This window comes from Rhinoraja longicauda, chromosome 28, assembly GCF_053455715.1.
Source record: "Rhinoraja longicauda isolate Sanriku21f chromosome 28, sRhiLon1.1, whole genome shotgun sequence".
Lineage (NCBI taxonomy): Eukaryota > Metazoa > Chordata > Chondrichthyes > Rajiformes > Arhynchobatidae > Rhinoraja > Rhinoraja longicauda.
The window spans coordinates 14,964,481-15,091,428 of record NC_135980.1 but is presented as its reverse complement, the minus strand read 5'-3'; the positions used below and the strand labels follow the sequence as shown (position 1 = coordinate 15,091,428).

Here is a 126,948-nt window from a genome sequence, read left to right as displayed (position 1 = left end):
AATCTGCCAGTCCACCATCACCACCAATATCCCGAGTGTGTTGGATCAATGGAGTTTTACTGTAGATATTTTTTTAATTTAATAGAACATTGTGCACTTTTTAATGGAATGCGTCAACCAGATGCACTTTGATTTCCAAATTAAACAGATACTGCCTTACCCACAGAGTTCTTCTAGCATTTCATGTTTTTCCTCAAAATTCCAGCATCTGCAGTCTCTTATGTCTGTTTATGGATGGACTATGGACCGGATCGTGCTTTGTCCAGGCTGCTGCGCACAAAATAGAGGTCCACTGAGAGGACCTATAGATGTCCTAGTGGATGCAGCAGTCTGTGACTAAACTTTAGGTAAGGGATCCTGATGCACTGTCTCTATCTAGCCCATGCTATTCAAACTACTACTCAAAATATCAAAAGTATTTAAGTTTTAAATTTTTTTTTTAAATGTTCATTTAAACTGATTTAAACTATATATATTTCAAAATAAAGTAAAATATTGGTGGGGAGAACAATTACTCTAGCTACCTTTTCCATGCAATTCAGTGTCCTATTGAAATGACTGGGGTCACGTGGCTTATATTCAGCCGCTGAATATGTTACTTATCCAGCTCCACACATCTGAGCTGTATCTGACCCAGTGGTGAGTCCATCAGCAGAGCAGGAGATTTTTTTAAATGGTGTCAAACCTTCAGTGTATACCTAACTTCTGTACTGCAGTGCGCCAGCGTGAACCACCTGCGAAAGGTGAGTACATTCCACTTCATTGCTCAAGATTCTACATCTGCAGATTCTTGTAGCTCCCTGTATTTGCTGCCAACACTTACATTCTGTGACCAAATAAAAACACATCTATCGAACAACTGGCTTTTCATTTCTTTGTGTAATTGTACACAGTGGGTTTCAGTTGCATTGTGACATATTCATGCCCTAACTTGTGCTCCTGGGGCCTAGAGTTTAGATGACGTAACTATTCAGGTTAGTGCTATGCATTTGACAATGTACTTGCATATGAGTGGAATGTGATAATTCGTGGATCAAATTACACTTTTCAAGGAAAGTTCAAGGAATATTATCTTTTCTATGAAACAAATGTTTTCTATATTTTCTTTTAGGCTTAACCTTAATTGAGCATTCCCAGAACAACATTTTGATTTATTCACAAAGTGCTGGAGTAACTCAGCAGGTCAGGCAGCATCTCGGGAGAGAAGGAATGGGTGACGTTTCGGGTCGAGACCCTTCTTCAGACTGATGTCAGGGGGGCGGGACAAAGGAAGGATATAGGTGGAGACAGGAAGATAGAGGGAGATCTGGGAAGGAGGAGGGGAAGGGAGGGACAGAGGAGCTATCTGAAGTTGGAGAAGTCGACGTTCATACCACCGGGTTGCAAACTGCCCAGGCGAAATATGAGGTGCTGCTCCTCCAATTTCCGGCGGGCCTCACTATGGCACTGGAGGAGGCCCATGACAGAAAGGTCAGACTGGGAATGGGAGGGAGAGTTAAAGTGCTCGGCCAACGGGAGATCAGTTTTGTTAATGCGGACCGAGCGCAGGTGTTCAGCGAAGCGATCGCCGAGCCTGCGCTTGGTTTTGCCGATGTAAATAAGTTGACATCTAGAGCAGCGGATGCAATAGATGAGGTAGGAGGAGGTGCAGGTGAACCTTTGTCTCACCTGGAAAGACTTTGGGTCCTTGGATGGAGTTGAGGGGGGAGGTAAAGGGACAGGTGTTGCATCTCGTGCGGTTGCAGGGGAAAGTGACCGGGGTTGAGGTGGTTTGGGTAGGAAGGGACGAGTGGACCAGGGAGTTACGGAGGGAACGGTCTCTGCGGAACGCAGAGAGGGGAGGGGATGGGAAGATATGGCCAGTGGTGGGGTCCCGTTGTAGGTGACGGAAATGTTGGTGGATGATATGGGGGGGTGGAAGGTGAGAACGAGGGGGATTCTGTCCTTGTTGCAAGTGGGGGGAGGGGGAGCAAGAGCGGAGCTGCGGGATGTAGAAGAGACCCTAGTGAGAGCCTCATCTATAATGGAGGAGGGGAAGCCCCGTTTTCTGAAGAACGAGGACATCTCGGAAGCCCTAGTGTGCAACACCTCATCCCGGGCGCAGATGCGGCGTAGACGGAAGAATTGGGAGTAGGGGATAGACTTTTTGCAGGGGACCGGGTGGGAAGAAGTGTAGTCCAGATAGCTGTGCGAGTCGGTGGGTTTGTAGTAAATGTCCGTCACTAGTCTGTCTCCTGTGATGGAGATGGTGAGGTCCAGAAACGGGAGGGAGATGTCAGAGATAGTCCAGGTATATTTAAGGGCAGGATGGAAATTGGAGGTGAAGTGTATGAAGTCAGTGAGTTCTGCATGGGTGCAAGAGGTAGCACCAATGCAGTCGTCGATGTAGCGGAGGTAGAGTTCGGGGATGGGGCCAGTGTACGTCTGGAACAGGGATTGCTCGACGTACCCGACAAAGAGGCAGGCGTAGCTAGGGCCCATGCGAGTGCCCATAGCTACGCCTCTGGTTTGGAGGAAGTGGGAGGAGTCAAAGGAGAAGTTGTTGAGGGTAAGAACCAGCTCTGCTAGGCGGAGGAGAGTGTTGGTCGATGGGGATTGGCTGGTTCTACGGTCGAGGAAGAAACGGAGGGCTTCGAAACCATCCTTGTGGGGGATGGAAGTGTAGAGTGACTGGACATCCATGGTGAAGATGAGGGAGTGGGGGCCTGGGAACCGGAAGTTATCCAGGAAATGGAGAACAACATTGTCTTTTTGTGCACCACCTTACTAAACTAACTCCCAGACCACCTGTTTATCCTTCAGACAACCCTGCGCCTTACTCAACCAGGCCTCTGTCCCAGAGCATGTTATGTCCCCAGAAAATTATAGCAAAGGGGATTTTGAAGTAACCTGTGCATAATTGTAACTCAAAGCATTGGAGGGGAATGGTAAAGATTTTTTTTTTATCTCTAGAAGGTCTGGAAAATTGCAGGCAGAATGTTGATTGAGCAAATATGACCTTCAAACTTGAATGCTTCTATCTCACAGTAAACCAGTTTAATATGCACATCACACAAATATAACTTGCATGCATGTTAAGTAAAGACTTGTGGATTCCATAGTTTATGGGTGAAGATTGTTGAAAGGATCTGTCGTGAGCAAGCCAGGAACAGTTGTAGAACATAAAAGAAACACTGGCCAAACTGCTCCATGCGTGGTTAACATTGAATAAATGATATCAAATAAGTGAAGGAAATAAAATCTATTCCTGGATTTCAATGGCTCTGATACACTGGAACTAAAAGATGACAGGCAAAAATCATAGTATTAATCATAGTAGAACAATGTTGGCCTTTAAGAAAGGAATCGTTGAAGCACATTCCCACAGAATGGACAAACAAATGCAGAGCTCCCTGATTGCTCCCTACCACAACCAGAGAGCAGTGCTGAACTACTATCTACCTCTGATTTCCCTCGGACTATCCTTGACAGGACTTTGCTGGCTTTTCTTTGCACTAAATGTTATTCCCTTATCATGTATCTATACACTAAATGGATTGATTGTAATCACATATTGTCTTTCTGCTGACTGGTTACCATGCAACAAAAAGCTTTTCCCTGTACCTCGGTACACGTGACAATAAATTAAACTGAATGAGAAATTACATACTGATGAACATAAAGGTGATATATGACGAGTTTGGTTGCAAATAGAAGCAAAAGCAAATTTACACAAAAGAGAAATTAAATATAAAATTGGTAAAGAGAGATGAGAAAAAATGAGCTGCCAGCATAAATGGGAAAACGTGTCTGAAGTTAAAAATAGGTAAGACATAATAATAATAATAATAATAAGCATTTATTTTATATAGCGCCTTATCGGGTGCTCAAAGCGCTTTACAAAAACAATCAACATAAAAACAAACAGACAAACTATCCTAACGGAAAAGCGGCGAATAAACAACGCCAGCGTCCTCTCACGTCAGGGTCCGGCAGTTCAGATACAATTTTTACACAAACAGCCATCACAGTGATTGCTCCAGGCATACCCTCACTGTGATGGAAGGCAAAGAAAAGTCTTATCTCCTCCTCATTCTTCTCCCGTGGTGCCACGAGGTGATCGAGGCTCCGAACTTTTTGAAGCCCCCACCGGGCGATGGAAAGTCCCAGGGCCGAGCCGAGCAGGCCGATGAAAGTCCTGAGCCCCCACCGGGCGATGGAAAGTGTTGCGGCCGAGCCACGCAGGGTGATGAAGGGCCTGCGAGCGGGTCGATCGTACCTCGCGCTTTGGGGGCGGTCGAAGCTGCTACGGCTGGTGCTCCCAAAAAACCGGCCGCCAGCCAGGGACCTGCGAGCTCCCGATGTTGCGGTCTGCAGGGCCCATGGCCGAAGCCTCCGAGATGGTAAGTCCAGGCCCTGCGACCGGAGTCTTCAAGGTCGATCCCAGCTGGAGGCCGCCGACTCCACGATGTTAGGCCGTAGCGCGAACGGAGATACGACACGGTAAAGGTCGCATCTCCGTTGAGGAAGAGATTAGAAAAAAGGTTTCCCCCAACCCCCCCACCACCCCCCCACATACACAGAGTTAAAAATAGAACAAAACGTACATTAAACGATGACAATAGACAAAAAAACAAAAAAAAGACAGAGAGACTGCCGGTGAGCCGCAGCTGCAGAACACAGCCACGCCCCGTTTTTGAGGACTGGGTTAGAAGTACAGAAGAAAAGTTGTGTTTAATGTTCTTTGGTGTCCAGTCAATTTAACATCAGATGTGTCAATTTAACATCAGATGTGTTAGAGACTCCCCAAGTATTGATCAAGAGGATAAATAGTCAACTGGATGAAAGTGCACTAAATAAGGCAACATCTTCAACCTCTCTCTGAGTCAGTCTATGGTTCCCACCTCCTTCAAAGCATCCATCATCGTTCCTGTTCCAAAGAAACCAGTAACCTGTTTAAATGACTACTGTCCTGTCGCACTGACATCAGTCATCATGAAGTGCTTCGATCGACTAGTCAAAACTCACATCTGCTCCTCTCTCCCTGACACCTTGGACCCTCTTCAGTTTGCATATAGACCAAACAGGGCCACAGATGATGCCATCGCCATGGCAATACATACTGCGCTCACCCACCTGGACAAAGGAAATACATATGTGAGAATGTTCTTTATTGACTACAGCTCGGCATTCAGCACTATTATTCCCTCAAAACTCGTCCCCAAGCTCCTTGATCTTGGACTGGTGACCTCCATCTGCAGATGGATATTCGATTTCCTGACGGGCAGGCCCCAGGTGGTGAGAATTGGCAGCCACACCCCTTCCTCACTGATCCTCAACACAGGCACACCACAGGGCTGTGTGCCCAGTCCTCTCATGTACTCCCTGTTCACACACTATTGTACTGCTAAGCACAGCTCAAACAGCATCCTAAAGTTTGCTGACGACACGACCATCTTGGGCCTCATCACAGACAACAATGAGACGGCCTACAGAGAGGAGGTAAAGGCACTAAACAGCTGGTGCCATGAAAATAACCTCTCTCAATGTCAGCAAAACTAAAGAGATGATCGTGGACTACAGGAGACTGGGGGAGTGGACACCTCCCCATCCACATCGGTGATGCTGAGGTTGAAAGGGTCAGCAGCTTTAAGTTCCTCGGTGTGCATATCACTGAGGACCTTTCCTGGACACTGCACATGAACACAATAACAAAGAAGGCCCACCAGCGGCCCTTTTTCCTGAGAAGACTGAGGAAGTTTGGCATGAACGCCAGCATCCTCACAAACTTCTGCAGATGCACCATCGAGAGCCTGCTGACGGGCTGCATTACAGCCTGGTACGGGAACGGTTCTGTCCACAGCCACAAATCACTACAGAGAGTGGTGAAGACGGCACAGCACATCACTGGCAACTGTCTCCCGGCCATTCAGGACATTTTCTACCGGCGGTGCCTGTGGAAGGCACGCAGCATCATCAAGGACCACAGCCACCCAGCACGCAAGCTGTTCTCCTTGTTACCGTCAGGCAGACGATACAGGAGTATGGCTGCGCGTACCACGAGACTTAAGAACAGTTTCTACCATCAGGCCATCAGGTTTCTGAACTCATAAACACATCTCAAATCATATACAAAATGCTGGAGTAACTCAGCAGGTCAGGCAGCATCTCAGGAGAGAAGGAATGGGTGGCGTTTCGGATCGAGACCCTTCTTCAGTCTGAAGAAGGGTCTCGACCCGAAACGTCACCCATTCCTTCTCTCCTGAGATGCTGCCTGACCTGCTGAGTTACTCCAGCATTTTGTGAATAAATACCTTCGATTTGTACCAGCATCTGCAGTTATTTTCTTATACTTTCAAATCATATATGTTGATTATTTTTAATATTGTCTTTTTACCTATTTTTAATATTGTCTTTTTACCTTACTAATGTCATTTAAAAAATCTTATTTATCCTTGGAATATTACTGCTGAGGTGACCCGTTGTCTTGTCAAATACATTTCATTGTACCATTGACCCTGTGCCAACCTACATAAGACAAATAAAATGTATTATTATATTATTATTAAGCCAGCACAGATCTATTAAGGGCAAATTGCATGTGACCACTTTTATAAAATATTTTTTGATCAAGAGTCAAGTGCGTTTTGTTATCATAGTCATTGTTCTATATGGATACACAAATCATTGAAAAGGGCAGAACTTTGGAGAAAGTGATTTAATAAGATAAACACACTTCTGGGTTTAATCAATACTGATTGAAGTACAAAGCCAGAAAATTATACCGTGAGTTTGCTTGAATTTACTCAAATTAAGAAATGGGTAAATTACATATGAAGACTCAACAGAAAGATTTCCATGGAAACTTGGGTGGGCCAAATTTGACATCACTCCATGATCTGAAGCAGGCTGTTTTCCAAATGTCACTCGGCACGTTTTGAATTACCAATGGTTGCGTGGCAGAAATGTTGGCACCAAAAAATGATGCAGTGGAAGCCAGAAATAAAGATCTTTTCAATCTTACACTGTGACAGATCAATGAGGCTGTACATTTTCCTGGTGATTTTTTAAATTCTTTCACCACCTGATGTGACATCACATAATCTTGAACTGCAATCATCCTACTCTAGAATTTGGGTCTATCAATATATAGATTTATATTATTTATTGTCATTTACGCAAAGGTGCATCAAAATTCCTTGTTCACATGACGTTCACAAAGTAAACAGTATATATAGAGCAATGATTCAGGGGCTAGTCTGCTTAATGACATAATCCATGGGGATTTCCCTTGTATCCCTCCTCACTACACTGAATGTCAATGGATCAGCATGTGGATTTCTGACATTTCCCATGAGTTGCCACTTCCAACCACCTCTGCATTCCACATTGAAAAACCTGGTTTCTATCGTTAATTTCCTCTTATCTTATTAAGAGGAAATAAGATAAGATTTCCTGTTATCCATTCCAAATGAAATTTGCTTGTATTCACTGTACTTGCAAGGCCAAATGCAGTTTAGATGACAGTCTCATGGAACAACTCTGTTTCGTCTACAAGCGTGGCCAAGAGCATTTTAATAGTCCATCGCACATCCCTGCTCTGCACCTTTCAGATTTCAACAATCTGGTCGTCAAGTTATCTAGTTCCATCTTAAGTCTTATTTTGCCTTGTATCTCTTCAGCATCCACCACAGACCTCTCCATAGATTTCCCCTTTGTTCTCCCTTCCTCAACTCTTGAATCATTACGTCTAAATTTTTCCCAGCTCTGATGAAAGTTAACGCCATTTCCCTATCCGCTGATTTTTCTTACCTTTTAAATATTTCTACAACTTTGTTTTGATTATCACTGAAAGAAAGAATTGGTAGTTCCAAAACACTGAATGATTGCAAGATAAGAGGTGGTTATTTAAACTGCATAGGAATTTCTTCTTACAGAGGGTGGAGAATCTTGGGAATTCTCAGTTCAGTTCAAAGTTCAAAACACTTTATTTGTCCCCTGGGGCAATTTACAAAGGCACGTAGAGTAGTACAAAAACTATTGGCGGGGGGGACTAGCAGAGTGTGCAGCGGGACAGGGGTGGTTGGGAGTTGAGGAGCTGAACAGCCTTGAGGACAAAGGTTGCCCTTCTCCTCTGTGTTCTACAGCCTGGGCAGCAAAGCCGGCTTCCTGAGGGGATCCACTCAAACGCAGAGAACAGGACGTGTGAAGGGTCCTGTAAAATCCCGCCAGCTGACCTTTGCATCTGCTGGTCGCATAGGGTGGAGTGGGCTCTGACAGGGAGTCCAATAATTTTGAAACAGACTTTGGATAGAGTCACACCGCATGGAAACAGGCCCCGTCAGCCCACTCTCCATGCAACCCCTTATACTCATCTGACTCTAATTCCTTTTTATACTCCTTGCACTCTTCGCCTTGTACTCCCATCAACTTCCTCTAGATTGTACCACCCACCGAGACCAGAGGCAATTTACAAAGGGCAATTGGGTATATGGAAAGAAACTGGAGTGTGCATACTCCGCACAAACACCAGGATCAAACATGTGTTGCTGTTACTCTGAGGCAACAGCTCTACTAGCTATGCAATTTTGCCACTGTGCCTTAGCTTTGTGGAGGGAAAATTATTGGCCATATTTAAAGAGGGAGTAATTTTTTGAAAAATTGGAGAAGTGGGGAACTGCGCAGAAGAGGAGTTGAGGCTAATGTAGATAGTCATCATATTGAATGGCAAGAGGCTGTTCCTATTTTCACATGTTCTTATGAATCGTAAGTCGTAAATAAAAGTCTTGCAATTTTCAATATTAAATTTAAACTTAGAGGATTTAAATGCCCTGGTATTGGAGTCGTATTTGGAGTTATTCATTTATTGAATATGTATTTATTATATATTATCTAGGTGTATTGTGTTACAGGGGCCTGTTCTGATGCTGCAAGTAAGAATGTAATTGTGTGCTGGAAGGACTGCAAATGCTGGTTTAAATCGAAGATAGACACAAAATGCTGGAGTAACTGAGCGGGAACGGCAGCATTCTCCAGTTTTGCTACTGTCCCGCTGCGTTACTCCAGCATTTTGTGTCTAACTTCAGTAAGAATGCCATTGTTCCGTTGTCGGTCGGTACGCATGACAATTAAACGCTTGAATGTGGGGTGCAGTATCCCGTCCCCGGCTCTAGTTGGCGGTATATCCGGGAGTTCAGCGCCGAGGGCGAATCACGTGACGCGGCGGAGGCTGGTAAAAAGCCGGAAGTTGCTGTCAGAAGTCCTTTCTTCATCCGCCCGTCTATCGAGGCGGATAGAAGCCGGAGTCTCAGCGCGAAACAATCCACCTCCATCCGGCAAGATGGTGAGTCGGTGTCGGCCGCCCAGGCTTGTGGCGGACGCGCCTCGTCACCTTCAGTCTTTCCACCGGGATATTGACGGTCGATGCATTCGCGGCTGCCACGTCCGTCCGCCGACACGGGACAATGGCCGCCAGGACGGGGCTGACGGCCTCCCTTGCGCCGCCGGCCGCATCCCCGTTCCGTGTTGTCGCGGGCTCCGGCGGCGGTGCGGGACGGTGGGCGCGGTCGTGCGTCACAGGGAGGCCTCAACCCCTTCCCCCTGTCTTCCCCTGACGCAGCCGCACTGCCGCCCGGGTTGTTGTGTGGGGGGGGGGGGCACGGGAGCGTGCACGATGTCGGTAACGGCGCCGCTCGCCACGTGGAGCGCGCTCCCGTGCCGCAGTCGGCGCAAGTCTCGCAGTGTTTGTTCCCTTGTGACGGGGGGAGGGGGTCGACCGGCGTCTCCCCGCCCTCCCCGCACTGCGGCCGCCGATGCTTCAGGCTGCCCACGGGCTCCGGCTGCGACACCCTCTTTGACTTTGTTTCTCGTCTGAGTCACCCTCCCTTCCGCTCGTTGGATTGATTGCAGCACCTAAAGCCAGTAGCCGGGTTGGGTTATGTAAACCTACAGTCGACCGCGTGTGAAATATATATTGACCGGCAGTCCTGGATTTAATCCTAAGGATCAATTATGGTGCGTTTTGCCATGAACCTGTAATGTTTATTATCGGAGAGGCTCGCAGAATGTTGTGTTTGACGTTTTTATAATGTGAAGTTTTAGCTATTCTGATTCCGATTGTGGATAAAACACAAAAAGGATACATTATGGTGCGTTTTGCAATGGACCTGTAAACGATTGTTATCGGAGAAACTCAGAATATTGTGTTTGACGTTTTTTATAATATGAAGTTTCATATGAAATTCCGTTTGTGGATAAAACGCAATGTACGCGGGAGCCATTGCACATTTCCGATTGGATTTCGTATTGGGAAAATGAATACGATCTGATTTGGCAGCTGGGTTCCTTAGAGTACGGTTAAACACAATCTGCAAAAGGCTTGATAATCTTGCTGGAATTTGTATTCTGGTCTATGTCTTTGGGAATGCAGCGAGTACAGTTCTGGGTGTTTTCTCATCCTTCAGGTGAACTTCACAATAGACCAGATCCGGTCGATCATGGACAAAAAGTCCAACATCCGTAACATGTCTGTGATTGCTCACGTTGATCATGGCAAGTCTACTCTCACCGACTCCCTGGTATCAAAGGCTGGAATCATTGCCTCCTCGCGTGCTGGTGAAACCAGATTCACGGACACACGCAAGGATGAACAAGAAAGATGTATCACCATTAAGTCCACGTAAGTAATTTGCATTTTGGGTATTTGTTTACTTAAACTTGTAGTTTATGACCTGAAACTGAAGCCCTTTTTCAGTTGTATTCCCCTTTCTAGTTTTTCGTATGTTAGATCCTGGAAGTTGGATCAATCTGGTCATGGCCTTGCAATCTCTGGGAGAACATTGTTCTCCTGTTTTATCCATGTGGCGGTGCACTTCCAATTCTACTCCACAAAGAATTTGTAGCAATCATCAAAATTGATTCAGATTGGGGATCAAGCCACAGGCCTATTTGTCTCCATAATTGCCGCTGTCATTTTGCAAATTAGATGACTACATTGCTGTGTTAATAGAGAATCTAACAATTTTGACTTTTGTTTTGTTCAGTGCTATCTCCCTGTTTTATGAGCTCAAAGAACAAGATTTGGCTTTCATTAAGCAGTGCAAGGATGGCAGTGGCTTTCTTATCAACCTGATTGACTCTCCTGGACATGTTGACTTCTCCTCTGAAGTGACGGCTGCTCTGCGTGTAACTGATGGTGCTTTGGTTGTGGTGGACTGTGTCTCTGGTAAGTGCTGCAGGTGACATTTTGTTACTTTGAACATCTGTGGTGTTGAGGCCTTCAGACAAGAAATCAGTAAAAAGTAAGCTTGTCAAGTATGTTTAAGGCTGAGAAATTGAGTGTTTAACTTCTGTGAGCATGGGATGCAATTTGACAGTGACTTCTGATGATTCGTAGCTGAAATCCGCAATTGAATTTGAAATGTAGGTGTACGAATCCTTTATTGTTCAATCACAATGGAATCATTTCAAACTTGCGATAGTGGCTGATTTCAAAGCCAACCTTCAGCGGGTAAGAATTTACGCCTGTGATTAAGTTGTCATTACTTCTTGTTTCCCAGGGGTTTGTGTGCAGACTGAAACTGTGCTCCGTCAAGCAATTGCTGAACGTATCAGGCCTGTGCTGATGATGAACAAAATGGACCGTGCCTTGCTGGAGCTACAGCTTGTCCCTGAGGAGCTTTACCAGACCTTTCAGCGCATTGTGGAAAATGTCAATGTCATCATCTCCACCTATGGTGAAGATGAGACTGGTCCCATGGGCAACATCATGGTAAGAGTAATTTAGATGGTATTGTGAGATTTTTACTCGTCTATAATGACTGCCTCATGGTTCATCGCCATTCATAAAAGTCAAATGTAATTATCCGCTATTCCAGTTCTGCATGAATAAATGCGATAAAAGGACTATGATTGACTGTTTGCTAATATGTAACATGCCTTTAATCCATTCCTCTTTAAAGCATCCAATTCATTGCAGCTTTGACCTAATCATTCCTTTGTTTTTTGGGTTAACTGGATGGTTCCTTTGTTCAATGAATCATTAGAAGAGTACAATACAAGAACGGGTCATTCGCCCTACAACCTTTGTGCCGAACATGATGACAAGGCCATCTCTTATCTACCTACGCATAATCCATGTCCCTCCATTCCCTGCATATAAATAAGCCTATCCAAAAGCCTCTGAAGCTCCACTATCATCTAAATCAATTACCATGCATCGAGGCACTCGCAACCTTCCATGTAAAATCTCCTTTAAACTTTGCCATTCACCCTGAAATAGCTATGCCCTGTAGTAGTTCATATACCATCATGGGAAAAAGATTTATGATTAAGTTTGCATCATAAAATGCTTCATCTGTGAGCTTGCTATTGTCATTATTGCTGTTCAGGAGACAATTTGTGTTCTGCAGAAAAGCATCTTAAGTGCTCGACCCTGAATATTTCTTACAAAAACTATAATGAAATGGATAGTTAATTTAGCTGGTTTGAACCTTTCACATCAATCTTCCACTCTCCTGTCCACGCTGTTTGTTCTACAATTCTAAAATTTTGAAGAGTTTAGCTGCTGAATATTGTAGTCTTGCCTACACATCCTCCTTGCCAGCTGGGAGCAAAATAAATTGTAGCATTGCTCTGGTTTGAGAGTTGGCACTTATTTGTGCTTCTTGATGTTTTGCAGAGTTGTACATAGTTCCTACACCATAGTAACATTCCCATCACTTGACTTATGATAGGCAAGTACATTCTACCACTGCAATTTATATTGTAATTCATTCCAGACGGAGTTTACCAATTTAGCTTGGTACAGCTGACAACATGATTGGTTTCTTTGCGTCTTTCTCATTTTCCTTTGTATTATATTAATTGGTCATTAGTTGTACATGTAATGTGATCTTTTCCCATCTACACTAATCAAATTTGTCATGCACTGAGTCAATATCTTTCTATTCCATGCCTATTTCAGTGTGAGCTAAATGTCTCTTTATCACAACGATTGTCTCTAGCTCCACTGTCCTGTAGCAGAGAGTTCCACTCGGTTTAAAAATAAAATAATTTTTATTTAGTCCATTTAAAAAACTTCAAACCAATGTTCTCTTGCCTTTTGATGCCCTTAGTCATCGGGAAGATAACTCCTCAATGCCTCGTTTGTCATTCAATTATTCTGACATGTCCCATTTCTTGTTCTAGGTGGATCCAATTTGTGGAACAGTTGGTTTTGGTTCTGGACTTCATGGATGGGCCTTCACCCTAAAGCAGTTTGCAGAAATGTATGTCGTCAAATTTTCTGCGAAGGGTGAGGCTGCCCTCTCTTCAGATGAGTATGCCAAGAAAGTAGAAGACATGATGAAAAAACTGTGGGGTGACAGGTGAGCTCCTGCAATTGAGGATTGAATGTTAAAAGCACAGTCTAAAGCTTAGTGTCTTGATGTTGTCATCATTTTGGAACCTGAAGGGTCCTGTTGCTTGCCAAGCCTGTTGAATACTTTAGATGCGGCCGTTGTTCATAGCAACGTTGTTCATGCGGCCGAATTATAGCATTTACATCAGGATTTATTTTGGTTGTTTGTCCCACAGAAACCTATGTGAAGCCTTGGCTGAGATGCTCAGTTTCAGGGTGTTTTCCATTTCCACCTTTTAGTCAAGGTCATTAATTCGAGAGACTTCAATACTATGGCCGCTATTATGTCGGCTCAATAAAACTACAGGAGAAAATATTTATTGTTTTATAAAACTGAATGCATTCCTTTGGTTGGGGAATTATTTTTGAAAGCTGTATGGGCATCTGTTCTGAATTGGCTGTAGATTGTATTTTCTTCATATTCCAGGTATTTTGATACAGCTGCTGGTAAATTTAGCAAGTCTGCTATCAATACTGATGGCAAGAAGTTGCCCAGAACATTCTGTCAGCTTATCTTGGATCCCATCTTCAAGGTAAGATTGAAAATCAGGGCATGGAACAAATGAAGCATGCATTGAGCTGTGTGTGATGACTTGCTTTTTCTTCACTTTGACCTGACTGTTCAGTGATGATAACAAATGTCTGAAGCTCAGAATTTCATTCTTCTGAAGTTTTGTAGCCAACACAATAAAGCAGATTGAATCTATAAGTATTGAAGCCGCCACTACACTGGTTCTTTTTAAGAGCATTATACTGATTTCAAGTAACAATGGATGTTTTCTTCCAGGTCTTCGATGCAATTATGAATTTCAAGAAGGAAGAAACTGAAAAATTGATTCAGAAGCTTGACATTAAGCTGGACAATGAAGATAAGACCAAAGAGGGGAAACCTCTATTAAAGGCTAGTAACTCTTCCTGTGAAGGAATTTTTGATGGCAGACTGAAGTTTATAGCACTTGATTTGGTTTCAATTTTGGCATGATTTTATGATTTGTGCCCATAGTAAAGGTTACCAACTTTAGGTGGTGTCTTCCTATCTTTGGGTGCTCGGGTTTAGTTTAGTGATGAAAAAATATTGTAACATGTTTATTGCTTGCTGGATTTTGAAATGTGTTATCTTGTGCAGGCTGTGATGCGTCGCTGGTTGCCTGCAGGGGATGCTCTCCTGCAGATGATCACCATTCACCTTCCATCGCCTGTCACTGCGCAGAGATATCGTTGCGACCTTCTGTATGAGGGACCTCCTGATGATGAGGCTGCCATGGGTAAGACAAATATATAGTTGCCAAAGCTGTCCCAAAATTGTCCATTACCACAACCAATTGTGGTTGTGGTCATATGTAAATTGCCTGTGGTTGTGGTTTTATGGTCATGTGGGAACTAATTAATATTTTAAGGGGTATGCTGGGCAATTCTGAAAATCTTCATGCTAAGAATCCCAATTGTCCTAATTACACCAGGACCATGGGTTTCTAGGGGTCGACGCCTAGTCTTATCTGGTATCTATTTTGGGGGGTGGGGGGCTGATTGCTTATGGTTTTGGTCTTAAGGGGGGTTTTATTTAGCAATCAAACTTGAAATTGGATGTAAAAGATGACCTGTTGTAATCATTCAATTCTATATTTGGAAAAGCTCTGTCTGCGATGGCTGTTCAGGAGGAAAGTTTGAAGTTGGCCTTTTTGGATTAGTTAGAAGATGAAAGAATTTAACCTCTTTCTCTTTGAAGGTATCAAGAACTGTGATGCAAAGGCCCCCCTGATGATGTACATCTCCAAGATGGTGCCCACAACAGACAAGGGTAGATTCTATGCTTTTGGTCGTGTCTTCTCTGGTACTGTTTCTACTGGTCTGAAGGTCAGAATCATGGGACCTAACTACACTCCAGGCAAGAAGGAAGACCTTTACTTGAAGCCAATCCAAAGGTTTGTGATTTCAGGTCTCCTGTTTGTGATGAAACCATAAGGTTCGCTGTTTTCCTTTTTTTTGCTTCTAAAGCTGGCTTGTATTAATTTCAGACGTTAAAGGCAATTTATCATTAAATATGACTAAAATTTGCTGTAAGAGGTTGGGTTTAACTAGGGTAACAGAAACATTTGAGTCTGGAAATGTAGCTATTCAAGTGTATAATGATTTTATAAGCAAATTCTTTGACTAATCTATTTTCATATTTCTGAAACAGGACCATACTGATGATGGGTCGTTATGTGGAACCTATTGAGGATGTGCCTTGTGGAAACATCGTTGGGCTTGTTGGTGTTGATCAATACCTAGTGAAGACTGGTACCATTACCACTTACGAACAAGCTCACAACTTGAGAGTGATGAAATTCAGCGTCAGTCCTGTTGTGCGTGTTGCTGTTGAAGCCAAGAACCCAGCTGATCTGCCCAAATTGGTTGAAGGTTTGAAACGTCTTGCCAAGTCTGATCCAATGGTGCAGGTAGGTCCTTTGTATGTTTTAGTTTTTGTTCAGAACAAGTATTTTCAATATGCTAAGCCTTTCCCTTCCTCTTCAGTGTATCATTGAAGAATCTGGTGAACACATCATTGCTGGTGCTGGTGAACTTCATTTAGAAATCTGCCTAAAAGATCTTGAAGAAGACCATGCTTGCATTCCCATTAAGGTAAGACTTGTGGGTTAATGTAGCGGGTGATCTTTATTTGCTTATTCTGGCCTCCCTGTAAAATATACTTTCATTTTCCTATAGAAATCTGATCCCGTTGTTTCTTACCGTGAGACGGTTGCTGAGGAGTCCAATGTGATGTGCTTATCAAAGTCGCCTAACAAGCACAACCGACTGTATATGAAGTCGCGGCCATTATCTGAGGGCCTACCAGAAGACATAGATAAGGGCGATGTTGCTTCCCGCCAAGAGCTCAAACAGCGAGCCAGGTATCTTGTTGAGAAATATGAATGGGATGTCACTGAGGCTCGTAAGATCTGGTGTTTTGGACCCGATGGCACTGGTCCAAATATGCTGGTTGATGTGACGAAGGGAGTCCAATACCTAAATGAAATAAAGGACAGCGTTGTTGCTGGATTTCAATGGGCAACCAAAGAGGTGAGCTTATTTCAGACTTGTATGTACAAAGTTGTCAGTTTCTTTACATAGGGCAAGCAGGACTTTGCTCTTCTTTGGGATGGGGGAATGAATGGTGGGAGTTGTGTGAATGGCATGTTTTGAACTTTATGGGTTTTAACAAAATGTAAGGGTACGAGTTCTAACCCAATTTAACAAGACGAGTTGTTTTTGGTTTGTGCAAGCAAGCGAGGGTGTAACGTTTTCCATTCTTCTCAGGGTGCACTTTGTGATGAAAACATGCGAGGAGTACGATTTGACATTCATGATGTGACTCTACATGCTGATGCTATTCACCGTGGTGGTGGTCAGATCATCCCCACTGCCAGGAGGTGCCTGTATGCATGTGTACTGACTGCCCAGCCTAGACTTATGGAGCCTGTCTATCTGGTTGAGATTCAGGTAGGTTTGACAGTTTTGTGTTGAGGTGAGGATGGTGCATCAAGTGTGGTGTAATTGGAGATCACCTTTTTAATATTCATGATTCCCTGGGAATTGCAACGGTGGGCTTGATACTCAATAGAAAATTATGCCTATTAGAGTTAAATCTGTTAATATCATCTGGTCCGTTAATATCATCATCTCCCTCGTCCTACATGAAATCTGCATGTCCCTCGTCTAGCTATTAAGATAATCTCCATTTGTATTTTCAATATTTATTGCACAGTATGGTGTATTTCTAAGTGTATTGATTTATTTATTTGCAGTGCCCTGAGCAGGTGGTCGGTGGTATCTATGGTGTACTGAACAGGAAACGTGGTCACGTGTTTGAAGAATCCCATGTTCCTGGCACACCCATGTTTATTGTTAAGGCCTACCTCCCTGTAAATGAATCATTTGGTAAGTTTCTGTCTACCTGCAGGCATTGTAAAATCAATCTTCAGTACAGCTGTGTGAGCCTCACATTTTGTGATGTACTTGAACATTTTCCATGCTCATTTGTCATTATTCCTAGCTGCATCACTGTCCTCTGGCCCCCTCTGTATCACTTGAGGTTTGCTCAATTTTTGGGAGCTGTTTGGTAATAATGAAGAATGGTTAATTGTATAATATGCTGCACCAGATCTGTGCTTTCAAGTGGAAACATTTAGATAAAAGAAATTAAACATTGGCTGTACTGGTTTCCGCTTTAACGATGCATATAATTTTGTGAAAGCTGAGTTTCTAATAAACAAATGAACTTGCGCTTGTTTCCCGCACAGGCTTCACTGCTGACCTGAGATCCAACACAGGGGGGCAGGCATTTCCACAATGTGTCTTTGACCACTGGCAAATCCTACCTGGTGATCCATTTGATCCAACTACCCGCCCATTCCAGGTTGTGGCTGAAACACGTAAGCGCAAAGGTTTGAAAGAAGGCATCCCAGCTGTGGACAACTTCTTGGATAAATTGTAAATTTCAACTGCACATCATTGAAAATCTGACCAACACGCACCATTGGGTGGCTTTTTGAACTAATTAGTGAAGTTAACATTGCCAGATTAGATATGGTGGTGTATTGTATTGTACCCTTGCAATGAGATTCACTTTAAACAAAAAATGGACATCATAATGGTATAAATTAAAAGAATGTTTACCTCATATTTGGGTTCTTCATTGCATTGCTGTGTCAAAAATCATCTTGTGCCATGCTAGCTATATACATGTTTAGTACTCTTCTTTTCAGAAGGTAACAGCTTGTTACCTGTTCTGATATTTATTCAGTGCTTGGATTATTAAACTCAGTGCTTTGAGTTGGAGTGTTCCAATTCAGGGTCTACATTTTGAACACGAAACACTATGCCAGTGTGTATGGTATGCACAGCAAGTTTATACAGCAGTGGACTTCACAAAATTGAAGGTGATTCTCATCAGTTTGCAGACTGGAGGCTAGTGATGTTTGTAGCACCTTGGAAGTGAGTTTGACTCATTAACATTATGGAAGATAAAGATGCAATAGATTGTATTGGTGGTATGTAAACAATAAACTTTGATATAATTTCAGTGGTCTTAATTGTCAGCTTTGCCAAACTTTCCTATCTACATTGTCCAGCTTTTCTATCTAGTTATCCCATTGAGCTTGTGAACCATTTAAATGTGCTGCTAATATCTATACAATTTATTTTGACATAACACCTATTCTATTGCTGTTCATTTCTGTTTTGTGTTTCCTTCCTTAAAACTCACCCCAATGTTTAATATTTTGGATTAGTTTACTAGTCCTGCTTTTACTGTTCTTAGCATGTGCTGCAAATTTCTTTTCACTTTAAGCTTGCATTATTCTCAGGTTTCCAAGTATGAAATTTGAGTTTAAGTTTACATTGGGCTGCTTTTAACTCCAGGGCAGTAGATTTTTTCAGTTGGCAATAATGTCTAAAAGTTCTTAGTACAATCTTTAAGCCAGATAAGTTCAAGTGCCTAACAACAAACCATAAGTGATTCAAGGGTTGCTGCACTGTTGGACAAGGTATTAATGAGTGGCACTGTGGAAATTAGGGGACTTTTACTTCAATTAATTGTCTATCACTGTTAGTGGGAACTTGCTGTGTATAAATTGGCTACCATGTTTCCTAAATTAAAGTGTTTCGCTGGCTAAATTATTTTGACCTATGTGGAGTTGAGAAATGATATAAATGGAAGTTCTAAAGAAAATTAAAACATTTATGGCATTTATATTTATGGAAAGTCTTAATTTTTCTTTCAGTAAGATTTACTTATATCGAAGTCAGTAGGCTGGGTTTTTGCAATTAACCAGGTGGGCTCCTACCCGGATCCCAGTCACTAACAGGAGTGCGATCACTCAAACTCGCAAATTACATGATGTTACAGGGTGTGAATGCAGAAAACTTGTTGATGGAGTGCAAGAGGATTACCAATGAGATTCCAATTAAACCTTAATTTAGATTTGCTAATTCACAACACAGCCAGAAGTTAGACAAAGCAAATTCAGCTGTTTTCAACTTCTTGCCTTTCAGAATGATTGAGTCCCCTTTTCAGCCCTCAATTTCCAGTGTTACCAACATTACACAAGCATTCTTTTTTGACATATAGAGATTATTCCCTGTTTGCTCTGGTTTACTTCTCAATCCTCGCTAACATCCACTTCCCCAATCACTGCCTTGCAGGAATTGTCTTTCCTTTTCCCCACTACCACATAAATAGAAATTTACAGGTTTGGGCAGTAATTGTAGCACATTAGTCTGGGAAAAACAATTGTGAAACTACTGAATATTAATGTCAATAGTTTCTCTAATCTCTTGCACCCTTCCAATAAAGCCTAATGAGAACTTGCAGGCACATTATACCGTAAAGTGAAACTAAACTAAATGCTGCAAAAGTATGTTCTGTTTTTAATACTCAATTTCCAAAGTCACTTGCAAGGATGATGGTTCCCTTCACCATCAGAAGCAACTGAGTATTAACAGCATTTGCTGTTTACAATATACCCTTCTGGACTTGGAGACAGAATTTCTGAACTCAATTATGTTCAGCATTTCTCTCCTACCTGGTGGTAGCATTTAGTTTCTTCTGTTTGCATCCTCTCTTCTATCCTCCCCTCTTCCACAAGACATCATTCTTTTGTGATTTAATTTACCTTTTCTTTCCATCTATCTTTTCTCATTGATCAATGGTAATTGGTCAACGGTAATTTTTAAACGAAGCAACATTACAATTTTTGAAGAAATTAAATGATTTTGACAGAATGATAGATGGAGATTTGGAAAGGTTTCAAGAGGTTTGTAATTAAGTGAAGGATGAAACTGAACAGGTGGAGGGAAATTTCTTGGAGTAGAAAGAAGTGGTAGAAGCATATGCTGAATTGTGTTCACATGCAGGTGACTGCTGGGGGTGAAGTGAAAGAATTGCAGCCCACAAAAGATTTTTGGCTGAACAAATTACCAGAGCGTGATTGAAGCGGGGGAATCATGTCGATGTTTAAAAATAAGATAGCTGGGTGGTTAAATGGATTGCAAAGATAAAGAAATGCTGTTTGTGAGAATAAAGATTGGGTTGAACAGCTCATTTCATTTTGGTGATTTCTACGTACAGTATTTTTATTTAACAGACATACCTTGAACTTCAGATACAATGTATCTAATTACATCTGATATTTGCTTATAATTGGAAGTCAGCCATATGACGTTTAAAGTTGATCAGTTCTTAAGTGGAAAATATTTTGATCCCTCTGTTTAAAAACATTTCAGACAGAACATTTAGCCCAATTTTTATCCCTCATCACTAAAGCAGACAATCTGCTTTTGTGTGAGGTTGCTATGCTCCAATTGATTTAAGTGATATGGATGCTCGTGGTCTGTTCAGTAGTGTAACTATGTCTGCCTTGTACTCTGGCCCTCTGTGCTCACTGTTCTATTAGTCCTTCTCAATATAGCCATATAGCGTCGTACCAGGCCCTATGTTCCCGTGCTGACTAACATGCCACATCAACACTAGTCTCACCTGACTGTCTGTTTCTCTTCTATAACACCCGTGAGATTTTAATGATCTCTGCTGAATAGCTGAATGACTTTGTTGCATCAACAAACAAGGATATTGAATGAATGGTGGGAAATGGATAGTAGAGTTTTGCCTGGTGCCAAGTTTACAGAGGAATGAATGAGGTGGTCCATGGTTGGAGGGAAAGTTAAGTAATTTGGCAATTAACATTTTTATTGTACAAGATGCAGCTGCCACTGGCTAGGCCAGAGCTCATTATCAGTCATTTATCTTTATTGAGAAACATGAATTTGTGCTGGATGTCACCGGTTTCAGAGATGCAGTAGCCTGGATGAGTAACTGCAGTGCCATTTTGGAGATGGTGCACAGTGCTTCCACTGTGTACTGCAGGTGGAAGAGTGATGGCGTGCTGTCAGGAACCTGGAAGTCGTGGCAAGTGGGTGGGTATTACATCACCAAAGTTTGTGATAAAGGGCAGTCAGTAATGATTTGTCAGAGGCAAATCATGTCTGGTTAGCCTAAAAGCAAAAAAAAAAATCCAGATGCTGGAAATAAGAAATTAAAATACTTGGGTTCCAGCAACATCCATAGAGAGATAGGTAATGTGAATGAGAGTCAAATGCTTTATTGTCATAAGTCCTGAAGCAATACAATGAAATTCTCACTGGCAGCAGCAAAACAGATATGTAATAATAGTAGTCTGTAAACACTATAATAAACAACAAAAAGTATTACGTAAACTAAACAAAAAATAATAGTACAAAAACAATGCCCCCAAGTTCATGTGGTTCAGAACATGGTAAGAAGCTGCTCCTGAACCAGGATGTTAGTTTTCGGGCTTCTATACCACCTTCACACGAGGGATGAAATGAGAGTGGCCAGGGTAGTGTGGGTCTCGTGATACTCGCTGCCTTTTTGAGTTCATAAGTAATAGGAGCAGAATCAGGCCATTTGGCCCATCAAGTCTATTCCTTGATGGGCCAAATTATGGCTAATCTATCTCCTCTCAAACCCATTCCCCTGCCTTCTCCCCATAACCCCTGACACTGATACTTATCAAGAAAAACATCCAGTGACGTCCTCCACAGCCTTCTGTGGCAATTAATGCCACAGATTCATCAAGGGTCTGTTTATTGTCACATGAACCAATTAAGGTAGTGAAACTCAAAATCACTACTCGAATATCTTCTGACTAGAAATTCCTCCTCATTCCTAAAGGAATGTCCTTTTATCCTGAGGCTATGACCTCTGGTCCTAGACTCACTTGTGGAAGCATCGTCTCCACATCCACTCTTTTTAGGCCTTTCAATATTTGGTAAGTTTCAATTAGCTAAATATGATTGATCTACAGTCCCCCCTCATATTTATAAACTAGATCCCCTCGATAGTTAAGAGGTCAGTACCAATGATAGACTGGGCAGTGTTCATCACTTTTTGCAATCTTTGTTCCTGTGCATTGAAGTTGCCGAACAACCATGATACAACCAGTTAATGTGCATTCTACTGTGCACCTGCAGAGGTTCAACAAAGTATTTGACAACGTGCCGAATATCTTCAGTCTTCTAAGGAAGTAGAAGTGATGATGGGCTTTCTTTGGAATTGCATCAACGTACTGGGTTCAGTACGACCAGGAATTAAGTGTTTGACTCTCACCACCGCCCCATCGATTAAGATAGGATCGTGATCCTTGGATGGAAAGGCACATCAATGACCTTTCATCAGAATTGGAAAAGTTTGAGATAAAATGTTTTCAATTGCAGAGAGGTGGTGGTTGAGAGAATAAAAAATAAGGCAAGAAAGAGTAAATAAAATGTACTGGTGGTCACGGCAGTTGGAAGCCATTCACCCATTCCTCTTGTGGCACTTTACTGCACATTACGAGGAGGTGCAACATCTTCCCTCCAATCTCTCCTGTCATCGAGGAATCCACTCTTAACTTCTAGATGAGGCACTTTTGTAATAATTTCCAATTTGGTGTAATGCAACAAGATGTCAGAATCCTCATCCTAAACTATAGAAGCAGGCCCTTCTGCCCTACTTACCCAAGATGCCCTATCTAAGTTGGTCCCACGTTTCACCCATGTCCCTCTAAACCTTCCCTATCCATGTACCTACATTTTGTTTAGAAAAGCAAACCCATAATAAACATTCCGAAAGGCTTGAACAAAAAAATGGCAAATGCACTACTCTATAAAATTTGTGCATTTTCACATTACCAACCTTACACAAAAGCAAAATATTGATAAGAATCTGAAAAATAAATGGAAAATGCTGCATAATATATCATTCGGTTACTTTGAATGTTCCTCAACCTGATCATGAAAACAGCTTCTCCCCGTGCCCAAGAGGTTGCAGATGCTGAAATCTTGAGTGAAAATCATGCATTTTAAACCACTCGCTGGGTGGGTAGGTAATGGACCAGTTTGAAGAGTCTCGACTCAAAACTTCACTTACCTAGTTTCTCCAGCGATGCTGCCCGACAATCCACTGAGTTACTCCAACATTTTGTGTCTATTCCGACACTAAACGTGTCCATTTGCCCCACTAAGCTGTGCCAGCATTGTGCTTCGTTCAGCCTCACACCTGAAGTTTCATGTTATTCCAGAGCAGATACCTTGACAGTGCCACCTCATTTGTCTTCAACACACTCCTCATCTCCTACCCTGATCATGTCAACACCATTCAACACGCCTTCAAACAGAACCTCATATTTCGCTTGGGCAGTTTACATTCCAGGTGGTATGATCTTGAATTCTCTTGCTTTCACTCTCTCTCTGTCCCTCCCCACCGTAATTCTTCAAATAGTTTCACTGTCCTCGATTGTACTGATTGTATGCCTTGTTCTCACCTTCCCCATAGCCAAAAACGAGCCATTCTACATTTCCTTTGCTTTGAATGTTTTATTCTTAATCGTTTACCATATGTGGTGTTGTTACTTGAGAGCAAATCACCAAGGCAAATTCCTTGTATACTTGGCCACTAACATTTATTTAATTCTATTCAATCACACCTTGCCCTTCCATATCTATAGTTTCCCTCTCCCCTGACTCTGTCTGAAGAAGGGTCTCGATCCGAAAAGTCACCCATTCCTTCTCTCCAGAGATGCTGCCTATCCCGCAGAATCACTCCAGTGTCTTATCTTCAAACAAGCCTCTTGCTGCAGCCGCGGGGCGGATTTGATTGACATCTCAGGCCGGGTCCCGGAGCAAACGCGTGACATCATGGATGGCCAATCAGGGAGCGGTATCATCCTCCCCTGCGGCCAATTAGAAGGGAGGAAAGGTCGACTCTCAGCCAATCATGGATATCGCTCGAGGAACGACGCGGAATCGAAACCAATCATAAGAGGGCGAGTCCCTCCCCGCATTACGCCATGCTGCCGTGACGGGTGGCGGTTGATTGACAGACTGGGCAGCCAGTAATAACATTGATCTGATGGGCGGGAAGGAGTGAGGGCGGGCATGGCGTCACTTCCTGCCGGTTGTGCCGGCGCGGCCGTTTTGGCAACGGTGAATGAGCGGTGCGGCCTGCACTCGTTCTTTGCAACGACCGCTGGCGGCCTCCCTTTGCCACGCTGCGGGGGCATGGGACGGGAACTCTGAGCGACGGCGACGGTAAAGTAGGAGGCTTCTCCTTGTTTAGGCGAGCAAAAAAATGGAGGGGAGGCGACGCCGAAGAAAAAGGTGACGGGGAGGACGGGGCTGCCGGCTCCCTCCCCTGTCCTTCGTCCTCCATTCCATTGTCTGTCCCCCACCCTGCCTCCCCCACCCCCACTCCCCACTCCCCACCCCACTCCCCCGTCCCTCCCACCCACCCACCCTGTGTATGTGCTGTTATGTTTGTGTGCCATTGTATGTTCGTTCTTAGTACCTGAACTGATGTCAAGTCAATTTTATTTGTATAGCACATTTAAAAACAACCCACGTTGACCAAAGTGATGTACAGCACATTGGTCAACGTGGGTTGTTTTTAAATATGCTATACAAATAAAATTGACTTGACTTGACACCCTCTCCATCCCTCAACTATTCCTCCCATCCTCCTCTGTACCTCGCGCCCCACCATCCGTCCCTCCCAAACCCATCCTCTGTTCCCACCCACCACCCTTCTTGCTCCATCATCTACAACTGCATGGTATCTATCTCAAGAATCAACCCTCAGTTGGTCATTTCTGTGAAATCTTACAGTGCGTTAAATTACTGTGATGCTTGTCCACATAACAGTAGTCGCAGTTCTCAATATTTGAAGGCTTTTTTTTGCCACAGATGGTGTTGGAGCGCTATAAATCCGTTGAATGTTTTTTTTATAAAAACGGCGATGCAGAGTGGATTCAGATTCAATTATTGTAATGTACACCAGAGTGCAATGAAGCTCAGAAAATAAGTTTGACAACAAATGGAACAATTGAATGTAAACCAGTGAAATGGTGAAAAGATTGTTAAATGAGCTCTTCTGAGTAAGAATGTTTCTTTCCCAGGAGCTCGACAATAACCATGTAAATAAAACATGATTTAACATAATGTTTCCTTCCTAAACTCCACAACACTGTGCTGGGGAAATGTTTCTTATTGGGAAGATTACAGTTTGAGACGTCACTTAACTACTAAGGTTCCAGTAGTGGCTTGAGTTTCAAGGTGGAGATCTGTTTTTCTCTGGGCTAATTTATCCACTTACCTGGGTGTAGGGATATTCACCTATACTCTCACTCCACTGCTGGCTGGCCAAGATAAATCTGCTCAGCATAGATTAGGATTCGAAACACTTATTATTAATACATAATTTAGTTGGTAATTCGCTCAATGATGCTATACTTGCATGCATGGGGCAATTTTCATGGGCGTTCTGGTTCAGCACTATGGAGTATAAATTTTCTGGGTCTGCCTCTAAATATGTAGTAAATGTGTAGTTCAAAAACTGTTTTGTATAAATAAGGCTGTGATCTCTGGTACATTTTTGAAGATATTGGAGCTGAAAATTGGCAATGTGCAGTTAAGTACATATTCAGCTTAAAATATAAAGGATGGTGGGTTCAGAAGTTGGTCTTCCTTCCTGGTATTGGCTTGATAATGGAATGTGGCATTGTGATTCTACCGTGGAATGTGTTTACTTTGAACATTCTCCACAAATGAGTTGTTGGAGGAAAATTGGTTCCAGAATTAGTTGGAATGTGATGTCAGATCAGAAAAGTGGTTATAATCTATAAATAGCACATCTCCTCCAGTTCTTTACATGTTTCATTGCATATTAGGATGATAAGCTTAGATTCACTAAGGATGATATAGGACTGCAGAATTTTTTCCAGGTGCAAGAGTGGGTGAAAGCAGCAAATGGCATTGCTAAAACTTATCACTTGGCATGGTTAATGGAAACAGCTTTAACTTCCTTTCAAAGCTTCTGGAACAACAGTGAGTTTGATAAGAGTCTTGAAATAGTTTAGTGGCTCAGGAATATAAATAACTGTTTTTACCTTTTCAGACACAAAGCAGAGAGAAGTGAAACGTGCAGTGGTACTTGACACACTCCACAAATGTAGGGATATTGGGCGTTGTTAGTTAATGAAGGGACGGACTGAAATGTCTTGCTTTTACAAATATGAGTGAACTGTACCGACTTAGAAAAGTGTCTGATCATTGAGTTGCCTCACTGATTGCTGTGGCAACCCTATTATATGAAGGGTGAACAATCTTAATTGCTAGGGTGCCAAAGTTGTGCTGTATAGGATTTTCTTTAAAACATCCCACTTCAGTCTATAGAAGAGCATCTGACCGTGACCAACATATCATCCAATTGCATTTGGATTATCAGTTTTTTCTTTCACAATTCCAAGCAAATTATCCCAACCATTTATCTTTGATTAATGTTCTTGTTTTTGGTTCCTGCTTTGCAAAAAATTAAATTGTGGTTTTCTAACATTGTTGTATTAATCAATATGCACAGAGATTTTTGCTCCTGATGCATTATAGAGTGAAATCATGTTTAATAGTCTTCTCTGGATTTCATTCATGTTTCTGTTCTATTGTGCTCAAGGCTTAAAACCACATTATATATGAGCCTTGGGTTACCTGATGGGTGCATTTAAAAAGTTTCATGCTGAGCCAATAGAGCATTCAAACTTCACTGACTGTGGAATAATATGTTTCAGGGTAATCTCAGAGGAAAGAATGGTAGAAAGGTAGATAATTTAAAACGTTTACAAGACTTGGGCTAGTGAGTACGATTGATGAAAGGATTTAACTTTGAATAAAAGCCAAAATTAGAACTATGGAGATACATATTTATTTGACTTTAATTTTTTAATACACTTTTGCATTCTAGACTTTTGAAATGCGAAGGATTTACCCAGGTGACATCTCCGACTGATAATTCTCGTGGATAATGACATTGGGTCTGACATGCACAATGGCCGTTTTCAAACAAGACAACGTGGAGAAGTACTATGAGATGGGCGAAGAGCTAGGGAGGTGAGATATCGTGGTCTGGTGATTGTGCTGGCTTTGCTTTTTTTTTTCTGGCCTTAACTTTTGTAGTTATGATGCATTTTCCTGAAATAGGCCCATCTTTTTCACTGAACATCAAACAAGCCAGATGAAGAGAGAAATTGTGCAATTGATGAAATCAGTAGGTTCAATTTCTATACCTGTTCCCACTTTTCCTGTTTTGTAAGTGTGTGCCAACTGGTCTTAATACAACTGATTGCATGGCCTCAAATTGTACATGTGCATCTTGAGAGTGTTGATGAGTTCTGTGTTTATAATCATAGTGATTATTTTTGCTTATTAAAATAATATTAAGTGAATACTTAACTGACTTAAAGACACAATTCCTTTTGTCCTAATCTCAGTGGTTTGGAATCAATTTTGGTGCTTAACACTCCTGTGAACGTCTTGGAAAGTAGAAATTATTAGTACATCAAGTGCAACTGTATGCAACCAGGGAATCTCACATGCAAACTGACTAAGATTATTTAAGTGTTTGAATCATTCTTGGTCAGTGAGTCATTGTCATTTAGACTAAAGTGTAGACCTTTGCCTTTATAAGGATATATTTTCTGTTGCATTTAGTTTCTCATTCATTATTTACATTACAGATCTACATCAAGGGACCTTTACATTAGGTGAATGTTTTCTGGAATATCAAAACACTTCCAAATTACATTTTTAAACTTCAGATCTTAAATTGAAATCCAAAAATATTATTTGCCTTTGTGCATTGGGATATTAATAAGCCAGTGTAAAGTGGGAATGCTGAGTGATAGCCATGTCATGCAATATGGAAACGGGTCCTTTGGCCCAACTTGCCCATGCCGACAAAGATGCTCCATCTACGCTAGTCTTCTCTATCTGCATTTGGCTCATATCCCTCTAAACCTTTCCGATCCATGTATCTGTCCAAATATCTTTCGAATGCTGTTACAGTATCTTCCTCAATTACCACCTGTGGCAGCCATCAACGCAGCCCAGCCCACCACGTAAACTAGCAGCCTTTAACGCCCAAACTTATTCTCAAGTTACTTCTTACTCTCAAGTTGACCCAAATTATACTTCAGTCTGCCTCTGAAAAGTAGCCAACAAGGACCACTCACACCCTGGTCATTCTCTCTTCTCCCTTCCTATCAGGCAGAAGATACAAAAACTTTTGAAAGATTTATAAACTGCTTGTTCCCCTTCTGTTATCAGACTTTTGAACGGACCGCTTGTGTGAAGGATGAATTCCAGATCTTCCAAGATATCTTGTCGCAGTCTTGCACTTTCTTAAATTTGCACTCCCTCTTTAGTGGAAATGCTATGTTGCACTCTGTTTAAATCTAATTTTTTCTTTTGTCCTGTCTGATGTACTTGTATGCGGAATGATTTGCTTAGATAGAACGTAAAATTATTTTTCCACCATCTGACACATGACATAAACCGATACCTACTGGCCAAGCGAGTGAGGCTCTGATGGATGTAATGCTGCCAAGCTGTATTTGTGGCACACAACAAAATCCTATTGTGGAGATAAGTGTTTTTGACTTGGGCCGTGCCATGAAACAGCCAGTATGTTACCATTGGATGAGCCATGTTAATACTGAGACAGGTTGGAGGCTGACTGCCCTGTGATTAGTTATTTGAGTCCTGACACTTACAAAACCACCATCCTAGTCAGGACCATGAAGGAATATTGGGCACTTGTCTACTTGAGTGTAGGCATACCATATTTGGAAGCTGAATACAGAATAACTTTATTGTCATTCGTTTTACTGAACGAAATTAATTTGCCAGCAGTCACAGAGCAAAAAAACACAAGACACACAACCCCAACACAAACATCCATCACAGTGACTCCAAACACCCCCTCACTGTGATGGAGGCAAAAAAAAATTCCTCTCTCTTCCCCCATGCCCCTCCCACAGACAGACAGCTCGACCCCTACCGAGGCGACCGACCCGCACAGCCCCTGCAAGGAGATGGAAGGTCCCGCGGCTGAGCCGCACCGGGCGCTGGAAGGCCCTGCGGCCGAGCCGCACCGGGCGCTGGAAAGTCCTGCGGCCGAGCCGCGTCGCGCTGGAAAGTCCTACGGCCGTACCGGGCGATGGAAAATCCCGCGGCCGAGCCGCACTGGGCGATGGAAAATCCCGCGGCCGAGCTGGGCGATGGAAGGCCCCACGGCCGAGCTGCACCGGGCGCTGTTAAGTCCTGCGGCCATCTAGTGATCGCCACCATGTCTAGCAGTCTTAATGCTCACTTATTTCCTGGTGCTCTTTGACTGGAATGTATGCTACTTACAAAATACGCTGCAACCCCGCCCCTGCACTGTTCACAGGTTTTGGTGGTGCTGTTGGAACCCCCCACCCCCACCAAGAAGGACAAGAGCTGCTGGCACTCAAGAGCATCACTGCTGACAATTTTTTCCTTCAAATAGCAAACTATCCTGACTTGGAAAGATCACCATTCTTTCATTTTTGCTGGGACAACAAGGTTCAAGATGTTTTGCATATTAACACTGTGGGTTATTTTTACCATAAGGAATGTGTCTTTGAAGTGACTCACCACTAGCTACTCAGGAACAACTAGGAATGGGCAATAAATACATATCAGTAACAACCACACCCTAGAAATGAATTAATTGGATACAGGTTATACCTGTCTCTACATCTTACTCTCAAGATCTTCCATAACTACAGGCTGTGTTGATAGGCAGGTTGTGGATTACTACTATTTTCTGCTCATTGAATACTGTGATCCCCTGTGATGTCACTGTTCCTCTTTGCAGCTTAATCACCACTATTCTGTTTATTCCCATAGCGGACAGTTTGCCATTGTGAGGAAATGCCGTGAGAAAAGCACCAGTATTGAGTATGCAGCCAAGTTCATCAAGAAGCGGCGCCTGTCTTCCAGTCGCCGAGGGGTGAGCCTTGAGGAAATCGAGCGGGAAATGAACATTCTGAGGGAAATCCAGCACCCAAACATCATCACTTTGCACGATATATTTGAGAACAAGACTGATGTTATTCTGATCCTTGAGCTGGTGTCAGGGGGGGAGCTTTTTGATTTCTTGGCTGAGAAAGAATCATTGACTGAGGAGGAGGCAACTGAATTTCTCAAACAGATTTTGGATGGTGTGCACTACCTACACTCAAAGAAGATTGCTCATTTTGATCTGAAGGTACAGTTTCCGTGAATTGTTCTACACAAATGATTTAACTGTAATCAATTTTATTTTAAGGCAACATCTTGCAATCTGCAATTTGCTTCTCCTCTGACCATTTCTGCAAGGATGATCCTGAGTTTTTAGATGCCTGTGACTTAAAATCTCAATGTGATCCAGACCTCTCCATATCTGGCCTTGTCTTCCAACAAAGCTTAAGACAAACTCAATGAGCCAAACTTTCTGACGTGGCATATTATAGCCCTCAGGGCACCACTTCTACAATTTTATATTAGCAACCAATCTCGTCTTGTGTCTAATTTCCAGCTTGTATTGTTTATTCTCTCTAATTTAAATTTCATTTATTTATTCATGCAAACTCTAATTATTTGCTAACTTAAACTGCCTATTTAAATTGGAGCAGCCCCAGTTTGTGTCATTCAATCTCTTATAGTGTCCATCCCATCTTGGTCTTTTTTATTTCCACTGCACTCTTTCTCTGCTATTTTTAAACTTTATTCATTTCTAAGATTTCCCAGAATAGTCATCAACCAGGAATGTTATCTCTCTATTGATGCTCCTTCATCTATTATGTATTTGAAGCATTTCCTATTTTGATTTTAGATTTCCAGCATCTGTTGTATTTTGCTTTTAGCCATACCCTTTGTTCCATTTTGGTTTGCCCCACCTTATAATATTGATGGTAACGATGTATATCAAAACATGTTTGAAATTATGATCTGCATGCAAGTAGTTCTGCTATAATGCGATAGTTGCATTTATAAGAAACCATGTGATAGTATATTGCATTATAAAAACAATTGCCGGGGTTAGGGTTTAGAATTTCAGACTTGCAATAACAATTATTTTTCCTCAAGGATATTGCCGTTACACCCTTCTGCAATCTGCCTACTTATCTGTTCAAATTTCTGCCCATTTATCATGAGGCCTTATAACCCATTAGTGACTACCCCTTATTCATATGTTTAACCCATGTTGCTTCATTGACTGATCCCTCTAGGATATCTTCAGCATTGCTGAAACACACTATGAGCTATGCAACATGCCCTTCTCTTTAGCATACCCCTCTGTCTTGCCTGAAACCTCTATACCTCAGAACACTGAGCTGCAAGTCGTGCCCTTTCTCAATAATGTTTCTATAACTGCAACAATATCATAATCCCATGTGCGAATCCATGCTCTAAACTCCTGTGTTTTACCTGAGGGTCTTAAACTAAATGCAGTTAAGCCTATTTGCCCTCTCATGCTTCCCTTCCTGTCTCTGACAACATATTCCATATGCTGACTGACTTGCAGTTGTTTGCTCTTGCCTTTATTCTTTTAAGCAATTAGTTGTCTTCCAGTCCCCAGCACTTTGTCTTCGGGAGAGTTTCAGAGAGTTGAATAGGAATTTTTATTTTGATGTATACATTAACCTGGATTGTATTTAGATTGACCCCCAAGTTTACTTATCAGGTAAAAGTTTGCTTTCAAGGCTTTATACTCTCTATGTACAACATAAATCTTTATCCTAATTGATCTTTTAAAATCTTTTCCAGCCTGAAAATATTATGCTTCTGGATAAAAACGTTCCCAATCCCCGTATCAAGTTGATCGATTTTGGCATCGCCCATAAAATTGAGGATGGGAATGAATTTAAAAACATCTTTGGAACCCCTGAGTTTGTTGGTCAGTACATTTATTTGTTATCTGAGAGTCCTTTAGCTATTGAAATGATTGTAATACAATCATAATTTAAATTCTCAAATAATTTAGCACCCTATTTCTGAGGAGAAAACTTTACAATTCAGGTGTTAGTGACACTGATGGCAGGGGGTTGATTGAGATGGTGGTGAGTTACTACTTTGAAGGCCACAAGGTCCCAGGGAGTTATCAGCCAGCAGCACAAGCAATTTGCTCAGTATTTGTAATCGTATTTTCTTGGCTTAGTTCTTCCATATTCTAAATTTACAGCTAATTTCTGGTTACTAGTAAGCTCTCTAGTGAAGACTAATGCAAAGAACTTGTTTGATTCATCTGCCATCTCTTTATTCTCCATTATTAATTCTTAGACTAATTTTCTATAGGACCAAAATTCTCCTGTTAACACTAAATATCTGCAGAAATTTTTATCTGTTGTTGCACTTCTATCTCGTGCCCTTAATTTTCCTTTCAGTAATTCTATTACACTCTGTCCAAATTTTTTAATTCCCCAATTTTGCACAATTGTATGTTTCTACTTAAAATTTGGTACGGTTTAAAAAAATATATGGTTCCCTAAAAAATCCTTGTCTATTTGAAACAAGTAATTTATATCATTTCAATGTTATGTTAAGTCTCATATTTTGCGAGGTTTCCAGAGCCACGTGTAACTGTAATTTCAGCACTGACCACTAGAGACTGCTGTTTTAAGAATGCAAACAATAAAGTGGGAGAATTTTCTCGAGGGTTCAGAAGATAGACTGGGTAGAGAACCAGGCCAAGTCTGTTGTGTAAGGAGCTACACCAAGTGCAGTCTATGTAAGCTGACACTTTAGCTGCAAATTAATAACAATTTTATGTTGGCTTTTGGGTGTTATTTGTTCTCTTTGAGAATGGAGCTTGGATGTCTCCTCATGCACTGCAAACAACAGATTGTGAGATCTGGCCTAGGTCAATAGCCTCAGCCTGTAATGATTGAGGTCTGGACATTAAGAGAGACTGACCCAGACCTCCAAAGATACAGCAGTCCAGGCATGTGTGAGGGGCTGTATTTGAGGTCATAGAAGCATTCGTGTGATTATTCACCATACGATTCGCATTTCCTCCTTTTCCTCTCCCTTTCCTGTCATTGCAGCACATGGTAGCTTCTTGATAAGTAACAGCTGATTGAGTATTTTCTTTCTTTTTAGCCCCTGAAATAGTTAATTATGAACCATTGGCTTTGGAAGCAGACATGTGGTAAGTTCAGCAACTTAGTTTTTATTAATAAAGATATATTGTTTACTCCTCTGCTCTTAAATGCATCAATATATGCTGCAATACAGTTCTATTGGGTACTGATTATAGGGAATGGCACTTGCGACTAATGTGTGTGTGCACGTTGGGAGCAGTGTTTCAGCTGGTTATCCAACTCTACATCCATGACCTTGGCTTACTTTCAACTGTGCCATTCTCTAATAATTTACAAGAAGAATGGGCACTTCTGAAGACGCTCTACATGGCACTGTAATAACCTATATTCTCAAACTGGGTGTTTAAACTGTGTCAGTTTAAACATCCTTTCTCACAATAAGTTAACCCTTCCCTTTTGTCTCATTTTGCTGCTCTGCTTCTACATAGTCACTTTTTTAAAATGCTATCTTTACTGAGTACACAAGTTTAAATTTGCCATGATTTTCTGACTAAATTAACTGAGCATATCATGCAACCTATTGTTGATTATACATGTATTGAGATTGATTCAGAATATTGTAAAATTAACCAATATATTTTTACTTCTGTGCAGGAGCATTGGTGTTATCACTTATATTCTGTAAGTATACCAGTATACCACCTACATTCCTTTCTCCAGCTTCACAATTTTCAACTCTTCAATATTTTTGTCATACACCTTCTTTCTTTTCATCTCTGGCCTTTGTCCAACGATTTGTCTATCAACCCCCACCCCCTGCCCTCACCTGTACCCACCTATTGCCTGCCGGGCTTTGTCCTGCCCCTCTTCTCTTCTAGCTTTCTCTCTTCACCACACCCCCCCTCCCCAACAGTGAAGAAAGGCCCTTACCCAAAACATCACCTATCCATGTTCTCCAGAAATGCTGCCTGACCTGCTGAGGTACTCCAGAGCTTTGTCATTTTATGTACTAACCAGTATCTGTGGTCCTTTGTTTCTACCTAGTTTTAAGGTGATTCCGATTTATGTAAAAATCTGACTTGTGTTAGGATTTGCAGAACGTGAACCTTACATAGGAAGTGTCTGTATATTTCTCCTTAAATCATATCTGTCCTTTGACATCGGGAGCACCAGCAGCGGCAGCGTCTTCACCCGCCCCGAATCGCGGACCTTTCACCGTCCGGCACGGCCTGACAGGCCGCGGGATTTTCTCTGCCCGGCGGGGGCTTCAATGTCGGGCGCCCCGACCTTTCACCGTCCGGCGCGGCCTGGAACGTGGCAACTACAACAGCCTGACCGCGGGAGAAGACGGCAGGGGAAGAGAAAAGACATTCTGGCCTTCCATCACAGCGAGGAGATGACTGGAGGAGACTCACTGTGATGGATGTTTCTTTTTGTTTGATTGTGTGTGTTATTGCTTGTTTTTATTGCTCTTGTTGTTGGACTGTGGGTAATCTTTCATTTCACTGCACATTTATGTGTATGTGACAAATAAACTTGGCTTGTATTTGTTCTGCTGACCTTTAACCTGACATATGATTCAGATATCTGACAACTTTACCAGACATGTAATTCCCAGTTCAATTCCCTGAAAATTGGCAATTAATCCAAAACATTCACACACTACTTTTAAATTAGTTGAATTTATTATGATTCAAAGGTATACTTTCCTTTAGAAATATGTCTTCAAAAGAGATGTTTGATGGAGTGATGTGCTGATAATAAGTTTTTTCTTCCAAATTTCCAGTTTGAGTGGTGCCTCTCCATTCCTTGGTGAAACTAAACAAGAAACCTTAACAAACATTTCTGCTGTGAACTACGACTTTGATGAAGAGTACTTCAGTAACACCAGTGAACTGGCAAAGGATTTCATTCGCAGGCTTCTGGTGAAAGACCCCAAGTAAGAAATGCTTTTTGCCAAATTAGTAATTAATGATAGGAAAATGCAAAAGTAAAACCTGCTTGTACTGAATAGAGTGAACACGGATTTATGCCAGATTTTGTTTCCTGGTTGATGATTTTACTTGAAAAATTCTTTTATTGAAAATTATATTCTGTGAGAGGCTTGCATGTCTATCCAAATTAAACATTGCCACCACCCATCCACTGCTCATTTCACAAATCAGGTGCGCAAGCAGTTGATATTTGAAATTACTGGATGCTTAATTTGCTTAATTTTCATGACATTTATTGCTAGTAAATTGGGTTTAGTGGTTTGAGGTTCAGGCTGATGTAGGGATTCAGATGATCAGAAATGGTGATACTTCTAACCTTGTAGTCTGATAGCCTCCATCTGACTGGCAGAAGAAACCATGAAAGATGGCAGCCAGTGAATGATGTGAGGTCAGTGGTGATGGATTACAGGGACTTGTCCATCCAGTAATGCTTATGTGATTTCATATTTCTTACTTTTCTTTCAGAAAAAGAATGACCATTGGTGATAGCCTTGAGCATCCATGGATTAAGGTAATCCTTTTTAAGCAGCTGAGTTACAGAAGTCGCAGAAGAAATCAAATTTTGTTGACATTTTGTGAGAAGGGCACTTGGTTGTTCTGTTGCTAAGTAATTATTGAAAAGTGCTGCTAAATAGCAAAGGCGTTAAGAGTTCAAGCAGTGAGATTCACCCTGGAGCACCATTATCTCCATCTACTGGGGCCATTTAAGTACCGTAACAGAGCAAACATTTGTACTTTTCCCTTTTAATATGGTAAATCTTCTTCCTACTGTCTTTGAAAATATAATTTCTGACAACATGGATAACAAGATAGTTGGCCAAAATGTTCTGTATTAAAGGAGTAGTGTCAAAAGGTTAACTGCTGAAGGGTGACTTCCAGAATTTAATGAACAGGTATCTGAATGTCATAAAAACTTAAAATGTAGGAATGCAATCTTGAATGTTTGAAGTCCTCGAATAGGCCATAAGAATAGGACATAAGGGATTTGAAAATATAGAAATAATTTTAAAATGGGGATTGTGGAACTTGAGGCCAGAGTTGATTAGCAGAACACACTAAATTGATGTAGGTATAGAGATTGTTTACAAAGGGTGCAAGATTGGGGGTTGGCCAACATTGTCAAGTTTACAAATGTGTGTGTAGCCAGTGCATGCAAGCTGGATTCAGCTGCTTTGGTTACAGCAAGACTGGGCTTAATTAATGCTGAAATGGACAAACTAACAACTTATTCCTCTTCACCCCACTAAAGGTGATCAAGAGAAGGAATGTGAGGCGGGAGGATAATGGCAAGAAACCAGAGCGTCGTAGACTGAAGACGACACGACTCAAGGAGTACACAATCAAATCACATTCCAGCATGCCTCCAAACAATACCTATGTCAACTTTGAAAGATTCTCCAAAGTCCTTGAAGAAATTACTGCAGTTGAAGAAAGCATTCAGGAGCTGGTGCGAAACAAGAAATCCTTCAAGGAGGACATTGATGCCCTCGTTTCCATTTACGACGAGAAGGAATCTTGGTATAAGGAAGAGAATGAAAGCATCAGCCAAGACCTTGGGCACATTAAAAATGAGTTACGCAAGACAGAAACCCTGAGGAAACAGGCACAGGATGAAGTCAAGTCAACCATGTTGTCCACCAACATCTTAAAGCGGAAATATACCAAACTAGAAAATCGTTATGATGCATTAACTGCAGAATTGAAGTGGGTTGAGGAGCTACTGAAGTCTGTGGAGCAGGAGGGAATGCAAGGAGGGATTGGTAGCAACGGGCGACATGGAGGAATGCGTTAGGTGCCATTATACTGAAAAATTTGAACCTCTGAGCTAGTTCATCAACTGGAATTGTGCCAGATTGGAAGCTGGCTTCAGCTGCAGTTCACAAACTTGGGTGTCTGAGATTCAGAACTGATTGCATCTTTATTTCTAGTCCTCTTTTTATGGGGTTATTGTTGAATGTGAATGAAATTTCACCTTGTAATGGATTCTCAATCACACAAGCAGTGCATGCAGCTTTTGACATTGCCTTTGCTACACTTGTGTACCTCTAATGCACCGCATTTACTTCCCATCACTATTTTCCATCATAACTAGAGGTCGTGGCCATGCTTTATTTCAGCACTTCTAGATTGTGAATGGCAGGGTGGGCATTGATGTTGGGAAAGATGTTCTTATTTTGGATAAGGTTCAATCCCTCTCTTCCATCCTCCTTCCCCTGCACACCCCCCCCCCCCCCCCCAAAATTTTTTTAAACTCTTATGCACTAAGATTTTAGAACAAAAAGGAACACTATGGAAAATGTTATTCTCACTTCCCCACTTGTATCGTTACTTTTGTTAAAATTATTTGGATCGTGTTGAAGGTCGTGTTAAATGTCCAGTTAATACTATTTACGTTAATAAGTGCATTACTTCCCATGCAATAATAAACATTAAAAACATTTCAAGGCTTTCCAGTTAAGAAATTAATTTTATTAATTGGTTTGAACCCCCAATTCACTTGGGCATTAACTGTTCACGGGCTGTTTGGGTACAGAACTATTTCTATAGCATGGCATCCAAATGTAAAATATTCACTGAACAATTAAATACTATGCTCGTATAGATCCACTCTGATCACGTGATTTGTTTTTGCATCAAGCAGATTTTGTAATACTTTGCTTTTAGTCCTGTTATTTGTATTCAGGACTTATTTGCATTGTCAGCAAGATTGCCATGATGTATAACAGGGAGAAAACACTTCATTAAGTTCTGGTGGTCAACTGTCAGGATTTGCTTTTTTTCTACCCTAGAATATATTTAGCAAAATATTAACTTATTCTGTGAGTTAAATCATTATACAATCCATGTGCAAACCAATCTTATTGCTTTAAGGCTTGAATCTTAAACAGTGGATGAGACAGATGCTGGACAAAATGTACTAGTAAAGTGGTTGCACTATGCAAAACCCATGTTTGTTCGGCTGAGCACTCAATGCACCTTTTCATATTCTGCTTATTTACCAATTGACCATACCAATCTTTAAATACAATGCATTTCTGGAGAATATCAAACATGTGGCTTAGATGGCACAGTTAGACATATGTACATCTTCAACCAACATGAACAGATTCAATTGAATTTAATGTGCCAACTGTCCCCCCAGTACAGGAGAATTGTAGCATAACAATGATTGCTCAGTCTTAGAAAGAGCACTAGTTTTTCGCATGACTCGCCCATTTCTGTGGATCCTCTCTCCAACATGATGACCATTGTTGCATTGCTGACTGTGGAAACTTATATACAAATTGGCTGTTGCATTTTCTACATTGCAGCACTCACTAAATTTGTACTCGGATCTCTGATCTATTGTTTATCCTGTAATCCAACCTTTCTGCAATAAAATGGAGTACACTTGCAAACTAACAGCTTATCAGCTTAGAGCTGAGCACAGTGGTGACAATGTTTAAAGTGATTTGAATTTGGATGAACAATGGCTTGTATGACTTTAGACCACAGTTTACTTGACAATGACTTGTGACTACAGTTTACTATTCGTGGCACATTGTGCAACAATTCTAAGGCACTACTTGCAGGTACAGCAAGTCTTACTGTGGGGTAATGTTTAAACGGTCCAGGGGATTGTTAAATGATTTTGGTTATTCTAAGCTATTAGTCATAAGTTTCAGGATAAAGTCACACTTGGTAAGGGTCAAGTTTTTTAACCAGTCTAGTTGTTTATCCTGTTCCATCTTAAGCTGATTGTTTTGGTACAGCAAAGGTATGCTCTTTGGAATGACTTTTTCAAACTGACATTCTACCCCATTCCGTAAATAACACTGGAGATTGAGAATTAGGAAGTCATAACTAGAGTTCAAAAGACTTGTAATGTACAGTTCCACTGAATATACTCCATTCTTACAGCACTCGATTTAAAGTATGGGAATTAGAGTTGTGGCTATTTAGGCAAAAAAGACACCCTTTCCACCTGCTACTCAAAATTAGTATTGGAGTCTGCTAGAAATGCTTCTTGCCGCCTCATACCCATTGACTGCCCAACGCACAAGTGAATAATGAGGGCATGGAAAAGGAATAATATTGCACAACTCTCCTCAAATTCGTTTCGGGTAATTCAGTTATCTGTTCTATATACCTGGAACCCCACTGACGTGAGCTTACATTATTCACCAAACAGCCCCATTTCTGGCTTATACCTTGCATGAATGTCAGGAGAATTAAAAATAAGCATTGATCCTGGAGAGGACATGCACACTGCTCCATTTAAAAGTCAATTTATTTCACACCAGCCACCTACCAGGTTTGAAGAATAATCTTGATGGGATGGAAGTATAACATGTTTTGAAGAACAAAATGATATTTATATGATTCTGAAAGAAAATGTGGGCAAACCTTTAACCTAACAAGCCTGAGAAATTATCTGTAAATTAGTACACAGAATTAAACTATTTCACATGGACTGAGAGCCTAAGCCTTTCCAAGCCAGCAAAATATGCTGCAAAATATTTGCCTTTTTATGGGCCATTGTTTGATCCGTCAGGCTTTTGATGTTTATATTCCAAATTGTCCGATTTCATCAAGCATTATCAATGTGAGCTGTTCCTTACAGTATTTGGCATCCCTTTTTAAATATACATCTCATGGTGTTAACCACTCTGTGGAAGCAAGTTCCATTTCCTGAGCTTTGAACTTTCATACAAATGCAATCTAACTATTAAATTATGAGTTGTATTTATATTTGAAGAAAGGATCATATGAGTAAAATGTTTAATTGTCTACATGTATCTGCTTCAGAGAAGAGGTTAACACTTGAGGCTCTCCAATTTAAAGTCTTTTTCAGTGGGTGCAAGCCCTCACTTTGGAGTAAGTGGTTACCCTACCTGTATTTGGATGCTTGTTGCTATCTGGTTACCTCACCTGACCACCAGATCCTGTTTTTTACTATTGTGAAGCAACATAGTAGAAGTATATTGTTTCAAGGAGCTCTTGAGTCCTATGAGAAATGCTATGGTATGTTTTTAATATAGTTAAGCTGGTTAATGAAAGATGCCATACTTTTGCAGGGCAAGTTGGGAGAGAGATTAAGGTCCATCTTTTATTTATCAAGTGTTGTCGTTGCCTTAACATTGCTATGGTTCCACTGTTTTCTAATGCATATGGTGATTATCTATTATAGTCTACTACTATTATGCATATGATGCATGTATTTAAAACACTTCTAATATTTTTTTTGTAAACTGAGCATTAGTTGCTCTTTGCTTAGTCTTCTCACACTAATATCTTAATGCTGTTAACAAAGTATTTTATAACCATACTATTTAAGGTGATCAAGGCCTGTTTCTTTAACATTTATAATAAACTTTTTAAACCAAGTTTTGTGGTATTTTTAAGCTTGCTTATTAATGTCTTAGTGAACCATTATAAAGGCTATTGCAGCTGTTCTCAGTTTCAGCAAAAGCGAATCTCGGAGCACTTGTTTAGCTAAGAGGGTAGGGTATTGGTTTAATATTGCCATGTATACCGAGATATAGTGAAAAAACTTTGTGCGCTATGCAATCAAATCATACTGTAATTGAGTACCATCGAGCCATACACAAGTACCACTAGTGGTGCAAAGAGAAAATACCAGATAACAATATAGCATTATAATATTACAGTTGGAGAGAGTGTGCAGGTTTAAAAAAAAGTGTACTGGCCACTGAGGTAAGCTAGGATATCAAGACTACATCATTGGCATGTGAGAGGATCATTCCATAGTCTAACAACAGCAGTGAAAGGTGATGAGGATGGGATGAGTGAGGGAAGGTTGTGTTCTTTTTTGCAATCAGCTGACCTTCATGGCTACACTTCAACTGCAGTGTTTTTATTTAATTAAAGTTTACTGCACAAGATGGTGTTTGGGTATGATACGGATAAAGGATTGGTCTACAGACAAAATATTGAGGAGATGGCTGGAGCCTTGACAAATACCGTTGCATTATTTCTGGCCACAGGTGAGGTCCAGAGGACTGGAGAGTAACTAATGCTATTCCTATGTTATACAGCACAAAAACAAGCCCTTCAGCCGAACTTGCCCATGTTGACCAAGATACCCCATCTATACTGGTCTCACCTGCCATATCTGCTCATGTCCCTCTAAACCTTTCCTACCAAGTACCAGTCCAAATGTATTTAAAGGTTATTATAGTACCAGCCACAACTACTTCCTCTGACAGCTTGTTCCGTGTACCCACCATCTCGGTGAAAACAGTTGCCCCTCAGATTCCTATGAAATCTTTCCCCTCTCACGTTAAACTGGCGTCCTCTGGTTCTTGATTCCCTGACTCTGGGTAAGAGACTGTGCATTCAACTTATATATATATATAAGAAAATAACTGCAGATGCTGGTACAAATCGATTTATTCACAAAATGCTGGAGTAACTCAGCAGGTCAGGCAGCATCTCGGGAGAGAAGGAATGGGTGACGTTTCGGGTCGAGACCCTTCTTCAGACTGATGTCAGGGGGGCGGGACAAAGGAAGGATATAGGTGGGGACAGGAAGATAGAGGGAGATCTGGGAAGGAGGAGGGGAGGGGAAGGGAGGGACAGAGGAGCTATCTGAAGTTGGAGAAGTCGACGTTCATACCACCGGGCTGCAAACTGCCCAGGCGAAATATGAGGTGCTGCTCCTCCAATTTCCGGCGGGCCTCACTATGGCACTGGAGGAGGCCCATGACAGAAAGGTCAGACTGGGAATGGGAGGGGGAGTTAAAGTGCTCGGCCACCGGGAGATCAGTTTTGTTAATGCGGACCGAGCGCAGGTGTTCAGCGAAGCGATCGCCGAGCCTGCGCTTGGTTTCGCCGATGTAAATAAGCTGACATCTAGAGCAGCGGATGCAAAAGATGAGGTTGGAGGAGGTGCAGGTGAACCTTTGTCTCACCTGGAAAGACTGTTTGGGTCCTTGGATGGAGTTGAGGGGGGAGGTAAAGGGACAGGTGTTGCATCTCGTGCGGTTGCAGGGGAAAGTGCCCGGGGTTGGGGTGGTTTGGGTAGGAAGGAACGAGTGGACCAGGGAGTTACGGAGGGAACGGTCTCGGCGGAACGCAGAGAGGGGATGGGATGGGAAGATATGGCCAGTGGTGGGGTCCCGTTGTAGGTGACGGAAATGTTGGTGGATGATATGTTGGATCCGCTGGCTGGTGGGGTGGAAGGTGAGAACGAGGGGGATTCTGTCCTTGTTGCGAGTGGGGGGAGGGGGAGCAAGAGCGGAGCTGCCGGATGTAGAAGAGACCCTAGTGAGAGCCTCATCTATAATGGAGGAGGGGAAGCCCCGTTTTCTGAAGAACGAGGACATCTCGGAAGCCCTAGTGTGAAACACCTCATCCCGGGCGCAGATGCGGCGTAGACGGAGGAATTGGGAGTAGGGGATAGACTTTTTGCAGGGGACCGGGTGGGAAGAAGTGTAGTCCAGATAGCTGTGCGAGTCGGTGGGTTTATAGTAAATGTCCATCACTAGTCTGTCTCCTGTGATGGAGATGGTGAGGTCCAGAAACGGGAGGGAGATGTCAGAGATAGTCCAGGTATATTTAAGGGCAGGATGGAAATTGGAGGTGCACTGGCCCTACACAGACGTACACTGGCCCCATCCCCGAACTCTACCTCCGCTACATCGACGACTGCATTGGTGCTACCTCTTGCACCTATGCAGAACTCACTGACTTCCTACACTTCACCTCCAATTTCCATCCTGCCCTTAAATATACCTGGACTATCTCTGACATCTCCCTCCCGTTTCTGGACCTCACCATCTCCATCACAGGAGACAGACTAGCGACGGACATTTACTACAAACCCACCGACTCGCACAGCTATCTGGACTACACTTCTTCCCACCCGGTCCCCTGCAAAAAGTCTATCCCCTACTCCCAATTCCTCCGTCTACGCCCGGGATGAGGTGTTTCACACTAGGGCTTCCGAGATGTCCTCGTTCTTCAGAAAATGGGGCTTCCCCTCCTCCATTATAGATGAGGCTCTCACTAGGGTCTCTTCTACATCCCACAGCTCCGCTCTTGCTCTCCCTCCCCCCACTCGCAACAAGGACAGAATCCCCCTCGTTCTCACCTTCCACCCCACCAGCCAGCGGATCCAACATATCATCCACCAACATTTCCGTCACCTACAACGGGACCCCACCACTGGCCATATCCTCCCATCCCCCTCCCCTCTCTGCGTTCTGCAGAGACCGTTCCCTCCGTAACTCCCTAGTCCACTCGTCCCTTCCTACCCAAACCACCCCAACCCCGGGCACTTTCCCCTGCAACCGCACGAGATGCAACACCTGTCCCTTTACCTCCCCCCTCAACTCCATCCAAGGACCCAAACAGTCTTTCCAGGTGAGACAAAGGTTCACCTGCACCTCCTCCAACCTCATCTATTGCATCCGCTGCTCTAGATGTCAGCTTATTTACATCGGCGAAACCAAGCGCAGGCTCGGCGATCGCTTCGCTGAACACCTGCGCTCGGTCCGCATTAACAAAACTGATCTCCCGGTGGCCGAGCACTTTAACTCCCCCTCCCATTCCCAGTCTGACCTTTCTGTCATGGGCCTCCTCCAGTGCCATAGTGAGGCCCGCCGGAAATTGGAGGAGCAGCACCTCATATTTCACCTGGGCAGTTTGCAGCCCGGTGGTATGAACGTCGACTTCTCCAACTTCAGATAGCTCTTCTGTCCCTCCCTTCCCCTCCTCCTTCCCAGATCTCCCTCTATCTTCCTGTCTCCACCTATATCCTTCCTTTGTCCCGCCCCCCTGACATCAGTCTGAAGAAGGGTCTCGACCCGAAACGTCACCCATTCCTTCTCTCCCGAGATGCTGCCTGACCTGCTGAGTTACTCCAGCATTTTGTGCATTCAACTTATCTATTTCCCCTCATGGTTTTGTAGACCTCTAGATAAGATCACTCCACAGCCTCCTGTGCTTCAAGGAATAAAGTCCTAGCTTGTCTAATCTCTCCCTATAACTGAGGCCTTCAAGTCCTGGCAACATCCTCAAATCTTCTCTGCACTCTTTCCAGCTTAACAACATTATTCCTACAGCAGGGTGTTCAAAATTGAACACAATACTCCAAATGTGGCATCATTAACATCTTCTACAACTGTAACTTAACATCCCGATTTCTAAACAATACCCTGACTGATGAAGGCCATTGTACGGAAAACCGCCTTAGCCACCCTTTTTTTACCAGTAACGCCACTTTCCATGAACTATGCACCTGTTAAAAGTTCCAGTGTTTAGAAATGGAAATAGAGAATCTAGAGAATTGTAGGCCAGTGAAGATAGACACAAAATGCTGGAGTAACTCAGCGGGACAGGCAACATCTCTGGAGAGAAGCAATGGGTGACGTTTTGGATCGCAACCCTTCTTCAGACCGACTCTTTGACTGATTCAGCCCTGACTCAGTCTGACGATGGGTTGTTTGTTGCCCCTTTCTGACACATCTATCAGGCATGCCAGAAATACGATGGAATGCTGGATGACTGCATTTTCACAGCTCAAACTCCACACCATCCAGTTTGAAGCAGCTTATTTGACTGACACCATGAATGTACATTTGTTGCTGCCGTGTGGATCATCAACAAAATTCATTGCGATTATTAGCTTGGATTGCTTTGACCTCTATCGCGACGGTTAATAGGCAAAGGAAATATCAGTCACCACACACTCCCCTTCATGTCACATATTATCGGATTTGACTATGTAGTCAGTTCCTTCTTGAAAATGGATCATACTATGAAATGCATAGGGACAATTATCTGGGACAATTATGGATGGGATAGACTTCTTGTGCCTGCTTTTCATAGTATTGTAGCGACCATAGGGATTGGTCCTGAGAGTCGAACCCTCGGATTGGCCAGCAAGGTCACATGGTGGTGCGACCATAGGGATTGGTCCTGAGAGTCGAACCCGCTCATTGGCCAGCAAGGTCAGGTGGTGGTTTTGGGCCCAAAAACCAGGCAGTGGGAAGAGAACTTCGATGTGAACAGTTTGAGTTAATGGTTGTCTGTAATCTCGTTTGTTATCCTTTGTAATTGAATATTGCTGCCGCAATAAACTTCTTTAACAAAGTACAAGCCTCCAGACTCGCCATGTTGGTGACCCCCGACGTGATCTAGCCGATCATCTACCATGGAGGGACAAGACGCCCCTTCTTTGGTTCTAACGCCCGGCGTACCGCAGCTAAACGTGGTCAGCATTCATCTTCCTCCGTTTTGGGCGCATCAACCACAACTTTGGTTTGCCCATGCAGAAGCTCAGTTCCACCTGAGAAACATCTCAGTGGACGAGACAAAGTATTATTACCTGGTCAGCTTTCTACCGCCTGAGACGTCTGCGCGGGTGATGCAGTTCGTCACCTCCCCTCCGGCAGATGGCAAGTACGAGGCACTGAAGGTATTCTTGCTTCGAACCTTCGGATTCAGTAGGCATGATCGAGCTGAGAGGCTTATGCACCTGCCGGATCTCGGAGATCGGCTGCCGTCCGCCCTCATGGCCGAAATGTTGGCGCTGGCAGGTGAGCACAAGGATTGCCTTATGTTCGAGCAGGCATTCTGAGAGCAACTTCCAGAAGATGTTAGGCTTATGCACACGGATTGTTCTTTTAAGGACCCCGTGGCATATGTGGAGAAAGCCGATGCGCTCATGGCATCCAAATCGAAAAAACACAGTTCGATCAACAGGGTCTCGGCACCATTAGGCAGCCCGCAGCGGCACCAAGATGGCGCCGCGACCCCCGCCATTTCTTCAAAACCCCGCCAAAAAGATCCGCACAAGCGCGGCTGGTGTTATTATCATCTGCGATGGGGTGGAGAAGCCCGCAACTGCCGCTCTCCTTGCACCTTCTCGGGAAATGCCTCGGCCGATCGTACATAGAGGCGGTTGCGATTGGCCAGAACCGACGCCTCTACGTCCGAGATCGATTCACGGACACAGAATTCTTGGTCGACACGGGAGCCATAGTCAGCATCGTGCTGCAGACAGACCTCGAAGCCCGATCGGGTAAGAGAGGGCCTATCCTTCACCCACTCTGCTCCCTGGTTTACCCCTGAACTCCGCGTGATGAAAACTCATGCCCGTCAACTTGAAAGACTCCGCAACAAAACAGGTCTCACAATTCACTCCCAAGCCTACAAAGACCACATACAGCACTATAAAGATGCCCTCTCCCATGCCCACTCCACCTACTACTCTCAAATAATTCACTCTGGCTCCGGAAACCCCAAAACACTCTTCTCTACAATAAACAAACTCCTCAGCCCCCTGGACACCATCTCCCAATCATTCACATTTGACAAATGCACCACTTTCCTTTCATTCTTCCAAAGCAAAATAGACAACATCTACAGCACCTTAACCACCAACGCACCTGCTCCCCCTCAAACCACCTGCCCCCCCTTATCCTGTCAGCCCCTGCCTCAGTTCTCCCCAATCTCCACCACCGACCTCTCTGACCTCTTCACAGGAATAAAAACTGCCACCTGCTCCCTGGACCCCATCCCCTCCAGCTTTGTCAAGGCCTGCCTTCCTGCTCTCTCTCCACTTATCACTGCAACAATAAACTCCTCCCTGTCCACTGGCATCGTCCCGCCATCCCTCAAAATCGCTGCTGTCACCCCCATTCTGAAAAAACCTGGTCTAAACCCTGACACCCCAAACAACTTCAGACCAATCTCCAACCTACCCTTTCTGTCCAAAGTTTTGGAACGTGCTGTAGCTTCCCAACTAAAATACCACCTCTCTACCAATAACCTGTATGAAACTTTCCAATCTGGATTCCGCTCAAACCACTGTACTGAAACTGCGCTCCTCAAAATCACAAACGACATTCTCCTCTCCTCCGACGCTGGCAACCTCAACATCCTCATCCTACTTGACCTCAGCGCCGCCTTTGACACCATAAATCACTCCATTCTCCTCACCCGACTTGAAACCTCCCTTAACATCACCGGCACAGCCCTATCCTGGTTTAAATCTTACCTCTCTGACAGACACCAGTTCATCTCCATTAACAACTGTAAATCCCCCACCGCTCCCCTCCCCCAAGGTGTCCCCCAAGGCTCAGTCCTTGGCCCCCTCCTCTTCATCCTCTACCTGTTCCCCCTTGGTCAATTAATCCGCCGTCATGGTCTCAACTTCCACTGCTTCGCCGATGATATCCAGCTCCTCATCTCCACCAAGTCAATCTCCTCCACCACACACTCTACACTGACAAACTGCATTACTGAAATAAAATCTTGGCTTCAATCAAACTTCCTCAAACTCAATTGCAACAAATCTGAAATCATCATCATTGGTCCAAAAATGCTCACCAAATCCACCCAAAACTTCATCCTCAACATTGATGGTCTCCCAGTATCCACCTCACCTCACATCCGGAATCTTGGAATCATCCTTGATCAAACCCTCTCCTTCGACAAACACATCAAACACATCACAAAGACAGCCTTCTTCCACCTCAAAAACATTGCCCGTCTCCGTCCATCCCTCTCCTCCACAGCTGCAGAAACCCTCATCCACGCCTTCATCACCTCCCGTCTGGACTACTGCAACAGCCTCCTCTATGGCGCACCCTCAAAAATCATCAATAAACTTCAATACATTCAAAACTCCGCTGCCCATCTACTCACACACACCTCGATCCGTGACCATATCACCCCCGTCCTTTATAAACTCCACTGGCTCCCCATCCCCCAGAGAATCCAGTACAAAATCCTCCTCATAACCTACAAAGCCCTCCATAACCTGGCCCCATCCTACCTGACCGACCTCCTCCACAGGCACACTCCCACCTGCACCCTCCGCTCTGCCGCTGCCAATCTCCTATCCCCCCACATCCGGACTAAACTCAGATCCTGGGGGGACAGGGCTTTCTCCATCGCTGCTCCCACCCTATGGAACTCACTACCCCAAACCGTTAGAGACTCCCCCACACTCACCACATTCAAAACATCGCTGAAGTCTCACCTGTTCAGCACTGCCTTCAACCACTGAAGGTCACCTCACCTACTGTCTCCTTTCTCTGTTCATTTATTTATTTACTTATTTATCTATTTATTAATTTCCCTATGTTCTCAAAATCTCTGTAAAGCGTCTTTGAGTATATGAAAAGCGCTATATAAATAAAATGTATTATTATTATTATTATTACCCTCATCGCGGTTAACGGTAGCCCCATCCGCACGTATGGTATGTGGGCAATGTCTCTGGCTTTCGGCACCCGCACGTACGAATGGTCGTTTATCGTCGCGGAAGTCGGTCAGGCGATCCTGGGCGCAGATTTCCTCTGGGCCTTTGCACTAGTTCCCGATGTCCGAGGTAAAGGCCTTCGACCCTCTGCTAGCAGCGACGAGCCCGCTGCTCCACCGCCTGCCACCCCGCCCAGCCCGACTGTCCAGGCCATTGTCGCGGCCTCCGACCCGTATGCTGTGGTCCTGGCTGAGTTTCCGGAGCTGCTCGTTCAGCGTTTCGACGCCCCTTCTGCCCGGCACGGCGTTGTCCATCACATTTCCACCGAGGGGCCCCCCGTTTTCGCTCGGGCCCGGAGGTTGCCGCCGGACAAACTGGTGGTGGCACGTGCAGAATTCCAGAAGATGGAACAAATGGGCATTGTCCGTCGGTCCGACAGCCCGTGGGCCTCTCTGTTGGTCTCCAAAGCATCTGGGGGGTGGAGACCATGTGGAGATTACCGACGCCTTAACGCCATCACCACGGCAGCCCGCTACCCCATACCGCACATCCAGCACTTCTCGTCTGGGCTGGAAGGTGCCATGGTATTCTCCAAAATTGATTTGGTGCGGGGCTACCACCAGATTCCTGTGCGTCCGGAAGACGTGCCGAAGACTGCCACGATCACTCCGTTCGGGTTGTTCGAATGGTTGCGTATGCCTTTCGGTTTGAAGAACGCGGCACAGGCTTTCCAGTGGCTTATGGACCATGTTGGTCGGGATTTGTCTTTTGTTTTCATTTATTTGGATGATATCCTGGTCGCCAGTCTCTCGGAGCAGGAACACCTGGTCCATTTGCGGACCGTGTTCCGGCGGCTTCAAGACCATGGGCTCATCATCCACCCCTCCAAGTGTCAATTTGGCCTCCACTCTCTTGATTTCTTAGGACACCGCATCACCTCGGCCGGCGCCACTCCTTTGCCCGAAAAAGTGGAGGCTGTCCGTGCCTTCCCACGACCCACCACAGTAAAGGGGTTGCAGGAGTTCGTGGGCATGGTGAATTTCTATCACAGGTTCGTGCTGGCAGCGGCACGGATCATGCGTCCGCTCTTCCAGTGTCTCGCTGGCAAACCTGTCGAGTTGGAGTGGTCCGCGGCCGCTGAGACGGCCTTTGAGGCAGCTAAAGTGGCTCTGGCAGACGCCACCATGCTCGTCCACCCAAGCGCCTCTGCCCCCACGGCCCTGACGGTCGATGCGTCGGACGTGGCGGTGGGAGGGGTTTTGGAACAGCAGGTAGATGGCAGTTGGCAGCCCTTGCCGTTTTTCAGCCGACAGCTTAATCCGGCTGAGCTGAAGTATAGCGTCTTTGACCGAGAGCTTCTGGCTCTCTATTTAGCTGTCCGTCACTATAGGTATTTTCTAGAAGGCCGCCCATTTGTGGCCTTTACGGACCACAAACCATTGACTTTTGCTTTTTCGAAAGTGTCCGACCCATGGTCGGCCCGCCAGCAGCGGCACCTGACTGCCATCTCAGAGTTTACTACCGATGTCCGACACGTCGCGGGTAAGCTTAATGCCGTTGCTGATGCCCTGTCCCGGCCAGCCATTTCCCCAATTTCAGCGGTGGAATGCGAGGTGGATTTCCAGGAGCTTGCAGAGGCACAGCGCCTGGCAGACACTGCCTCAGCATACCAGTCCACCACTTCGGGGTTGAAGTTGGCCCAAGTGGCTTGCGGGCCTGCGGGTACAAAAGTCTGGTGTGATGTTTCCCTTCCCCGCCCTAGGCCGGTGGTGCCGGCCGCCCTTCAGCGCCGGGTGTTTGATGCCATTCATGGGCTGGCATTCATGGCCCGTCCATCCGCTCCACCTCTGCCTTAGTGGCCGCTAGGTTTGTGTGGCATGGCCTGCGGAAACAAGTAGCCGCTTGGGCCCGTTCCTGTGTTCCGTGCCAGACCGCTAAAGTTCACCGGCATGTCCAACCTCTGGTGCAGAAGTTTGCGGTTCCTGCGGTCCGTTTTTTTCATATTCACGTTGATTTAGTTGGGCCTTTGCCTTCCTCCAGGGGCTACACTCACCTACTCACGGTGATTGACCGATTTACCCATTGGCCGGAGGCCTTCCCGTTGTCCGACACCTCCGCCGCCTCTTGTGCCCGGGCCCTGGCCCTCCATTGGGTGGCCCGGTTCGGTGTTCCGTCCGTCATTACCACCGACCGGGGGTCCCAGTTCACCTCTGCCCTTTGGGCTACGCTTGCGGAGCTGTACGGTTCCCGGTTGCAGCAGACCACGGCGTACCACCCACAGGCTAATGGGCTCGTGGAGAGGTTTCACAGGCAACTTAAGGCGGCCCTCAGTGCACGGCTGGATGGCCCTGACTGGGTAGACCAGCTCCCCTGGGTCCTTTTGGGCATCCGTACTGCTCCTAAGCAGGATCTCGGAACTTCGTCCGCGGAACTGGTATATGGCTCGCCACTCAGAGTGCCCAGGGATTTCCTTCCGGAGTCCTCTGGTCAGCAGCCCTCGGTTCCGTTGGTTTTAGCATCCCTCCGGGCGCGAGTGATTCCCTGGCTCCGGTTCCTACTTCATGTCACGGGTGTTCCATGGTGCACAAACCGCCTGCCTTGAAGGACTGTGAATTTGTGTTTCTGCGTAGAGATGCCCATCGTTCCCCGTTGCAGAGGGTCTAAGAAGGACCGTTCCGCGTGTGGCGTAAAGGGACGGTCACCTTCACCTTGGATGTCGGGGGCAGGAGTGAGCTCGTCTTTGTGTCCAGGCTCAAACCTGCACACTTGGATCAGGACCGCCCTGTCCTGGTCGGCCAACCGCCTCGGCGGGGCCGTCCTCCTGCAATTCCACCTGATCCGGGACCCCCTGCTCCTGTGGTTCCTGCAGCCCCTCTCCTTACTCGTTCTGGTTGCGAAATCCGGCTCCCTGCTAGGTTCCGTACCTCGGGTTCTGGGGGGGGGGGGGGTCATGTAGCGACCATAGGGATTGGTCCTGAGAGTCGAACCCTCGGATTGGCCAGCAAGGTCACATGGTGGTGCGACCGTAGGGATTGGTCCTGAGAGTCGAACCCGCTGATTGGCCAGCAAGGTCAGGTGGTGGTTTTGGGCCCAAAAACCAGGCAGTGGGAAGAGAACTTCGATGTGAACAGTTTTGAGTTAATGGTTGTCTGTAATCTCGTTTGTTATCCTTTGTAATTGAATATTGCTGCCGCAATAAACTTCTTTAACAAAGTACAAGCCTCCAGACTCGCCATAGTATATTCAAGGTCTCCTTGGTAGGGAAGAAATTCTTTTTCGCTCCATCTTAAATAGGCAGCCCCTTACTGTGAAGCATTACGACTAGTTCTAGGTATCTCCAACAGGGGAACCATCCTCTTACCATCCACTCTGTCAAGTCAAGTCAATTTTATTTGTATAGCACATTTAAAAACAACCCACGTTGACCAAAGTGCTGTACATCAGTTCAGGTACTAAGAATCGAACATACAATGGCACACAAACATAACAGCACATACATAAACAGTTCACAGCGCCCCCTCAGAGGGCCTCAAACGCTAGGGAGTTGAAATAGGTTTTGAGCCTGGACTTAAAGGAGTCGATGGAGGGGACAGTTCTGATGGGGAGAGGGATGCTGTTCCACAGTCTAGGAGCTGCAACCGCAAAAGCGCTGTCACCCCTGAGCTTAAGCCTAGACAGTCAATTTCCTCTAGAATTATATTATTAAATAGCATAATTGTTCTAAATTCCCATAATATACTCAATTTATTAACCTCTTCTCAGACGTCAATCCCTTCATCCCAGAAATCAACCTAATTCCAGGAGGCAAAAGGAGATCTAACAGGTAGAGAGCACGTTGAAGAGGTAATGGGAGACGATAAAAAGAATTAACGTTGGCAGCTGCTCGCATTTTGCATTCTTCTGGTCTGCATAAGTTCCTTCATAATTTTTAGTGTTGGAAAAAAAGTGAATTTCTTTGCGATAGTCTTAAAATCAAATCGGGGTTTACAGCACAACATTCTCACTGTAACATTGTTACGTGTGTGTCTCATGATGTAAGGCGCGTTTTCACTCCTTTCCTCACCGCTGCGATGGTGGTATAGTGGTGAGCATAGCTGCCTTCCAAGCAGTTGACCCGGGTTCGATTCCCGGCCATCGCATCTCTTTTGAAGAAAAGATGAATTGGGTTATGAGATGAACTCTGTTTTTAGTCGCTGTGGTTACTGATGGCGGACGACTAATGTGTCAAGCGCATTGTAACATTGTCACATTGTAACACTGAGCGTCCCCTGGCTACCGCAGTGAGTTAATCCCGAAGTGTACGAAAATAACTGCAGATGCTGGTACAAATCGAAGGTATTTATTCACAAAATGCTGGAGTAACTCAGCAGGTCATGCAGCATCTCAGGAGAGAAGGAATGGGTGTCGAGACCCTTCTCTGTCTGACCTGAAACGTCACCGATTCCTTCCCTCCTGAGATGCTGCCTGACCCGCTGAGTTACTCCAGCATTTTGTGAGTTAAACCCAAAGATACTTTGGTTAAACCAATTATTTCTCGGCCCACCCTTTAAAAAAAAAATGTTCTTCCACCTATAGGAACATAACATGTGTTATATATTTACCCATATTATAACCCCCATCCCCATTTGCTTATTTATTTCCTTTTCGTCCTCACTGTGTTCCGTTTGTCAGTGGGATGTATTGATCGTTCATCACGTGAATTATCCAACCAGCCTATTTGCGAGGGACTGTTCCAAAGCCCGACCCTCCCCACGGCAGCGGCTCGGGCAGCCGCAGGCTCGGCGGTGCCTGGTGTTGCCGGTGGAATGAAAACGGCGATGCTCCCCGCTCGCCAGAGAAATAACAGGCAGGAGAGGGGAGGGGAGGGGAGGGGAGAGCCGCGGAGGGGAGAGCCGCGGGCCGGAACACCCAGGAGCTGCGGTGCTCCCTCGTTGCCTGCTCGCTGGTGGGATGGGCAGACGAGGGAAACTTGCTCAGTGGCTGCACGGTCGGCTGCGGCCCAGGTTCCATCCCTCCCTGTCTGGTGGACAGACTACCCCTGACACTCGTTAAACGACATGGAGGGTGGTTTGGCCATAGCGACTTCACCTCAACACTGTCTTGTAAGTGAAGATACTGTACGATGAAAATCTTGCTTGCATCAGCATCACAGGCAACACAAAATATAAATTGTTCCTATAAGACAGTGAAAAGAAAAAGATAGCAAAGAAACAAGACGTCAATACAAAAATACCAAACTAGCAAACGAGTCCATAGTATTCCGTTGCCGAGGTAGGATTAGGGTTGTGCGCGATGATGAGGGTCCTTGATGATAGATGCTGCCTGCCTTCATGAGGCAGAGGCTCATAGAGATGCTTTCAATGATGTGGAGGGCTGTGCCCATAATGGGCCGGGCTGAGTCCACCATTCTCTGCAGCCTCTTGTGTTCTTGTGCATAGGAATTGTAGGGCCAAGCCACAATGTATACTTTCCATAGTGCGTCCGTGGAAGTTAGATTGTTCAGTGATATGCAGAATCTTTTCAAACTTCTAAGAAAGTAGAGACATTATGTGTCTTCTTTGTGATTACTACTAAATTGTTGCCAGCTGTGTCACCTTGCAGACAGCTATTAAATGACTGTATTTGCATGAAAATGTTGGAGAGAGCACTCCCTGTTTGACTCGCCACACATTCTCAGGACTTTGCAAAAGCATTTGAGTCCCCGACAGTTAGTTCTGGAGTTGCCCAGTCGAGTCTCCAGATGTCAGCAGATTGCCCCTTTAAATATTGTTCAACTCCGATAATCCACTGTATATAAATCCCAAATGATTCAGCATTGGGCTAATTAGGCCTCATTCAACATTCCCTTTGAACTTGCATGGTTATACTACCATATAACATCTAAAACCAAAGCAAATAGATGTGTGTTGATGCATTAATGGGAGTAATATCTAATAACTTGAAAGCACGTACCACCTGATTCAAAAACAACTTTTTTTTTGCTGATATCAGAACTCTCATATGCTAATGATGAATCCTGATCTTCCAATCTCTTGCACTTTAAAAAGATCTGCATTTTCTCTGTAATTGTACACTATATTTGCAGCTATGTTTATTTACTCTTTTGCACTACCTTGATGTACTCATGTATGGCAGTAACTCAGAGTGCTGGAGTAACTCAGCGGGTCAGTCTGCATGACCCGTGGATAAGTGTTGTTTCAGGTTGGGACCCTTCTTCAGACAGCGAAAGCTGGAAGAGGGTTTCCGCTGGGACAAAGCCTGGCAAGTGATAGGTAAATACAGGTGAGGGATGTGTTTGATTGTCAGATGGATGGACAAAGGCCAGAGATGGGAAGAAGACAAAAGGTTGTGAGAAGAGGTGCAAAATGTGAAGCTAGAGGAAGGAATATAGGGTGAAAGTGTTCCTCCAGTTTGTGTCTGATCTAATTCTGGCAATGGAGGAGGCCCAGGTCAGTATGGGAATGGGAAGGGGAAGTAAAATGGTTTGTAGTGAAGAGATCCAGCAGGCCTTGGTGGACCAGGTGCAAGTGTTCGGCGAAACAGTTGCCTAGTCTACACTTGGTCTCATTGATGTAAAGGAGGCCACTTCAGGAGTGTTCTCAAGGGATGCTGCCTGACCTGCTGAGTTCTTCCAGCATTTCTTTTGTAAACCAGAATGAATAGTTCCTTCTGTCTACTCGTGTATGATGTGATTTGCTTGCATAGCATGCAAAACAACGTTTTTTTCTAACTGTAAGTTGCTACATGTGCCAATAATAAACCAAAACTGAGATGGGGAAAAACATTTTCAGTCAGATTAGGACTGAGATGGGGAAAAACGTTTTCAGCCAGAGAGTTGTGAATCTGTAATTCTTGGCCACAGAAGGCAGTGGAGGCCAATTCATTGGATGTATTCAAGAGAGAGTTAGATGTAGCTCTTCGGGCTAACGGAATCAAGGGATATCGGAAGAAAGCAGGAACAGGGTACTAATTCTGGATGATCAGCCGTGCTGGCTTGAAAGGCTTACTCCTGCACTTATTTTCTATGTCAACACTAAGATGGCAATGCTTCTTCCTAAACTGAGCTTCTAGGCATTCTTTTTTTCACTGCATCCCTTTCATTGCAGGACGGTCGATGAGCGAAAAGGGGGCTTTTGTCTTATTTGAAGATGGCATGTGAACGCGAAATTTACCCAGAAAAAAACACCAGGAGATGTTTTCCTCAGAACCATCTCTTCGTCGCCTCTTGTGACTTGGAGCAAAGGTCCTCCTCCTGGAGACGCGATTCTAGCTGAACAAGGTAAGGTTACCGATTGCCGGAGTGCTGCGCTGGTTATGCCCGCTAGAGGGCAACAGAATTTCAACAGCTCAGTGGGACCAGACCTGTGAACATGTTACATGTTGAAGATAGACACAAAGTGCTCGAATAACTCAGCGGGTCGGACAACATCTCTGGAGAAAAAGGATAGCTGATGTTTCGGGTCAGGAGACTTCAACAGACTGTTTGATGGATTGAAAGATACTATGGCAATCAAGTCCATGCCAGCCACTGATTAGCGTAGGAAAATAACTGCAGATGCTGGTACAAATTCAGGATTCAGGATAGGATTCAGGATTCAGGATATCTTTATTTGTCATCCAAAAAACAATTTTTTTGGAAGAGATTTCGTCACCCACAGTCCAACAATAAGAGCAATAAAATAAGCAAATTACACAACCCCAACCAACACAAAACACAAAAAAAAGAAACATCCATCACAGTGAGTCTCCTCCAGTCCCCTCCTCACTGTGATGGAAGGCCAGAATGTCTTTTCTCTTCCCCTGCCGTCTTCTCCCGCGGTCAGGCTGTTGTACTTGCCATGTTTCAGGCCGCGCCGGACGGTGAAAGGTCCGCAGCGGGCCGACCCCAGCCCCGCGATTCCCCACAAATTTCTCTGTAAACTGTCCACAGTGTGCGGAGCGAGTGGATGCAAAACCAGGATAACATAGAACTAATGTGAACCAGTATCACAAAATGCTGGAGTAATGTCACCCATTCCTTCTCTCCTGAGATGCTGCCCGACCTGCTGAGTTACTCCAGCATTTTGTGATACGGGTTCACATTAGTTCTATGTTATCCTGGTTTTGCATCCACTCGCTCCGTACACTGTGGACAGTTTACAGAGGCCAGTTAACTCACAAACCCGCACGGAGGAATCCAGATGAAACCCATACGTTCACAGGGAGCACATGCACATGTTGGTGGCACCCAAGGTCAGGATCAAACCTGGGTCTCTGGTGCTGTGAAGCAGCTCCTCTACCAGCTGAACCCCTGTGCCACCTTGTTAACCTGTTCTTCTCACATTTGGAAGTTGTGGTTACTCTACCATGAAAGGAAAGTTCACCTTGCAGAACATTGGTCACTCGGTGAAACCTTCCCCTATCAGTTTAGGCCCTTCCACTCAAACTACATGAGATTAGTTTAAGCAAAGTCCTCTCATACATATATCTTCCCACACCACATGTGATATTAACCTCAGATCTTTGACAGCAACACTGCTTTGCTAATGTGTGAGTTAGTTGATGGATCCTGTGACTAACCCACATTTCCTGCTGACCAAACTATTGTCTAATCATTTGAACAAAACTTAAGCTTGGCTACAAAGATATAAACTGATCTGAACCCAAGCCATACCGGGCCCCATCCAGGCAGCCTTTTGGTTAACCTCTAACCTGAAGAGAGATTCTGACCCGAAAAGTCATTGCCTCCACAGATGCTGTCTGACTCGAGTTACTCTAGCACTTTTTTGCTTCTGGTAAACCTCTTCTGCGCCCACTCCAAACTCTTCACGTCCTTCCTGTAATGGGGCGATCAGAAAAATGCCAAATGCAGCTTAACCAAAGTCCTGTAAAGATGCATCATGACTTTCTGAATAATACCTCAACTGATAAGACAAGACAACATACCATGCACTTTCTCTATCACTCTATCTACCCGTGTTGCTACTCTCAGAGTGCTATGAACTTGGACCTCGAGATCTCTCTGTACATCAATGCAGTTAGCTTTTCTGTCATTGACTGTATACTTTCCTCTAACATTCAACCTTCCAACGTACAACATACGCACTTGCCCAGTTTAAACTCCATCTGCCCATTTCTCTGCCCATATCACCCGTTCTGTATCATTTGACAGCCTTCTTCATTGCCTGCAACTCCGCCGATTTTTTTGTATCGTCTGCAAACTTGCTAATCTATCCATCTACATTTTTGTCCAAGTCATTTATAAATATCACAAACAAGTGACGTGTTTTTGCCTTGGGGAAAATTTACAGGGGGTGGTGTTCCTATATAAAATGTGCCACAGAATGAATAAGAATAGGGGATTTTCCAGGTGTTTTGGCTCGTGCCTTCAGAGCAATGTCGCAAAAAAGGGCATCTAATAATTATCCTGCAATTGGCCACTTCACAAAGGGCAGCCAATTATGTCTCCATCTTAGCACAGAACTCTTTAAAGGGAACTCGCAAAGAAAGCAGCTTGCTCCAGAAACTCTGGTCTACAGATTTTTTTGATATGGGAGAACTGAAGGGGTTACTACAAAAGGAAGTTGTGCAAAACTGAAAGATTATCTATGATATTATGGTATTGGTATTGCTTTGTTATTGTCACAGTAAACAAAACTTTGTTTCTGTGCTGTCTGACCAGATCATACTATACATGAGTACAACCAGGCTACTACACAAGTATAATAGGTTGGTCAAAGAGATAATATCAGAATGCAGAATATAGTGTTATAAAACTATTTCATTACATCTTCAGTTCCTGTCCTGTCTTCATTCAGTCTTTCAAACTGAAGAGCGGTCTCGACCAGATACGTCACCCATCTTTTTTCTCCAGAGATAATGTCTGACCTACTGGGATACTCCAGCACATTGTGCCGATCTTCATCATAAGGCAATGGCTGTGTATCCGTCAATGCATCCATCCTTCCTGAGTTGCAGAGTGGAGAAATTTATTTTTAATCAGTTAGTTCAGAGCTGATGCTTTAGATGTTGAGGAGAGACGTTGAAACCACTTCCTGGCCTAACGTCATGCAGGACCCTGGCACTTTTCTGACAGTTTTTGGTGCAGTGGACTTATACATTAGACAGCAGAATGTCATAGACTTATAGAGTATTACTGTGTGGAAACAGGCTCCTCAGCCCAACTTGCTCACACTGGCCAACATGTCCCATCTACACTAGTCCCACCTGCCTGCATTTGGCCCATATCCCTCTAAACCTATCCTATCCATGTACTTGTCTATATGTTTCTTAAACGTTGTGATTGTAACGTTTTGTCCTGGACTCAACCATTCTCTCTCCTGAAACTTGCCCCCCTTATTGTCCGGCTCATCCTCACCCAGTAGCCAATCCCAGTGGAATCGAGCAGGGAACTTGGGAACATTGTTACTGATATAGCATCTGTAGAGAGAGAAGCAGAGTAAACCTTTCAGGTTGATGAACATTGAACAGAACTGGAGAAAAAGACATAAAATTGCTTAAAGTTGCAGAGAAAGAGGAGGAGGTGGGGAGAACAGTAAGAGCTGTGAAAATCAAAAGCAAATGTAGATGCTGGAAATCTGAAACAAAATGTGGAAAACTAGAACAAAGGAGAAAACAGGCCTTGCTTCAATCAGTGTTAACTGTTTCTCTTTCTACGGATGTTGCCTGATCTGCTGTTTTTCTTAATAGCATTTTCTGCTTTTTGTTTCAGATTTTCAACGTTAGTTTAGTTTTAAATCAGCTGGAAATCAGCTGGAAATCGGGAACAAACTGCTGAGAAAAACAGCAGATCAGGCCACATCCATGGAAAGAGAAACAGTTAACATTGCAGATTGAAGAAAGCTCTGTGTTGGTGAAGGGCAAGTGAGATCAATGACATATGTGGTGGTGAGTGTTAATCACACCTTTGTCATCTCTTTCAGCAGTTCCACCACTGCTTGTGTTACTGCACCATCCCCGCTTCACCGCACTACAGAGGAGCAATGTAAGAGTGGAGAAGATGGCATGTCTGCTTTTCTCTCCAGTCCAGCTAATCTCCAACTTTTCCCAGTTCTGATGAAAGGTTATCCCCTCTCTAACAGGTTTGGATACCGTTGGGGAGGAGGATTCCCTCTCAAGAAAAGCAACAGCACCAGCCAGTATCAGTGGCACCACAGCTGCCTCTGGTGTGGAGCAGGGAGGGTCAAAGTGTAAGTGGTGATCGGGACTATATAATTAGGGATGCAGATGGGTGTTTCCGTGGCAATAACTGGACATCGGGATGGTGTGTTGCCTCCCTGGTGCCAGGGTCAAAGGGGAGGCCGAACAGCCTGATGTCATGGTCCACACTGTCATTAATGTCACGAGCAGAAAAAGAGGCAAGATCCTCTTATAAAGAATATTTTGGAAGTGGATAGAAAGTTACAAAGCAGGGCCACTGACGTTTTACATTTCAGGATTACAGCCTGTGCCACGTGCAAGTGATGTGAGAAATAGGATGAGCGTGCCGTTGAATGCACGGCTAAAGAGCTGATGTAGGAAGGGGGGTTTCATTTAGCTGGATCATTGGGCTCCTTTCCAGAGCAGGTGGTACCTGTTCAAAAAGGCCAAAGGGGATAATCCTAGAAGTTATAGGCTACCAAAGATACTAGAGGAACAAGATAGACCACTCGACCCTAAAAACCGTAGTATGTCATGACGCCATTTTAGTAGGCAGAAACTTGCAGAAATATTTTAAAAGAAAAATAACACAAATCTGTGAATTGATAGGTGAGATATATTCTGCATTAATGGTATCATCACACATACTGTTCCCCCAAAACACTGATTACACTGCGAGAGGCATAACGAGCGGCGGGTTTTGCCTACAAAAATGGCTCCTTTGCGTATTATACTTCAGTATAGGCGATTTCAACGGAGTGGTCCATATTGTTCCTCTAGTATCTTTGCAGACTACTGAGTCATATATCAAGGGTAGGATCAAGTGGACAGAGTAGTAAAGAAGATGTGCTGTATGTTTGCCTTCATCGATGGGGCATTGGATATAATGGTTGGGAAGTCATGTGCAGCTGCAAAAAACTTTGCTTACGCCACCTTTAACGTTTTGTGTGCAGTTCTGATCGCACCCTACTATAGGAACAATGAGGAGGCTTTGGAGAGATTGCAGAAGAGATTTACTAGATGTTACCTGGATTGGAATGTATTAGCAGGAAGGAAAGATTGGGAAACTTGTTTTCATTTTAGGGTCAGAGGCTGAGGGGTGCCCTGAATGAAGTGTTTAAAATTATGAGAGGCATAGGTTAGATAGATGGTCTTTTTTCCCCAGCGTAGAAATATCAAATACTGCAAGTCTTAAAGTGAGAGGGACAAAGTTTAAAGGAGATTTGTAAGGCAAGTTTTGTTATTCTCAGAATGGTTTGTGCCCAGAACACGCTGCTAGGGAAGGTGATGGGAGCAGATACAACAGCATTGTTTAATAGGCACTTAGCAGACACATGGACAGGCACGTAGTAGAGGCAAATGGGATTAGCTAGAATGGAATCATGATCATGGCAGACATGGGGGGGTGGGGGGTGAAGGGCCTTTTCTATGCTTTATATTGTTATATGTTCTTTAACCTGAAACAAGAACTCTGTTTCTCGTGCCACGGAAGTTGCCAGATCTGCTCAGTATTTCCAGTGCACTCTGTTTTCAGTTCAGGATTTTTAGACGTGTCCTGTGGAGAGGTGGAGAAGTTGTGAGGTTCCACAGTGATGCCAGCAGTGGTGTAGGCTGCCAATATTGAGTGTGGATGTTGGGGTCTGGAAGTCACCAGAGGGTCAGTATTAGATTGGCCAGGATTCCATTTTCTTTAGAAATAGTAAACTAAGCATGAAACTGGTTTCACTTCCTCTTCAGAATCTCAAATTCATGAGTTTCCTCATATGATTTTCAGTAAAAGCTTAAAAAAAATCTGTCACTGTAAACATTGTGAAAAATTGTCTTTAAGTTTGTTTTCAGATTGGTGAATATTTGACCCTGTCTCTGGGCTTAGAGCTGGAGTGCTTTTTTACCCATAGCTGAGAATATTGGTGTACTGAGTGAAATGTCATGATTTGTCAATGATGCCAATCATAGAGTCTTGGCATGCAGTGAGGTTGATGTCAATCAACTGTAACATGTCACAAATGGGCAAGTGTGTGGAGAATTGCACAGAGAAGTGCGCAGTGGAGCAACTTTGGTGGCAAGAATCACAATTCTATGAATGTGCAGAGTCAGAGAGATGTGGGTTCATCTGCATGCTTTGTTTTAAGACACCGGGGACACAGGGTGACACGGTGGTGCAGCAGTAGAGTTGGTGCCTTAGAAACATAGAAAATAGGTGCAGGAGTAGGCCATTTGGCCCTTTGAGCCAGCACCACCATTCAATATGATCATGGCTGATCATTCAAAACCAGTATGCTGTTCTGGCTTTTCCCCCCATATCCCTGGATTCCATTAGCCCTAAGAGCTAAATCTAACTCTTTCTTGAAACATCCAGTGAATTAGCCTCCACTGCCTTCTATGGCAGAGAATTCCACAGATTCACAACTCTCTGGGTGAAAAAGTTTTTCCTCATCTCAGTCCTAAATGGCCTACCTGTTATTCTTAAACTGTGACCCCTGGTTCTGGACTCCCCCAACATCGGGACCATTTTTCCTGCATCTACCCTGTCCAATCCTCTAAGAATTTTATATGGACAGCCTCACAGCGCTTGCAGCACCCGAGACCTGGGTTCGATCTCGACTACGGGTGCTGTCTACACAGAGTTTGTACGTTCTCCCCATAACCGCATGGGATTTCTCCGAGATTTTTGATTTCCTCCGGCACTCCAGAGACTTACAAGTTTGTAGGTTAATTGGCTGGGAAAAAGTATAACGTGTCCCTGGTGTGTGTAGGATAACGTTAATGTACAGGGAACCCTGGTCGGTGTGGATTCGGTGGGCCAAAGTGCCTGTTTCCACACTATCTCTACAACTAAAACTAAAATTAAGAGTTATTAGCAATAAATAGGGATAGAGTAAAACTCTGTTATCTGACTGTGTGGCATCTGGCTCACCAACAAATGTTTTTCATAATTCTCATCCTCTCTCCGGCTCCCTTGATACCCCGTTCACCATCCTCTAATGTCTGAAGGGTCCCGACCCGAAACGTTGTCTGTCTATTTCCCTCCAAAGATGCTTCCTGACCCACTGAGTTCCTCCAACATTTTTTATGCTTCCCTTTAAACCTACCTGATTTACTGAAATGTTACTGTGCAACATCTTTCAACGTCATTAAATTTGTATAACATTATTAAAAGTTTGTTGGGGTATTACTAGAATAACATCCAATAATCCAGAAGATCCACCCAACCAACAACACAAAAGTGCTGAGCATTCCAGATTAACGGAGTTTTACAAAAGTAGAGGTTATGATGAAACTTTATAAAGCTCCAGTTCGTGCACAATGAGAGTATTGTGTCCAGCTTTGGTCACATCATGTAGGAAGATACAAGGGTCCTTGTGAGGGTGCAGAGAAGGTAGTTAGTAGAATGGTTCCTGGGATAACACCCACAAGGTTAGACTGAAGGAGCAAAGGAGGCAGAGGGAAGATTCGACAGAGGTGGACAAGATTATAACAGGTTTAAATAACGTAGACAAAGATGGTGCAAGCATGAAGGACAGAGAATTTTGGGCAAGCTTGTGGAGAGGCCGGGTGGGTCTGAAGAACGCTTTTACACTGAGTGGCGGGAACTGCCTTCAGGAGTGATGGAAGTGGACACTTGGGTTCAAGGGGAAATTGCAGAGCCACTTGAGGTAATTGGGCTAACTGGTTTCCGTCATCATCATGATGACTTATTGAGTCTGGGTTTCTTCACATGATTGAAAGCTCGAGGTGTAGTTTCACTTCTGTCACAAAACCACCTTCGTAGCAGGATATTTTGAAAAAGCATTTAACTGTTAACTAATATATTACAAAGCCCCTTATTCCTATTCTGGCTAAGGCAGCAATTGAGCAAACTGTGTGCGTCATATAGATATTTAAACTTCAGCCTCCTCTTGGTTTCAGCAAGACAGTCCCGAGGTCTGAGATAGTTACTTTAATAAGTCAAAACCTCAATTGGAGAAGTTGCAAAAGTCACGTGACAGGAATTGCAAAATACTGGTGGGCCTCTCGTGCAGATGATTTCAAAAGCAAAAATAACAAGTGCATTAGATCTGTTTGATTATTCAGCTGCACAAAGATCCATTATGTTGACCCAAATCTATTGTCATATGTAGTCAGAAAGTTTGATAAGGGTGCATTGGTGATTAACTTCAAAAACTGTATCTGACTTTACTACCAAGATAAATAAACTCCTCAGTTATGGGAAGGTCATTTCCATTTACTTGGGTTTTGGATGTTTAGTGTCATTAATTCAGATTTTTTCTTTGCCAATTTGTTGTGCAAAGTTACTAAGACGGGATGTTTTTTCCTGCATGTATTTGTGAGTGTGGGAGACCAGAGCTATGTCATCAGCAAAATCAAGATTTTCCAATGTTGAGAAGAGGGTCCATCATATGCCTCTTGCTTGATCTTCGGTTGTCTGACACATCACCCAGTCAATAGCAATATTGAAGAGTAGCGGTGACATCACACACCCTTGTCGAACTCCTGTCTTCACCTGGAATGTGTGGTTACTATTCTGCAAGAGAAGTTGGCGTACAAGCTCTTAATTACTTCGACTATGTGCTGTGGGATCTCATACATTCGTAATATGCCCCAGAGACTGTCCCGGTGGATGCTGTCAAATGCTTTCTCGAAATCAACAAAGTTGATGTATATCTGTCTCTGCCACTCTGTGCACTGTTCTATAATGTTTTGAAGGGCAAATATCTGGTCAATGCATCCCCTCCCACCACGAAATCCTGCCTGCTCTTTCTTGAGCTGTTTGTCTACTGCTTCTGAGGTACGTTGTATTATAATCTTTGCTAGAATCTTGCTTGGAATTGATAGAAGAGTGATCCCTCTCCAATTGTTACACTCTCTTAAGTTGCCTTTCTTTGGTATCCTAATGATGACTCCTTCTGACCAGTCATCAGGTATCTCCTTTCTTTCCCAAATAGCTGTGAAAAGTGGTACAAATACTTTGGCTGCAAGTTCTGGGTCCGCCTTAAACAGTTCTGCATTGAGGTTATCTTGGCCAGGGACTTTTCCACTTTTAAGGGACTTAATGGCTATAACAATGTCCTCCTTAGTTGGTGAATCAGTGCTAATATCTAGGTCATCTGCTTGTTGGGTGTTAGCCTTATATGTATATATATATATATATGTATATATATATATATATGTGTATGTATATATATATATGTATATATATGTATATATAGATATATGTATATATATATATATATGTATATGTGTGTGTGTATATATGTGTGTGTGTGTGTACTTGTGAGTATGTGTACATATACACTGAACTATGTTTTCTTTTTTTTCTTTCTCGTTTATCGTATTGTTTACAGTGTACCATGTTTACATATTCTGCTGTGCTGCAGCAAGTAAGAATTTCATTGTCCTATCTGGGACATATGACAATAAAACACTCTTGGCTCTTGACTTGAGTCTGTTTCTCTGCCTTCAGATGCTGCCTGACCTGTTGAATATTTCCATCATTATCTGCTTTTTTTTTACCCTGGAAAAACATTCCTGTCAATCTCTCCAAGCCATAGGTTTAAGGTGGGGGGAGGGGGAGGGGGGAGGGGGAGGGGGGGAGGGGGGGAGGGGAGGAGGGGAGGGGAGGGGAGGGGAGGGGAGGGGAGGGGAGGGGAGGGGTGGGGTGGGTTGTGGGTGTAGTGGGTGTATGGAATAAGCTGCCGGAGGAGATAGTTGAGGCAGGTACTGTCGCAACGTTTAAGAAACTTTTAGACAGGTACATGGATAGGGTGGGTTTGGAGGGACATGTGCCCAAAGTAGGCAGGTGGGATTAATGTGGATGGGACATGTTGGTCGGTGTGGGCAAGTTGGGCCGAAGGGCCTGTTTCTACGCTGTATGACTCTATGATTCTGAAGAAGTCTGGAGGGTCTCGACCCGAAACGTCACCCATTCCTTCTCTCCAGAGATGCTACGTGTCCCCCTGAGTTACCCCAGCATTTTGCGTCTGTCTATGATTCTCCAACTTGTTTCCAGAGATTTAATGAGTTCTTGCCTGAGGTTGATCAGTGGGAACGTAATAACAACGGGGAAACGTCCCGAGTCAGAGGAGGAAGTTCAGCAGCAAAAACAAAACACGAGTTTGTTGAGAACAAACACCTCAGGCAGAAAAATAGGCGGTCGCATATAGCGGTTGAACTGTCAGTCTGTGCAGCCGCCGTGTGTGGAGGGCGAGGGTTCCGGACTAGCAGAGGTCAGGTCTGCTTGCAACAGGGGAGAAGGGTTCCTGCAGTCCCGCAACAACTGGAGCAAACCTCGAGAAGGTCAGTGGACACTGTGGCCCCGACTCTAGGGTAAATGTCAGATCACAGCCTGATGGGACGGGGAAATTAAACAAGTAGATAACTGTACGCGGTTCTGCTCCACGAGTTAGATCAGAAAATAACTTCAGGAACGGCTGGAGATTGTGAGCTGGGGGCTTTTTGTTTCGGTTTAACACAGGTTCGCGGGGGACATGTCAATGGTTAATTTGTCATGCTTACTCGCCGGTCTCCCTAAACCCGGTTTATTGACTGCAGCGAAGGTAGACACAAAATGCTGGAGTAACCCAGCGAGACAGGCGGCATCTCTGGAGAGAAGGAATGGGTGAGGTTTCGGGTCGAGACCCTTCTTTAGACTGAGGCTTGGGAGTAAGCAGATCCACAGAAGTTGTGCACTTCCTCCCACTCTGAGTGAGTGGGTGTGGGGAGAGGGGAGTGTGTGATAACACTTCACTGGGGCATCTACAGTCAGTTATGTCCACCCGGGGACTGGTTCACTGGGTGCCTAAAGAACCTTAAACAGCATTGATGTACCGATGTACAGAGCGATCCTGGGGTCCAAGTCCACAACTCTCTGAAGGTAGCAACCCAAGTAGATGGAGTGGTTAAGAAGGCGTATGCAAGCTTGCAGATAGACACAAAATGCTGGAGTAACTTGGCGGGCCAGGCAGCATCTCTGGAGAAAAAGAATGGGTGACGTTAAGAAAGGTTTCGACCCGAAACGTCATCTATTACCTTTCTCCAGAGATGCTGGCTGACCCGTTGAGTTATTTCAGCATTGGCCCAAACCAACATCTGCAGTTCCTACCACCCACACAGTGTGTATGCTCGCTTTCATTGGGCATTGAGTGTAAGAGTCAGTAGGTCGTGTTGTCGCTTTATAAAACTTTGGTTACCAGACTGATGCCTGGATTAGAGGCATCAGGTGTGAGACGTTAGGCAGGTATGATTGTTTTCTCTGAAAGGTTGGAGGCTTCTGAGAGATCTGATAGAAGTTCACAAAAAGGCGAGAAACTTTTTTCGAGGGTGGAAACGTCAAAGGCAAGAGGGCATTGCTTTAAGGTGAGAGGGGGAACGTTTAAAGCAGGTGTGTGGGGCAAGATAATGGTGGGTGCCTGGAGTGTGCTGCCACGGGTGGTGCATTAGTGCCATTTCAGAAGTTTTCAATAGGCAAGAGAAAGAGGTGTGTTGAATTGCCATGGGTGCCACCAGCAGCACAATGAAACTTTTATTTGCTGCAACTTTGTAGGCCCATTGATACAGTAATACACAAATAAGTGGACAATAATACACTAAATTAATAATCAGCAATGCTAGGTAACCAGATCATAATAGTACATAACTAAAATCTGTTATTCAATCAACATAACATAACATAACATAACAACACTTTATTGTCACTCGGCACAACACCGAGCGAAATTTCAGCAGTCACACAAAATACAGCAAAAAGAAAAGAACACAGGACACCCGACCCCAACACAAACATCCATCACAGTGACTCCAAACACCCCCTCACTGTGATGGAGGCAACAAAACTTCCCCTCTCTTCCCCCCCGCACCCACGGACAGGCAGCTCGACCCCTACCGAGGCAAACGACACGCACAGCCCCCGCAAGGGGATGGAAGGCCCCCCGGCCTCAGTAGATCATAGTTACTGAGGTTGGGTTGTGGGTAGTATTTACAATGCTCGAGTTTTATGGTTGCTGGGAAGAAGCTGTTCTTGAATCTGTTGATCACAGTTTTCAGGATCTTCTGAAATGAGAGCGTGGCCAAGGTGGTGTGGGTCTTTGATGATATTAGCTGCCTTTTTGAGGCTTCACCTCCTGTAGATTCCTTTGACGGTGTGGAGGTCAGTACCCGTAATGGATTGGACAACATAGTTCATAAGTTGTAGGAGCAGAATTAGGCCATTCAGCCCATCAAGTCTACTTTGCTGTTCAATCATGGCTGATCTATCTTTCCCTCTCAACCCATTCTCCTGCCTTTTACCCATATCCCCAGATACCCACACTAATCAAGAATCTAGAAATCTCTGACTTAAAAATATTCATTGACTTGGTCTCCACAGCTTTCGGTGGCAATGAATTCCACAGATTCACTGCCCTCTGACTAAAGAAATTCTTCTTTATCTTTCTAAAGGTGCGTCCTTTAATTCTGACGCTATGGTCTCTGGTCCTAGACCCTCCCACTAGTGAAACATCCTCTCCACATCCACTCTATCCAGGCCTTTCACTATTCGGTAAGTTTCAATGAAGTCCCCCCTCATCCTTCTAAACTCCAGCGAGTAGAGGCCCAGTGTCGCCATATGCTCATGATATGTTGATATGCTCAACATCTACCACTTTCTGCAGCCTCCATTATTCCTGGGTGTTCAAGTTACAGAACCAGACCATGATGCAACCCAGAATTGAATAATCATCGTTGCGCTCCCCGTGATTAAACTAATGCAATATATTCAGTGTCCAGTCATTAATGAATGCCACTAAATATTTTAAAATTATTATTACCAATTTAAAAAATGGTTTTAAAATATTTGGTAGAATTTGCGTAAATTTGGATTTTTGCAAGTCAGGTCATTCATAAACGGGGAAGTTCCCAGTGTAGATCCATGAGTTAAACATAAATGCAAAGAGCATTTAAGATGATGCACAAAATAACCATGTGGTTGACAGTGGTGAAAGCTCCAAGTTTCATCACCTTTTGTTTCACGCTAGTAGCACTTTCACACGGGACATCGCTCACACTGGCTAATGAGCAATATCCATAGAGTCTGCAATCATCTTTGCTACACCTCTGGCCACCCTGCTCCCTGTAATAACTCCATTCCCCTACCTCTATGCCCCATTTTGTTTTTGTTGTTATCACCATGCATTCCTGTACTTTAAGGTTTCCGTCATTATCCCCCCCCCCCCCATCTCCTCTCCCCCCTGCCCTCCTCCCTCCACCAAACCTGATGGTGCTCTCAATCCTATCTGTTTTGTTTCCTTCATTTTTGCTCCAACCTCCAGACAAGGATCAAGGTTTGTTTTTCGTCCTCACTTCCACCCCACCATTTTCCAAATTTAGAGGATCATCCATAATTGCCAGCATCTACAATCTGCTACCATCACCAGTCTCATTTTGCCCTTCATTTCCCCCTTCAGAGTTCTGAAGGGACTTTACCTTTTGTGACTCCTCCTTCCTTCTTCCATCTCCCATCAACACCCACCGCCCTTCTCACAGCACCTTCCTATCCAATTTCAGAAGAAATCCTTTCACCTCCTCCCTTTCCACCATCTTGGGACCCAAGCACTCCTTCCTGGTGATGCAGCCATTCACTTGTGCTCCTAGCATTCATTGCTCGTAATATTGTCCCCTCTATGACAGAAAACCTAACAAAGATTAGACAACCACTTTGCAAAATACCTCTCTTCACTCCGCAAGGATAACCCTGAACGTACAGTTGCTTAGTACTTTATTTTTTCATCCCATTCCATTTTCTGGCTCCTTTGATTTTGGCCTCTTGCCCTGTTCCAAATGAATCCCAAGGTAAGTCAACGGTTCATAGTTATTCAGTACAGAAATAGGCCCTTCAGATCAACTTGTACACGCTGATCCAGGTCCCTACCTCAGCTAGTCCCATTTGCCTATGTTTGGTCCATATCCCACTCCTTTTCATGTCCAAATGTTGTAATTGCTGGTGCCTCTACCACTTACTCTGTCATTGGTAAGCTTAAGAAACAGCAGCTGACCGACAGACTAGAGAAGCACAGGTGTCAGAGGTTATAAGGAGAAGGCAGGAGAATGGGGTTAGGAAGGAGAGATAGATCAGCCAGGATTGAATGGTGGAGTATACTTGCTGGGCCGAAAGGCCTAATTCTTCTCCTATTTCTTATGACCTTATGCAACCCTCAGGAATTCAAAAATTTCAGATAAGCTGCTTTTCCAGTTTGTACTAAATTGTACCAGAAATTAAAAGACCCTTGGATAGATACATGGATAGCAAATGTTTAGAGAAATAGTGACCAAACACAGGCAAATGGGACCAACTTAGATGGGGCATCTTTGTCAGCATGGTTGAGTTGGGCCAAAGGACCTGTTTCCTTGCTGTATGACTCTATGACTCTAATTGGCCATTTCTTGGGAAAGGTTGTCAGCCTGTCATGTTAATTCAGTTTCTCTCTCTCCACATATGCTGCCTGACCTTGTATATGTGTTCAGAATTTTCTTTTATTTCATGTACCCAGCAACTGTACTGCTCTGTATCTTACAGTTCTCCCAACGTTTCCCCTCTCTTCATTCGACTCCTTTCCATACAAAAAGCAGAACGCTGGGATATCTCAGAGGTTCAGGCAGCATCTGCAGAGACTAGAAGTACATGATGACATAAATCCAGATGCCCGGTCCTGACTCACTATGTAAATCTCAGTTGTGTCTAATGACTCACGGGAGCTGGAGGGGTGAGTCTGATGATCCTATTCAAGGGAGAAGGGGATCATTGAGTTGGACCAGAAGTGTCCTGCTCGGGGTGAAACAACCAGCACCACAACACGTGGCCCTAGAGAGTCAGTCATACACCTTAGAAAGAAGCCCTTTGGCCCAACTTGCCCATCTCGACCAACATGCCCCATCTACACTAGTCCCACCTGCCTGCTTTTGTCCCATATCCCACTGAACCTATCCTATCCATGTACCTGTCCAAAATTTCTTAAATGTTGCGATAGTACTTGGTCTCCCATTCTCACAGATATTCCCCTTGTTCTTTCCATCCTCCCCTTTCTCTGCAACTTAAAACATGTTTGATATCTTGCATTTTAAATAAACTTTAATTAAATTTGTTGACATCAGCAGTTCCTTTGCCTTTTGATTGAAAATTGGTTGTTACCTGAAACTGCAACCGACTAAGTTTCAGGAAATGCAAATCAGTGTGTGGTAATCTACAGTGTTACTATTGATACATTAATTCAGATCATATCTCATTCACGCATCATCCCTGTTATTTCCGACTTGCATTGACTGCCCACCAGCGTTTAAAATATTCTCAACTTCAGGTTTGTTGTTTCTGTTCTCTGACTCTCTTCAAGCTTCTTCGCAGCTGCTCTTACACTCAGTTTGTGCAACCCCCGCGTCTTTGCACCATTGGCAAACACTAGAGGTCCCGCCCCGAGTCTTTTCAACTCTCCTTCCTCCTTTAAGCCACTGCTTAGAAACCTTGTTGTTGAAGTGTTTTATTCAGCTCAGTGTCAACTTTCCTCTAAGTATAGACCTGGTTGAAGGAGCTACAGGGCATTCTGGCTGCAGAAAGCACTTTTTTTCGAGTGGGTGAGCACTTTATATTATGAATTTCAGTTACAGGTGTTGTAGCTTTCTGTTGTAAAAATGGATGGACACTTTTAAGCAATGTTACACCATGGTAAGCTTAACTTAGCTATACAGCGAGGAAACAGGCCCTTCAGCCCACCGAATCCGCACCGACCACTGATCACCCATCCACACTAGTTCTATCCTACACACGAGGGGCAATTTACAGAAGCCCATTAACCTACAAATCTGCACGTCTTTCGGATGTGGGAGGAAACCGGAGCACCCGGAGAAAACCCATACGATCACAGGGAGAATGTGCAAACTTCATACAGGCAGCAACCACAGTCAGGACTACCGCTACGCCACTGTGCTGAAAAGCTTAAAATAAGTGAGAGTGTGGAGAAAGTTTGCATTGTTGTGTGGGCAGTTTCTAATACTGACATAATTCTGTCAAACCTTTGAGGAAATGAATGTTTGAGAAGTTATCTTGTACTAAAATCGCTATTAAAAGGAATCGCCGGTGGTGAAACAGACGTGGTTTTAATGACTCCAGTGGTTAAACTGAGGCTGACCATTCAGAGATAATAGTCACTTAATTGTTTTCTAATTCTTACCATTTTTGAAAGTGCTAAATTGTCTGGCAGCCTTGCAGACTATAACAGCCAAACAACGTACACAAGAAGGTTTTCGTTGAAAAGTTGTTGCTCGGGCACCTTTTCTTGACTTTTTATTTTCAAAAATTGACTTTATTCATAACACATACAATAAACACAGTACAGGTTTTTCTGTAATTTTATTGTACATTCAATTCAATACATTCTCGTACAGTTCCATCAAACTTTTTTCCCCTCAAACAATACATGCGTGGAGAATTTGAGGAACTGTGACAGAGGGCCCACCCTTCCAGAGTCCAGCGGTGGCAGGATGTTAGATTGCCTGAGCTGTCGCTCAGAATTGCCCGTTGCACTTTTCCACGCCCCACAGAGGTATTCCCTGTACTGGCCACTCCTGCACTCTCTCCACTTCCTTGCCCACATATTGCATAGCAACACACCGTGGCTGTTTGTTCTGCCATCTGGCAGTGGCAGGATGGAGGTCTTTCTACACAGGGATCCTCCTCCCTTACTTTGGGGACCTGGGGTGGAGAGTGCTGTGCAACAGGTTTTAAATTGGTTCACAGACTCCCAGATTGCCTTCTATCTCTGTCTGCATGTGTATATTGTGTGTGAGTGGTTGCAACCTCTGAATATTTGAAACCTTAGGAAGGGTATAAAAGGATGTGGCAAATGGGGTTAGTGTAGGAGGGCAGATAGGTTAGCTTGGATGTGGTGGGCAGAAGGGCCCATTTATGTGCTATATTGATGTAGAGTTGTAGAGCTGTATGGGTTGGAGATAGGTCCTTCAACCCAATGTCCATGCCAACTAAGCTGACATTCTGAACTAGTCCCATTTGCCTGCATTTGGCCCATATTCCTCTGAACCAAACTCATCTCCAAACTCCTGGATCTATGAGTCAGCAACCCCCCCCCCCCCTCCCCCCCCCTCCTGCCTTTTGGATTCTTAACTTTCTGACCCATAGACCGCAGTCAGTGACGACAGGCGACAAAACATCTTCATCAATCATTCTCAACAATGGTACCCTGCAAAAACACGTTCTCGGCTCCTTACTATATACCCTGCAGTTACTGCAGCCAGGTCCTGCTCTTACTCCTATCTACAAGTTTGCAGACAACATAATTGTAGTGGGTTGGATCTCAAACAATGAAGAGATAGAGTAAAGGAAGGAAATAGATAGTTTTGTAAGACGGTAGCAAGCCAATAACCTCTCTCTCAGTGTCAGCACTATGAACTATCTAGCTATTGACTTCAGGAAGCATGGTGGAGTACATGCCTCAATCAGCTTTGATGGTGCTGAAATGGAAATGGTCAAGTGCTTCAAGATCCTCCGCTTAAATGTCACCAATAATCCGTCTTGGACCAATCACATTGAAACTACAGCCCAAAAGACACACCAATCCTCTACTTCCTCAGGAGATTAAGGAAGCTGAGCATGTCTCCAACAGCTCTTACCAACTTCGACACGGCAGAAAGCATTCTATTGCGTTGTATCGCCGTTTTGTTTGGGAACTGCTCTGCTGCCCAAGACTGCAGGAAATTGCACAGAGTTGTGGATGTAGCCCACTTCATCACACAGACCAGACTCCCCAACAACTCAATCAATTTGATCTACACTTCCATACAAAAACAGCCAGCATAATCAACAACCTTTTACACCCTGGTCTTTCCTTCTCCGCTCTCCCATTAGGCAGAAGAGACAAAAGCTTCTTCCCCCTGTTATCAGTCTATTGAACGGTCCTCCCATAAGTTAGAGGGTAGTCCCAATCCTCCAATCTACCTTCTTTACGGATGCTGGTCTTCTACTCTGTAACTGTAACGCTTCAATGCTGCAAAACTGTGCTCTGCACCCTGGTATTTTTCCCTTTGCACTGCCTGTTGTATTTGTGTATGGTTTGATTGCACTCACATATTGTATAATTGAATTGGATTAGATGGTACGATTGGTCTTGCAGTGTAAGGAGATGTTCACAAGGGAATGCTGCGGCTGGCACATTCCAAGGTGCAGGAGAATATGTCAAGTCAAGTCAAGTCAATTTTATTTGTATAGCACATTTAAAAACAACCCACGTTGACCAAAGTGCTGTACATCTGATTAGGTTCCAATGGAAAAAAAATGAAACATACAGTAGCACGCAAACAGTTCACAGCGCCTCCTCAATGAGCCTCAAACGCTAGGGAGTAGAAATAGGTTTTGAGCCTGGACTTACAGGAGTCGATGGAGGGGGCAGTTCTAATGGGGAGAGTTCTAATCTAGGTGCTGCAACTGCAAAAGCGCGGTCACCCCTGAGCTTAAGCCTAGACCGCGGGATAGTGAGTAGCCCCAAATCGGCCGACCTGAGGGACCTGGAGTTAGAGAGGGGGTTAGAAGATTTTTGATGTAGGGGGGGGGGGGGGGGGGGGGGTGTCCATTTAGGGCTTTATACGTGAATAGGAGGAGCTTGAAGTTGATTCTGTACCATACAGGGAGCCAGTGGAGAGAGGCCAGAATCGGGGTGATGTGGTCCCTTTTACGGGTACCCGTCAGGAGTCTCGCTGCGGCGTTTTGGACCAGTTGCAGGCGGGACAGGGAAGATTGGCTGATTCCAGTGTATAGGCAGTTGCAGTAGTCTAGGCGGGAGGAAATGAAAGTGTGAATGATTTTTTCTGTGTCGTCGAATTGGAAGAAAGGTTTGATTTCAGCTATGGTTCGAAGTTGGAAGAAGCTGGCTTTTACCACAGCGTTGACTTGCTTATCAAATTTTAATGCAGAGTCAAATATCATGCCGAGGTTTTTGACATGCGGTTTGACTAGGCAGGATAGACTTCCAAGACTGCCTGTTATCAATTTGATGGAGTCGGGGGGGGGGCCGAATAGGATGACCTCAGACTTGCTCTCATTTAATTGGAGGAAGTTCTGTGCCATCCAACATTTTATGTCCTCAAGGCAGTGTGAGAGGCTGTTTAAATTTGACTGGTTGTTGGGTTTCAGGGGGAGGTAAAGCTGAGTGTCATCGGCATAGCAGTGGAAAGAAATGCCGTGCCTTTGAATGATTTGGCCAAGGGGGAGCATGTATAGAGAGAAGAGAATGGGGCCTAGGATGGAGCCTTGTGGAACTCCGCAGGAGAGGCTAGCTGGAGCAGAGGAATAACTGCCTATGTTGATGGCGAAGCTCCTATCTTTGAGGTACGAAGCGAACCAGCTCAGGGCAGTGCCATGAATGCCAACCGCGTACCGGAGACGGTCAATAAGGATGGTGTGGTTCACTGTATCGAACGCTGCGCTGAGGTCGAGAAGGAGCAGGATTGCACAGTTGCCGATGTCGATGGCGAGAAGCAGGTCGTTGTGTACCTTCAACAAGGCAGACTCTGTGCTGTGGTGGGCTCTGAAACCTGACTGGAACGTGGTGGGGAACGTTCTGAAGTTCAGTGCAGTCAACGCAATTGCCCTGTGGGGAAGGACCACAGTCTAAGGTCCCGCTGCCACTTGAGTTTGAGGTGCAGGGACCTGTATATTAGTCTTTCAAATGTTTGAGTGATGTCATATTTAAGGATGGAAAATCAGGGACATTGACACAGAGAAGTGAATTTAGTCAATTGTCTGCTGCAATGAATGACATGTTCCGATTGTATATTTTGTAAATAATATGATTAGGAGAAGCCACCTCATGGATATTAATCTGTCGTCTGCTCTTAATTGCAAATGCAACAGAAAGGGCTCTGATTTCTTTACTGCAAAGAATTAAAAGGACTGTGTCAACTCATTAGTTAAGAAACATCCCAAGTGCATAATTTGTCCATGGGTCACTGTCCAGCAACCTTCATTGACTGGAGTTTGTTTGTTCACTAGGTACTACATGATGAAGCCATCCTTCATTTCCATTTGCTTGTGGGCACCCTTCCTGGCCGTTGTCTTTGGCCACATGCATGATCCGGCATTGGATGAGGCCTGGCTGAACTGGAAATCGTTTCACAAGAAGGAATACGTAGAGGTAAGAGGCTGAAACAAGCTAACGTAGGTCAAATCCCAATTAAAGACTATCCCACATCACAATCTGTAACCACAAACTGTGTGCAACTCCCCATATTTTTCTTGCATAGTCAGTGATGGCATCAAATTGTGCACATAAACCTGTGTACAGTATTCTGCTTTAGTTATTTTACAGCATTATTTTAGGTAAGACTCGGCTTCCTCTGGCTGGGAGAGTGTTCGTGTGGGTTCAAGTTCATAAGTTCAAGGAGTAGAATTAGGCCATTCAGCCCATCGAATCCACCTGAGGAAGAGTTTCAAAGATTCATTATCCTCAAAGAGAAAACATGTTGCCTTATGGTTGACTTATTTTTAAGCAGTAACCCCTACTTCTAGTTCCTCTCATCAAAGGAAGCATCCTCGCTACACCCACCCTGTCATGACCCCCTGGATTTTACATCTTTCCATCAATTTCTTCCACCGCTCCACTCTTCACCAGCAGAAGATGCGAAAGCAGTGGCCATTCCAAGAGTGGTAATGACATTTTTCAAGATAACTTTACATGTGACTTGTAATATGTGACCAATTTGCTTTCTCTTTTCTCTGTAAGATTGAAGGCAATTACAGGAGATCGTTGTGGGAGAAGAACTTGCGGATAATTGAACTCCACAACCTGGAACATTCCATGGGACAGCACTCCTTTCTGATGGGAATGAACTACTTTGGAGACCTTGTGAGTGGGAACGTGTTGTGCGCGGTCCTAAACATGGTCCGCAGTGGGTGTTTGATGTTCAGTATAGGCTGCGTGGGCTGTACGGTTCCTTGCTGTGTACGGTTCCCAAGTGCAGACTCCTTAATGCTGCACAGTACAATTCCAATAATCCGTTATCTGATTGTTTGAAAACTCTGGCCCATTGCCACGCGAATTATAAACTCACCAGGGACCCATTGCCATGCTAATTATAAACTCACCAGAGACGCGTTGCCACACTAATTATAAACTCACCAGAGACGCGTTGTCACACTAATTATAAACTCACCAGGGACCCGTTGCCACGCTAATTATAAACTCACCAAGGACGCGTTCCCATGCTAATTATAAACTCACCAGGGACTCATTCCCACGCTAATTATAAACTCACCAGGGATCCCATAAACTAATCAGGGACCTGTTCCCATATTCCTTATAAACTCACCAGGAACCCATTTGCACTCTCCTTATCAGTTCACTGGAGATGCATTTTCTGCTCCGTATAAACTGACTTGTCACCCATTCCCACACTCTATTTAATCTGACTGGGCACCTGTTCCCGCGCTCCTTATAAACTCACCGGCTACGCATTCCCGTGCTCCTTATAAAGTAACTGGGGTTTCTCCCAAAACTTATATTATCACTTGGTGACCCATTTCCCCTGCACTCTCTTTAACCCACTGGGTTCAAGGGAAAAAAAAAATACTACCATGTAACATCTAAAGAAATGTGATTTAAAATTGTGCTGGTTTATACAAGAGTGATATCTGATAGTCCAGGAAATCTGTCAGTCCAAAGTCGCAAGGTGGCTGGATTATCAGTGTTTTACTGAATGTGGTGTTGAGAAAGGTGAAATGTCCAAACTCTAACCAAAACTGGGTGAACCAACTGTTAGGGAGGAGTCCTTGCATTCAGACTTAACTGATCACTACCCAATGATCACCCCCAAGGAGTGCTTGTATCTGTTGCCAGAGAGGTTGCTGAATGCTTTAGAGGTTAAGCCATATTCAGATACAATTACCGTACTTAGTTGAGCACTTATGCAGAGTTTGCCTTTGGTGTGGTGGGCTGCGTTTCTATAACAGCGCAAATGCCCAACACAGGGAGGAACTTGGGAGTGAAACGGGATGACAGGGAGCCAAGCTGTAGCGGCTGCAACAGTCAGGACAGGAAGTAGTGGAAGCTTTTTTTTAAAAAAAACATCGCCCCAAACTCAACGGAATGAGGACAAATCATATATCGAACCGTCCCAGTTAGCAGCCGAGATTTCAATGCAACTAATGAACTTTAGAAAAAAGCAAAAGTGGGGAAGTCCAAGGCCGGAATGAATTTCATTGTATTTAACTGCAGAATGCAGGCTAACTGGTTTTAGGAGATACAAGGAACCACAGATGCTGGTTAACAAAAAAGACACAAATGCTGGAGTAGCTCAGCAGGTCTGGCAGCATCTCTGGAGAATATGGATAGGTGACGTTTCAGGTCGGGAGAAGAAACCTCTACATTCTGAAGGAGGGTCCTGACCCGAAACATCACCAATCCATGTTCTCCAGAGATGCTGCCTGATGCACTGAGTTACTCCAGCACTCGTATCTTTTCTTTCTAACTGGTTTTAGACTTTGTTCAGCCTGACATTCCTATTCCAATGCTGGGCTTCCAATGTGGATGGGCCAGTTACAAGCTGAAAAAATACAGGAGGTTGTTGCTTCAGATCTGCTGATTCTGGTTTGGAAGGATTTGTGGGGGGGTGTGGGGGGAGGGGGGGCTATAGTATGTGTGAGTCTAATATTAATTATCTTCCGATCATTATAGACGGTCGAGGAGTTCAATGAATTTTGGAATCGGTTCCGCGCATTTGAAATGAAGAACTCGACCAGGAAGGAGGCAGCTTCAGGTGGTCCCAAGCCTTTCAAACTTCCTCAGAGTGTTGACTGGAGGACCAAAGGTTACGTGACCAGAGTAAAAAACCAGGTAAGATGGTGACGAGAATCATGATTAAGGCATCTTAAGAAACTGTTAACTACTTAGAAAACAAAGGAACTAAAACTGCTTTTATTTTCTTGTTGATCATTTTCGTTTTGGAGGGGTGTTTGAGATGCAAATTTTTTGGGGTCACTGAGATACAGCATGGAAACAGGCCCTTCAGCCCATCAAGTCCCGGCCAACCATCAATTGCTCATTTAACTAATCCTGCATAAATCTTATTATTTATTCTACCCACATTTTCATCAAACCCCCCCTTCACCCTGTCCCAGATCCTCCCTCTCACCTATATCCACCAGGACCTATTTACTAAGGACAAGCCCACACTTCTTTGGGATCCAGGAGAAACTGGATCCTCCAAAGGGAACCCACGCGGTCACAGGGAGAACATGACTCCAGGCAGACAGCACCAAAGGTCAGGATTGAACCTGGCGCTCTGGCGTGATGTGAGGCAGCAGCTCCACCAGCAGTGCCACTGTACTGTCCCAAATTTGGAATTGTTAAATCATTACTGAGCCTTCTGGAGGAGGTTGGTGAAAATTGGAGGCAACATCTCAGAATAAATCTGTATTCCAAGAAAGAGATCACTTTTTTACTTTAATTTCCAATTGGGCTGCATTTTTATGTTTGCACCAACTTTACTGTAGTCTCTGATTACTCCAGATAGAATGTTTAGCATATAGCTGCAAGAACTTGGAATTTGCATGGGAATAAGTTCCCAGTATTCCTTCAGGAGAATCCATGCCGATCCCTGCTTGCACAGACAGGTGCAAGAGCAATAAGTTATAGGTCTAGAATTGGGGTGGGGTGGGGGGGTAACTTTGCCAGTGTTGACTTGGGGTAAATTTGCCTTGGGGTAAATTATGTAGATGGGTGGAATTTGGTAAAAACATCCACGATAGGTTTATGAGGCTATAGGTATAAAGCCCCACCAGAGAAAGAGCTGTACTTCACCCTATCTTAGAAAATGAAACCAGGCAAGGGGTGGAAATCTTGGTTGGGGAACACATTGAAAGCTGCAACAAGTTTCAAGGTAGTTGAAAGGGATGAATACGGTCCTCAAGTTAAGATTTTAAATTGGGGGAAATTTGAGTTTAACAGCTTAAGAGGGAATCTGGCAAAAATAGATTGGAAACAAATAGTCGTGGATAAACCAACATCTGAAAAGCGGGAGTCTTTTAAATAGAGAATTAGCAAGAGTTCAGAAACAGCACGTTCATGTAAGGATGAAGGGAAGAGATGGCGAGGTTAGGGACCTTTGGATGACAAAGATTATTGAAGATTAGATCAGGTTAAATAAAAGGAAAGTCTAGGCAACTACATTCAAATGTGTCCCTTGCAAAATACAGAGGGTGCAGGAGAGAACTTAAAGAAAGTAGCAGAGCAAAAAATGATTATGAAATATCCTTGGCATGAAAGGTTAATATAGAACATTGAGAGTACAGCATGGCAACAGTCCCTTTAGTCCATAATGTCTGTGTCGGGCATGATGTCAAGTTTAAATAATCTCCTCTACCTGCACGTGATCCATATCCCTCCATTCCCTGCATATCCATGTGCGCATCCAAAAGGCTTTTAAATGCCATTATTGTATCTGCTTCTATGATCAACCCTAACAGTGCATTCCAGTCACCCACTACTCTCCACTCACTCTACATTCGAAAGCCAAGAATTGTCCCTCCTGTGGTCTGATATCTGCCCAATCCCTCTCTTGTTAACACACTGCATCAAGGGAGGATCAGGACACAGCACTGAAGTTACCTGTTTCTTCTCTCCAAAGTGAGCCTTGCCCAGAATATTAACCATCATAGGCCCTGAAGCCAACAACAAACCTTCACCATTCCTCAGGCTGATAGCTTGGCACTGGCTTTACCATTAGATTTTCTCTGCCCTTCTGACCTGATGCTTCTCGCTGGATGCTTACTTGTTTCAATAAGTCTGATATTCTTGTTCATGCATCCTGGAGTCTTTGAATTGTTTATTGTTTCAACCTTTATTCGCTGTAACACTTTCCAACTCAAAGTTGGACTTGCACTGCAATTATTATTGTATTAACATCAATTACTCTGATCACTGTTCCAGGGCCACTGTGGTTCTTGCTGGGCATTCAGTGCAGTAGGTGCCCTTGAAGGACAAACATTCAGGAAGACAGGGAAACTCATCTCGTTGAGTGAGCAGAACTTGGTCGACTGCTCCAACGCAGAGGGCAACCATGGATGCAATGGTGGCCTGATGCAATTTGCTTTCAATTACGTACAGTCAAACAACGGGATTGATACTGAGCAATATTATCCTTATATTGGCTCCGTAAGTTTAACTTCTGCAGGTTTTTTCACGTTGCGTTCTTTTTCAAAATTATTTCTTCAAGCTGTGTTCAGTTCCACAGGTTTCAGCTGACCATTATTATAGCTATTGTGCTATACTATTATGGTATAGCTAGACAGCAGATAGCATTGGTATAGCCTAAATAATTGTTCTTCATCTTTAAGCTCATTCCACTGCAGGGCTGCAGAGTCACGATTGTTCCTTTAACAGGAAGTAAGAGCCGGAGGTATAATTATTGCTTAAATTTTTGTAGACTAGATAAAGTGGGTGACAGAAACGTAGCTCATCATTTTGTCAGCCAGACCTGGTTGAAACTGCAAGTGCAAGGCTTTTACCTGATCCCTGCTGGTCTATGTGGATCAGTAACTCATAAGATGATTCATCTGCAAACTCAGTTAGCAGCCCTGAAATTGAATGGCTTACTGAGTTTGAAATGGTTCCTCAATGGGTTGATGGTTCCTCTGTCAACCCCAAATTCAAAGAATTCAACCAAAACCCATGTTCAATGTTCGCATATTGGGACTTTATGGCTTTAAAGAAGTGGTTCCAACCAGGGTCATAGAATCATACAGTACAGAAATGGGCCCCTTGGCCCACCATGCCGACCTATATGCCCATCTTTACCAATACCATTTGTTCGCACCAGAACTGTTCATAATGTTGCCGACAAACTAAGGTTATGAGGACGGAGAGAATGGATTTGTAGAGTTGTGTAGAGTAGCCAAGTTCAATTGTGATAAGAGATAATCATTTAATCTGTTTAAGTGATGTTGATGAAGGGATAAATACTGCCCAGGACATCAGAGATGGTCCACTGCTCTCCTTCATTGAATTAAACAATTTTATTGGGTTGAAATTACATTCATGAGAGAAAATCAGGGGCCACAGTTTAAGAATAAGGGGTAGGCCATTTAGAACGGAGATGAGGAAAAACTTTCTACTCAGAGAGTTGTAAATCTGTGGAATTCTCTGCCTCAGAAGGCAGTGGAGGCCAATTCTCTGGATGCTTTCAAGAGAGAGTTAGATAGAGTTAATGATAGTGGAGTCTGGGGGTATGGGTAGAGGGCAGGAACGGGGTACTGATTGTGGATGCAGCCATGATTTCATTGAATGGCGGTGCTGGCTCGAAGGGCTGAATGGCCTACACCTGCACCTATGTGCCTATTGTCTAAATAACTTGCAGTTGTATAGCTCTCTTTATGACATTCCATCCCACCTCTGACCCTTCCCACAGATTCTTTCTCTTTGTGTTAAAATGTAAATATTCTCCACTGAACTACATTTCATGATTCTTCAAAACTGATTTCATTTTATTGTCTTCAGGATAGAGGGTCTCTTTGGAAGAACACAGAGAGGAGATCCAGGCATGGGGGATTTTAATCATCAGATTAGTCTCTATTTACCTTCTGTCAATTAGCCTGGATGTTCATTAGGATATCTGTGCCACGGTGTGCTTATTCCCACCGTGTTCTGTAGTGTTCTGACTCCAGGGTTTCATTTAATGCCAGCTACAACCTTTAGGTTGATCTCATCCACCAACCTAAGCATTAATTCCCTCCATCACTAACGCACAATGGTTACAGTGTGTGCCCTGGATTACATGCACTGCAGTTACTCACCCAGGCTGCTCTGACAACACCTCCCAACATTTGAGCTCCACCATCATGAAGGACAGGGCAGATAACAACACTTGCAGGTTCCCCTCCAGGTCACCACCATCCTAACATGGAAATATATTGTTGATTCTTCATTGCTGCTGACTCTAAATCCTGGAACTCCTTCCCCAACACCAGATCCCCCCAAAATGAATTTCAATAAAGTCATAATGGTGGCACAGCCACTGCCTCACAGTTCCAGTCACATAGGTTCAATTGCAATTGGTGTTGTCTGTGTGGAGTTTGCACGTTCTCTCTGTGCTGGCATGGGATTCCTCTGGGTGCTTTGTTTACCTCCCATATCCCAAAGACGTGCGTCTTGATAGGTTAATTGGCCTCTGTAAATTGAGTCTAGTGTGCAAGCAGGCCGTAGAATCTTAGGGGGGAATTCATGGAAATATGAGGAGAATGAAATGAATTCATTCAGAATTGGTGTTAATGGTTGACATGGACACAGTGGACTCAGCTGTGTCTGTGCTGTATGCTACATCTCTATGACTCTAGTGTTGAGTGCTTGAATTGTGGTTTGAATTCAATGGGCTGAAAGGCCTGTTCCTCTACTATATGACTCTAGGACACTGATCACATTTTTCAATACCTCTCCAGCAGCATTGTTCCCTATTATTAGTGACGCTCTGATATGTAACTTGTTTTAGAAGCTCCAGCCACAATCAAAATTGACTGAAGGGCCTCAATGCTCAGAATTAAACCGGAAAGATAATTGGCTGTCATTTCTACGCGTTTTGTTTTTTAAAAAAAAGATGCATAAAAATGCTGTCTGTCTTCACGTTGTGTTGAAAGTTGCACTGTGCTTTCTGTGTGAATGAAGGCTTTAGCAGTTTTGTGATTCATTACTCTACAAGTCAAATGTTCAAGATTAAATTGTCACCTCCACACAGTTGAATGTTTTCTTTGTTATTCCCCCTCTTGCAGGAAAACAGATGTAAGTATAATCCTGGTTGGAATGCAACCTCTTGCCATGGTTATAGATTTGTACCCCGAGGTAATGAAATGGTGCTGGCAGAAACAGTGGCCATTGTTGGACCGATTTCTGTTGCCATTGATGCAAAACATATTTCGTTCCAGTTTTACCATTCAGGTAAGAGAAAGATATCCAATGATCTGATATTTTACATCTGTAAACCTCTTATTTCCCAGCTACATTACCCCTGGTAACATCGTACAAAAACATATAGTCTGTTTCTGCATGTCTGACCGAGCTAGAACTCCGAGTCACTGTTTATACGTAAATAAGGGGTCACCCATTTAAGACAGAGATGAGGCAAAGATAGACACAAATAGGCAACATATCTAGAGAAAAGGGATGGGTAACGTTTTGGGTCGAGACCCTTCTTCAGACCAATCTCGACCCAAAAGGTCACCTGTACCTTTTCTCCAGGGATGCTGCCTGACCTGTTGTTACTCCAGCTTATTATGTCTATCTTCAGTATACGCCAGCATCTGCTGTTCCTTCCCTCACAGAGATGAAGCAAAGTTTTATTTTCTCGGAGGGCTGAATCTTTACAATGTAAACGAGCGCTGAGGCAGAGTGAATGTAGGACATCGGTGGATAGATCATGATGGGTAAAAGGTGAAAGGTTAATTGAAGGAGGCATCAACGTGGAGTTGAGGTGCCAGTTGGTTCTGCAGGGTAGGCTTGAATAGCTGCTTGGAAACTCATTAATATGCCTGTTTGTAAAGAATCGCTCAATCCTTGCTGGATCAGTGTCTCAGCTCTGGAGTTGGACCTTGGTCATTTCTGTCAGCGACAATGGGATCCCACCACTCATCGTTTCTTCCTCGTTTCACTTTCAGAACGGACCACTCTTCCTGTAACTCCCTGCTCTGGTCGTCTGTCCCCACCTTGACCCTCTGAACTTTCCCCTGCAAACATAGGAGACGCAACACTTGTGGAAGCAGGCCCTTAGGCCCACCAAGTCCGCATGGACCAATGATCAGCCATACACTAGTTCTATCCTATACAGTAGGCGCAGTTTACAGAGGCCAATTGATCTACAAACCTGCACATCTTTAGAATGTGGGAGGAAACCAGAGCACCCGTAGAAAACCCATGTACAAACTCCATACCGTAGTCAGGATAGACCCTGGGTCTCTGGCACTGTAAATGCAACAACTTTACTGCTGCACCACTGTGCCACCCTTTCCAGTCTCATTTTACTTCCCTTCCACCTCTACCCCCACCCCCAACCCCTTTCCAACCCTGTATATTCCTTCCCACTATTTGAATGTTGTGCAGAAACAGAGAGAGTGGGGAGTGTTGAAGGTGATAGGACAACATTCTTGGCTTTAAGGACAGTAGTGTAGCGTACCATAACTAGGAAGTTGTACTAAACATTTAGAAGCCATTTCCAAGCAGCACCTTTAAGGGAGGATGATGAGATTGTGGAGATTTACTGGAATGACTGGCAATGACAAAAACCTCTGCACAGGGAGACTGTTGAAACTTGGACTTCAAAGAACAGAGGTCTTGGAAATAAAGAGATGTTTGTCGAGGGTGAGGAGAAACCTTTGTAGACTTGCGACAGCTCAGTAACCACTGGACACAGATCCAAGAAACATGGAAATAATCTTAGCACTTGAAAGTGGAATGGGAGCAGATTCAATTAGAATATTCAAAAGGGAATTTGATAAGTAACTGAAGGGGAGAAATTGTAAAAAGTACAAGAACGACTCATTAGACCACTCTTCCAATGAACTAACACAGGCATGCCATGCTGAATTGCCCCTTTTTGATAACTTTCATTCACTTATTGTATCTGCTGCTACTGATGCAAGTTATACGAGAACAACTAGAAGGAAATTCTGAATGAAAGTCCCAAATCTAAGAATGTTCATTTGAGTTCAGCTATGGTTCTTTTGGAGAGATATTGAGTATAGAGGCAAAGATTTATTTGTTCCTTGTGATGCATTTGGCTGTTGATCCTAGGGTTTTCTCTTCTTAAGGCAGCATGCTGATTAAGGACTAACATAATACTCACTGAGCTTCTGGCTTGTAATGATTATCTTGTGATTTTACACTGTTTTCCATTGCAGGAGTTTACTATGAGCCACGCTGCGATAGTATTGATGTCAACCATGGAGTACTAATAGTGGGATACGGAAGTGAAAATGGACAGAAATATTGGAATGTTAAAAACAGGTACTCCAGAGCCTAATCATGAAATCATCAATAAATTACAAGCAGCTACGTATGTAGAGAAAAAGATCTATTGAGTCTCTTAAGTTCTGCGGCACGGTGGCGCAGCAGTGGAGTTGCCGCCTTAGAGCGCTTGCAGCGCTGGATACACGGGCTCGATCCTGACTACAGGTGCTGTCTGTATGGAGTTTGTACGTTCTCCCCGTGACCACATGGGTTTTCTCTGAGATCTTTGGTTTGCTCCCACACTCCAAAGACGTACAGGTTTGTAGGTTAATTGGCTTGGTATAATTGTAAATTGGAGGATAGTGTTAGTGTGCAGGGATTGCTGGTCGGTGCCGACTTGGTGGGCCGAAGGGCCTCTTTCTGCACTGTATCTCTAAAAAAAAACTAAAGTTATTTTTTAGATTTGTCAGAAATGTTGTTGGTAAGAAATATCAAGTCAAGTCAAGTCATCTGGAGTTTATTGTTATATACACGAGCAGTGAGGTACAGGTCCAATGAAAACCATGCTCGCAGCAGCATCACAGGCACATAGACAAAGACAACGTGCAAAAACATAAATGATACATAAATTACACTTAAATTCTGCAAAACAGTGAAAAGAGGAAAACTGAAAAGCAAGACATTGGAGCATAACACAATTAGAAAACAAAAATGGTTGAACAGACGCAATTTATATTTCCTTCTTTGTAATAAAGGGTGCACCGGAAAAGTTATGGAATATTAATTACTAAATGAAGCCCATTTTATAAGAGGGTGAGGATAATTTTCAACATTGGCAGGAGGGAGACGGGCAGCAATGTATCAGCTGAACCCTATCTGCACTGCCTTGGTCAGAAATATTTGCCATGGTTAGGTTTGCTTCTGCTAGTTTGATTTCTTTCTCTTGCACCACTCTCTTCACTTGCATAGCATCAAGGCTCCTACTAATGCCAGCCTCATCAGAGATACTCAATAAAGCTCTGGGCTTGGCTGACTTGGTTCGCCCCATCCTATTGAGTATACACTTCGCTGCATAACACCATTCACTCTTGTGTCACGATCAAGTCTGAGAACTCAGTCCCATTTGGGATTCTGAAGTTTAATGTCTGTTCTGTGGTTTAAACAGAACAGGCTAGGTGGCTGCACAAAATAGAATCAAAGTCTTTTGAAACATAGCTGTGGAGCTGCAGCCACTAAAATCTTTCTTTCCTCAGCCTGCCCACATCAGGAAGAGTTGTGCATACACTTGGACCGAGATAGAGTGACTTGATTAAATCTTTCCTCAGTAATTGCACCCCAGCTTTGCACATATTTGGAAGTCTTGTATTGAAAGTTTTGTAGACAAAAGCTGCCTTTTGTCTAGATTGTATTCAAATGCAATATTTTTATCCTCAGCTTTGGAATATTGTGGGGAGACCGTGGCTACATCAAGATGGCCAGGAACAGGAATAACAACTGTGGAATCGCCAACTATGCAATCTATCCTCTGGTTTAGGATAGCAGGGATTATCATCTTTGCAAAACAAAACGCATGGCACTTTCTACAACATCAAATGTTTCCACATTTTGTTTTATGGGTGTTTGTTTATTATGGACTCTGAATCTTGAATGAATTCTAGTGTCTACCAAATAACCTTTGAATTATGATCTGTCAAAGCATCTCAGCTGCTTGTTTCAATTTTGATCGTTCTTATTGTGTCCATCATTAATTTTGGCATTAAATATTGAGAGTCCAAGAACCAAGTTACTATTAAATTTGCACATTGGAAGAATGCTCCCTTGGACATACTCTAGGATACCAAACCCATCAGGTGTAAATTTGAAATGTCTTTTACACTGACTACATTACTCCCATACAGATTAGAGAGGATTGGGTAATTCAACTATTAAACAAATCTACTGGGCACACTGCTGTAGCTTACCAAGATAATTTTATCTGCGAAGTTTGAAAGTTGCTATCCTGCGCTTTCCACACGATTTACTGCAGAAATAATCTCATTTTGTACAAGAATGGAAGGTGGGGAAAGTTACAATCATCAATATTCCAGACAAATCAGGATGGGTCTTTGGTAGATGAGAAATGAAATGTGTGACAATTGGAAAAAAGCAAAGAATTGTAACAAGCCAGGATGTAGGAGAACTGAACTAATTAACCAGTTAGCCTGAGGTCCTTAAGTTAGCAAGGATTTGTGCTTTTTCAAAAGCACAAATGGCTTAGTGGTGCTGCAGTTTTGTTGCTGCCTTACAACAGGGTTCGATCCTGACTACGGGAGCTGTCTGTATGGAATTTACACGTTCTCCCTGTGACTGGGTGTGTTTCCTTTGGGTGCTCCAGTTTCCTCCTACATTCCAAAGTCGTGCAGGTTTGTAGGTTAATTGGCTTCTGAAAACTGTCCTTAGTGTGTCGAACTAGTGTACGGGTGATCACTGGTCGGCAGGAACTCGGTGGGCCAAAGAGCCTGTTTCCACACTGTATCTCTAAAACTAAAACGGTTCCAAACTAAGTTTCTGCTCTGTCTGATATTTCAAACAGCTTTTCTCTTGATGAACAATGTACATTTCTTTGCTGTTATTGGAACCTGAAATAAAAAACATTTAAAAAAAAAAGCAATTGCCCTTGCTTTAAATGTTTACAAAAAACTCAGTGAAAGCTCCTCGGGAACAAAATGTCACCTTTTGGTTTCATTATGCTTGTTTTGTTTAGTATTCGGTCATAAGACATGAGTTGCTGCCCAGCAGCTCTCTGCTTCGAGAATGTAGTTGGAACTGCCTTCTTAAACTACTGCCATTAGTTTGGTAATGGTAGAACCACAATCCTGCTGGACCACTATGTATCTGAATTTTGGATCCAGACTTACCAAGGCACGATTTGTGTGACTTGGAAGGAAGTGTGCCATTATCCCCCCTGGTAGACAGCAGTGGTCAGGAAAGTACTGTTGAAGAAGCCTCTGAGTTGATAGACAATAGACAATAGGTGCAGGAGGAGGCCATTCGGCCCTTCGAGCCAGCACCGCCATTCAATGTGATCATGGTTGATCATTCTCAATCAGGACTCAATGCAGTGCACTCTGTAGACAGCGCACATTGCAGCCACAATAATGGGTGAGGGAGTGAATGGGCATCTGAACTAGTTTAATGCACATGATGGAGTTGCATCAGGCTTTCTCGTCCCACTCTGCCTCCAGCCCCTGCTGTTCTGCTGTGTGTTACTGGACTATGGAAGGAAATTACAACTCCGGTTGATTGATATTCATGCTTCAGTTTCCATCAGCTCCCAAACCCCCATGGATGAATCTGCATTCACCCACATACACTCCCTATCTACTTAAAGGGTTCGTCAACAGTTTGCAGCTTATTTGCTTTTTTTGTTGCAATTCTGTGTTTAATGCTTTGAGGAAATGGTTAAAGTTTCAACGGCCAGCAGTGAGCGGTATGACCACGAGAAGACCAAGCGCACGGCACACCAGTCCACATTTCCTCGGACAACACAGGCGGGTGGTGGGTTGGGTTTGGTCCAAACAATCAATCCAGATGAGGTTCACTTGCGCTTCTTCCAATCCACTCGACTACATTTGGCGTTCACAAAGTGTCCTTCTCTACACTGGAGAAACCAAACACAGATTGGGTGATTGCTACGTGGAATATCTGTGCACAGTCCACAGGGGTGATCCTAACCTTCGTGTTGCAAACAATTTTACTTCTCATTCCCACTCCCATTCCAACCTGTCTGCCTGCGGCCTTCTGCACAGCCATAGTGAGGACTAATGTAAGCCAGAACAACATCTTATCTTCTGTCTGGATACGTTTCATCCTTCTGGAATCAACATAACATTTGCCAACTTGAGGTGATTGCTCCCTCATCATTTCCCATTTTGTTCCCTTTTCAGCCTGTTTCTATAAATTGCCAAAGGTCAGACCTCAGGTTCATTATCACCTGATCTTTCTTAACCTAGCACCATGATGATCTTTTGCCTTACTCTTTACTCCTCCGTCAAAGCTCTGCTTTGAAAACTATAAACCTTCAACTCTTCCTCCCAGAATGGTCACTGTAGTTTTTTTTTTTTCTGGCCATGTAGGATGATGCCTGAGTTTCCACTGCAGCATTCAGCATTTGGGATGTTGCTGTTGTGGTGCAAGCTCAGTTCGGCCGTCTAAGATCTAGAACAGGAAGGGAAGAGTCAGCGATTGACCATGAGAAGGTGAGCGCAGGGTGAAAATAAGTACCAAAAGTAATAGAATTGTTGAGTTCTACGTGAGTGCAGGAGGCAACACCAACGCAGTCATCGATATACTATAAAAAGCATTGAGGGAGTGAGCCTGGGTAGGACTGAAGCAAGTAACAGCCCACACAAAGCCAGGCATGGCTTGCGTGCATGTGAGTACCCACAGCTGTACCTTCTTTGATCGGGTGAAAGTGAGGTGAAGTTGAAGGAGAATTGTTCAATGTGCCAGCCAACTGAAGTGTTGATGGAAGAGAACCGGTTGGATCTTTGCCCCAGGAAAGAACAGAGGGTTCTTAAACTATCCTGACATAGGAGGGTGATGTAAAGGGATTATATGTCCATGGTAAAGATGAGTTGGTTGGGATCAGGGAATTGGAAATGGTCAAAATGGTGGAGGACTTCAGAGATGCCACAGATATAAGCAGGGAGGGCCACAAGAGAAGAATGATAGAATCAGGAATCAGTTTGGTGGGTCAAGAGAAGGCTGAAAGAATGGGACAGTCCAGTCTGCCTTTGAAAAATGGGCTGACAGATGCTGTGGGAGAGACATAAATGGACAGCAAGATTTTTTAAACTGCTAATCCCCATGCCCTCGCCCTCTGTTCCGAGATTCTCGGTGGCCGAAGGTAGTCATAGAGTCATACAGAGTGGAAACAGGCCCTTTGCCCCAACTTGCCCACACCGACCAACATATCCCATCTGCACTACACCTGTCTGCGTCTGACCCATAGCCCTCTTACCCCTTCCTATCCATGTACCTGTCTAATCTACCTAGTAATACTCTCGTTTGTTTGTTTGTTCCTGAACTACAGCCAAAACGGCACACAATAGCACGATAATTTTTGGCCCTCCCTACTCACCGTCGTCCCTTTGGTACTAATGGAAGACGTTTCATTGAAATCGGTGTTATATTTTTTAAGTTATTCACATTTTAATGTTTAAATCTTATCTCCAAGTGCGGGAGGGGGGGGCAGGATAAGGGGGGTTGAGGGGGATTTGGGGTGGAGGGAGGTGATAGGGAGGAGGGGGGGGGGGGATCAATGGAGTCAGTTCCCTGCAGTGCCTGCAGGACATTCTGTGCTTACCACTGCCTGATGGACTTGTGGTCAAAGGTGTTGGTCCAGAAGAACCTTTCTGCGAATAACAGATGGTGCGGCAATGTCCAGCTGACTGGCACATTGCGTGGCATCAGCGCCAGGCCCATCCTGCGCAACACTGGGGACAGGTAGAACCTCAGCAGGTAGTGACATTTGGTGCCCACGTGCCTTGGTTATATGCTCCGCCTGTTGCAGCCACACACGAAGATGGCCATCCGGGTGAGGGCGACGTTGGGCACACTTTTACCCTCGTTGTCTATCGACTTGTGCATTGTGGCCCGTCGCACCCGGTCCATCCTCGACCCCCAGATGAAGCGGAAGACGGCCCGTGTGATCCCTGTAGCGTAGGAGGGAGGGACAGGCCACACTTGCACCAAGTACAGCAGCCCCGAGAGCACCTCACACCTGATGACCAGATTTTTCCCCGTGATAGAGAGGGAGTGCTGCTTCCACAGCTCCAGTTTTTTCCCCACCTTGGCTGTCTGCTCCAGCCAATTCTTGTCACATGCCTCAGCCCACCCCCCCCCCCCCCCCCCGAACTAGATCCCCTTCAAGAAGTCAGGCTTGATGGTGAAGGGGATGGAAGATCGGTCGGGCCAGTTTCCAAAGAGCATGGCCTCGCTCTTCCTGCGGTTCACCCTGGCCCCCGTGGCCAACTCAAACTCAGCTTCACACATCCAAATCAAGCCTTAAACAAGGTCCGATCTCAATCTCTTTAAGATTGGGACAGTAATATACTTAATGTCATAAAATATGATGATTGTTCTTGGTGCCAGTGGTTATGGGGAGAAGGCAGGAGAATGGGGTTGAGAGGGAAAGATAGATCAGACTTGATGGGCCAAATGGCCTAATTCTGCTCCTTGAACCTATGAACCTACCACGAAATGACCAGGCACTGGGTCTCGGGTGAGTGTTCAAAACTCAACTGAGTCGTTACTTTCCAATGAACAAATTCATTGGCAAAGATAGACACAAAATGCTGGAGTAACTCAACAGGTCAGGCAGCCTCTCTGGAGAAAATAGATCGGTGACATTTTGGGTCGGGACTGGAGTCCGTCTTTACAAAAGGCAGTCTGAAGAAGGGTCTCGACCTGAAACATCACCCATCCCTTCTTTCCAGAGACGCTGCCTGTCCCGCTGAGTTACTCCAGCATTTTGTGTCTATTGTAGATGGGGCATGTTGGTCGGTGTGGGCAAGTTCAGCCGAAGGGCCTGTTTCCACGCTGTATGACCCTATGACTAAATGAACCAAGGATACAAAAAATTGTAAGAGTTTTTTGGAAGCACGTAAAACAAAAGTGAATACGAGGCCATTGGATATGATTGAGAAATTATGTTAGAAAATAAAGTAAAGTAAAATGGCGGCATGGTGGCATAGCGGTAGAGTTGCTGCCTTACAGCGCCAGAGACCAGGGTTCCATCCTGACTACAGGTGCTGTCTGTACGGAATTTGTACGTTCTCCCCCTGACCTGCGTGATCTTCGGTTTCCTCCCACACCCCAACGTGATCTTACATGCTAGGGACAATTTACAAACTTTACCGAAGCCAGTTAACCTACAAACGTGTAGGTATTTAGAGTGTGTCCGTCTACATAAGTCCCATCTGCCTGCGTGTGGCCCATATTCCTCCAAACCTGTCAATAGATAATAGACAATAGGTGCAGGAGTAGGCCATTCGGCCCTTCGAGCCAGCACCACCATTCAATGTGATCATGGCTGATCATTCTCAATCAGCACCCCGTTCCTGCCTTCTCCCCATACCCCCTGACTCCGCTATCCTTAAGAGCTCTATCTAGTTCTCTCTTGAATGCATTCAGAGAACTGGCCTCCACTGCCTTCTGAGGCAGAGAATTCCACAGATTTACAACTCTCTGACTGAAAAAGTTTTTCCTCATCTCTGTTCTAAATGGCATACCCCTTATTCTTAAACTGTGGCCCCTGGTTCTGGACTCCCCCAACATTGGGAACATGTTTCCTGCCTCTAACGTGTCCAACCCCTTAATAATGTTATATCTTTCAATAAGATCCCCTCTCATCCTTCTAAATTCCAGTGTATATAAGCCTAGTCGCTCCAGTCTTTCAACATACGACAGTCCCGCCATTCCGGGAATGAACCTAGTAAACCTACGCTGCACGCCCTCAATAGCAAGAATATCCTTCCTCATATTTGGAGACCAAAACTGCACACAGTACTCCAGGTGCGGTCTCACTAAGGCCCTGTACAACTGCAGAAGGACCTCTTTGCTCCTACACTCAACTCCTCTTGTTATGAAGGCCAACATTCCATTGACTTTCTTCACTGCCTGCTGCACCTGCATGCTTCCTTTCAGTGACTGATGCACTAGGACACCCAGATCTCGTCTGTCCTATCCATGTACCTGTCCAGTTGCTTCTTAAACGTCGTGATAGTCCCAGCCTCAACTACCCCCTCTGGCATCTCCTTCCACACACCCACCACTCTTTGTATGAGGAAAATTACCCCTCGGGTTCCTATTAAATCTTTTCCCCTTCACCTTGAACCTATGCCCTCTGTTTTTCGATTTCCCCACTCTGGGCAAGAGACTCTGTACGTCTACCCGGTCTATTCCTCTCATGATTTTATGCACTCAAAAGCTCCAATTTCTGACACCAGTGCGAAAAAACGCGCGGAATGCGCCGGGATTCATTGCAACCTGATGCCACAGAGCGAACTGTGGCAGAGTTGAAAGTGCCCAAGTCAATCTCAGCTGGAGTGATCTCACCCGGAAACCGCAGCCAATGTAACTCTAATTTCCACACCTACACACACACACACACACAAAAATAAAGTACATGATCGGTTTTAGTTCCAGGTTGGTGTGTTTTTTTTTGCAAAGAATAGTCCCATTTCCACCACGGAGAATATCGCGAATTGCACAATCAATTTGGGCTGTTCAGATTTACAGTCACATGAGAGCGGCGAAAGGAAGCGGTTGGATTTACTGCTGCGGCTGTGTCTGCACGCTAACCCAGCAGTCAGTCCCCCCCACCGGCCAGAGGCAGAGAGGTAAGGTCTGTTGGTCATTGACTGTCGGTCCGGAGCCCGACCCGCCGGCGGGCTGTCCGGAGTTCTGGGCACGGCAGGAGATTGCAGCAAAACCAATCTCCTGCCGGGGGGGGGGGGGAGACTATGAGGTTACAGTCTGGAAAAGTTGCCTGGGGAGAGGAGCAGAAATCGTGGGCGGGGGTGGGGGTGGGGGTGAAGGGAAGGGAAGGGGGGGGGGGGGGAGGAATGGGGCAACAACTGGGGAGAGGGGCAGAAAGTGGGGAGGAGGGAGAGGACCAAGGGGGGGAGAGGGGCTGGGACAGATAGGGGGCAGAGACGGAGCAGGAACGACGGGAGGGGCAGAAAATAGGGAAATGGGCAGGAACATAGAAAGGAACGGTATAGCAACGGGCCCTTCTGCCCATGATGTCTGTGCTAAACATGGTGCAATGTTAAACTCATCTGTCCATGCGATTCAAATCCGTTTAGTGCCTATCCATGTCCCTATCTAAAAGCTCCTTAAATACCATCATGGTATTTGCTTCCACCACTACCGCTGGCAGCATGTTCCAATCTCTTTGTAAAAAAAAAAAAAACACCCCTCTGATTTTAAAGCTCTGCCCTCCAGTCTTATATTACCACCTTCGGAAAAAAACTTCTATCTATCCTAGCTGTGCCTCTCACAATTTTGTATGCTTCTTTCGGGTCTCGCCTCAACCTCTCTGACACTTCAGAGAAAGCAATCCAAGTGTGGATAACCTCTTCTTTTCTCTTATATCCTCTAAGCCAGACAACATTTCTGTAGAAAAAAAACTTTTGCGCCCTCTCCAAACCCTCCTCATCCTGTAACTGGGCAACCAGAAAAGCACACAATACTCCAAATGTGACATAACCAAAGTTTTATAAAGCTGGAAGAGTGGAACTGAATGAGGAGAGATGGTGGCAGATAAGAACACCTACTTCCCTCCTCTCCCTCTGCCACTGCACCTCCTCATTCAGTTCCATTCAGTTTGAAGAAGGGTCCCAATCTGAAACATCGCCTGTCCATTCCTCCAGAGATGTCCCCCCCCCCCCCCCCCCCCTACATCAAAAATCTTCTAACCCACCTCTCTAACTCCAGGTCCCTCAGGTCGGCCGACTTGGGGCTACTCACTATCCCGCGGTCTAGGCTTAAGCTCAGGGGTGACCGCGCTTTTGCGGTTGCAGCTCCTAGACTGTGGAACAGCATCCCTCTCCCCATCAGAACTGCCCCCTCCATCGACTCCGTTAAGTCCAGGCTCAAAACCTCTTTCTACTCCCTAGCGTTTGAGGCTCATTGAGGAGGCGCTGTGAACTGTTTTGTATGTGCTGTTATCTTTGTGTGCTACTGTATGTTTCATTTTTTTTCTTAGTACCTAATCAGATGTACAGCACTTTGGTCAACGTGGGTTGTTTTTAAATGTGCTATACAAATAAAATTGACTTGACTTGACTTGACTTGACCTGCTGAGCCATTCTAGCACTTTATGTTTTACTCATGATTCCAGCATCTGCAGTTCCTTGCGTCTTCGGTTCTATTCTGCACCTTCCTTTTCTATCAGATTCCAGAATAAGCAGCAATTAGTTCTCCCCATCTCACCTTCCAACCTCTGTTGCTATCTCAATCCTTCCCTCTCCCACCTGACTGCTATCTGTCAATCCACCCCTCTTCCCGTATTCACCTGTTGTTTACTGGCTCTTCTCCCATCCTTCTCCCACTTCTTCCTATTGGTCAAATTTTTCCTTAACTCGTTCAGTCTAGATCAATGGTTCCCAAACCTTTTTGCGGATCACTTAGTTAATGGAAGTAAATGGGATTAATGTAGATGGGGGGGAAAAAGGTCATCATATACATGATGGGCTAAAGGGCGTGTTTCTGCATTGTACGACAATATGTCACCATTAACGTCACTGTTTATCCAGGCCAATTGGTTATCAGATTTATAATGCCACTTTTCTACCTGCCCATCACTGAATGCCATGGCTTACTAACTGGTAACATTTCCACACCACCACTGATACTATGGATAACATCTCTATTAATATGTCAGGCCATTGCTGATCATGTCGCTACTTTTCTGGACTGATCGTTGATAAATTGCTGTATATTGTAAAAAATTGGATCGCGTATCCCAATACCATTTTTTCCTGAGCAGACATTTGCGGCCTGCTTTAAATTATATTTGATTATTTCCTCAAATATATTACAGTAGAATACATTTCTTTATGAAGACAAAATATATAAATTGAGGAAATAATAATTGAACTTTAGGCCCAATTCAGAGCTTTGGTCTTGGGGACATCTTATCTTTCAACTAGACCAAGTGGACCCGTTGGGCCCAAACCTCTCCTGCATTGCTATAGCACCTTCTCCTCCCCCCCTCCCCTACCCCCTACCCCCTTCCCCTCCACTCTCTTTCCCCCTTCCCCTCCCCCACTCCATCCCCCTCAACGCACCTTCTCCCCCTCCCTCCACCCCCCCATCCCTCCCTACCCCACCCTCCCTAGGAGATAGATTTAAACTTTAAAATGTGAATAACTTTAAAAATATAACACCGATTTCATCTTCCATTAGCACCAAAGGGACGACGGTGAGTAAGGTGGACCTAAAAATGTTGCACTATCGTGTACCGTTTTGGCTGTAGTTCAGGAACAAACAAACAAACAAACGAGAGTTTTAGTATATAGATGACACGCCCATTGTAGCTGGCAATTCCAGTCGGACTTCTTAAAACCTAAAAAGCTTAAAAGCTTCTGCTTGTTGGACTCGAACAACTTTGAGGCAAACAGGAATTTCTCAATAGCTTTGGCTTTGTGTGACAGATGCCGAAGTTGCAATTAGTATTGCTCGTGATTTGATGGGTCGTAGCAGAAGTAATGGGGAGTTGTGGGAACCTTTGAAATAGAAATGCTGATTTTACAGGAAAACAAACCTGTGAGCCCTAGATTGGAACATGTGATTGAGGAACCACCTTTGTATTTGTTCGTTCTGCACAGAACTAAAATATACTTCAGGGCTTAAAAACGAGGAACTAGATTAAAGCCAAAACTAATATTGTTCTGATGATTAAATGCATGAACAAGGGCCTGAAAGAAAATTACTGAACAAGGAAAAACTCAGTTTTCCGTTTTGGCTAGGAAATCACATTGCATGCATTTTTGATGTGGTAAATTGTGCTTAGGTTATCAATTATTGGGGGGGCTGGATTACCGTAAACCATGAACTGTAGTGTGTGCGTCTGCAACTCTTACTATAACATTACCACCATCTGGTTCTCATCTTGGTTTGGCTGCAGTTCAACGAATGGGGGAGCTTGAAAGAACAACTAAAGTTAACAGTGGTGTGTCTTAATTTTATCAGGTGATCTATCATGAAGCCCATCCTGTTTCTGGAGAGTTTGCTTGCGTTGGTACTGACTGCCGTGGCCGTCTCACCAATTGATCCGACATTGACAGAAGGCTGGGAGAACTGGAAGCTGATGCACCAGAAGCAGTATGCAGAGGTAAGGCCATGAAAACAGCAGGCAGACTTCTTTGGTCCAGTTAATTTTAATTCCTAACCTCAGACATCCCAATATGCTTCATGCCCAAATTAAAAGACTGGGATTTGATCCTGACATCAGGTGCTAGCTATGTAGCATGGTGGCGCAGCGGTAGAGTTTCTGCCTTACAGCGAATGCAGCACCGGAGACTCAGGTTCGAACCTGACTACGGGCACCATCTGTACGGAGTTTGTACGTTCTCCCCGTGACCTGCGTTGGTTTTCTCCGAGATCTTCGGTTTCCTCCCACACTCCAAAGACGTACAGGTATGTAGGTAATTGGCTGGGCAAATGCAAAAATTGTCCCTAGTGTGTGTAGGATAGTGTTAATGTGCGGGGATCGCTGGATAGTGCGGACCCGGTGGGCCGAAGGGCCTGTTTCCGTGCTGTGTCTCTAAATCTAAAAATCTAAATTTAAAATCTATGTGGAATTCACATGTTCTGCCCTAGAATCATACAACGTGGATACGGTCCCTTTGGCCCAGCTTGCCCATGCTGAATAAGATGCCACATCTACTCTAGTCCCACCTGCCCTCTAATCCTTTCCTATCCACGTACCTGTCCACATGTCTTTCAAAATCTTGTCACAGCATGACTCCATAAATTTTTGCTTGTCCCACCACTTTCCTCCCAGATCCCTGTGTCGTGCTGGTGAGCTGGACACACTATGTTGTGCCTTAGTATAGGTAAGTGGGAAAAGCGTCAAAGGGGATTTGTGAGCCTGTGAGGGAGAACAAAGTGAAGGGCTACAAGGGAATGGCAAGGGAATGGGACTGTTGGATTCCATTATCACCCCAATGAGATGGATGTGCTCCCTGTGTGTCATGATAACCAGGTAAGAAGCACTTTTGACCAGCAGAGAACATATGGGAAAGTGCTGGCAAGACCTGGAAACAGATCATTTTGCTTCAGAAGTCAATGTCAACAGCAGCACAACAGGAACATCTACCAAAACTTCTCCAGAATATTGTTGTGGGTTATCTCATCACCTAACAGAGAACCCAGGTTGTCATCTGAAGGATGGCTCTTGTGACAGTGCGGCACTTCCTCAGTACTGCATAAACTTGCCAGCCAAGCCGAGCCCTCTTGGCAGACCCACAGACCCACAGCTTCACCTCATGATATGGCGTAACAATAGAAGAATAAAGCATTTGAGTACTGATGGTCCAGTAACTTTCACATTGAATGAACGACTGCAATGTATAAAATATACCGTATCTCACAGACCTTGTGATTCCAGTGCCTGAGCGGACACAGAATCCTACAGTAGTGCTAAACATTAGATCTATGGGAATTAGCAGAAGGAGTAGACTTTTTGGCCCCATCGGACTCATTACCTCAACACCTCTTTCCTGCACTACATTATCCTTTGATTACTTTAATATTCAAGCATCTACCACCTTCTACCTCGATTAGTGAGTCAGCCTCTGCTGACCATTTGGGTCGAGACTTCCAAAGATTCAGTGCCCTCTGGGCTAAAGGATTTAATTTGTTTTAATGGGAAGGGAGGTTCATAAGGTTTTTAAAGAGCGACCAGTGGCACCCAGGAACAGGGGCTGGGCTGTGTCGGGGATTCGGTAGCCTGTCTTGCCTGTTCATTGATGTGTCTGGTCAAACTCTGCTTACCACAACCCAACGTGAAAACTTACCTAACTGGGTGATTGTTATGAGCACTGAGGTTAGTCACACCAGCTCAGATCATTATAGGCAGGAAACGTCAGAGGCAGAACAATTTATTTATAAAATATTGTGATCTATTTCAAGCCATGCAGCAAGCTGACATTATCGTTGGTAACAAACAGCTCAATAATCACTCGACAACTTCTGGCTGAAAAATACTTCACCCCCCACCATTTGGACACACTCAAAGTGTTCTGGCCAATTATGGAGGCAGTCAATGCCCTTGTCTGCTGATGTTCCTCTGGGACTGTTCCTTGTGGCTGAAACAAGGGTTTAATGGTCAGCCTAGTGGGTGCTAATTGTGGACCTGAATATAGGTACACGCCCCGCACTGTGTTTTGCCCATTATCACCACAATGAGATGGGGTGTGCTCCCTGTTTGTCATGATAACCGGGTAAGATGTACTTTTGACCAGCAGGGAAATTATGGGAATGTGCCAGCATGTTATCGCAGCACGACCTGTATTCTTAAACAGTGACCCCCCCCCCAGTGCCATTGGGCAGCACGGTGGCGCAGCGGTAGAGTTGCTGCCTTACAGCGCTTGCAGCGCCAGAGAACCGGGTTAGATCCCGACTACAGCTGCTGTCTATACGGATTTTGTACGTTCTCCCCGTGACCGCGTGGGCTTTTTCCGAGATCTTCGGTTTCCTCCCACACTCCAAAGACGTACAGGTTTGTAGGTTAATTGGCTTGGTGTTTGTGTAAATTGTCCTCAGTGTGTGTGTAGGATAGTGTTAATGTGCGGGGATCGCTGGTCGGTGTGAACTCGGTGGGCGGAAGGGCCTGTTTCCGCGCTGTATCTCTAAACTAAATTAAACTAGAGGTAAAGAATGGTGAGAATTCATGGGAAATGTAAAACCTTTAATTAGAGTTTCATCCCATGTGATTCTGGTAGAAATGACAGCATGCACTGGCCAAGGAGCATCGTGTATGGTTAAGTGTCTCCTTGAACGAGGAATGGGAATAATTGAAACTTTACCAAGGCATTAAGCAGCAGGCTGCAATGGTGGGTGGCCAAGGCTATCAGTCAAAGTGAATGCCATGTCATTATCTCCAAGAACAGAAAGCTGCCTTGGGAGTGGCCGCTCATTCAGCAGAACTCTGATTTTTTTTCCATCTTCCTTCAGGAAGAAGAAAGTGTCCGAAGAATGGTGTGGGAGAAAAACTTCCGGTTCATTGAGTATCATAATCTGGAATATCTGAAGGGTAAACACACCTATGATCTTAGGATGAACCAGTTTGGAGCCTTGGTAAGTGAGAAATTCTTAAGGTAGAGAAAGATTAAACCACAGATGGACACAAAAAGCTGGAGTAACTCAGCGGGCCAGGCAACATCTCTGGAGAGAAGCAGTGGGTGACGTTTCGGATCGAGACCCTTCTTCTGATAGAATTCTTCATTACACAGGAAGGTGAAGTGGATTCTGCAATGAGGGTCATGGCTCTGAGACTGAGAAACATTACTCCTGTGTTGACTGTGAATTAGCAGTGGCATAAATATATTTAAGGAACACTTGGGAGAATTGGCATCAGGGTTGGTGGGAGACTCATTTTAGGTTGGTTATAAGAGAATGAGAGGCAAGTGTTGGAAAATAATTTTATTCGGTGAGTCGAACTGAACTGGGCCGTATGGCTTGAAAAGTCCATGGGGCAAATGAAGCAAGATTTGACAGTAACTTTCTGAAGGGAATTGGAAAAATCCTTGAAAGGGAAGAAATTGCAGGTGTGCAAGGCAAGGACGGAGGAATAGGTCCAATGGGAAAGCTCTTTCAAAACGCTAGCACGAACCTAATGGGCTGCAAGGCCTCCTGTGCAGTGTATCTTTTGATTGTGGTGATTTGGGGGCATTTTGTAGCCTTGTCCAGTGAGTGGGGAGTGGATTGCTTTCTGCATTTTGGGAGTTCTTCCATTTGTTCTTCTGCTATTGTGACTCTTCCTGATTTATTAACAAACTGGTTCACCTTTCAGACTGTGGAGGAATTCAATCAGCAGATGAACGGGTTCCGCCCTCACAGACCCAGAAACTCATCACAACACCTTTTAAAGGTTCCGGACTTGGATGAGATTCCAAAGAGAGTTGACTGGCGCCGCAAGGGTTACGTCACTCCTGTGAAGAACCAGGTAAAATAACTTTGCTGAAAGAACCAAAGTTAGGGATGAAGGTGCTGGAGAGGGTTCTTCTGGAGAAGCTGAGACCGAGGCTTGTCTTGGGCTCCAGGCAGTCAGGAGCTAGTTTTCACCCACCCCCAGCTTTACCTCCAGTGTCATCGGTCTGGTGGCATGGTGATTGGGTTAATGGCCCTGTAGTAATTTTATTCCCATTGTATTTTAATCTTGACGGAGCTGTCAATTCCCTGAGTGATTTATGGTGTCAGTGGTGCTCTCACATTGAGTATCGACAGAGTAATCTGCCACGGGACTCGATTTTGTGCATAGAGCATAGAACAGTAGAGCACAAGAACAGGCCCTTCGGCCCACCATGTCCGTGCTGACCTTGCTGCCAATCTAGCTAATCCAATCTACCCGCACATCATCCGTATCCCTCCATTCCCTGAACAATAAAAGAAAGTGCTGGAGAAACTCAGTGGGTCAGGCAGCATCTGTGGAGAGAATGGATGCATGATGTTTCAGGTCGGGACCCTTTTTCAGCCCTGACCCGAAATGTTGTCCATCTAAAGACTGACTATACACTATATCTACAACTCTCATAATTTTGAAAACTTCTATCGGGCCTCTCCTCAGCCTCCGATGCTCCAGAGAAATCAATACTCTCCTTATAGCTAATACCAGTGCTTTTTTTGTAGAGAAAAAGGTGCCCGTTGCAAATCAATTAACTGTTTTTATTTTGTGATCAATCAACGTCTAATTTAACAAACTAATGACTGAAAAAGTACAAAATCAACACGTATAATAATGAACATTATTAAAATAATATACTCTTTAAAAAAATGAAAATGCAATTTTTAAACTTTTTAGAGGAGTCATATAGTCATAAAGTCAAAGACATAGAGTGATATAGTGTGGATAAAGGACCTTCGGTCCAACCTGCCCACACTAGCCAACATGTCCCAGCTACACATCCCACCTGCCCACATTTGGTCCACATCCCTCAAAACCTGTCCTATCCATGTACCTGCCTAACTGTTTCTTAAATGTTGGGATACTCCCTGCCTCAACTAGCTCCTCTGGCAAATTGTTCCATATATCCATCACCCTTTGTGTGAAAAAGTTCCCCCCTCAAATTCCAATTAAATCTTTTCCCCTTCACCTTCAACCTATGTCCTCTGGCCCTTGATTCACCTTCTCTAATTAAGAGTCTCTGTGCATCTACCCGATCGATACCTCTCATGATTTTATACACCTCAATAAGATCACCCCTCACCCTCCTGTGCTCCAAGGAATAGAGACCCAGCCTACTCAACCTCTCCCTACAGCTCAGACCCTCTAGTCCTGGCAACATCCTCGTAATTCTTCTCTGTAACCTTTCCAGCTTGAGTCTGTCAGTAGGCATGGGCACAGTTGGATCTCATCGCTCTGCTGGGGAGGATCTCCATGATAACCTGAAAGCCACCTTCTTCTTGGAGAGCTGCCCCAATTGTTAACTAAATGAAGCGAGATAAAGGATGATATGAGCCTGTAACATAATATCTGAAGGACAACCAGTACCCACTAGCCCTCGAATACCCCTCTCTGACATGGATAACCTCCCTAACTGCTCCATGCAACCCCAAGAATGCAAAGTCCATTTGTGACTGAGGACAAGAGTTTGTTTTAGAGGCAGTACAACAATGATTAAGTACATGGGTTGACACTCAGTACAAATTCACATTGGAAGTTTAGTTTAATTTAGAGATACAGCATGGAAGCAGCTCCTTACACCCACTGAGACCACGCCGAAAACTGATTACCCATTCACACTAGTTCTATGCTATCCCATTTTTACATCCTCCCCTTACACACGAGCATCAATTTACGGAGGCCAATTAACCTACAGCCCCGCATGTCTTTGAGAAGTGGGAGGAAACTGCAGCACCTGGAGGAAACCCACCTGGTTACAGAGAGAAAGTGCAAACTCCCCACAGACAACACTTGAGGTTAGGATGGAACCCGGCAGCTCCACCAGCTTCAGCACCGTGCCGCTCAAAATGACTTTCCAGCCACCCCATTGTCCACCTGAATATGAGGCGTAAGGCCCCATCTTTCAATTCTTACTGCACTGCAGCGTCAAGTCCAATTTAATTGGAAAAATAATACCATGTGAGGAGCATCCTGCTTGAAGATTCACACAGGTTTGTGTACCTGGGAAATGTTTTTTTTTTGTTGCTGCAAAGAGCATCGTAAGAGTTGCACAAGCTGAGCCCTCACCCTCAGCCCCTTCCCTTGCTTCATGGGTAAGCTGGGAGTTTGTGGTAGAAGGTGCTGGTAGGTTAGGAGTTCCCAGAACATATAACAGTATTGCACAGGCCCTTCGGCCCACAATGTTTGTGCCAAACATGATGGCTAGTTGAACTGATCTCATCAGCTTGTATGTGATCCATATCCCTCTATTCCCTGCACTTCCTTGTGCCTATCCAAAAGCCTCTTAAACCCCACTATCATAGCTGCCTCCACCGCCACGCCTGGTAATGCGTTCCAGACCCCAGCCCATCACGTTACGTATTGTTCACCAGCTGGAGAGCTTCACTCCTTAACTCAATGCCTGACCCTTTTCAAAGTGGGACTCTGCAATATTGAGCAAATTACATTGAACTTTCCAAGTTTTGCAAAAAGTGACGGGACTTTCAAAGGTTCAGCTCTATTTGGGATTGTGTATCCTCAGGGAAATTGTGGATCGTGCTGGGCCTTCAGTTCCACTGGAGCGCTGGAAGGACAGACCTTTAAGAAGACAGGAAATCTCATCTCGCTGAGCGAGCAGAACCTGGTTGATTGTTCAATTAGCCAGGGGAATTCAGGATGTAATGGTGGATGGATGGAAAATGCCTTCTTGTATGTACATGAGAACAACGGAATTGATACTGAGGTTGGATACCCCTACACTGGCAAAGTTAGTAAATGTCTTCATTAATCATGGAATATGGGATTTTTCTGTGGTGAAGCAATGAAAGTAATGTAATGAAGCGTACAAAATATCTTCATGGGCTGTATTTGACAGCATGATAGCATCATATTTATCGTAAGTTTTGTTTGATTAAACAGGACGACCCCTGTGCTTATCAACCCAAGTACAAAGCTACCAATTGCACCAATTACTATTTTGTTGACCAAGCCAATGAGACAGCTCTAGCTCAAGCTGTGGCCCGCAATGGACCAGTATCTGTTGCCATCGACGCCACACATTCATCCTTCCAGTTCTACCATTCAGGTAATTCGCGGTGGACCGTTTAAATATCCAGAGAGATTTGGCCACATGGGATGGATGGTTTCACTGCATGTCCCGTGAAAGTGAGTGTTAAAAAATGTGGGATTGTAGGATAGGTTGTCTATTCGGTATAATGATGGTTCTGATCTGAGATGATATGTGTTGGAATAACCTGTGTTGATATTAATGAAAGTTAGGAGAAGATTTAAGGAGTGTTATGACTTAAACTTAGTGAATTCACCTCACCACAGTTATACAGCTGCCCTGTAATAGTCAGCAAATTTCTGAGTCCCCCATTTACATTTTAAAATTGGTTTCAAACATTCAATTTTGATTTGAGGTTCGGTGTTTCTGTGGATTTCACAGCAGATAAAATTCAAGCAATAAAGGCCCTGTATTTCTGGAGTGGATTTGAAATGTCTGGAGATTCAACAGAGAGGCAAATATTGCAAATGTAATTATTAATAACAATTGCAACTTGTTGTTACATTGTCATTTCATAAAAAGTGATGAGTGAATTTGTGAAAATGGAAAATGATGGAAAAACTATGCAGGCCAGCCAGCATCTGAGGAAGGACGAAGAGTTAATGGTTCAGATGAGGGACCCTTCATCATATCTGGGAGCGAGAGAGATAGACATAGACAAAGAAAGAGGCACAATCACAAAGGGAAATATACACACAAACACATTCATCCAAGCAGCATTGAAGTGCAGATGGAACAAAAGGAATTTAGTGTGAAATCATATGGCAACTGGGATTAGATGACATGTTAAGGCCACGTAATGTGTTGCTGATGAGGTTTCAATCTACTGGGATAGGCCCAGCAGTCTACTATGCACAGAGAGGGAAAACAAGAACAATAGCAGACAGAACTGGTTCTTATACAGACAGCAAGTAATTTGTCTAAAGTTAGAGAATTCAATGTTGAGTCTGGAAGGTTGCAACGTGTCTAGTTGGAGGATGAGGCTTCCTCAAGGAAGTTGCATGTGGCCTCGTTGTAGAGGGCAAGAGGCCACAGACAGAGATCAAAGTAAGAGTTGAATAGGGAATTAAAGTGGCAGGCAATTGGAAGCTCAGAGATGGTTCTTTTGACTGTTTTCTAGGAATACAACCCCCCTCTAGTGCCTGTGCACTAGATTGGAAGAAGTGCAAGTGATTCATTGCTTCACCTGGACAGAATGTTTGGGTCCCTGAATGGTGGGGAGGAATGAGGTGAAAGGACAGATGATGCATCTCCTGTGGTTTCAAGGAAAGGTGCTGTATGTTTGGGAGTGGCAGGCCCAGTGGGAAAAGGGAGCAGCGGACCAGAGAGTTGCAAAGTGAGCGATTCCTAATAAGTCTGAAAGCGGAGGGGGATATGTGTCCGGTGGTGGAATCTTCTTTGGTCGCAATACTTGACTGGTGCATCAGTACAAACTTTCTTTATTAGTAATGAGCTGTGAGTGGCATCAGCAAGGCAACATTTATAATCTTTGCGAAGATGGTGGTGAAACACTTTCTTGATCTGGAGCAGGCATTCCCACGGTAGTTTGGGGAGTTGCAGGACTTAGACCCAACGTAGATGAAGGACAGGAGATGGATTTTCAAGTCAGCTGGTCGGTGACTGGAGGGGAGCCTGCAGTGATGGCTTTGCCCTGCAAACACCACCTGATCTCTGAAATAGTACTGGGGATTGTTTACTTCCACTGATTCCCTTGGTTTAATTCAGGGGCCAAAGTCTGCCACAGAAGGCTGTGCCACACAATGCCACTCTGGGAATTCTCTGCCACAGAAGGCAGTGGAGGCCAAGTCACTGGATGTTTTCAAGAGAGAGTTAGATATAGCTCTTAGGGCTAATGGAATCAAGGAATATGGGGAAAAAGCAGGAATGGGGTACTGATTTTGGATGATCAGCCATGATCACATTGAATGGCAGTGCTGGCTCGAAAGGCAGAATGGCCTAATCCTGCACCTATTTTCTATGTTTCTAAGTTTCTAAAGTGTAATCAGATGAAGCTTTGTTACACGGCCTATGGTATCGGTCCAATTTACCTTTCTGGGGTAGGATTCAAACCCAAACCTTCTGACCCTGAGAGGAAAGCCACAGTCCGCACACGCAATGCATTGACATGGATTTACAATGGAATCTGTAGTAGGATGCTTTTTATTCAGGAGCATAATCCAGTTTATTTTTGTTAAAGATAAGTATGTGTCCTGTAGCTGAGACCTTTGAGGAATGTGTGATCTTGCCCTCCAGGTATTTATTATGAACCGGATTGTCAAACTGAACTTATGAGTCATGCTGTTCTGGTCGTTGGCTATGGAAGAATACATAAGCTGAACTACTGGATTGTTAAAAACAGGTACACCTCTAACACGGGATGTATAAGTATAAATAATTTAATTCCTCTTGCCATGTGAGCTCTTTATTACCATTAAAGGCATTTCAGAAAATATTGGCAGCTTGCTAAGGAAGAAGGCGGCTGGTAGGGACATGAGAGATTTCTCTCAGTTTTTCTGAGACTGATGTCAACATACATTGTCAAAGTGTCAATTGATACCATGTAGGTTGAATAAGCAACAAGAATGCTGGAAGTACAACAGCCAGGCTGCCTCTGTGGAAACGGGAACCGTGGATGTTCCAGGTTCTGCAGGCATATGGGACCAGTTTAAATGGACATCTTGCTCGACATGGACGAGATGGGCCAAAGGGCCTGCTTCCACGCTGCATGACTCTAGGTGTAAGAAGGAACTGCAGATGCTGGTTTAAACAGAAGATAGACACAAAAAGCTGGAGTAACTCAGCTGGAGTAATTCAGCCTGAAGAAGGGCCTCGACCCGAAACGTCACCCATTCCTTCTCTCCAGGGATGCTGCCTGTCCCGCTGAGTTACTCCAGCTTTTTGTGTCTATCTTCTGCGTGACTCTATGCTGAACCTTCATCAGATTTAGGAAATATCAGATATCAAATGTATTTAAGTTCCAGAGGTAGAGCAGAGAGAACCTCACCAAATGTTTTGTGATCGGGTGGAGATGCAGACAAAGAGTCATGCAGCATGGAAATAGTCCACTGTGTCCATGCTGACCATCAAGGACCCATCTGCACTAAATGTACACTATTCCCATGTATCATCACTTGCCCCCATCAAATCCCCATATCTACTCGAAGTTACAGGAACTCGTGTTCTTAGCTCGACTTCTCCAAAGAGCAAATTCTAAGAGATAGACTTAATCAAAACAGTCCTTGCCTCCTGTGACCCAAAATTCAGCTCACATGCGGTGCTTCACCATTGAAATTACCATAACTTTACCATAACCTGCTGCACCATTGGAGCTCGGGGTCACAGTTACTTGGTCGTGGCTTCAGGCCCATTGCATACTCAAAGGGAAACATCCTTCAGTATATTTCCAGGAGCAGGTGGAGCAGGCAGGGGAACTATCTGCACTACGTGTTCCTGCAAACTACAGGTGTTCACACTCTGCTTGTAATACTATTCCCTACAGAGACCTTCTAGCCAACCCCTTCTCAGTGCTCTGTGCCTCTTTAAAAAAAGCACTGGCCTTCCACAAATATTATTTTGCATCTGCCCATCCAAGCCTCTATGATCTCTGGGCGCTCTCTTTCATTTTCCATCATTGTCCCATCCATTCTTAAAGAACAGCACTCTCCAGAAGCTGGAACAGTGCTGCTTATTTAGTGACACGCCTGTTTAAGGTTTGGCTCCCAGATGTTCTTTCACATGTGTACCGGATAGTGTATGTGCCTGACCATGTACTCGACTGCACCTAACAGTGGTATACAGGACAACATATATAAAGGGGCCAGTGTACATATGGGAGAACAGCGTATATAAACTGAACAGCATATATAAACTGAACAGCGTATATAAACTGAAAATATGCTTGAGAATGTACTCAACAGGATAGCTATAGAAAAGTTTAATGAATAAATTACACAGCAGGATACATGTAGGACATATACTGAACTGCACATACATGACAATGTACATCTCTGGAGAGAAGGAATGGGTGACTTTTCTTGACCCGAAACGTCACCCATTCCTTCTCTCCAGAGATGCTGCCTGACCCGCTGAGTTACTCCAGCATTTTGTGATACCTTCGATTTGTATCAGCATCTGCAGTTATTTTCCTACATGACAATGTACATAGTGCATTTGAGAAGGTGTATACAGGAGTACACTGGACAGTGTATGTACAAGACCGCATGCTGGACAGTGTTTATCAGGGACAATACAGCGTGGTAAATATCTCGAACTGTATATTTAGAACATTTTACAGACATCTCAGGAGGTATAGTGCAGGGGAGTCTAGGGCAGTACTGACCATAGTAGCCGTTACAACAAAATTACTAATTGCAACCCATGTAACCTAATAATTAGTCATGGTTTTAATGTTTTCTAGCTATGGCGTCGAATGGGGGCATCAGGGCTACATTTTAATGTCCAAAGACAGGAACAACAATTGTGGAATCGCAACACACGCTGTCTTCCCAGTGATCTAACGTCTATTCCAGAGTCCGAAACTCAATGTGGGTGGTGCTGCACCCACTCTGTGTGAGAGGATGTGTGTGTGTGTGTGCTTGTGCATATTTAGTGTGGTTGTGTGCGTGTGATAGTGAGAGATTTTTACGTTGTTTTAATTCCTGTTGCTTCAGTTTAAATTGAATCACGACCTATAATTTTCTGTGATGATATTAACATAACCTGTCGTTCCTGGAACTGGAACCTCAGTTCTTTCTTACGGGTCTTGACGATGTAATTCGTGTGACCACTTTGGAACAGAGTATACAGCCCTGCTGGCCAGGGCATTGCTCACCTCTCTCCCTTAAAGGGAGCAGCTTGCATGGTGAACTTTGACACAGAAAGAGGCCATTTGGTCCTTTGGGTCTATGTTGACTATAAATGGAGCAATCCCATCAGTCCCATTCCACTCCTAATTCTCCCTGCAACCTACTCTCCCCCGTGAGCCCACAAACCCCTTTGATTTTTTTTGCTATTTCACAGCACCAACAGTAATTTCCAAATAAGCAACTAACCTACCAGCAATAAAAACAGAACATGCTGGAAACACTCAGGAAGTTGGGCAGCATCTGAGGAGGGAGAAATAGAGATACACTTTCAGGAATACAAGGTACATTCTTGGAATGTGGGAAGAAACCCATGAGACCACAGGGAGCAAAGGAGATCCGGATCAACTATGGGACACTGGAGCTGTGAGGGAACAGCTCAACCAGCTGAATTCCTAAGACCAGCTTTATAGGAGGTTCTAACTCTGTCAGTCCTCCTGGTAACTGCACACTCCTTACTCATTATTTTACTCTGCACAAGTATCAATAAACATGATTACCCAAAATGATTAAAAAAATTTTTTTTTAATGTTTATCTTTGAAACCTCCACGTCTTTTAGAAGGATGAGGGGGGATCTTATTGAAACATATAAGATAATTAGGGAATTGGACACATTAGAGGCAGGAAACATGTTCCCAATGTTGGGGGAGTCCAGAACAAGGGGCCACAGTTTAAGAATAAGGGGTAGGCCATTTAGAACAGAGATGAGGAAGAACTTTTTCAGTCAGAGAGTGGTGAAGGTGTGGAATTCTCTGCCTCAGAAGGCAGTGGAGGCCAGTTCGTTGGATGCTTTCAAGAGAGAGCTGGATAGAGCTCTTAAGGATAGTGGAGTGAGGGGGTATGGGGAGAAGGTAGGAACGGGGTACTGATTGAGAGTGATCAGCCATGATCGCATTGAATGGCGGTGCTGGCTCGAAGGGCTGAATGGCCTACTCCTGCACCTATTGTCTATTGTCTATTGTCTCTCAGAAAGGCAAGGGTTCGAGTCACCACCTGAGACCCAAACACATCAAAACGTTAAGCAAGATAAACACAAAAAGCTGGATTAACTCAGCGGGACAGGCAGCATCTCTGGAGAGAAGGAATGGGTGACGTTTTGGGTCAAGACCCTTCTTCAGTCGGAATGGGTGACGTTTCGTGTCAAGACCCTTCTTCAGACTGAAGAAGGGTCTTGACCCGAAACGTCACCCATTCCTTCTCTCCAGAGATGCTGCCTGTCCCGATGAGTTACTCCAGCTTTTTGTGTCTATCTTAGGCTTAAACCAGCATCTGCAGTTCCTTCCTACACAAAACATGAAGCAAAATCGTAGCAGTTGACAAATCAACCCCGTCAGATGGCTGCATCATTCAACTGGCTGTCAAAAAAGGTACTCTAGGCTGACAGACCAGTGCAGTATTGAAGGGATATTGCAATGGGAAGAGGAGGAGTTCTATCATTAACAGAATATATATATATTTTATACAAAACATATACGCTGTGCTTTACAATGTACTCCATATAAATTCTATGTAAACTATTTGTGCCATGGGCCTCAACACCACTAGTTGAACATCAAAGAGGAAGATTTAATAAACAATTTACTGGCCGTCAATTGCCATTTGCAGAAGAGAGTTCTAAATCTTGGGAATTAGCTGCCGGTCCTGGATGGTTATAAGCAACACAAGATTTATTCACATGGAACCAATGTGGGCTGCTTTGGATCAAGCACAGAGGACAGGTAATAAACAATCCACACCAAATAATACGCTGGCCGTGACTATATCTTGAATCAATATCATTGCACTGTTTGCAATGCCAAATAGGAGTTAATGGCCTGGCCTGGGGGGGGGGGGGGGGAGGGGCTGTAGAAGCTGTGCTTGTAACACTGTTTCCACGCCAGTTCTGGGCAAACCTGGCAGCTCGATCAGACCGAGTGTCACACTTCATGCAGGAAGTTGGGGTATGGGGGTGTGTTTGCATGCTAGGGAAAACACCTGGTATAAGTTGTGTTCAGGAGAGGAAGGCAGAAAATAACAGGGCATTAAAAACACAGAGCTGTAATCTATATACTAAAACTCTCATTTGTTTGTTTGTTCTTAAACTGCAGCCAAAACGGTACATGATAGCGCAACAATTTTAGGCCCACCTTGCTCACTGTCATCCATTTGGTGCTAATGAAAGAAGTTTCATTGAAATCGGTGTTATATTTCTAAAGTTATTCACATTTTAAACCTATCTCCTAGGGAGGGGGGGGGGTGGAGGGAGGATTAGGGGGGTTGAGGGGGGTGGAGTGGGGGGGAGGGGAAGGGGAGGGGAGGGAGGGGGAGAGGAGGGGGAAAGGAGGGGGGAGGGGGAAGGAGAGGGTGCGGCCCAATGCAGGAGAGGTTTGGGCCCAACGGGTCCACTTGGTCTAGTATATTGTAAATCTCTAAGAATACTTTGCTCATGTCCTTTCTTCACTATGGAATCCGTTCCCAAATAGAAGGCATGGTAATTGTATTCAGAACTTTGTTTCTGAAACCACCTAGTGTGAATTTTCTTATCAAAGACAAAGGCTCCAGGAAGTGAACCGGAGCAGGGGATTTCCAGGGCCACTGTTCCTGCCAAAGTCTAGTCATTGGTAATTGTCCAACACCACGCACATACACTTCCTCTCAGCCTGCCCTCCCTTTACTAGCTTAGTTCCACACCCTAAAGCATCTGCTCTGAGCATTACATTTCTCTGGTTAAACCTGTGGTATGTTTCGTCACAAAGCAGGGAGCAGTTCCTGTTGGAGTAAAACCGCAGTGAAATTGGCCTGGTTTCGTGGAGGGGGATGATTAAGCAAGATAGATACAAAGTGCTGGAGTAACTCAGCAGGTCAGGGGGCATCTCTGGCGAAAACGGATAGGTGACGTTTCCAGTCGGGAACCTTCTTCAGACTGGTGAAGGGTCTCGACCCTAGCCAATAATATAAAGGAGGATAGTAAAAGCTTTTTTAGGTATGTAAAGAGGAAAAAAATAGTCAAGGCAAATGTGGGTTCCTTGAAGACAGTAGCAGGGGAATTTATTATGGGGAACAAGGAAATGGCAGACGAGTTGAACCGGTACTTTGGATCTGTCTTCACTAAGGAAGATACAAGCAATCTCCCAGATGTTCTAGTGGCCAGAGATCCTAGGGTGACGGAGGAACTGAAGGAAATCCACATTAGGCAGGAATTGGTGTTGGGTAGACTGATGGGACTGACGGCCGATAAATCCCCAGGGCCTGATAGTCTGCATCCCAGGGTACTTAAGGAGGTGGCGCTAGAAATTGTGGACACATTGGTGATCATTTTCCAATATTCTATAGATTCAGGATCAGTTCCTGTGGATTGGAGGGTAGCTAATGTTGTCCCACTTTTTAAGAAAGGAGGGAGAAAGAAAACGGGAAATTATAGACCAGTTAGTCTGACATCAGTGGTGGGGAAGATGCTGGAGTCAATTATAAAAGACAAAATTGCGGAGCATTTGGATAGTAGTAACAGGATCGTTCCGAGTCAGCATGGATTTACGAAGGGAAAATCATGCTTGACTAATCTTCTGGAATTCTTTGAGGATGTAACTAGGAAAATTGACAGGGGAGAGCCGTGGATGTGGTGTACCTCGACTTTCAGAAAGCCTTCGACAAGGTCCCACATAGGAGATTAGTGGGCAAAATTAGAGCACATGGTATTGGAGGTAGGGTACTGACATGGATAGAAAATTGGTTGACAGACAGAAAGCAAAGAGTGGGGATAAATGGGTCCCTTTCAGAATGGCAGGCAGTGACTAGTGGGGTACCGCAAGGCTCGGTACTGGGACCGCAGCTATTTACAATATACATTAATGACTTGGATGAAGGGATTAAAAGTACCATTAGCAAATTTGCAGATGATACAAAGCTGGGTGGTAGTGTGAACTGTGAGGAAGGTGCTGAGGTTGCAGGGTGACTTGGACAGGTTGTGTGAGTGGGCGGATGCATGGCAGATGCACTTTAATGTGGATAAGTGTGAGGTTATCCACTTTGGTGGTAAGAATAGGAAGGCAGATTATTATCTGAATGGTGTGAAGTTAGGAAAAGTGTCCTAGTGCATCAGTCACTGAAAGGAAGCATGCAGGTACAGCAGGCAGTGAAGAAAGCCAATGGAATGTTGGCCTTCATAACAAGAGGAGTTGAGTATAGGAGCAAAGAGGTCCTTCTGCAGTTGTACAGGGCCCTAGTGAGACCGCACCTGGAGTACTGTGTGCAGTTTTGGTCTCCAAATATGAGGAAGGATATTCTTGCTATTGAGGGCGTGCAGCATAGGTTTACTAGGTTCATTCCCGGAATGGCGGGACTGTCGTATGTTGAAAGACTGGAGCGACTAGGCTTATATACACTGGAATTTAGAAGGATGAGAGGGGATCTTATTGAAAGATATAACATTATTAAGGGGTTGGACACGTTAGAGGCAGGAAACATGTTCCCAATGTTGGGGGAGTCCAGAACCAGGGGCCACAGTTTAAGAATAAGGGGTATGCCATTTAGAACAGAGATGAGGAAAAACTTTTTCAGTCAGAGTTGTAAATCTGTGGAATTCTCTGCCTCAGAAGGCAGTGGAGGCCAGTTCTCTGAATGCATTCAAGAGAGAGCTAGATAGAGCTCTTAAGGATAGCGGGGTCAGGGGGTATGGGGAGAAGGCAGGAACGGGGTGCTGATTGAGAATGATCAGCCATGATGACATTGAATGGTGGTGCTGGCTCGAAGGGCCGAATGGCCTACTCCTGCACCTATTGTCTATTGTCTATTGACCCGAAACGTCACCTATTCCTTTTCTCCAGACTTGCTGCCTGACCGGCTGAGTTTCCGCATGCTGTTGTTTAATTGCTTTTAATTCATACATTGTAGGGACATTGTAATACTTCACCTACGACTCGCCATAACATCGATATTAGCAAGGAGGTTGTGCCGATTCTTTTTTGGGAGCAGTCCCACATAAAGATGTGTTATCCACTCCATCTAGTGGTGAGATGGCAGCACAAAAAGAGGTGGCTTTGGATACAGTGTTGGCAGACTGTGAGATAGGATTGTTTTTAAACTTGGTGGCTCCGTGAGTGGCAGCCTCGCCAATAGTCTGTCTTGTTGTTTTTTCTTCATGTTGTTTTTAGTCTGTTTTATTTGTATGTTTTAGTTAATCTTTAGTTTTTGTATTATGTGGGGGGGGGGGGGGGGAAACTTTTTCTTATCTCTTTCCTCGACGGAGATGCGACTTTTTCCGTGTTGTATCGTCCACACTGTGGTCTGACATCGTGGAGCTGGCGGTCCCTTTGTTAGTGATTGGCTTCGGGAACTCCAGCCGCAGGAGCTTCGACCGCCCTGTTGACGGGAGCTTCGATCGCCCCTGTTGCGGGGACTTTGATCGCCGACTGTGGGAGCTTCGATCGCCCCAACTGTGGATGTTTTGATCGCCCCGACTGCGGGAGAAAAGGAGGAAACAGGTAAAAGTGGTTCACCTCCCATCACTGTGAGGAGTGCGAGGTCACTGAAAGCAAGATGGATGCTGCCTGTGCTGGTGGGGACTCGGAGGGATTGCCGTGATTGCGTGTTGAGTGGACGTCATGCCACGGGAGTGTCCTGGAGTCTGGTGCGAGTGCGGACGGCTTTCTGACTGTTCGGGCGGACAGAGACAGCGACAAGCGGTTGGTGCAACTCTGATCACATCACAGTGGAGCATGTCAGTGTCCCGGACATTGGACTGATGGCTATGGGTCTCCGCTTATGATGTGTGCCTCGGGATTCACACACGCCGCAGTGGTGGCTGCTTATGTTGAATTTTTAATGTAATTTTAATGTTGCTTTTTTTGGTATGACTGTATGATAAAATCAAATTTCACTGTACCCTCGGGTACACGTGACTACAAAGGACTATTGAACTATTGCATGCTCTGATCAGTGTCATTATGGTGCTCTGACAAACCTTGTCATCTATAAAGTATCATTGAATCATTGCACACCATTTTGGTTCAAAGGATTTGAGTTCACTTTACAAATGCATGAGGCACAGCGTTCCTCCAAAGAAGTAGAAATAATTTACTTACAAGATTTAAACTAGATAATTAGACTTTATACATTTTGCTGCAAACAAGCAGAATGTCAGTGTAATTGTTAGCTTGCAATGAAACAGCAACACCATGCAATTCTCCTGACTAAAGAGAATGCTAATATGAACACACACATTGATGCAGGGAGATCAATTATTTGCTGCTTTAAGACATATCTCTTCAACTTTAAACCACAAGTAGATAATTAATATAATCTCTCCAATGTTAAAAAACACAAGCACACAATTAACATAATCTCTCCAGTTTTAAAAACACAAGTAGGTAATCAACATGCAATTTAACTGAACAACAATGAATTTAGTTGCAGCAGGTTTTCAGTTTTCCTGATCTTTGAAAGGAAGAGACTGCCCTCCTCACAGAGTTTGGAGCAGCCGAAAATCACTTTAATCTTCTCCTTGGAGGTTGTGACTTTAGGATTAAGTCTGCCTTAAATTACCACTCTGAGAACCTGACAGATCTAAAGGGAATTTCAAAAGGCCAATATTCTAGTGGTGAGTGATCTACAACAGATGCCAGCAGAGCAGCACAGCTCTTCCAAAGATTCTCCACATTGCATTATTTTTGTTTGTCTTCGCCAACAGATATTTCGCGAGGGATAAACAGGACTATGGATCCTCGCTCATCATCAACATTTCCCCTGGACGTCTGGTTTAATTGAAGATATAGCTGAGCATCTTGTCCCCTAACACCATTCTCTGTTGCTCAAACTCTAATACATCTTCATTGGTCGATCCATCGCCTTGCAGTCGGGGTCATAATTGCCTAATTCATCAAGACCCAGCCTCTTTCACCAAATTGGCACCAGCTTTTGGGATATTCTTCAGTTTCTGAAACCCATGGGATTGAGTGGTGCTTTCCGACTTTCAGATGGTCTTCAACCAGGTGCCATATCAGAGATTATTGGACACAAATGGATCATGTGAGGTTTGGGGTAACATGCTGGCACTGAGTGAGGATTGGTTAATGGATAGAAAACAGTGAGTCGGAACTGATGGACCAGTTCTGAGCTTGAGAGGTTGTGCCTAGTGAGTGGGGTGTTACATAGATCTGTTTAAGAATTTCAGCTGTTTACAAACAATATCGATTATTTGGTGAAGCTTCCAATGTAACACATCCAAGTTTGCAGTGACACCAAACTGGTGGCGGTGTGAGTTGCAAGAAGGATGCAGAGAGCATTCAGTGGGAGTCAGGCAGGGTAAGTGAATGGTTAAAATATGTGAAGTTGTCTGCTTTTCGTGCTGGAGTGATTTTGACTTATTCTGGTACATTTTGTGCCACGATTAATCTTCACAGCAAAGCACTTTTTGTTAATCAACACCTTTATTCAAAACTTTGCCTGTTTGTTGTTATTGCTTCTTATGGCCTTCACTCTCTGAATGAGCTGCCAAATTTAGGTTTCCTTTCTGTTTTTACTTTGAATTATGTTTGTTGCTTGCTTTAGGCTTTGGTGTGCAGGAGGTCAAAATGTGAGGTGTTTTTTCCCCTCCCGCCTCCCACTGAAAAACCTGCCTGCCCTGAACTGACAAGACTAAGCTTAATGATACCAATTGTAATAATAGCACCAACTGAATTGATCTCACAAGTATGCTTTGGACTCTGCCTTAGTCCTTACATTTCGCTACGAACATGAGCTGTTGTTATTTAAGTCAGACCATATGAGACCAAGGACATTCTCTATTATTTTTTTCTGTGTGAAGTATCATACAAGGACGTTGGTTATTGGAACAATATTGATCGTTTTGAATGAGTTTCATTTGTTATTATCCTGGATGATGGTCATGTGATGAAGTGTCATTTTCATTGTCTTGGATTTTGCTTTGGCTCTTTGACTGTGGACTATAGCAACTACTTGTGTTCGATTAAAATTCTCTGGCATTCTTGTATTCCCTTTCCATCAATACAACAACTTGACTTGCAAGTTCACTTGCCAGGTTTTGCATCTGAACTAGTTAATCTACCAGTCCAAACTGAAGCATGATCTAAAAAGCACCATAATTGCAATGCCAGAATAGGTTTTTGGTTTAGAGATACAGCATGGAAACACACCCTTCTGCCCATCAATTCCATCCTGACCAGCGATCACTTGTTCACACTAGTACTGTATTATTCCACTTTCACACTCGTTCCCTACATGCTCGGGGCAATTTACAGAGGCCAATTGACCTACAAACCCACACATGTTTGGAAACTGGGTGGAAACCAGAGCACCTGGAGAAAACCCACATGGTCACAGAAGAACGTGTAAAGTCCACACAGGCAGCACCGGAGGTCAGGATCGAATTAGATCTCTATTGCAGTGAGGCAGCAGCTCTACCAGCTGCGCCAGTGTGCTGACCTTTAACGAAGTCATACAATACGATACGATACAATAAACCTTTATTTATCCCTGGAGGGAAATTGATCTCACTGATTGCTCCATGTTTAATGATAAATTACAAACTTCAGTCCAGGATTTGGTCACTGCTGTTCATTGAGTTGCATCCTAAGCTTTTCATACGAACTTTAAGGTGTTCTGTTTTACCACTCGGGTACATTTAAAAGACCCCTGTCAAACCAACCAGTGAAGAGACCAGGGTTAAGTAGCATTGCTTTATCAGATATGCCATACGAATGTAGACATTTGCTAAAATTGTGCTTATGGATTAATGGACAACTTCACTTCTACAGAGAGCATTAAATACACAATACGTAGGAGAAGGAGAAATGGATTAAAAACTGCTGGACAGTCATGTGTTAATTCTTACAACATACTCTTTACTTTCTTCTTTCATTAACTGGCTGATTTAAATGTTCTTCTTTCTTTTAAATGTTTTAACTGAGCATCAACAGAGGGCGATATTGCTCTTTGAATATTACTATCAGAAAGTTTGGGGAACTGTAGTTCCTTCTCAGCATAATTTAGCTACATCCTGAACAATGGGTATGGGAATTGTGGTGAATAATTAACCCACAGCCATTGATTCCAATGCAGATTATGTCTAGCCATTAGTGTTCAGACAGCACTAAATGCATCGCTGATTGATACACACATGAACTTTTCAACCAGGTATGAGAACTGTGAAGTGGTAAAAAGAAAATCACCAATTTTTGCAGCATTTTCCTAGTTTAAGAAGGCAAAACATAGAAACATAGAAAATAGGTGCAGGAGTAGGCCATTCGGCCCTTCGAGCCTGCACCGCCATTCAATATGATCATGGCTGATCATCCAGCTCAGTAACCTGTACCTGCCTTCTCTCCATACCCCCTGATCCCTTTAGCCACAAGGGCCACATCTAACTCCCTCTTAAATATAGCCAATGAACTGGCCTCAACTACCTTCTGTGGCAGAGAATTCCACAGACTCACCACAAAGACCTGACAAGTAATACTTGTATTAAAGCAGTGTGTGGACATAGAAGTGGACATGTTTACATCTTTCTCATCATACAGAAGACAATGACTGGGGACTCAATGCCCGTGTATAGACTAGTTCTCTTGCTCTGATTTTGAGGAGCAGAGGCGATTGGAATCAGGAGCCAACCTATGGTAGCGATAGAGTCCAATCTCAAGGTGAGCATCATATGTTCATATCATATCATATATATACAGCCGGAAACAGGCCTTTTCGGCCCTCCAAGTCCGTGCCGCCCAGTGATCCCCGTACATTAACACTATCCTACACCCACTAGGGACAATTTTTACATTTACCCAGCCAATTAACCTACATACCTGTACGTCTTTGGAGTGTGGGAGGAAACCGAAGATCTCGGAGAAAACCCACGCAGGTCACGGGGAGAACGTACAAACTCCTTACAGTGCAGCACCCGTAGTCAGGATCGAACCTGAGTCTCCGGCGCTGCATTCGCTGTAAAGCAGCAACTCTACCGCTGCGCTACCGTGCCGAATTAGGACCGTGATAGGAGCAGAATTAGGCCATTCGGCCCATCAAGTTTACTCCGCCAGTCAATCATGGCTGATCTATCCTAACCCCAATCTCATGCCTTCTCCCCATAACCCCTGACACCTGTACAAATCAACCCGTGTTAAATGTGGTCCTTTTTTATATCATTGCCCTCCCTGTTGTGTGATTGTTGTCCTAATGCAACTCAGACTAGTTCTTAACATGAACCATTAAATAAATAAGTGAACCACCTGAACGAAAGAATGGGCTAGATAATGTCATCGCTCTATTCCCATCTTGCTCAAGTAACGCTCTTATTGCCAACCAGTATTCATTGGGCTCCCCAATTTCTGATTCTGGGAAGAGACTTCTGGTATGAGGCTCACTCCTTCTGAAACTATTATAGGTTCAAGAACAATTTGAGATAAATAACTTTGTAATATTAGGGTGATGGTTAAGGGTTGATATTAGGGATGATATTAGGTTAAGGGTGATGGCGCGGTCCAGTCCAGTCGCCGTCGTGGTAGCTCTGCGGGAACTGTGCGTTTTAAACTGGTATGTTTACTTTAAAATTATCCCTAAGTGCTCTAGCGTGTGTTAGCACTTAGCATTAACCAATGTATGACCGGGAAACGCTCGTAAAATTAAACTCGAGCGCTACTGGAGCACTATTAAACAGAAAACTACTCACCGATATACCGATAGAGATCATCAAAGGAGAACAAGCTGGATGACCTGAGGGCAAGGATCAGATTCCAGAGGGACATAAAAAACTGTAACATCCTTTGTCTGACTGAAACATGGCTGACCCCGCTGGTGCCTGACCAGGTGATCTGCCCATCCGAGTCCTTCACTGTTTTCCGGGCGGACAGAACGGAAGAATCCGGGAAATCCAAGGGCGGAGGAGTCTGCTTCTTGACCAATAATAACTGGTGTAATCCTGGAAATATTAAGACACTTTCTCGTTCCTGCTCGCCGGACCTGGAACATCTAACTATCTCATGCCGACCATTCTACCTACCCCGGGAGTTCAGCTCGGTGATCATCACAGCCGTCTATATCCCACCGCATGCGGACACCGACGTGGCACTGTCGACCCTACACGATGTGTTGTGTCAACACCAAAACAAGAACCCTGATGCGGCTGTGCTGGTGGCTGGAGACTTCAATAGGGGAAATCTCAAAAAGGTCATGCCCAACTTCTACCAACACATCACGTGTGTCACCAGGGGGGAAAGAACTTTGGACCACTGCTACACGCTGTTCAGGAAAGGCTACAAGGCCTCCTTTTGGAAAATCTGACCACGCTGCCATTTTCCTGCTGCCGGAGTACAAACAACGGATAGTACGGGAAGCGACAGTGACGAGGGACGTAAAGCGGTGGGCTGACCATTCAGAGGCCATGCTGCAGGATGCACTGAGCGAAGTCGACTGGAACATGTTCCAAGAATGTTCCAGAGACGTAAATGAGTTTGCGGAAGCGGTTAAGGACTTCATTGCCACAATAGCCGATACCATCATCCCCACGGTAAGGGTCAGTATCTTCCCTAACCAAAAACCCTGGGTGGACAGGTCTATTCGCGTGGCCTTGAATGCTCGCACCGCTGCTTACAACTCCGGCCTGGCATCCGGCAACATGGACGACTACAAGGGAGAGTCCTACCGACTGCGAAGGGCAGTGAAGGATGCAAAAAGGAGGTACCGGGACAAGATGGAGTCACAGATGGAGCAGCAGGACACCAGGCGCCTTTGGCAGGGGCTACGGACTATAACTAGCTACAGGTCCAGCACCCCCTCAACCGGAAGTGCCGGCTCCTCCTTAGCTGATGACCTGAACTCTTTTTATGCACGGTTTGAGACGGGTAACACCACCAGCTCGCCGTCTAAAAACAGCACCGAAGGGGCGCTGGCTAGCGAGGCTGGAGGGGGATCCACCGCCGGGGATGTGCACACATTCTCGGTGTCCGAGCATGAGGTGAGGTGGGCTCTGACGCGTGTGAACACGAGGAAAGCTGGAGGCCCAGATGGTATATCTGGGCGAGTACTAAAGTCTTGTGCTACTCAGCTTGCTCCAGTGCTCACCACAATATTCAACCTCTCCTTGGCAAAGTCCGTGGTCCCTGCATGCTTCAAAAGATCCATCATTGTACCGGTGCCAAAGAATGCCTCTCCAGCATGTTTAAATGACTACCGACCGGTGGCCCTCACCTCGGTTGTCATGAAATGCTTTGAGAGGCTAGTCAAGAAGCATATCTGCGCCCTCCTTCCTCGCAACATGGTCCCACTACAGTTCGCATACCGTCCGAACAGGTCCACGGATGATGCGGTCTCCCAGGTTCTACACACCGCTCTCTCTCATCTGGACAGCCAGGGGGGCTATGTGAGGATGCTGTTCATTGACTTTAGTTCAGCATTCAACACAATAGTCCCCAGCAGACTGGTTGAGAAGCTGCTGGAACTGGGGCTTAGCACCCCTCTGTGTGCCTGGGTCCTGGACTTTCTCACTGCCAGGCCCCAAGTGGTCAGGATGGGGGAACACACATCTAGCTCCCTCACCCTGAACATAGGATCCCCCCAGGGCTGCGTCCTTAGCCCCCTACTGTACTCCCTGTACACACATGACTGTGGGGCCAGGTTCAGCTCAAACTCCATCATCAAGTTTGCTGATGACACTGTGGTGGTGGGCTGGATCTCCAACAACGATGAGAAGGCCTACCGGGAGGAGGTGGCTGATCTGGCACTCTGGTGTCAGGACAATAGCCTCCTCTTGAATGTCACTAAAACAAAGGAGCTGATTGTGGACTTCAGAAGGGCTAAACATCCAAGGACGTACACGCCACTGGAGATAAATGGGTCTATTGTGGATAGGGTGAGCAGTTTTAAATCCTTGGGAGTCCGCATCGCAGAGGATCTGACATGGGCAATGCACATTGCCGCACTGGTGGGTAAGGCTAAGCAGCGCCTTTACCACCTTAGACAACTGAGGAAATTCAGAGTGTCTCTGAGGATCCTTCATTGCTTCTACTCTGGGGCTGTAGAGAGCATCCTGTCCGGCAACATTACAGTCTGGTTTGGGAACAGCTCTGCCCAGGACAGGATGGCCCTGCAGAGAGTAGTGCGTTCGGCAGAACGCACCATGGGAACTACACTCGTCCCCCTGCAGGACCTATACATCAGGAGGTGCAGATCCAGAGCAAGCAAGATCATGAGGGACCCCTGCCACCCCAGTAACAGACTTTTCCAGATGCTACGATCAGGCAAACGTCTCCGCTGTCACGCTGTGAAAACGGAGAGGATGAGACGGAGCTTCTTCCCACAGGCCATCAGGACTGTCAACTTTTATAACCCCAGAGACTAAATTTTTGTCGACACTAATAGTAACTTATTAACTTTATTTATATGCTGTAACTGTAATTCTTTTTGTGCACAACCCGCAGGCATTGCCACTTTCATTTCACTGCACATCGTGTATGTGTATGTGACAAATAAATTTGACTTGACTTGATCTTCTGCATTGCAGAGGTAAAAAAAAAACTTTATTTCAGCAATGCTCACTTTATGTAAACTTTGGCAAGCACAGCAACACATCTCAGTACATAACTAGAGTCTCACCTTGTTTAGCAGGATCATGTGATAGCCGCACTCCAGATTGACCATTTATCAGCACAGTTGGACAAGCTGAGGCCAGACTCTGCATGGGTATAATCTGCGGCTTCACGAATGAAGGCTTTGACTTTGGGAGTCACGGATGATGAAAGACTCCAACAGGATACCTGAGCGCTGACAAACACTCACTTATTCAGCTGTGGTGGAGAAAAGAAGTCACCCTGAAAGGTTTAGACCAGCGGTAATGGAGTTTTGGTTGTCAGAAAACACTGAACTCAGCATTACTGCATCATCATTAATGAGGGCTTCGAGTTTTTATTATGATTTTGGAAGCTGGCTATTGCTGGCCGCATTTCAGTTTTGTGGCCATTCTGTATCGCACTGGCTTCACAGACTATTTTAGATAATAATAATACTAATTAAAATTGTATTGTAAACCTGAACCTCGTACCGAGCAATTGGAGTACGTATGGCACTCTCCTTTCCTTGGGCAACTTTGTCCACCATTTGGATTTTTATCAGATGCCTATTTCTTTTGAGATTAGCATGTAAAGGTATTAACAGTAAAGGTAATATTTTGTGCCAACTATTGCTGGTGGTTTCAATGGGAATAGATAGAGTTCAGCCATTTGAATTGAAGGAATTCACAGGCTTATGTGAATGCAGTGTAGGTCAGAGAGTCACTGACAGATCTGGGTTGGGGGTGAATCTGTCATTACGTTCATTGGCTAGACCCCACTTGAAAAATATTGACTTCAATTTTAGTAGGTTTTACATATCTCATAGTGTAAGAGACTTCAAACACCGTTTTTAGTTCATGGCAGCATTGAGAGTAGTCAAAGCTCCAGCCCAGGCTTTGCATTCTGTTAAGGTCTGCTCTGCCCAGGACCCCTGCACTGAGCTAGCTGCAGCGTTGTGTCTTTTGACCTTATTGTAGGCCTCGAGGGAGTGCAGTGTCAGTGTGATCAGCACTCTTCATCAGGCCTTGGTGGCTGTGTGTGCCAGGGACCTTGGGCTGTGATTCTGGGCAGCCTGCCTGGAGTATTGAGATCAAAGCTGTTGGGTGCAACTTGCTAGTCATAGCGAGGAATCAATGTCTGCGCTTCTAGTTCTCTACTCTGATAATGAACTCTCGTGAGGAGCACTTTAATATAGGTTTACTCACTTCGTCACTTCAACTTGAACGAGAAAATCATCAGGAAAACTATCTTTCTCTGTGTGGATCTCCAGGAGTTGGGCAAAGTCCTGAATGAATATTTCTGTTTTTTTCAAACTGCGGCAAATGACTTGTAGATTAAACTTGAGAAAGTTCATGGCGATATCTGAGAGCAGTCTGTATTACAGTTGAGATAATAAATGTCCTAAAACATATAAAGGTAGATAAATCTCTTGCGCCAGATCAGGTAGTTTCAAGGATACAGTGAGAAGCTGGAGAAGAAATTGCAGGCGTCTTGGCTGAGATATATAATTATCAGTAGATATGGGTGAGGTGCTGGAAAACCAGAGGGTTGCTAATGTTGTGCCTCTATTTACGAAGGGCTGCAAAGAAAAGCCTGAGGACTATAGACCAGTAAGCCTAACATCTGTGGTAGGAAATCTACTGGAGAGAATTCTGAGAGATAAGATAAACATGCATTTGGAAAGACGGTGATTGATTAGGGATACGTAATTAGCTTAATTATAGGAAACAGAGGGTAGTAGGGGAAGGTTGTTTTGTGGACTGGAGGCCTGTGACTAGAGTGGTGTGTCAGGGCAGACGACTCTAAATCAGGAGCACATAGGTTTAAGATAGAGGGGAGAATTTAAAGGGGCAAAATGTTCACACACAGGTGGTGGGTATATGGAATGAGTTGCCAGAAGACATGTTAGAGAAGCAGTACAATCATAGCATTTGGACAGGTACATGAATAGGAATGGAGGGATATGGGCCAAATGCAGAAAATGGGATTAGCATAGAGAGGTACCTTGGTCGTCAAAGTGGAGACAGGCCGAAGAATCTGTTTCTGCTCTATATTACTAACTCAATGACACTTAAATTCCAATCAGACTTCATTGTTCCAAAAGAAAATTTCAAATTTGTATTTTCAGATCTCTCACAACATGCGTTTGATGGGCTGAATGGTCTCCTGTGGCAGTTTTCACAGCTGTCCCATCAACTGCATTCTACAACTTATTTCCTGCAACCCGAAATTGACTGAGCCTTACCAATCATTCCTCCCAGGTTAAAATCTCCACTCCTGGACAACTTGCTCACACATTTCTTTAAGATTGCCTTGGAAAGCTTGCACCGATGAGATGATGAGAACATGGAGTGCTCTGGATCACTGTCGGATCTGGTGGCAACAAGATTCAGTGGGAAGCATGAAGTGAATTCCAAGTCTGCTTTCCCTGGGGATATGGATCCCAGCGCCAATCAGCATTTTAAACAATAGAGATGAAGAAGATCCCTAGTACAGTATTTAAATTGCTCACACACAGAGCAGGGTATTAATGGTTATATATCAATGAAAAGCTTGGTTAAAGTCTGGGAATTCTGTATTTATGTAGCATCTTAAAGTACCTGTTGCACAATTCTTGGTCTACATTTTGAAGTGTAGTAACTGCCCTCTGTACTAGAAAATTAAAAAAACTTGCCTATTCAGCAGCATCTGCAGAATATGTTCTTCCATAACATGTGGAAGCTAATATTACTCGTCAGATCAGTGACTCCCTAACTTTCCAATCAGTTTTGTTAGAACAGCATCTCTGGCAAGGGAAGGATGAAGAAGTGTGTATATATGCAGTTTAGACTCTCTCGGGTACATTCACAGCTAAAGAAACGACAGCACAAAGTCTGAAAAACCAGAAGGTAAGCCCACATTTTCTTTCTGATTCTTTAAGAATTAGTACTTCTATTTATGCAAGCAAAATACAAGCTGTTCTCTTTTACCCAGATGGTAAAATCACATTCACCTTAATACCGGTGCAGAATTCAAAACCAAAAAAACTGCAGATGGTGGAATTCTGAAACAAGAACACAACGTGCTACAAATATTCAGTAGGTTAGGCAGCCTCTGTGGAAAAAAAACACAGTTAATATTTCGGACCCAAGACTGTTGTGAATGGGGAAAAAGAGAAGATCTCTTCCGGTTCAGATTGAAGGTCCCATAAACTTCCTCTTTCTACAGATGCTGCCTGACCTGTTGGGGGGTCACAAACATTCTCTGTGTTTGTTTCTGAGGAATTCGATGGGATTATCTATGCCTCCTCAGCAAGGTTCACTGAGGAGATAGCAGAAAGGTTTAGAGAAAGTGGGGTAGCACAGTGGCACAGACTTTGTAGAGTTGCTTTACAGGGCACTAGACCCGGGTTGAATCCTGACTAAGGGTGCTGTCACTTCAGAATTTGTACATTCTCCCTGTGAATGTGTGACTTTCCTCTGGGCTCTCAGGTTTCCTCCCACATTCCAAAAATATGCAGGTTTGTGGGACAATTAGCTTCTGCAAATTGTCCCTCGTGCATAGGATAGAACTAAGTACGGGTGATGTTGGTGAGCGTGGACTCAGTGGGCAGAGGGCTTGTTTCCATGCTGTATCTCTAATTTCTAAATTCTAAAAAGGGTGGAGATTGTGCCCAAGAAGATGAAGGCTTCTCCCATTTGGCAATTCAAATATTTTGTTAAAGTAAAATAATCCATGCTAATCCAATTATTCCAATCCATGCTTTTGAAATAAATTTTCCAGAGTAATCTATGAACTTCATTCCTGTAAACGTCACACCAATGGTTTTCTTCTACCAGTTTGAGCATCATGAAGTTGCTTCTACTGCTGGCCTGTGTGATGGTCTCTGTTTGGGCAGAGGTCTCCAACTCTATGTTTGACCCATCATTAGATGAAGGTTGGAAGAGCTGGAAATCATTCCATAAGAAGCAATACGAG

General features: G+C 44.3%; 5 protein-coding genes and 2 non-coding genes across 17 annotated transcripts in view; all 7 read left to right on the top strand.

The window, feature by feature from the left end:
* Window positions 1-9,188: 9,188 nt before the first annotated feature.
* On the top strand, window positions 9,189-18,440 carry LOC144607179 (elongation factor 2). The gene is made up of 15 exons (XM_078423849.1): window positions 9,189-9,322; window positions 10,443-10,657; window positions 11,022-11,203; window positions 11,538-11,749; window positions 13,168-13,346; window positions 13,806-13,911; window positions 14,166-14,279; window positions 14,505-14,643; window positions 15,105-15,300; window positions 15,558-15,816; window positions 15,893-16,000; window positions 16,085-16,438; window positions 16,676-16,858; window positions 17,164-17,296; window positions 17,659-18,440. The coding sequence occupies exons 1-15, from the start codon at window positions 9,320-9,322 to the stop codon at window positions 17,850-17,852; spliced, it is 2,577 nt and encodes an 858-aa protein (XP_078279975.1). The 5' UTR covers window positions 9,189-9,319; the 3' UTR covers window positions 17,853-18,440.
* On the top strand, window positions 13,960-14,026 carry LOC144607464 (small nucleolar RNA SNORD37). Its single transcript, XR_013549104.1, has one exon. It is a non-coding gene; the product is annotated as a small nucleolar RNA SNORD37 (small nucleolar RNA).
* Window positions 18,441-24,343: 5,903 nt separating the features above from the next.
* Window positions 24,344-40,708, top strand: dapk3 (death-associated protein kinase 3). 2 transcript variants are annotated; one of them, XM_078424196.1, is made up of 9 exons: window positions 24,344-24,505; window positions 27,207-27,352; window positions 30,173-30,533; window positions 32,075-32,204; window positions 33,407-33,455; window positions 34,003-34,029; window positions 35,135-35,287; window positions 35,808-35,853; window positions 36,592-40,708. In XM_078424196.1, the coding sequence occupies exons 2-9, from the start codon at window positions 27,267-27,269 to the stop codon at window positions 37,132-37,134; spliced, it is 1,395 nt and encodes a 464-aa protein (XP_078280322.1). In that variant the 5' UTR covers window positions 24,344-24,505; window positions 27,207-27,266; the 3' UTR covers window positions 37,135-40,708. The 2 variants fall into 2 exon arrangements, with proteins under 2 accessions (XP_078280322.1, XP_078280323.1); XM_078424197.1 differs by having other exon boundaries at window positions 24,344-24,574.
* Window positions 40,709-52,576: 11,868 nt separating this feature from the next.
* On the top strand, window positions 52,577-88,268 carry LOC144607351 (procathepsin L-like). 10 transcript variants are annotated; one of them, XM_078424121.1, is made up of 10 exons: window positions 52,577-52,592; window positions 55,665-55,837; window positions 59,270-59,445; window positions 75,722-75,863; window positions 76,452-76,574; window positions 78,402-78,560; window positions 80,655-80,879; window positions 83,486-83,651; window positions 85,607-85,712; window positions 87,090-88,268. In XM_078424121.1, the coding sequence occupies exons 3-10, from the start codon at window positions 59,438-59,440 to the stop codon at window positions 87,187-87,189; spliced, it is 1,029 nt and encodes a 342-aa protein (XP_078280247.1). In that variant the 5' UTR covers window positions 52,577-52,592; window positions 55,665-55,837; window positions 59,270-59,437; the 3' UTR covers window positions 87,190-88,268. The 10 variants fall into 10 exon arrangements, with proteins under 10 accessions (XP_078280247.1, XP_078280248.1, XP_078280246.1 ...); XM_078424122.1 differs by lacking the exon at window positions 52,577-52,592 and adding an exon at window positions 52,823-52,838; XM_078424120.1 differs by lacking the exon at window positions 52,577-52,592 and adding an exon at window positions 52,878-52,893.
* trnag-ucc (transfer RNA glycine (anticodon UCC)) lies at window positions 52,626-52,697 on the top strand. Its single transcript has one exon. It is a non-coding gene; the product is annotated as a tRNA-Gly (tRNA).
* Window positions 88,269-93,903: 5,635 nt separating the features above from the next.
* On the top strand, window positions 93,904-109,984 carry LOC144607398 (procathepsin L-like). Its single transcript, XM_078424228.1, has 8 exons — window positions 93,904-94,039; window positions 97,398-97,539; window positions 100,386-100,508; window positions 101,224-101,376; window positions 104,075-104,299; window positions 104,452-104,617; window positions 106,853-106,958; window positions 109,017-109,984. Exons 2-8 carry the CDS (start codon window positions 97,408-97,410, stop codon window positions 109,114-109,116), a joined length of 1,005 nt encoding a protein of 334 aa, XP_078280354.1. The 5' UTR covers window positions 93,904-94,039; window positions 97,398-97,407; the 3' UTR covers window positions 109,117-109,984.
* A 16,835-nt stretch (window positions 109,985-126,819) lies between these two features.
* LOC144607399 (cathepsin L2-like) overlaps window positions 126,820-126,948 on the top strand; it is a 10,341-nt gene continuing 10,212 nt past the window's right edge. Inside the window, exon 1 of the mRNA XM_078424229.1 lies at window positions 126,820-126,948. This exon is cut by the window's right edge and continues 3 nt beyond it. Coding sequence (XP_078280355.1) covers window positions 126,820-126,948 — 129 coding nt within the window.

Coding starts and splice junctions, on each gene's coding strand:
- LOC144607179 (XM_078423849.1), top strand. Junction 11,204..11,537: donor TGTGGTGGACTGTGTCTCTG/GTAAGTGCTGCA, acceptor CTTGTTTCCCAG/GGGTTTGTGTGCAGACTGAA. Junction 17,297..17,658: donor CCCTGTAAATGAATCATTTG/GTAAGTTTCTGT, acceptor TTTCCCGCACAG/GCTTCACTGCTGACCTGAGA.
- dapk3 (XM_078424196.1), top strand. CDS start 27,267: ATGACATTGGGTCTGACATGCACAATGGCCGTTTTCAAACAAGACAAC. Junction 27,353..30,172: donor ATGGGCGAAGAGCTAGGGAG/GTGAGATATCGT, acceptor TTATTCCCATAG/CGGACAGTTTGCCATTGTGA. Junction 34,030..35,134: donor GGTGTTATCACTTATATTCT/GTAAGTATACCA, acceptor CCAAATTTCCAG/TTTGAGTGGTGCCTCTCCAT.
- LOC144607351 (XM_078424121.1), top strand. Junction 75,864..76,451: donor ACAAGAAGGAATACGTAGAG/GTAAGAGGCTGA, acceptor TTTCTCTGTAAG/ATTGAAGGCAATTACAGGAG. Junction 83,652..85,606: donor GTTCCAGTTTTACCATTCAG/GTAAGAGAAAGA, acceptor TTTCCATTGCAG/GAGTTTACTATGAGCCACGC.
- LOC144607398 (XM_078424228.1), top strand. CDS start 97,408: ATGAAGCCCATCCTGTTTCTGGAGAGTTTGCTTGCGTTGGTACTGACT. Junction 97,540..100,385: donor ACCAGAAGCAGTATGCAGAG/GTAAGGCCATGA, acceptor ATCTTCCTTCAG/GAAGAAGAAAGTGTCCGAAG. Junction 104,618..106,852: donor CTTCCAGTTCTACCATTCAG/GTAATTCGCGGT, acceptor CTTGCCCTCCAG/GTATTTATTATGAACCGGAT.